This window comes from Anarrhichthys ocellatus, unplaced genomic scaffold, assembly GCF_004355925.1.
Source record: "Anarrhichthys ocellatus isolate YVR2014 unplaced genomic scaffold, GSC_Weel_1.0 scaffold2, whole genome shotgun sequence".
In the NCBI taxonomy this organism is placed as follows: Eukaryota; Metazoa; Chordata; class Actinopteri; order Perciformes; family Anarhichadidae; genus Anarrhichthys; species Anarrhichthys ocellatus.
In genome coordinates this window covers 10610560-10754738 of record NW_022280032.1, presented here as the reverse complement: position 1 = coordinate 10754738, position 144179 = coordinate 10610560, and the positions used below count along the sequence as shown (strand labels likewise).

Below are 144179 nucleotides of genomic sequence, written 5' to 3'. Positions count from 1 at the left end.
AACATGTCAGAGGACTTTTTGTCAAATAAGAATTGGGGAGAGATGACTAAAAAAGTGTTGACATGAAAGGTGAAAAGAAAGGTCCAACTGAGAGCTGTGTATACAATAAAGCCAGATTACAGTTATCAATCCAGTCTTGAAGTCAAATCAGTTGGCATTACATTCACAAATAGGAAATAAGGAGAAAATGTGCCCAAAAATGGGAACACGATGCCCTTGAAACATACTTGTTTTATTCGTAGATTTTTGACTATGTTGTTGTTCTAATTCTTATTCATTGCATTCCTGCACCCTTTTTATTGAAATGCAAATGTAAGGCTCAGGTATTTCTGAAGACTCGGGGGCCATTTTTGAATGAGTGGTCTGAGACGTGTCTCACTTTCTTTGCAACGCTAAGTTAGAACAAACTGACACATCCACAGATTTACTTAAACCTTTTTTCTACAGCTTTGTGTTGGTGAATAACCATCTGTAACTCGGGGTCAGATTAGAATTTCATCAGAATCACGTTTGGCATCAGTATTACTGTGAAACAGTAACAAGTAATGTTGCAGATGTCATGACACTACAGCTAACCTACATGTGATGTTGCCTGATTTAGACTTTTTTTGACCTTCATCTGACACAGTCTGGATTTAGCTCCCGAGAATATAAAGATGAGTAGCCTGGGAGATGTGACAGGGAAGACAATTGGTACAAGTATCCCTTTTTTTATAGATTCAGGAAAGAATACACAGTCCAGTCTTTGTTGCATCTGAAGCCTTTTCTCAGTGAAGTAGCAGAGATGGTGGCTGCAAATATAAGGTTAAACAAGTGTCCTCTCTATCCACGAGTTGTTGCTTCACTGACTGTACGACTGATTTATTATGCAAAGTTTACACCACAGTCATTGTAAGCCTCGCGCTGTGATTGGCTGATTGGCTGAAGAGTATTCTAATAAGTGCCAATATTTCATGATATAACGCACTTCCTACACTTGCACTCTCTCACGACAGGGAGCTTCCAAGAACCAAGGAGCTCTGAGAAATCCCTCTCTGATTAAAAGCTTCTGCAAAGGTACTTCGGATGGCAAAGAGTTATCTCTAAAACCTTTTGGCTGTTTACTTTTGAGTCTTTGAAAATCAAAATGGGAATACAGCCCTCGAAACCTGCAGTGTGTGTCATCAGACTACAATCAGATCAAAATGAAACCCACAGCCTTTGATGGATGCACAGAGAAGACTTCTACTCACAACCTTTGCGTTATTGGCAAAAGGATGATGTGAACAATTGGACCTCAATAATTTATGATGCATCACTTTTATCAGCTGAGTTACAGCAACAATAGCCATCGTAGTTCCAGTAATTTAAGTTTAAAAACAAAAGGTGTACTGTACCGATTGAAATCTGGCTTCTCTGCTGCCTATTGTTTGCTTCAAGATTGTCTTTAGAATTTGCAGACAGCACAGGGATATTTAAAAAAAAAAACATTTTATGTTCAATGACATTTTTAGAATAATTGTTTCCCACATGTTTACTTGGCAACCAGTCTGATTGATGTGAAGGAAATATTGTGGTTATGGAAAAATAACTATACTTAAGATATGTTTAAAGCGGCCATTATTAGTATTTTCCATATCAAATTAATATTTAGGTAAAAGGTGTCGCTCATAGCGAGACACTCACAGAGAATTATCACCAACTCTGCAGTAAATTTTATAAACTAGACGTGCATGTCGCAATCCATTTTCCACATATTGCTATGTATTTCAATTTTTTTTTTTACAGAGCTCTGCACATGATTTGTGTATTTTTCAGCATTTTCAGAGGTTGCTATTCTTGCTGCTTTTAATGTATCCATCTTGAAAGCACTTGAATGCTTTGTTGCTTTAGGTGAGGATCATGGTTACAGCGAACTAAAGCAAATATTACATGGACATCGTGACTCTGGCCTGAAAAACACAGCACAAGAAAACAAATACTGATAATATAGAGACATATCTCAGCAAAAACAAAAAAAAAGTTGATTCAGGCTCAGTTTTGCAGCAGAGTGCATCATTATCCAGTTAAGCAGCTGATGAAGTGGTTACTCCATCCCTGGTGTAGCAGATAACCAGTATCAACCAGCCCTCAACACAAGGCCTTACAGTTATTATTTCTGGACAGGACTGTGATGAAGAACGGGAAGATGAGAGAGATGACACTTCCTAGCACATGTAAAATACCAAGCCCAGCTGATATTTAATCATCTGTAGTACCACCAGATGTAATACTGAGGCTGCTGGAGCACCAGGCTGAATATTGGATATAATGAATATCTCATTATCTCGCCACAAACCTGCCATTGTCGCTACCGCGAAAGGTCACTGGATCAAATCTCCATTTACAAATGTTATATGGCTGTAATCCTAAAAATTAAAAAAAAAAAAATATATATATATACAGTGTATATATATATATATATATATAGTTGTACAGGATAAAAAAGCCAGGGTTGTTATACAAGTGGCTTTCTCCTTTATCAGACAGTTAAGTTTTATGAATAAAACATAAAATGAATGGGAAGTTTTATCTATAAGCCACCTCTACTACGAGCTATGCACCTGTGTCTGTATGAACATTGATAAAACAGTGCTTCTTCAGTGGACCGCCCTGTGACGTGACACCTGGAGACCCTCAAGCATTGAACATTATCTCCAAGACATCATTCTGCCATAGAGAGGCCGCTTGAAACAAACGAGAAAACTGAACGCGATCGGGTTCTGTAGCTCCACACACTTCGGTTGTAAATAAAGTGAAATATTTTTTGATCAGAAGGGAAAGTGCTCACTTGTAGGATCTTTTTGATTGTGGAGAAGCTCACACAGAGATGTAGTGGGTGAAGATGAAATGCATCTCCAGCAGATGTAAGCCTGGAATGAGATTGTGTGTGAGTCTGTGTGTCCATAAGTGAGTGTGCACCTCTATGTTTGTTGTCCACTAATCTAGCATTCGGCTGCAGCAAACTGCATCTTGTCTTTGGTGGACAGTAATGGCTGCATGCTCAAGGACCTCTCGTGGTTGCGGTGACTTACACTTTCTTACCTTTTATTGCCTGTCTTATACGGCCATTGACTACCTGCTTGCTCCTCACTCACCGCCCTCAACAGGCCCTTATATCCAACCCCCAGGTCGCTACTCTGTTGTACACGTTTATTGTTTTGGATAGTGTGTTTGGCTAAAAGCTAACAGCTAACGGAACTACACACGCTGCTGAGTACCTCTAAGCCGCTGCTCTGCGGCTCACGTTTATTATTTTTTCGGACAGTGTGTTTGACTCACAGGTAACTTAACTACCAGTGCATATATTATCATTGTCTTCAATCTGAAAGGATTCTTTTGGGTTCGAATGCTTGTTAACCCAAAAGACAAGGCAGTGCCTCCACTCTGGCGTTCCGAGAGCATTTTTTCTTACTTACACCCTCGTCACTTTTGACGTATGCGTCACATTGTAGAAAGTGATGTGTTGTAAATATTTCTGTCGCCATCAGCTGCCTGTTTTATCCTCTGTCATCTGATCACAGGAGGCATGAAACCTCCGGAAGATTTAAGGTGCCAGGAGTGAGAGATCGATTGATGTAGGAGCAATGCTTTATAAAGGATGAATTAAGTGTTTACTCATCCTTAACTAATGCTTCATAGTGTGTAGTTATTATAAAGTGTTACCTCAATTTCTTTTACATTAATAATTTTAGTACATATTATGATATAGTCTGCAAATTATTAATTTGTTCTGAATCGATGATGAGCAAACTGGTTTCTATCTCGGACTATTGTTACAGTATTCACATATCTGTGCCTGTTACTCATGGTCACTAAAACACTGTAGGGTAAAACATTATATCTGTGGGCAGAGGGAGAACTAGTTCTTAAATGTTGTAATTGGGATAGATATTGGGATTGTTACACTGGACACTGTTTATTCACTCGCCACATACGAAACTGCTGTAACATGTGAGATCTACTGCAGCTCTAAAGCACCAGATACAAACTCCAGCAATATGAACATAATTTATGTTGGGGTCAACCCCAACTCTTGGTACGACTCGTGGTATATGTCGGTCATTTAAAGTGAACATACTTGGAAAAAACACATATTCTTTAACCTCTTACAGTAACACACACTTTGCCTGTTTTATTTCCCCTTTATGTAGCGTTAAGAATGTAGAAACCTACTTATTCTACAGTATGAGCTTGTTCCAAAAGTTCATCAAAGTTGCAGTGTAAGATATTTTCAGATTAAGCATGACATATTTTGTATTTGTCTTCTTCTCTAGAATGAAAAATAGAGTTCTGTGAGTTGTCGCATACTTGGGCCAAACACCATAATTTTCTCCTGAATAAGAGTGAGAGACAGTTGGGTCAAAGACGTTACAGTCATTTAGCAGATGCTTTTGTCTAAAGCGACTTACAATTCAGATTCTATCACATTTCTGCACAGTACCACAGCTACGGGAGCAATTTGGGGTTAAGTGGCTTGCTGGGTTTATTTCTCTGGGGTTGCTTTAACTATCCGCAAGAATTGCAATTACTGGCCTGTACTTTAATAAAGGATTGGAGGTGTACATACGCCACCGTAAATACAGTGTTTCAGGAGCCCGGATGTCTCAAGGGATCATCTTTCCAACAAGATAAATGTATCAATTTTTGTCTCAGACGCACACAGTTTAAGGCTTTTTTTGTCCAATGAAATATGTTATTAAGCATAGATCTTTTTTCTCTGACGTCAGCACCTTCATCAGTCCGTTATACATAGACTGTCTATACGTTTCAAAATGTCAAGGACATATTCATCATCCAATTCACTATTAGACTCTGTTTTCCTTATGATTTTTATGAAAGGACTTTCATAAAAAAAACAATTAACTGCGCCCGAGGACTTATAAGTCCTCACTAAGACCAAGAAAGTGGATCACATCACTCCAGTTCTGAGGTCTTTGCACTGGCTCCCTGTCCAACAAAGAATTGACTTTAAAATCCTGCTGCTGGTTTATAAAGCACTGAATGGTTTAGGGCCAAAATACATCTCTGATCTGCTGCTACCTTATGAACCATCCCGACCCCTTAGGTCGTCTGGGACCGGTCTACTTTCTGTTCCCAGAGTCAGAACTAAACATGGAGAAGCAGCGTTCAGTTTTTCTGCTCCACATATCTGGAACAAAGTCCCAGAAAGCTGCAGGTCTGCTGAGACCCTCAGCTCCTTTAAATCAAGATTGAAGACTTTTCTGTTTGCTGCTGCCTTTAATTGAACCACATTCAAGGATATTAATCAATTTCCTGCATTTCTGCATTTTACCACTGTATTTTATTTCTTACACTGCCTTTTAGTGTCTTAATGACTGTTTTTAATGTTTCAATGAATGTTTTGCCTTATGTTTTGATGCTGTTAATGGTTTTATGTGAAGCACTCTGAATTGCCTTGTTGTTGAAATGTGCTGTACAAATAAACTTGCCTTGCCTTGCCCATAATGGACATGACTGATTGGAAGTGGGGCAGCACACAATCAGCTATAAATGCTCAAAATCTCTAAATTGTGTCTGAAGGTATGTCTGTCCTATACACACACAGGCTGGATACACAACCTTGACTGTGCAGCTGTATACAAGAAATGTTAGGATATTTATTACTGAATCAGCCAAGATGCAATTGGAACAGAACAAAATACAAGATGAAAAAAAGTGTGATCTAGAATTTATTAATACATTTTTATTTTATTTTTATGAAGCGTATGGAGGTTATATTCCTGTTCCACATGTAGTTTGCCAAATCTACAGTATGATAATCATGCAATATAATGATATTACAGAACTGCTGCTTCCTGTGTTCCATCAGATCATCTGACCAATCAATAATCAGCTTCTGATTTAATACTTCCAGATAGTTGTTGTTCCAAGCCCCTTCTCTCCTCGTATCCTCCATTCTGTCTGTCTGACTTATTTAGACTTGTGACTAAGCAAAACTCTTCTTGTCTTTAATGCAGATGTTTATATTTCACAACGTGACCATCACAGTCCCGGAGAACTTCACCCAGTGCACCACCCACGGCAGTTTTGTCCAGCACTGGCAGGAGACCCTCTACAACATGTTCACCTTTGTGTGCCTCTTCCTCCTGCCTTTGGTTATCATGATCTTCTGCTACACACGAATTCTCATTGAGATATCCAGCCGCATGGCCCAGGGTAACTGTAAGTTTCACACTTTCTTCAAAACCTGCAGTTGAAATATATTCGCTGAGGCTCGAGGAGTTGTGCGTGACAAAGATGGTGTTCTCTTCTCTTCCAGTGCGGTCTAGAGATATTCATCTCCGCCGCTCCCACAACAACATCCCAAAAGCTCGGATGAGGACTCTTAAGATGAGTATCGTCATCGTGACGTCATTCATCGTCTGCTGGACCCCGTACTACCTGCTAGGCTTGTGGTATTGGTTATATCCTGAAGAAATGGAGGAAACAGTCTCTCATTCAATGACACATATGCTGTTTATCTTTGGCCTCTTCAACGCCTGTCTGGACCCCATCACTTATGGTCTGTTCACCGTTCGTCTTCACCAGGGTCTTAAGAGATGCTGTAAGACATCGAACACACGGCCTGAATTAGAAAACAATACTTGCCTTGTACACATGACTCACCTTTCAACTCGTAAGCAGATTGCGTCAAGTGTCAACAATACAGACGTAGAGGAGGGAAATGAAAACAATAGCACAAAGAGTGGTTCTAGACCAATCCTGCCAGTGAGCAAGATGTAATGGTTTAAAGAATTTCAATGGAAAGAATCTCTGCTCTTAATAAGTGTTGAGCTTAGTCGTTCTCCAGAGATGACAGCTATAGTTCGATGATCAAAAAAATCAATGTTTTGTCAGACGAATCTTTTCATTTTTGTTTCACTGATGTAATCGATGGTGTATTGTAGCTCTGCCCTGGTTTGTTCATCCCGCATCTTGGACGTCACTGATCAGATTCTGACAAAACGCTGCAGAGCGATGCATGCAGCATTCACAATAATCACCATGATAGGCTGAGGGTGATCCTGTACATCACACAGAATGTCTCGCACGCTGCTGATCCGATTTCCATGAAGCTTAAAGACTTGTGTGGGAAAGTTCAATTCAGGTCGAACTGATGACAAATCTGCTTGGTGTTACCATAAATTGACTGAAAATGCCTTGCACCCATTTGGTCGAGCATCACTCTTGATAACAGTGGGTTTTAAACTAAAACTTGTATTCACAGGTTGAAAGCCAGTCACACTACGGGACACACACACACACACACACACACACACACACACACACACACACTGTTGCATGCTCAACAAACAAACACATCTGGGTTTTACAGGGTGGATTTCAAGATGTCTTGTATTATTTCCTGTGTCAAAGAAACCACAGAAAACAAAATGTGTTTATTTGATTTAAGATTATCAGTTGATTATAAACTTGTATTAATGTTTACATTTGTATGACATGTTGGAGTTTTTTGCAACGAGGTCCTCTGCTAATCATTGCTTATTGACTGTTCTAAATTGTCATTTGTAAATCTGTGTGTGCAATATAGAAGGCTGTAAACATGATCATTATTGACCATGACGGCCTTTTAAATAAATGTTATGGCATACAGTTCTATGTATTTAATGTATCTTAGCAGCATGTTGCTGTCGTGTTATTGACTGCGTGATTTGTCCAAGATCAATTATGTATTTACTGTGTTGCACAAAATCACACTGGAGACAAAACTCTATGAAATATTCTTGATCTATCATGCCATTTGTTACATTAGTGTTAATGCTATTAGGGTGTTATATTATAAATTGTGTTGCTTTTTGTGACCAAGAAATGGATAAAAAAATGCTTAATATTTTAATGAGTAAATTTAAAATTCAGTGATATTGTAAAATGAACAGTAAACTATTCAGTTTGTTTCTCATATGCAAAAAAAGAGAGATCAATAGCATTTGTCTGTTTGTATGCAAGTTATTGAAGATGTGTTATGTATATTTGCTAAGTGTTTATTTGTTGAATAAAAATGATGCCCTTTCCCAGGCATTGGGTGATGAACAAACAATGACGGCTTCCCACTGAGCTCATGTTCATTTCTCATCAGCTGGAAATGGCTCAAACAGAGAAAATGAGAAAATTGCATGCAAACTCCATCTGCTGATGAAGATAATGTCAAATGATCAAAAGTTACACAACAGCTAAATGGACCTTGTAGTGTGACTTCACAACTGCTGTTTCCAAAGTCATGAATTCACTTTGAACCTCAGCACCTCAAGGAGTTTTTAAAGCTGAATTTCCAATATTTTTCCTGACAGTGATCTTATCACTAACCCTGCTAACATTTATTTTGCCATCGACAAAAACTTGCAGACTCAGTTTGCAATAAAAACCCAACATGTGGCATTTACACAGAAGGTGCTACAGCTGACTGCAGAGATTTGCAGTTTTGTCATTTTCCATTCAGCACTCCACCGCTGTGTGTGATACCAGTGAAAACAGCTATTATCTTTGATTTTCTAAACTCAGCTTTTTTAGATTTGAGAATCACTGGTTAAACGTCAACAATCCATCCTGCAACACCAGCAGTCAGAGTTGAGATCAGGCCAACAGCTGCACGCCTTGTGGAGGATAATTGGTTTGTTCTCTTACTATCAAAGAGTTTTAGAAAAGCTATTACATGGAAGTGAAATGTCATAGAGTAACAGGATTCCGTATCAAACCACTGTCTCTATTTGTTTAATTGGGGATTTAGTTGAATTCAACATTCCTTGTAACTATCAGGCTTATCTCTTCATTGGTGTTCACTGCCAAAGAAGTCACTATTCATTTGTAAGATCAAAGTGTTCAGAGGCTTGTTTCAATCAAGTGTCATTGTTCAGAATTTGTATAAAGACATAACCAAATCAAGATATTTCATGTTTTTAGCATTCATCAGTTAATCTCCTGTGTGACTCTGTTGTGGCACATAATAACTTAAATGCTTCTTAAACTAGAAAAGTTTCCTGCAGATGGTGGTAACCTGGATAATGCAGATTGGTGTGAAAATCAGCATTTCAATACAACAGATGTGAACCATTTGTGTTTGCTCCGCATTCTACACGCATGCCTAAGCCCGTAGCTTAATTCTCGTACATCTGTCATTCCCTTCTCACGCATGCTCGCTCATAATGTCATTGTTGTCATTGCTCGGGGCTGTCAATCATAACATCATTAGCCTATCATCTTCCTGCTGTCTCTTTTAAGTATGATTGTCTCTTCAGTACGTTCATGTTGCATGTTACGCACCCCTTCACCTCTCCGTCCCCGGCAGACACACCTCGAATACAAATCTCCCTGTAGAGTCCAAGCGCCAAAGACTCTGTCAAGACTTTATCATCACATATCATCAACAATAAACAATTATCTTTTCTTCATCTGACTTGTCTCTCCTGATTGAAAGAAAAATGGATGATGGCGCACGTTTCCTGGCAGACTGGCTCTGCAGACAATTATGGAATAGAACTTTAATTCGTCTTATTTACACAGAGTGTATCATGCGTAGTGAATTTCATGAATAATTAATACAATGAATCACCCCTCAAATTAAATGTCTCAGTCTAGTGCCGCTTTTATTCTCAGCAGTGAGCAGGGCACAGTTGCTGAACCTGTGGAAACTGACAGGATGTGGATGACAGGTACCTCTTCAATGAAATACTTGTTGGTGACCTGAAGTACATATTCCATGCCACAGCGAATGATGAGGTGTTTCATCTCGGCAGATACGTACATCAAGGGCGTCTTATTGCGTATTGACACTATTAAACCAAAACCCAGCAGCAGATCTCTCGCCAGTCATGGGGATATTGCTCAGGAAAGTCACTCTAGCTTGGCTGGTCTTGCAATGAGACATAACATAACTGAATGGTTCAGTTACAACTCAAAATGTTGCTGTTGACTGTCCTCAAGAGAGGCAGCCACACTGGCAGTCACAATACAATTGATAATATCAAAACGTCATACTTTTAAAGAGACTTTTATCGTTGTGTGGCGTATGAAGAGATTCAAAAATTAATATTGAGCAGAATGAAATTGCTCTGCGCAGCATGAGTAGAGGCACTAGTCATTTTTTTCCCCTTCACCATGTGGAGCATGCAGCATCCAAAGCGCGTGATTATAGCAATTTCAGAGCTTCACTGCAAACGTCAAAAAAGACCTGCTGTGTTGAACTCGTCGAGGTCCTCCCGTGGACACGAGTCCCTGCACATGGAGAGCACCTAACGAGAATCACAAGACATTTATTCAGTCCTACAGTTCATAAAATGGGGATTTCGGCAATAAAATAGTAAGCTCAAAGCAAACTCCACATTTAATATCTTGAACTTCCTTTGACTCAGTGAAATAATTTGACTGACTGCTGTGCCGTTATTTCACATGAACTTTATTTCTATCATTACTCATAGTGTTATGTCATCTAATTTTCTTGCATTCTTAAGTCACCCAGCTCTGCATGCTCTGACAAAGCTTGATATTTTGTAGATATAGAAGAATGCAGTGCATGTTGCCAGGATCACCCAAGTTGACCCAATGAAGACAGAAATAGAAAAAGAACATGACAAAGTGATAAAAATATACTCTAAAGTTTAATGACCTGAGCTCAAAAACTCCACCTTATAGCTTACCACCCACATGCAGCAATACAAAAAAGTAAGTAAGTATAAGCAAGTAAAATGTATTTAAATAGCGCTTTTCTCAGACAAAAGTCACAAAGTGCTTAACAGGAGCTGTATTTCAAAGAAGAGAACATAAATAACACAATGTGACCATAGAAGGGCCATTACTTTACAAGAATAGATTGTAAAACATGAAACTTATTTAAGAAGGCACAACAAACAGAAAATACACGATAAAAACAAGCAGGCCAGAGCATGGATTTGACCCAAACGTCAGTCTAAACAGACCGTCTTGAGCTGATTTTTAAACAAAGTCACAGACTCAGCAAACCGACAGGGTGCAGGCAGAGCATTCCAAAGCGTTGGTGCTACTACATCAAAAGCTCGGTCACCACGGGTCGGCGAGCGCGTGGGACAGACAGAAAATTTAACCAGTTTGACCTGAGAGCGCGGGCGGGTAAATAAGTGCGAAGTAGTTCAGCCACATATGCAGGAGTCTGACCGCGTCGTGCTCTGTAAGTGAGAGTGAGGATTTTAAAGTGGATCCTATATGCTACAGGGAGCCAGTGAAGAGATCTGAGTATAATTAACAGCAAAAGATTCCTGTGCCATCTATATTCAAACCCAAACACAATTTCACTCCTCTCACATAACATAAGGACTGACACCTGATCCAAGCAGTTGAATTAAGTGTATTTTGTATTCAGGGAATTTCAATGAACTGAACATAAAGACATGAAACTAGATGGAGATAAAACAGAACAATAGAATCACTAAATACAAATACAAAATAAAACAGTAGAGTTTAACTAGATGCATAATTGATCATAAAATAAATGGGTATACAAGATCCTGAGCAGCATAATAAAATAGAATCCAGGCTGATATCATCTGCCTCACTCATATTATTGCGCTGTCTGTGCTCCTGAATCTGTTTTCTATAGCTTTTGACCGAGATCTCTTGTAAGCACAAGAACAGTGTGAGGGAAAGCATAAGCCACTACGTCGCACACACTCATCAACCCACAGAATGACTCTTATGATCCCAGATCCCTCCTTGGCGACTTTAGAAGATGTTCCATTACATGAGGATGATGATGCTTGAGCCGATGCCGCTGTGTTCCTGATATTTTTTTCCACTTATTTCAATCTTCCCTGTTGAGTAGGTTGGCTGTTCTACACATTATCAGCAAACATATCTGGATTTTTTCAAAGCTGGAACTGATTTTCATCCAACTTTTATGTCCCCCATCGTCCAAAAGTGGTTGTGTTTCCTGTTGCAGAAAGATCACCGCACTGAAGAAAACAAGGTCCTCTTATGACAAACACGGAAAGTCATAGATGATGAATGTTTGAACTTCAGAGTGTTTGCATTTTCTTCATACATCTGTCTTCTTACGACCTCACGTTCGCTTTTTCAAAATTACACTAATTGGTCCAAGCCTAGCAGTACCACTGAGTCTTTGTGTCAGACGTGATATCTCAGACCCCACTGGCATAATTTTCACTAGATATGTATGCATGTTGTCATTTCTTAATTTGACTGTTCAGCACTCAGGGAACTTTATTTATTCACTTGTCAATGTGTCACACACAATATCATACATAACATTGATAGGATTTTGATTTTGAACTTGGAGAAGTGTTGCATGTCAGATATGCATTTGATCATTTCCAGATTTAAACTTACTGGCTCAACACGGGCTATGACACCAGGTTTTAATGATTTGTGCAAGGGCGCCTACTTATTGTTGCCATAAATTGAGGAGAAAATAAAAATACTGAAATAAAGTAATCAAAGAAAACGTAAAAACTGTGAGAAAAAAGAAAAAGCAACAAACAAGCAAAGACACTACTGCCACAGCAGACAAAGTCTTCTCCTAAAACCCAATGAGACTCGCATAAGAAGTCATATAATATGTAATATATTCTTTTCACTTTATGTATAACCAGAGGAGATGAGTTATTCAGGAACAATCAACCTTTTTATTTTGTTGTTCGCTTACCTACTTGCACAATTTCTGAACAATGAACACTCATGATTGGGAATGGATGGAGAGGTATAATCAGGACTGAATACACTGTTGATGAGAATAGATTAAAATAAAGAAGAACATCTAAGAACAGTAACAGCTTCTAAATCTGATCTGAAACAGTATATTGTTTCTTTATCCATTTACCACTCACAAATCTCGTCCTTTTTCCACTTTAAAAACTAGGCAATCAAGAAGTGTAAAGTGAAAATCCAGGAGTGTGAAGGAAGGCTGTATGTGAAATGAAACTTTGCATCTACAGGGGAGCGAGTGTCATGAGACAAGTTGGTTTAGAGCTGTGATATCAGCTCCAGAAACAAAAAATATATTAAAAACTGAGACTTCCCTCTCAACTTACCATTGTAACATTGCATTACTTTGTCTTCAAAATCCCATCTGTGGTGTCTGAAACATTAAGTGAGACCTGTAATAATTGTTAGACTGACCCAATTGGAAAGTTATTCCACACTGGGCACAAGTTGTAATGACTAGAAGGATAGCTCATTGGACCAGTGACCAGGATTAAAAAACAATTACAGTCTCACAAAAATAATATCTTCAACTCATATTCTTTTGCAGGACTTTTTGTTGTGTGTTTACTGTGTTCTTGTTTTGTTGTATTTACTATTGACTTAAAACAAAACAGAGACAAATAGTTCTAAATGCACAATATACTCTTGTGTGACTCACAGGACCCATATACAGTAGATCTCCACGATGCACACACTTTTCATTGCAATGAACATCACAGCTAAAGGCTTTATAATAAATAGTTTATCAAACAGTTTATCCTTCTGCATGTACATACTGTATATTGAATTTATCATGTCCTTGACTTTGTCCTTTGCTTCTGTTTACTCTTCATATATGAATACGCTTGTTTGAGAGGAAGTGTGCCTCACCTGGAAAGTGGTGGAGAGGAAGTGTGCCTCACCTGGAAAGTGGTGGAGAGGAAGTGTGCCTCACCTGGAAAGTGGACGAGATTAGTCAGCAAGGGGCAATGACAAAAAGTCGAACACTTTCCAGCAGCCTTAAAAAAATACACAGATATAGTTACATCCTGTTAGATCCGATTGGATTAGAATAGAGTATTTAGTATTTGCTTGTAAAGCACTTTGTAACTCCTTGTTAGGTTTTATATAAATAATCTTTATTATTACAGACCACACATGATATGTTTGTAGATTAAAAACCTCCATTGCACAACATGGAACTAGTAGCCAACAATCTAGCAAAGTTTGGATTTCTGCTAGTAACACCATTAGGACTAGTTGGTGAACATTTCTTGTACACATTTTGAGATTAATGTAATTGATTTCCTGACCAAACTAAAGAGAGGTTGATGAAGACAGAAAGAGAGTGTGACCAAGACAGATAACGACCAAGAGAAACTGATTCAACGCAGTTGCGGACCGAAGCAATTGATCAAGACATGACTTAGAAATTGATAACTATAAAACCATGAAACACTCAGCTGATTGTCGGAGACAGTGACTCTAATGTTTAGTCTCCTTTTCCATCTTAACACATCTGTAGACCAGAGCCACATACAACAGTAAACCACAGTGAATAACACAACAGCTGTTGTTGCGTCTGAAGAGCTACTGAAGAGTTACTCCTGTCTGACTGAGCACAAATGGATATTTAAATTAATTTGTTGATTTATTGAGATGTTCTTTTTCGTTCTTTGTTTTTCATCTGTTTATTTGGCAGAAGTCACACTTCCCTCATTGATCAAATGAAATGCAAGAACTAAGGAAAGTAATATTTGACCAAGAGTGGTGACTCAAGACATATTTGAGACTGTTCCTGCTGAAGTGTTGGAGGGCACACAATCTGAATATATTTAGTGAAGATAGTATGATGTTAGAGCACATCTTGAAACTCTACACTCTTTCTTGTGTGTAGAGTTTTGACAAAGAGGACCCAAGTTTCAGAAATAGTATTTTCGCAATTGCAGAAAAACTTTAATAAATAGGACATCTGTTAATTAACCTTGTTTCAGCCATCAGGGGTTCAGTGTCAGGGACACTTCAACACATCCCAGCCAAGGATTGAACCATGTATGCAATACCAAATCTCAATGTAGACATTTGCATACATACATATATGCACCATGATTCATGACAGCCCTGTCATTGTACGTCTGTTAAGCCAATGAGGACATCTGTTAATTAACCTTGTTTAAGCCGTCAGGGGTTCAGTGTCTTGCTCAGGGACACTTCAACACATCCCAGCCACCAACGATTGAACCGTTGACCTTGCGGTTAACAGACAACCCTCTTAACCCAGTGAGCCACGGTCACCCCAAGTACTGTTGGAAGGAAGCTTATCTACAGTGACATAAAATAATATGTAAGTATGCATTGAAAGCGTTAGAATTAAATGTGTTTCTTGACGCTAAATGTAGCTCTATAGTGGCTAATATGTTGACATTATTTTTTCCAGTCTGTTAATTGTTTTGCAATCTGTGCCTGCTGTATAACAACAGCATGACAAGGAAGTCTTTATTGTGCAGTTACTCTGATGGAAACTTGGAATGTAACTTTTGATTATAGTGTGTATCTCCATTTGAAGAAAAATAGCTACGACTATATATATAGAGGGATATAGAATATAGCTAATACACAATGTGCTCAGTTTATATTAGCACTGAAATATTTTCCACATTTTATCTCACTGAAAAAGAAAACAAATTTTTCAACCTGTTTCTGTCATTTTCATGAGATGATATTATTGATAACTCTATCAGAGTAATAAAAATGATAAAAACATCATTGAACATCATTCCATCATTGGTTCCATCATGTATCTAGAAGTTATCCGTTGACTCTTATGTTGCTTGCAGAAATGAAAGGCAACATTTATTGAGTTGCAATTGTCAAGACAAATCATTCTGGTCAATCTTTGTGTTGATTGCCTCTCTGCTTTAGGACACATGCTGAATTACACGTTTCTCCCATATTGATGAGTGTAATGGCATGAAGGTTGACAGCTCACACAATTGAGTGTCTCCATTAGAGACACTTCTTGTGTTACCACATGTGTTACGACAGACTTACGGTTTGGGAAAAGATAGCAGTGTGAAGATTAATTGAGGACCTAAAAGCCACTTATCTTTGTCAATAAAGTCTGTTTTTCAGTCTGACTAAATAAAAAAAACTCTGGTTTGGAAGCTTAAATGTTAGATATTTGAAAAGACATGCTGTACTGCAAAGACTACACCCCAGCTGTGAAAATGTGTGAACCTTACAGTATTCTTTGTTAATCATTAATCGTTCCTATTGTTTTATCATCAATGTTATTATTATTATTATCTGCTTTTATGCTAAGCACTTGTGTGTGTTGCATTCTTCATGCTGAAGTGTTAATTCCTCACTGCAGTTTAAAGCTTGCTTGTCTATGACTGTTTCTTGCTCTCAGGTTACTCTAAAAATCTAAAAAGCTGTAAAGTATTGCACCACTTTCAAATCATTCAGAAATATTGAAGTATAGAAAATAAAATAAGAATAGAAATAAAAATAGAAACTATTCGTACATTTTAATATGGATAGTATAGATATAGATTAATATAATATAATTTCTAAACAGTATAGTACGAGGGGACATTTCCATGGATAAAGAGAATTAGATACAACGTCTGAGGTGGCGTCCCATTCATTACTATGAAAGTTGCTCAGTGGTGCATGAATCAAAAAAAGTTTGACTTCCACGTATACAATTACTGGGATTTCGAGGCGATCTTCAGCTTCCATGGGGCCCATAGAGCAAGCCCACTACCGTTTCCTTCAAACCCGCCTCACAATCCTTGATTCAGCCTCGTTCTCTGGCTCATTCACATGAATGGAGGAAAGAAAATAATTCTGGATTTGACTATTAGTTCATTTTACAACTTGTAGGAGCTAATAATTTGTGTTTTTCTAGTGCTGGAGCTGGGAAGTTGATTTACCTTTAAAGACAATCTATCAGTACATTTACAGGTGTCTCTTTCTCAATATATAAAGTATTTTTGGGCCCGATGGCATCAGTTGTAATTCCATGGTTCAGGCTGGTCTCATCCAGCCTTTTTAGCAATACCTACAAAGAATAATGCGTCATAATTCGTATATATCCCAATACAAAAATTTGCTTCAAAGCCTGCCATTCCTCCTCAGGGCATTTCTCAGTTACCATGTTTGACTATAGCGCTCTGTCGTGTACCCCAATATCCCAGGTGCAGTGGCATCACTAACACATGGCCTCACAAAGCTTCCATAATAATGTCAATATTGTTATTCATAAAGAGTGCCTTTTGTCTGAGTCTGTGGCTTCAGCTTATAAAAAAAAAAAATGCATGTGAAATGTGTTGTCACACTTTGCATCACTTCAGCATACACAGCATGTATAAGGAGAAAGACAACACCACTGAAAACACTTACACAGTGGTATTGGTACGTGCACAGCATCAGCAATCAAAGTGGTTCCCATAAGAACCATTCAAAAAGAACTGGAGCCATTGACAAATCTCTCTCTCTCTGTCAGTCTCAAAAATTAAAAGAATAAAACATTGCACATTTTGGCAAAAACTTGCAGGAAGCTGCTGTTGGGCTTCTGGATGATTACAGAGTATATCAGCCCAGTTCATGCTCACCATCACAGAATTCTTTGCATGGTATCGACTTTTAGGTTTCTGTTACTTGTGTGGAAGGCTTCGAATGGGCTGCCTCCTTCTTACATTTCTGCACTCCTACACTCATACTCAGGTCCCTGAGATCCCTCAGGGACTTGATAAAGACCTCGTAGCCTATCTATGGTTGAGGCAGCAGCTTGAGGGAAATCGAGTGTTTGAGGTCATAACCCTCACATTATGGAACACCCTCCCACACGATATCAGATCTGATCCCATCACTGACACTTTTAAAAATGTTCCCACATCCTTTTCTTCCCTTTTGGCCCTAAAGTCTAAAGTCCTAAATGCATTGTGGTATGTGTGTGTGTGTGTGTGTTTTGATGTTGCACTAGTCTGGTCTATTGATTGTTTTACATCTGTCTACATCTACCAATCTTGCACATTGATTAACTTCTAACGTTTAAAAATGTACCTCTGAAACAAAAAATACAATTTGACTTACATGTGAACATATGCTAATATCTTTGAGTCAGTATGTCGCCAGCTGCTGCATATATATAAAACAGCATTTTAAAGATAGAGAGTGCAATTTACACAACTCTCTGAAAATGACCTAAGGTGAAGGCAAGTATATTTATATCGAACATTTCAGCAACAAGGCAATTCAAAGCGCTTTACATAAAACATTAAAAGACAAAGTGTAAAAGAAACCAGTTATAAAAGAACATGTAAATACAGTAAAAAACTGTAATTTAAGAGTCAAAAGAATATAAAATAAAAACACGCTAAGATAGAATTAGACCGATATTAAATACAAGAATAAAACAGTGCAGTGTAAGAAATAAAATAATAAAAGACATCAGCAAACAGAAAAATCTTGATTTAAAACGAAGTGAGAGTTGCAGCCGACCTTCAGTTTTCTGGGAGTTTGTTCCGGATAAATGGTGCATAGAAACTGAACGCTGCTTTTTCATGTTTAGAACCTGAGAGGTATGCATGGTTCATAATGTAGCAGAAGATCAGAAATGTATTTTGGCGCTAAACCATTCAGTGCTGTATAAACCAACAGTAGTATTTTGAAATCTATTATATGACAGACAGGAAGCTATAAAGATATGGTTATGCAAATATGTGTCATCTGCATAATTGTGGTAACTTATTTTGCTGTTTTCCATAATCTGAGCCAGTGGAAGCATGAAAATGTTAAACAGAAGAGGCCCCTGAATAGAGCCTTGGGGAAATCTGCATGTCGTCAGATGTGTTATTACCTATCGACGCAAAGTAGTCCCTGTCCTTTAAATAGGATTCAACCCAGTTTAGTACTGTGACAGACAGTTCACACAGTTATCCAGCCGGTCTAGAAATCTGTTGTGATGGACCATGTTGAATGTAGCACTGAGATCTAATAAAAGACTAATGTTCTGCCTCTATTTGTGTTTAAGTGTCTGTGTTGAAGACCTTACCAAGCGCAGTCTCAGTAATGTAATCGAAAACTTGATTGGAGGACATCAAAACAGTTGTTTAGTGCCAAGAAGCTGTTCAGCTGTTGAAAAACAGCCTTTTCAATTATTTTAATTTAAAAAAGAGGTTTGAAATGGGCCTATATTCGTATATAATTGTTCATTACTGATGTGCAGATTGTTCCTTTTTAAGACTGGCTTGATGAAGGCAGTTTTCAGGGCCTGTGTGAAGACACCTGAGGGAAGAGACCGTTCAGAATTTGTAAAAGATCTGAGGCCATGCAATTTGAAACATTTTTGAAAAAGCCTGTTGGTAGAATATCAAAGCAGCAGGAGGATTTCAAATGTTGTATAAAATCTCCCAGGTATTGATAGTTGCTTGCATAAAAATGTGTCATGTTATTTTAATTGACTTTAGTTGGACACAGGCACAACACATTTACATACCTGATATGGAGGCACTGACTGCTTGTCTAATTTTCTGAATTGTGTCAGTAAAGAATGAGGCAAATCCATTACAGGCCCTGGTGGATAGAAGTTCAGAGGCTCCTCACACAGGAGGATTTGTTAGCCTGGCGACGTTAGCAAACAAGGCACGTGCATTATTAATGTTTTTAGCGATGATGTCAGAGAAGGACTCTTGCATTTCTCAGTTCCAAATTATAAATATGTCTCATTATGGATCTGGATTTTTTTTTCCTACCTGCATTCAGCCCTTTGACACTCTTTTTTCTATTCATATCAGCGTGGCATTTCTCCATGGAGATCTTTTACTGACAGAGACATCCTTCACCTTATTGAGTAAAATAGCATCGATGACATTTGTAATTTTAGAATTTTAATTATATAGCCTACAAGCTCATTGACTGAGACCCAAGAGAGGACAGGTGTGTAAGAAAAGAATGAATACATGTTTAAATGGTGATTACCTCTGTTTGAACATTTGTGTGCACGGAGATGGGCTTGCAAAGACAACACAGGAATGATCCGAAAGAGCGACATCAGTTGCCACAAGCTTAGAAATGTTCAGACCCTTTGAGATAATGAAGTCCAGAGTGTGCCCCTTAATGTGTGTGGGCTTCTTCACATGCTGAGTCCGTCCATAGTTATCTTGAACACAACACGGTTCTTCGGTGCCTGTGTCCTTAACACGAATGTTAAAATGACCAACGATCACTACACAGTGAAAGTCAAAACAGATTACTGACAGCAGTTCAGAAAAGTGTTGCAGAGTAATTAGGTGGCCTGTAGATATATCTGCTTGAATTGAAGGGAATAGCTGTGATTATTATGCCCAAAACCAGTAAAGATGGACGTCAAGGGGAGTAGGGTGGGGGGTTAAGGTTGGTTCTTGCAGAGAGCTCCTTCGTCTGGTCAGTGAACGGAGAGGCGGGAGGAGGGAGAGAGAAGGGTGAACTCAAACTTATATTTTAAACCCTTTCATAACGTCCTTAACCATGAAAAACATAAGCAAGCAGGCATGAAAAACCTCTTTTGCTTTCTAAAATCGATAATCCCTCACAAGGTCTTCTCCCTCACAAGGCCATCTTGGAAAAGCTGTCTTATTCTGTAAAGACATGAATGCATGGAGGACAATACTGAATTGAATAGGGATTGTCTGTTATGGTATGACATTGTGGTTGTCAAATTATATAATTCACACACAAAACACATGAACTAAAATGTGACTGAAATGCATTGTGTTTGGATGAACTGGGTTAAAATATAATGGTAGTCATTAGTCAAGCTAGAAACAAGGCTTCTGACAACCATTCATAATTTAACTCAAATGTTTTTTGTGGAAATGTGTTGATCATTGCGATGCAAAGTTTGTTACAATCTAGACAAAGTAGATAACGATGATTAACGTAATTAACAGTTATTAGCCTGAAAAGTGATACATATTTAAAAGTCCCGGTCCTGCTTATGAGCACACTGTTGTATAATGAGTGTTAACCATCAAACCAAAATAAACCATGTTCAATATACATGGTTTATTGATTCGATTTCAATTACACAGTGAATGTCTGCAGTCTACGACATATTATATTAATTTATTCTGTTGTGTGTGGAGTAGTTGTATCACAGCTGTTATCAACCTTGAAAAAATGATTTGTTTTGTTACGTCTTTAGAAAACATGTACTATTCCTGCAGTTGATCATTATTAGTGAATGCTTCATTTCGTATTTCCGTATGATTAAATATTTCTTGTCTTATTTCCTTTTTCACCAAGTAACACTGTGCATCCAAGAAGATGCTTTTGGGGGAATGCCATATTTGTTGGTACACTTTTCAAACCTCTTGCTCATTTATTTTTCATCATATCTCTACTTTTAATATCTGCAAAGTCTCTTGAGAACCTGTTGCTAAATTAAATACTGAAACACTTGGAAAATCACCTCATCTTCTACTAAACTTTTCGACGTTGGAAAGCACTTTTACACTTAAATACTGTACGCATTACTTTAAATATTTTAAGGTAACTGTGAACGGCCCACTGCATCTGGTTTCAATCGTTTTGCTGGTGGAAACTAGGCAAATGTGTTGATTGGCAGGCAGCATTGAAATGCCATTCAAGTGTTCTTCAAATAGATTATATATTTGTCCGTGAAATAAAAAATTATAATTGAATATATACTCTAAATAAGAAAACATTCATTTCAAGGGGCCCGGCATAAAACATAATTTCAAGGTCACTTGTTCGAGCCCAGACCACTAATACATTGGCTTTATGTCTATGGAAATGAGTCGAGCTGATATTGCAATGGCCTTCTCTTCAAAGAGCCTCCTGGGATTTGGAAACGTTACATTTGAGCCTGACTTTTGAACACCTCCATAATAGAGGAATGGATATGTGGATTTTTAGACGGATTATTTAACAGTTGACACACTGGCTGTAGACAAACCGTTGACAGTAGAGACACGTGTTAGCAAAATTTAATATATTTCTCAAGTCATGAACACCTCACCAAGCTTTCACAAAGAAACTCACAGAAGCCTTCACATGTCTTGCAATCAGGCTACTTGTTAAAAATAGTAAAGGCTCAAATCACATGCAGTAGTGTGAAAACAAAAAGGATGGGAGTTAATTTTTAGGACAACATCTTCCTTATAGCAATCAGATAATATTGTATTTGTGACTAGAGCTGGATCTTTCAACCACTTCATTTGACTAATCTATTGGTACATTTAAGATACTAATTCATCATTCAACTTATGCAAAATTTGTAATGGCAAAATGTTATTTATTAAGGCTGGTTGCCATTTAAGTACACACCAAATGATTATTTCACCTTCCTATAAAGCTAACACTTGTAACTGTTGACAAAGCTTTATTCCACGTTAACATTACTGCAATTGTCAGCGTTGAATCATCTTATATTCTTCCAGTCTTTACTGCAGTTATTGAAGGAAAGGTCTCTCTCTTCCCAAATGCCCTCTTGAGCTTATACTGCCAAATATATTCAAAATCTACGGTTTATTTTCAGAATTTGGAGACTTGATTTTGATTGGAATTAGTTATATGCAAAGTGAGCTTGCACTAGAACAGCATGTTTGATATTGCCTACCACCCATGTGAACTAACAGAGTGACTGTAATAAGAGACTGTGTTTGATTGATGGGTAACTTTACCCTTATTATAATAAAAAAGGAGGGACACTGGAGACATTGCTGAAAACGACAAGATAAACATGTGAGTCTAAAGTTAACAGTAGCAGCCTAACTCATTCATTCAATTAATGAGAACTGTCACAAATATCTGTGCAGACATTAGATTAATACAAAATATTAACATTTTTATGCTTCTCCCCTGCTACATATTTCTGTCACATACAGCAGCCTGTCTTTGGTATAACAACTAAAACAGGAGCCATGTGGGGCTGAATTCAATCTCAACAAGCTGCAGCTATCTTTATCTGTAAAAGGAATATTTTAATGACATTTTGAAAATAATAGATAATAAATGATAGAAACGAAAATCGATCACTGTCTAAAACTTGTGTTGTCATTTTTTAAGTAACGTAAGTTACATTGTATCTTATAAGAATTATTAAAAACAACATCTTTATTTTTCAACTGTTAATAACATAGTCAATCTTCAGTCTATTATTTTAAGATATAACCTTTGAGTGCTAAGTCCAGTGCATCCAGATTCTCCTTTATTCTGTATTATAACATCTGAGCTGATAATGTTTAATTAAAAAGTTTATTGCATCTGACCAACTATCTAACAACTGCCACATTGCCCCCTGTTTTTAAAACACAGACGTGCATGTAGACTATCTCATACAAATCTACCTCCTATTATCTTTGGAGTCAATTAGACCCCATTCAATGTTCAGCGTCTCTAAATAAATGATTGACATCATTTGTTTTGCTTCATATTTAATGGCTTTTCCTAATTTAATGGGGACAACTGGGTAAACATAAAATCAACATGATATGTTTTCAATGTCCTGTACACAGCTGTACGCATCGGTGTTCTTTGGGGTCAATTTGACCCCAGGCTGTTTTAGCTGTATAAAACATATAAGAAATATCAACATTATACACACATTTGTTTTGGATGATATGAAGGTCAATATAACAAGCAATTTTATAATCTTCAAAAAGCTTTAGGGCCCTAACATAATATAACCATAATAGTGCGAGAACCACTGATAGTTCACACGACATGGGGGAGAGGAAAACATCATTCTCGCAAGAACTTTGATATTTCGTGAAGATATTGACAGTTCACACGACAGAGGGGTGGAGCAAACATATAAAAGCTTGCACAGCAGCCTTCTAAACCATTTCTCTTGGTGCTCTGTGTGCTCTCTCTTTCTGCTCTCTCTCTCAACTGAAAATGTCTTCTAAGGAAAGGTTTTCTGTCAATGAAGTGTCGTCACATCTCTTTGACCATGAAAGTGACAGAGAGGAGAACGTGTCTGAGACAGAGGATGATGTTGAGGAGGACACTGATTATGAGGCATCCTCCTCCGATGAGAATGAGACCCTCAGTGTTGACCCTGCTGTTGTCTCTCAACACACTACCTTCCAAAATTGGAAAGTTATTGTGGAAAGTTATTATGGTCCGTCTCCCCACAACAACAGGGTAGACTTAGTCCTGCTAATGTCATCTACATTTTTGAAATTGTGTTTGTTTTTCTTCATAATACATGTTACTATTCTTGATAACAGACATTGTTTTTCATTACAAATATTATAGATAACAAAAATATGTACTTAGAAATAATATAAAGCCATTAAAACACTAAAAAGATATATCTTATCTTAATTATAATCATTTTCTGGAGGTTTAACTTGCTGGGGTCAAATTGACCCCAGGATAAAATATGTTAGTCAATTTGAAGGTAAGGGTTAAAAATTTACATTTTTTATAATGATTTTAATATATTTCCTTTTACTGCCATGTGTTTGTGAAACTTTTATTTTTTAACTGGGATTATTATTCAGTGAAATATAGTTTCCGCGCTGGTCCGTGAACGAAACCCGTTCGGCTTTTGTTCCGTCTGCAAAGCTGTCCGTAGTGAAACAAGTACTTTGGGCTCAGCTGTGTTGATCGCCCAAACCGACTAGGGAAATTAGCTAAGTGTGAACGTGCAAGACGTTTCACAATTCAGATGAGCTGTTTGAGTTTTAACTGGCAACGTTTAAAGTGACATTCTACCAAACGGTAGCGAGACATTGACGTTAACGTGTCTCCGTCTCTCTGAACGAGGGTGCAACTCCGTCTTAGCGAACTAGAACAAGCTGTTCTTGTCCCATTTAACCATGGACGGGTTTGTAAAATTCACGAGCCAAAGCCAAGGAAGGGACCGGATATTCAGGTGAGTCGTTTAGAGTGTTTGTGACCTGCTCGTAAACTGTCCACCTTTTGTATTTTATTGACAGAAAAGTTGAGTAAACGTTACTGGACACGCGAGGAACAAAAGTATCGAGAGAGCTCTTAATTGAACGTCAACTTTCTACTTTTTCTTACGCTCTTCGTCTTCTTTCTTTATTTCAGGGCGACCCAATATGCATGTTCGCTGTCGATATATTTACTACGAAACAACGCGGAAAGAAAGGACCTTGTGGCGAAACTTAAAAGTCTGGAAACCAACATGAGCGCTGGACGGAAATGTGAGTATACCTGTAACTGTGAAGTGAGAGGCAGGGTTTACACAAGAGCTACAGTAGTTTAAGTTAAAATAAAGATTCAGTTATTGTGGTTCAACGTGTCCAATTCTAGCCATATAGGTTAAGTGCCTCGTGTCACATCCAGTCCCACGGCTGTCATTAATGATACTTGCAGCTGAGTAAAAGCTCTGTGTTGAAAGTAACATTGCTGCCCTTCATTTTCCATTAAAACATTGGAGTAAAGTGTGAAAAATGTCCCTTAAAGTTCCCCATTGCCCAACGGGATGTCTTCAAATAGCTTGTCCAAAGAAAGTCCACAAACACTATTACAAAACAAGTTCTCACATCTGAGAGAATGGCTTTAGCAAACCTTTTTAGCTGCACCGTGGGCTGCTGCTGCGTAATAACCTGAAATCAACATTCTTTTCACTCCAAGACCACTTGGGACACTTTTTTCTTTGTCCTCGTCTTGCTGCTGATTTCCTCTCGAAATACAGTGATGTCTCATCAACAAGGTCAAGATGAGCTGCCCACAAGACAGGAGCAGAGTCGCAGCAAATAACGGCTTAAGCTGTTTGACTTTTCTCCAGTGTCCGTCAAGCCTCTAATCAATAATTCAATAACCTCGTCTGTTTCACTAAACTTTTGGAACTGCTGCCTTTGTTCCAGGAAATTTCTTAAATTGAGTAGAAAAGAGAAGAATAAGAATGAGCTTGTTCTTGACAATTGTTCCTAAGTGCCGTAGCACACGTGGTGGTGAAGTGTTTTATCTGTTTGTGGCTGTGTTGAAGTCCACAGGTTTCCCCCTGTGAGCTGAGATAGACGGTGTATTGGTGACTGACACGCAGACCTGCAGCGACTGTGGCTGTAAAACCGATTACCCTAAAACTGGCCTTGACAGCTCATAGATTTACTTTACAACCCGGGCTTTTTGAACTTTGACACTCTGTGGTTACTTTTGTATTGCTTTTCAATTTGTTGTCGCAGGCCGAACACGGACTGTGTTGCAATGAGGAATACAACATCTTTGATACAACTTGTTCTTTATACAGAGGTTCTAGTAGTAGTGTCCATTTATCATTAAATGCTGATTGTTCATTCCTCAGAATATGTGGGAGTCTTTCCATGAATCATTTATCTCTTTGCCAACGCCGTGGTTTGAATATTAATAACAATGTTTCAGAGACTTGACTCCACATAGAAGTGAAGGATAGGGCGATGCCTTGGAGCAGGGTCGGGCAAGACGGACCTTGCGCCTCTCTGGGTCAAAGTGAACCAGGCCACACTGTGTTTGTGCACCGCTTAATTATCTCCACTGTGCGTCAGTGTCAGTCACGGAGCTCTCCTGCCTCCATGTCTGGTCTGTCTGGCTTCGGTGATGGTGGTTGAAGGAGGCATGCATGGGTCACCATTTAAAAACGGAGAGAGAATTGAATTAGATAACTAAAGCTTTCTTTTCAAGCACGTCGCATGTTGCTCCTGAACTTCCCTGTTTCTGTTAGTAAAGATGACTTTAAGCACTAAAGTGTTTGTGTCACTTACAAGTACAAGGATCTGTTGAATAGTAACTTTAAAACGGTGCTTAATAAAGCCAAACAATACGTTGAATTGTTCCATCTCTTACTGATCCATCTTTTAAAATGTGGCATAGGATAGGGATCAAGTGTGTGAAGGATCTTTTCAAGGAAGGGCGCTTTCTTTCTTGAACAGTTGGAGGACTTTAATCTTCCCCAGTCAGATCTCTGCAGATACATAGTTTTGTTAAAACACACTTCTCTCTAACACACAGAGTACCTGGCTAGATGAATGTTTGGACATGGAGCCAGTTGGCAGGGGTTTGGTGTCTAAATGATAATATTCAGAGGCTCGCTTCCCCATCACTGTATCCCTTAACGAGGCAGTGGGAAGAAGAGTTGGGAGTTACTGTATCAGATATAAATTGGCAGGCTGGAATTACATTGGTTCAGTCTTCATCAACAGGCATTAAACATGGGCTGTTGCAGTTTAAGGCATAAGTAACATCTACCTGCGAGTTAACTGGTCTAACTCTACCCTGGTTTAGACCATAGACTGTATATAAGAAGCGATGTCACCTATTGGTTTGTGGACTGTGCTTTTGAAGCTTCGAGTTCGGTATGTTGGATTTTGACCATCAAAAAGCATAAAGCATACCCTGCATTCCATTCCCTAGCAATAATCTGTTTTTATGTTTCTGTTAATATTTTGAGTATTGAGTACTATTTTGCTTTTACAATATATATGTGAAAATGTATTAAAAAGTAGTAAATTGCTTTATGGTCTCAGAAATCAATTAATGCAAGAGCATGAGCTAGAATATGTGCCATCGCAGCATGTAAAACACACCGAGTAAGTGACGACCATGCTCTTTCCTCCAGAGGGGAAGTGTAATAAGGTGAAAGACACAGTAGTTTGGTTTAGATGGAGCTTAACTGCTCTTGTTAGCGGACTGCTGCTGTGAAATGTTGACCTGACATTTCATAATAGATTGATTACTGCTCTAATATCCCTTTTTGCTTCCTCCTTTGTCAGTGCTCAGGCTGGGAAACACAATAAACTCCATTGAGGCTGCTCAGCGAACCATGCGACTCTCTGACCGAGTGCTGTGCCTGTGCCTCACCGTGGCCAACATCAACCGCGCCCTCTACTTCATCTGTGACAATGTACTTTGGGCCAGAAGTGTCGGTGTTATCCGCGATATCGACACGGAACGCTGGAGCCTGAATTCCTCTCGCTGCTACTTCCTCTCGCTAGTTATGAATCTGACCAGAGATGTTTATGTCGTCCTCCAGCTAATGACGGAGAGGGCAAGAGATAAAAACTTTAGACAGAAAATGGAGACGCATCTCGGTGAGAGTCCTGAAGTAGCCGAAGCCGTCGTTCCTCAGCTTGACGCGTTTTTCTTTCTGCTGTTGGAGAGCCTAAAATCGCATCCTGCTGTTGCTGTGGACACGCTGAAAAATATATGCGACCTCTTCATTCCCCTCCACAGGTTGGGTTTATATCAGTCCAATGCAGGAGTGGTGGGATTCTGTGGTTTGATGTCCTCAGTGATTGGGATTGTAACCCTCGTGCAGCCGAAGTTCACACTTAAACCATGAGAAGGGTGGAGTTAAACCTCACTGACGAACTGTAGTAATAACATATTATTGTGTCAGGTCTTTAAAAGGGTTTAGTGTCATTTCACTGGAGCTGTCGTTTGGGTCCGAAGTCAACCTGGTTCACAGTGAGATTAAGCAACGTCAGAGGCACATTTTGTAACATTTATGTTTGAATAGCATTTATGTTTTACACTGAAGGGATGGCTGGATTTGATCGTTTTGTAACAGATGTTTTGATTGATTGAACTGATTGCATCATACTTCTGAGGCACGATGAATAAGGGCCAGTTAAAGTTTAAAACACTGGTTTAAAAGGGAGCAAATCAAGGTTACAGAGAAGCCGTGTTCATTTTTCGTAATTTAAAAACAACCCAAGGCTAAACTTATGTGCATTCCTGTCTTCTCCAACACCACATCTAACACCAGCAGTTTTGTATCTACTTATACGGTAAGGGCTTATTACTGATGCAAGCTTTTTTTGCATTTGCTTTTATACATCTCTTAGAAAAAGTAAAATCTTAATCTGAGTGAAGACGCAACTTCAAGTTCACCGTCTTGCTTTGCTCTAATGTTTTGTGATAAGATGCTGCTCAAAGTTTTACCTCAATGATTCAAGTGATGAATCAGCTGCTTCTCACTCAAAGGTGCTTCCAGAGGGGAAACACAGCGGAGAGATTTCTGTGAATAGCTGCAGACATTTTGACTTGTCATAGTAGGAAAAATGCACATTTTACTATTAACACAATCAATGGCTCTGTTTCTATCAAAGTGTCCCAGTAAGAGTGACCGTGTGCCAGCATGCACAATACCATGACCCCGAAATCAAAACTGCTAGATGAAATCCAGCCGTTACTGATTTCTTTATTTACACATGTGCTTATCCTACTGTGACAAATTTAAAGTGTTGTGCGTGAAAAAGGCCCTTCATCTCGCCTGTTAGGTGTTTTTCATTCTGCCATTCAAGCATGTCCTGGACCTTGCATATGGTGTTACTAATATAAATGACTAAAACACCCTTGATAATGTGATTACAAATAAATTCTTAACATATTGTCTATGAATTGTGTGCTTGGGTTTGTATGTTATTTTTATCAATCTTTGTGGCACAAACAAAACAAGTGTGAGAGGATCAATTAGAAACCTTCAAATTTCTCTCCAAGCTGCGCGTGCGTGTGACATTTATTATCACATGTAGTCACTGTCACCGTTGGTTGAAATGTTAAAACACTGAAATAAATAGACATTGTAAATTGTGGTTCTTAAAAACAACATGTTTTGTTTTTCAATGAGGATAATCTTTTAACTGTGGTGACCAACGTAAAACTGCTGTGGTTCACTTTATCAACGGAGTAACGCTGCCCTCTGGAGGAATCGTGACACTTTGTTGAATTCAAAAGAGCTTTATTTTTCATTTAGACTGAGACAACAATACACCTTTTTTTTCTGAAAGCTTTTCTCAAGAGGATGGCATTGTGATAAAGCATCCGCCATCAAAAATTTCAAAAATATATTCCATTTCCCTTTCACCATACTTTAAGTTTTGCTGAAAAGAATGAACTATGCAAAGATGAATCCCATAAAAAGACAAACGCATACAAAGCAATAAATAAACTAATTTGTTCTCCTAGGTAGATCAATGGCAGTGATTCATAATAGGCAACATATCTGATTTCAGATTTCCATTGAGACATTGTGTTCCCAGTATCAACACACCAGTTAAATGCACCGGTATTAGTTTGCTGGACTGGAAATGAAAATGCAAACAAAATCCAGGTCCTTCTTCCAAATATACTTGTATGCACATAGCTTACATTACATTACATTAGTTAAATTGGTGTCCTGGAAAACCTTGCATTTCTAAAATGCTGGAAAATGTCAGTGCCAATACACTTTATACATTTTAAAGGCATCTGATATCAACTTAATCAAAAAACGACGACCAAAGCACTTTGAACATTGGCAACAGTGTGAAACTACAGATGTGTAAATACTGCTGGCCCGAGTTATTTTTTGTTTCCAGAATACCAATGATAGTTACATGCAGAGTGTCTGCTCTTTGAATGAAAAAGGCACCATCAGTAGTTGGCTCCTGCAATAGTAAAAAAAAAACCACAGTTAGCACTTGAGAGGCCCCTTACACCGAGGGTCTGGTTCCCCCAAAACATTATGTCAACATGAATGGTACCATCATCTTCATACATACTGACTACACTGATATTTTGCCCATGATGCATTTTGTTTGATGTGTTTTACAATTGACCAATGCTACTTAAGTGGTGCATGGGAAGCCCTTAAGAATCGGTTCAGTAAATCATTAGTACTTTAAGGTCTCACGGTCTTCATGGTGATATGTGGACGTTTCCATCTCGTCACCATCAAAACACTGTTTCTGTACCTTTCTGTTTTGAGTGAGAAATTTTGTATATCTGAGCAGGCATTGTGATCTTGTCTTTTTTTAACATAATTTCAACCATTCCACATGAATGTCCAGATCCAGTACCAGAACAAAACACTGTTCTTTTCAGTCATTATGACTGATCAGACCTTTCCTCCAGTTGGGTGGAGCTATGTGGCACATTTGCTGAGCTCATCAAAATGCATATTGAACAAACGATTTGTAAAATAGGGTGACCTCTTGTCCTGAGAAGAGATTCAAACAGCCCACAAAAAACAAAAAGATTTTTGTAGCTGTACTCGCGCTTTAAGAAGCCTAGCTTTGATATTTAAAGCTCAAAATCTGGGCTCACAATTCTAATATTTCCAATAGTCAGTGCTAATAAATATTTCTTTCCTTGAATTGTTCATATGTGCCAAGAAACAGCAACTGTTGCTAGTCTCAACTCCTTCAAACATACCAGAAGTAACCTATCAAATGTAAAAAGTAAAAAAAAAAGTACATTTACATTTTGCAAAAGAGCCGCTAAGTATTTGACAATAAGCCCACTAAGTATTTTCATTGCAGAGCACATTATTCTGTAGATATTTCTGCAATTATTCTTTCTTTTGATAGTGGTGTTTGCCAGGATTGGACATTGAATTGTATCCCTTAACAGTTCATGATTATTTGACAGAAATAGAAAATAATTAAGACATACACATGGAAAAGAAAACAAGAACGACACAGACAAAACAACAGCTATCCAGTAACAACTATCCAGGAACTGAAATTCCTTCAAACTTAAATACATTTACAGAAAAGGTCTGAGAATGCTGTGAATTGCAGGTTGAACCAAGAACATGTCTGAACAGGGATGGCGTAATCTTGGAAATGTCTGACGTACATGTTAAGGCAAATATTAGCTTCATTCTCTCATTTTAAGCCATCATTAAGACAGTTGTGAGTGCAGCTACATCGATGCAAACGACAGAGAGAGAACAGAGAACACTGACATTTGATCTATATTGTCTACTTCAGGCTACAGCTAATTATAAGGTGAAATAAAAGCACAGTTTGTGGTTATTCAGATGTACCTGCCTTGGGACAGAAAGCCTAAAATGAGTCTAACAGACCCGCTAGCAGCCTCTAGAGGTCCGCCTGCTCTTTACACCGAAGTGAACCAAAGTGGTATGAACTGAGTGACCGACGACAAATTGTACGGGCCAATTTGTTAAAGGCATCTCTATTGCAATCTATCTAAATACTTCAACCAAAGCAAAATCATAGTAAATCAATGTGGACAGCTCGATTAACACGATAAAATGCCCCGTAAGCTTTTTGAACTGCATGTAGAGTACAAAGTTATGTTTCACAGAGCTTGTAGTCATTCATCTACAGCGTAAATAACGCATGATTACTTACAAACCTGTAACCAGAACACTTGAGAGAGTTGATAATGAAAAGGCAGTTTGTGGTAGGCTACATGTGGGTGAATCTAACACTAGATGTGCTGAAGCACCATCTTGAAACCAGCATTCAGGTACTGGGAGGAGTGGTTTTGTGGCATTCCAACATTCCTTCGAAATGACACAGGACGTTGGCAGAAAGCTACATGGTGAAATTCCTTATGCCCAAAGAACTTTGCATATAATGCTTTAAACTTGTGATAGATTGAGACACATGTTGTACGGTCCCGGTCCTGCAAGAATATATATATATATATATATATTTCTTTTTTTTTATGGCCGCTAACATTTTGTAAGCATGTGGTCTGAAGGGAGATACATTGTTAATGGAGTGACCTTATCTTTGTCAATATGTGATCTTATTACTGTTACAAATGAATAATTAATGCGATTCAGGGTGTTGACTTTCTGTCAGCAAACAGCATTTAAACAGATTCCTCTGTTTGTTAAATATAAAGACTTTAGTAGCATTTGCTTCAACCTAAGATTGATTGTACCATCAATTATATACTCTGTTTTTTAATATAAATCAACACATTTTTTCTTAGTTCTGACGAGATAAAGGATAGATTAAAAATCAAATCAAGCAGGAAGGATCACATCTGCTTTACATTTCAGAAAAATGGATTTGGCTTTCACTTTTACAGCAGAACAGAATCCAGCGATAATCATAGTTGAAACCCATAATGTTAAAGGACAACCTTTGATCACGAGTCGGTGGTCTCAGCCCACTTTTGAAAGAGAACATTGCTCCTCGATTCCATTTACACGCGGAGAAGTAAAGTGAATAGTGTCTCAGCGACTGCAGGACCCAGCTGGGTAGTCTTTGGGTCCATTAGGAGTCTTTTTGTCCGGTCATATTACACCCTGCTGAGGGTAGAAACCAGTTACTAGGAGAGTCCCTGTGCTTGGTCATAATCTGTGATCAGGCCTTTGATATGCGACAGTTTCTGATGGAGGTACTCGCATCGCTTCTTCTCTTCCCGATAACCAGGGAACTTCTGAAAAGAAAAAAAATGGGCACAAGTGAGCTTTTGGTAACGCATGTCGGCATCGTATTAACATCATAACATCATAAACCTCGCTTTTTTTTTTTGGGGGGGGGGGGGGTACTTCAGTGTTTCAGTAGCATAATCAAAGCCCCCAAGTTGCTGTATAAGGCAGATTTTCTCATCAACGGAGTGAAATTGTAATTGCGTCAGTAGGCTAGTTATATTAGGGGATTGAACTATTAAAGCCATGTCCAAAATAAAGAAGGAATGGGTTGACTTGAAGTTAGATGCCAAATGTCTTGCTAAATGACATGGGAGGTTGTCCAGGGGACATGACGTGAGGTGCTTTAATGGGACGTGTTGCCTGAGACAACTATCAGTATAAAAACCTTGACAGAGGCAGAATTACTGACCTGTATAAATTGTTATTCCAAAATACTCCTCACAATAAAATCTAAGTGATGTGGCAAGCCACAATGCACATTCGACTGATGTGGTGAACATATCGATAATTCATAATGTTTTATTCTATTTTTGATTTCTTTTAATTGGTAAATGTTTTGTTTTTTTATCACTTAAAAATGAATATGTTCATATGAGTCTTTCTGGCGTGATGCCCAGTGTATAGTGCTACAAGAGTTGCATGAAATTAGTTCAAATTCAAACAGCTCTTACTTTCTTATACTTTCGGTACTTTTGTAGTATTTGGACCTCCATAAGCTGAAAAGACAACAAAATAAAAGTAGTGTTAGGATGCCATGTATCTGATCAGTTCATTGTTAGAGCAGTTAAAGGCTCCTGGTCCGGACAGTACCTTGTACTCTTGTGTTCCCGGGGAGAGAGTGTTGATCTTTGAGCCCAACTGAACAAACATCTCTGTAATAGCCCCAATCCGATCATGAAGAGCTCTGTATTCATCGTACTCTGCGCAGAAGTCGTCTTTATACTCTTGCCGCTGCTCCAGTGCTGTTATGGCGCTGTATTTTCTGAAGAAAAAAAACAAAAAAACATAAGAAGTTGTTTCTAATTTGTTCCAGTAGATGGCAGTGCAGAACGGTAGAGCCAGAGGCCTGACACGTCACTGATTTAACAGCATGATGTGTTGACCAGATGTATAAATGTAAAACATAAGGTCGTGTGTTTGCTTCAGGGAAGCTTTGTGACAGCTCAGTTAGACATGGCTTTGCTTAACTCTATTTACGTGAATGTTTTGAAGCTGATCCTAACCCTTTTGGGGGTCGGTTTTCTTCTCTCACCAACAGTGGGTTAGACTCTGAAACCTAAACTGCTCAGTGACAAATGATTTAAACAACGATGTATGAGGACCCACTAATGATGAGACAATTATTGTAATTTCATTCCTGAATCATAAATCCCTTTTTGGATTTATAGCAGGGCAGAGAGTGTGTCTGAATCTTACATTAAATAGTCGGGCAGTTCTTCTGCGGAGGTTCGATTGACAGGTGTTTTCTCTCTTTCATGGTCTGTCGATAGGAAAAACACACACACACACATTGAAAAAGAAAACTGTTAGAGTAATCTGCCAATGCAAATGCGATGATGTGCCCATCATATCAAGGCTGACGGAATAATTTATCACTCTTTCCGATTAGAGATCTGATCCAAGGCGAGCAGTGACGTCTGCAGCCCCAGAGTAGGAGGCAATGCTGCCTGCTGACTCGCTCGACCGTAGGTCACCCAGCTGTTTCACAGTCAATCATCAACAGACTGGAGCAGAGCGTGAGGACTGCGGCGCTGAGAAAGTGCTACAATCCTAACAACACTCACTGCTCTTTCAAACTTAAACGTATCAATTGCTCCTTGTTGGCCTCCAGCAGCGACTATAACTCAAACCTGAGTTTTCATTTTGCTTAAGTAAAGAAGATAATGTTATGGCCCAACCAAATAATATAAAACAGACTCATGGCAGCAATAGGAAACATGAAGTGTGAGAAAAACCTTACAGAGACAGTTTTATGGTTTTAAGGCCATTTACCTTTAAGATTTTCTCGGTTCTGCTTCAGGTCTGGACTCGTCTCAATCCAGTCTGGTTTTAAGCGCTCTCGTTCTTTGTCTTTGTGCTTTTTGGACCTCTTCTTTTTATGTTGGCCGTTGGTAAATTGTTGGTCAGTGCAAATGGACGTGTTAGTGTGTGGGGGCTTAGGGCTTAGTGCAGTAGGAGTTGGCTCTGTCCTTTCCCGTTTGGGAATCGTAGATGACCCGCTGAGTTTGTGTGGCGAGTACAGACCATTTGGACTCCCTTGGAGGTGATTGCTAGTTTTGTCGAACTCCAGTTTGATCTGTACTCTCGAGTTTCCATGACTAGAGGAGCTACGAGCCCCATTGGTGCCGTACTCTCCATGAGACGGCGAATGCAGAGGCAAACACTGGTCTAATAGTCTTTGTTTTTTGGGGGTCTGACAGTTAGATGGGTCCGAGGGCAATGGGCGTTTCTACAGGGGGAAAAAAGGAGAACATAGTGACTGATTAGCTTTTACTTTTGAGTGCAAGTTACATGAGATGTGCCAAATGTGCCTGTATCATGTGCATGAATAGATATTTACTTTAAAAGAATAGTTTGACAAATATTTTTAACCCCTTTGTATTAGCAGAGTTAGTTGAGAAGATTGACGCCACACCAGCCAACAGCTGGTTAGTTTACCTTTGCATAAGAACTTGAAACTGCTAGCCTTGTTCTGTCCACAGGTAACAACAGCTCACATGTTAACACGGAATATCTTATTTGTATTATCCATATATATCTTATTTGTATTATCCATATAGAGATAGAGGTGTGAAAACAACAATTCACTGTTTTACGGAGGAGGGGGCGTTGATTGCCGAAAACTAATCTCCGCCAAGAAACAGTGCGTCACACTACATGCGCCAGCTATTGATTTATTGTACGAGACACATGAGAGGGGTATCAATCTTCTCATCTCACACTCGGGGAAGAATGCGAGTATTTCCCAAATTGTCTCACTATTTATTTGATTCCAGTGAGGGCTGAAGCTGTTCAATATAACTTCACGAAGATATAGCAGTTTATCATATTTACTGTAATGTATCTGCAAAAGAGGAAGTGCCCTATCTATTCTCAGTTGTATAAGGAAGAAGAAGTAGCAGAATGCAGTTCATTCAAGGTGAATAATTACCGCAGAGAGATTCTTGGCAGGACTGAGATGTGATGGAGAGTCCCCGGGAGTTTTGAGGAATGAAGGGTTGGACTGGGGACTCTTCAACTGGCTACCGTGGAGAGGCTGAAGTTTCCTGTAGAAAGATTTAGAACACAGCATCTTTAGTTGGACAGTAACTGCGAGGAAAACTGCCTGTAAAGCTAAACAGAAAAAGGCAGTATGTAGGTTATGAAGCTTGCTTTGGCAGATTTATGAGCCTCTGGATGAGCAATTATCATTTATTATGACACGGCTTCCAGAGATAAGACAGCGGTGGCAGCTTTTCCACAGTAGAAACAATTATTGACATAAAAAAAAAAAAAAACTTTTACATTTTATCAAACCTTTTTGTAAGGTTAGCCTGTGTAGTTTGTTTTGTTTTGTTGTCTCTGCTGATGCAGTCTACAGGAGGCAAGCACAAAGACTAAACGCGTCCAGTGAGCAGAACAATAGCAGCAGATTTAACCTCAGTAGGACCAAACCCTCTTCTCTGTTAATCTGCTTCCTACAGCTCCTTCCTCAAACAGACGCTACAACAAGTCACACCCCACAATGGATTCATGCAACCTTAATCATGGCCAGTGTGAGTGGAGTTTGGAACAATTAAACATTACTGTCAATGAAATGAAAGACGTGAGAAAGTCTGAATAAGAAGAATCCACTGCTACAAATGAAGAAACTAGAGCAAATAAATCTGGAGTTGACACTATTTACAGGGCATCACAGTTTTATCACACTTGGCAAACAATTTGATGACTACAATTGTAAGCTTATTGCACTGAGCAGGGGTGGTGAACAGAGTGGATTGTGCAATCAGCCAACAGGACTTGAGCTTTATCCAAAACGTTCATGAAGCACATGGCCTGCATGTTTACTGGCAAGCAGAGGAAATGTATGAGAGAATGAAGCTCACCCTGAAAAGCTCAGCCTTGCTGCTCTGAACCTTCCATTCTAATGCCATTTGGCAACAAGGTGCAGGGAATACTTTCCTGTGCTTTGATGTGTCCATTAAGAGGTTCATCAGTGCAAAGAAGGAGTGATTTAGAAGCTCCCCTTTCAACATGATCTCAGCAGACCTCAACATTAATTAAGTGGCCTTTCTGTATTAACGCCAGCACTGTCAAAATGCATCCATCCCTTAGTCCTTTGCCCAAACAGGTCTCGAAAAAAACTTTAGAGTAGTAGTTTGACATAGTTAGATGAAAAGATGCATACCACTCTCGTGTGTGTGTCGGGTAAATCTAGAGCAACAGTCTGCAGGTGATTAGCTTAGCACAAAGACGGGAAACAGCTAGCTTGGCTCTGTCCAAAGGTAACAAAATCCCTTACCAGGACCTCTAGGACCTCAAGGTGCTGGGTGGTTTATTTTGTTAACCCCATGCTGGGCCAGGTTAGCTGTTACCCCCTGTTTCCAGGCTTTATGCTGTAGCTTTATATTTAGTGTAGACATGAAACCGTCTCATCTAACTGGATCGATTTCCCAAAATATCGAACTATTGCTTTAAAAAAAAGTCATTCCAACTCTCTCAATAAAGCAAAATGAGAACAATGTTTGTGTATTATGGCTAACTCAATACCAACCTGAGCAGGAGCCTATGGATGAGTTGCTTCTCCTCCTCTAGATATCCAGGCCATTCTCTCTGGACGTGTCTGTAGAGCTCATCCTTTAGAGAGTAGCTGTGGTCTTTAGGGTTCAGTTTACCAACCTACAAAACAGACAGTTCCCAATCTAAATAAATCAACAGAAAGGGGACAACAGGAAAAGAGGCCAGCGGAGGTTGTAAATGTACCTCACTGTGTTAACCTGCCGTAACTCCACCTTATATTTAAATAAAAGACCTGTTTGCGACTAAGTGGGTCTGTGTTATTCCGCGGTAAACAGTTTAACCCCACCCTTATACAACTTAATCCTACTGATATAAATCGAGACAAACCAGCCACTTTTAATTCTAATAGTAGTCAGAGCCCAGCTGGAGACACCCCACCCATCACTATCAAAACACAATCTTTTCCTCAAAAAATAATTAAAGCACAGCCCTAATTACTGCTACCAACAGCGGTGGCACAGTATGCCCTTGATGACTGCAGTGGGACCCTCAAACATTGTGAACACAGGAAATATGCCTGAAATAAACTTACTGACATCAACTTTTTATAGCTGATATCAACTCAAGCTAAAAGCACTCAATATTTTGGTATTTTCTGTTACACCTGAGTATATTTCATCATTAGTCGACTGTGTTGACAGAGCTATGTGCCAGATGTCTCACCTCATCCAGTACTGAGGTCAGGTCAGCTTTGTCCTTTGGACTGGCTCGCTCCCTCTCCAACCACAGTAGCAGCTCAGGTTTCTTGTAGGGCTTTAGGGCCAGGAGATGAATGATGCGATCCCTCAAGGGCCGGTGTGCCACAGGGCTGGGAACCAGGCTCCTCTTGTTGCTGGGGGAGTGTTTGTTGCTGCTATCTGAGCCTGATACCAGACCCTGCTTCCTCTGGACCTTCACGCACTTACCTAAAATCAAAACAAAGGGACGCATAGCAGAGTTTCAACAGGAGATTTGTGGAAAACAAGGGCAAGTTGTTGAATCAAAAAGTTATCACGGCAGTAATCCAAAGCTGTTTTGAATGGCCGTACTATTGCCACAACAGACAAAACTAGAGAAGACCGAAGAGATTGTAACTGATCTGATAACAGGACTCAAATACGTTGACGGTATCCTGTAATAGCACGTATCATTGCCAATGCAGTTTTCAGGCCAGTTATACAAATCACACCCAGCTTTTAACATCTTATCTCTGTTATATCTCTCTATTGTCATCTTTACGTACAAGCAACAGATAGCGTACGTGCAACACTTTTATCCCAATTTGAAAAAGCTATTTAAATACCTTGAGCACTTTTCTGTGTCGGTGTCTGAAGGTAGTGTAGTTGCGAGTGGAAAACAGTGAAAAGGGGTTGACAGTAGGGTTAGCCTACTGCTGAATAAACAGAAGAGTATGGAAACTAAAGCAACTAACACAGAGAGGCCCTTTCTTCCTGTTGCAGTACTAATGCAGTTGGACCTGTGCAGGCAGTGCCTATAGATATCTGCAGACCGTAATCTCATTACAACCGTAAGCCATACTTTGGAGGTTGTGGTTGTTATAGGGTTGGTAGGTCTCATACGAGGGGTTTTACAGTACAGTTATACTGTTAAAACGTTGCACTTTCGAAAAGTAATTTTAGATTTCAGTTGTAGCAATATACAATGTTCCTTGTAAGGTTCAAACAAAGTCACTTTAAATAAACTTTGCCAAATGTAACAGTCTTGCAGGAGCTTGTTTCAACATCTAAACCAAGTCATAAAGATTTCATGCACATATCCTTACTGCTCTGTTTGCAATAATGTATCTATAAAATGGAGGAAAATAATTGGAAATGAACGACTTCAAAACATATTATTTTGAAAAACTTTTACCAACTTGTCTGACACCCAGTGTGCACTCATTTCGGCTGCCTATTTGTCAGTGCCTTCTTTCCCCCTGACGCAACTGAACTTTAAATCATACATTATTATCTAATTTGTGGACATTTTTCTACTCTGCAACCTGTAATTGTGATTTAGTACATGGAATTTTTGTCTGATGAGTCTAGCATTACTGTACCATAAAAAGACAGCCAGTCACCACAAAACAACTGTGTGCTCTCTACTGCATAAGAAACGTGCTGTGATCCGTAACCCATTTATTTCTCTCTCTGGTGTCCACGAGAAGGGAACGACAGTCGTGTGCTTAAAATGACATGTTCAAGTAAAACGGGATGTCCTGTCACTGCGTGTTTATAACGTTTGCATTAAGTGCATGCAAGTGCCAGATTAAGTTTATTTTGTAAAAGCCTCTGAGAGACAGCAAAGCGTGGCATGCAATTTGTTGGAGCCCATTTCAACAGCTGGCTTCTACAGCAATTACCCCAAACATCATGTTGTAGCGTTTGTCTACATGTTATCATGCATAAAAGATGACCCACACAAGCACTTAAATCCACAGAGGACCTCTAAATGGTCAGATCATTTATAAAGTTTCAGCATGGTCAATTTAACCGACAATAACTCTAAAAACGCGACTCAGACAAGGTGACGGCAATGAATAGAAAACATGAATTGCAAGTCGAAGATCCTGCATGTTAGGCCCCGATCATTCCAGGTTAAGCGTGGCCTCTTCTTTAGATGATATTTAGAAGTATTTCATCAAATGAAAATTAATTAAATTCCAGTCAGTGTAATTACATTTTAGGCAAAACTTCATCAGCATGAGACTTGTTAGCGCATACTTCTGGCAAACTCAATCACATTAATGGTGCTGGCAGGCGAGCTGGCACAGCGCCTGAGCAATCTGGTCAAAATGAAAGGAAAATTACAAGACAGAGAGACATCCCTCTCGCATGAATGATTGCAACGCAGCGCTTTGATCAATTATGTGATAACTTCCACACCATATGGCAATTATCAGTAGGATAAAATGTTGAGAAGCAATGGTTTAGAAGCTTTCTGGGAACATGGAAACTCTGGTTATCTGTCCTTGATCCCTACGTGCTTGAAGGATGTAGATATTAAGCAAAAGCTTACTTGGCCCCGGCTTTATCTCAATTGCTGAGCGGCTCCAGATGTCCTTCTCCACCTGAGACATGCGCTCCCGGGTCGTCTGGTAGGAGTCATCTGTGGCACAAACTGTGATCTTGTCCTGAATGCTGCCCTGGCCCTCCAGGTGTTCCCTGCCCTCCCTGTGGGGAGACGAAAGGAGGAGAGAGAGTTTATGTTTAAGAATTCTCTGGCTCGGCTTTATTAACAGGCCATTTGTCAAACGCAAGCACTGGAGATTCTTGCTGTCATACAATCCTTTCTGATGTTGTGTGACACTCACATAACAGGTTCTGTGAACTGTGCCTTGCTTGTAAATTCTTGTCCTGTGTTATAAATCATCTATAAAAGGTTAAAATCGAACCCTTTGACACTGCAGCCACAAACACTACCTCTCTGTTCTCAATTATTGCCGGTCACACCTTTGTGGTCAGTTGCGACATGACAGCCTTTTGGTGTTTTTGTAGTCTTGTTTGAATATAGCCTGACAGTGGTACTGTCTGTTGTTGCACCGAAGAGAGACGCCACTGTTTGGTGAGGCCCTGCGGCCAAAGTCTGACACCAAATTTACTGCAAATTACATCTGCGGTCGGACTGTGGAAAGAGTTATGTGTGCTGCTTACCCCGAGACATACTGGTGAATGCAGTCGAAGCTGGACTGAGGCTTGTCTTTGCTGTCACTGGAAAGGTAGAACGAGAAGACTCTCAATCCATCAGGAGATTCAGGTGTTGGCGCTGGGATCTTAACATACTGTCAGGACAAATAAAGAAACAAGCAAAAAAGAATTTAGAGGAGTAAAATATCTTTATAATGAAAATTGAAAATAATTATTCATTTTACAGTGTTCTCTAGCACAGTGTTTCCCAAACGTTGTATTCCTTGAGAACCCACTTATTAAAAATGACAAACCATCGAGACCCAATTCAGAATAATTCTAATCTATAAATTGTGAGAGAGGAGAATTTGTGCAATATACGTTTGATAAATCACAACTTTGTTTTATGCATGTGTTATTAAAAACGTATACACTTAATAAATGAGACCAAATAAATACATTTTGGCAGAGTTAACAGGCTATCTCATTCTTTTCATTTCCTTTCATCAGTTAAACAAATAAAACAAATGGTAGCCTTTCGTATTAGATACAATTGTATAAGTACGCTACACTTATCTGAACAAAACAAACATTCAGGCTGGCTAGAATGTGTACTGCAGATATACATTTTAAATAAAAGACAATGGAAGAAATTCTGCAAATTGATTTGGCGAGCCGAATAACATCTCCTGCGAACCACCTGTCTTTGGGTCTGACTGAGCTCGCACACGCTCACATGCTTCAGTGTACTGTATCTGCTCCCATTGCTAATTTGAGTCATGTGTTATGTATATAAGCATGTTTTATTTTTCCCCAGATCTGATCTGATTCAATGTAATCTCAAATTGGGAAAAACGCTGGATAAAGTAAATCAACAAAGCAGCTTCTTTTATTTAAACCGATTAGAGCTAACTTGACTCACTGTTTTTCTTTTTCTTTTTGATTTTTCACTCGATAAATGTGACCTAAATAATCTTCCACTTGGGCCAATCACAGAGGCTACATTGTACCTCCCAGGTCAGGGATGATGACCTGTAGCCTGTCATGGGGGGAGCCTGTCTGAAAGGCAAAACATAACAATAGTATAGCAGACAGCTTTTTCACTTAGACGTTAACCTCCTCTGTCACAGACTGTCCGCCGCTCCCTAGCAACAAACAAGCCAGCAGGGTGAAGTCTATCTCTGTCAGCAACCTCTTACATAAAATGACCCAAAAACCTACTTCCCCTAAAAGGACAATTCAACATAGAAAGTCATTAACCTACAGGTAACATGCCCTTTAAAACACATTTGGCAGGGGCTCTCTTCTACACCGCCTGCAGCTGTGTTTCAGCCTGAAAATGGACAGTTTAGTACTTTTGTTGATAGTGACCTAGATCCAACAGAAGCCCTGTGATTATCACCCATTCTTTACAAGCATGAACACGTGCTTACTGATGAATTGTTCTTAATGTCAGATGTCTGCAACAGCTCACACCACACAGGACCTTTTTCAACTGCAGGTCTCAAAAACAACGACAGTCAGGTGTACTTGAAGCTGCCTCTTTAGTTATCAGTCATAAGTGATTGATTATAAAGTGACTGGCCGAGAGCACAGTGTCCCCGGCAGATGTGGCAGGCAGGACTATAGCTGTCACAAATGCCCAGTCATGCAGCAAAGCCATAAGCATTTTTTTGCAGCACGGAGCCAATGAACAGCTCCTCGCCTCGACACCCCTCCTCCTCTTCTAAAAACCCAAATGCATGCTATTCACCCCACCCCCATCAGCCTCCAGCTTCCCTTCATGTGCACAAGCCCACCCATGTCAACACAAAACGCAAAGCGGCCCACAAGGCCATGAACACTTAAGACACACAGCTGACCATTAATTCTGACCTATTTATGTCTGACCGTTCTCATGAAGTGGTAAAGCCGAGTCCCGCGTACGTCTGCTTTGGGTTTTACGCTAATTAAGGACGATCAACCAAAAAAGCATCAAAGTGAGCAGAGACAAGAGGCCAGCCGTGTCCTCAGGACCTATTACTTTGTTAAAGTAGTAGGAGCTGCGACCACAATTAGAAGCAACAAGTCACTAAAATGGGGTTATTGACGTGGAGGAGGACACGCAGAAGAACTGCAATTGAATTTCTTTAAAAACGGCAGTCCTGTTAAACAAAAGATAGCCTGTGATGAGATGAGAGCGAACATTTACACATTTAGCATCGCAATAATGCCACCACGTCCCCTCTTTCAGTCGATGGCAGCAGTATGAGCCCCCTCCAGTCATGCATTAGTTTTGCCCGTCACCCCGTCCATGCCACCGTGCACACTTCACATTCTAATTCTAATCAATGTCACTCAGGTCAGACTGTTCAGAGGTCGCCCCCGTTTTATTCACAGCTTCCTTCTCAAGCTACATAACCATATGTCCTTTAACCCATTAGTTCCCAGTTTCTGACTCCTAAAGGAGAGCCTGTCGGTCTAACATCAGGTTCACAGACAATAACAAAACATGAGACTCTAAATTTGAAACTTCAAGCACTAGTTTTTTGGAAAACCGCTGATTCGCTTTCTTGCCGAGAGTTTGTTGAGAGAATTGATACTCTCATCACATGTCTGTACGATAACTATAATGCTTCAACCAGCCCTCAATTAGCTTACTTTAGCACAAAGACTGGAAATGGGGAAATGGATAGCCTGGCGCTTTACACTATGCAGGTAACAAAATCTGCAAACGAGCACCTAAAACTCACTAATTGGCATGTTATATCTGGTTTATTTAATCTGTACCGAAACAAAAGTGTCTCAAACTACTACCTGTCTTTTGGCAGAAGATTTAATGCAAACATTCCTGTAAAAAGTTGCTTTTAAACCAATCTTGGGAAAGTTTGACTGAACATCGGTCCCTAAAACAAATAGTGTTACAGTAGAACAGAATGATCCTTAAGTCAACAAACTGAGTCAGAACTGTCAGTTACAGCGCAATATCTACATAAAGTTGCCACAAGAGCTCAACCAATATATTGGCTGATTTAAACTAATTCCAGATATTTTGGTATGGGTGTATACAGTATGTTGGCCAATAACAAAGAAGACATGTCAGTGCAGAAATGCCAAAAATTATGTTTTAGGTGACTAAGACATTATTGGCCATTATCAGATATCTCTCAAATATTGATATCAGCATCAACAATTCAGTATCAGTCAGGCTATTGTCGCCACCCTTCGGCTGCTGGCCATACCAGACCAAGTACTGCTGTGGCTGCAGAACACCAGAGTGTGTTGCATTTAACAATGGTGCTTTTATTGCTCTGAGTTGAAGTTTTCTTTTGTAAGCGGAAGAATGTATTCTTTCTTCTTTTTAACGTTATATTGTTTTGCTTTAATGGTCTGAACCCACTGGTAAAAACAAGTAAAGTTCAAATCAAATGTGTTTTATTAACTAATGGGTCATTATTAGACTTTCTCCATCCGTTTGGTGGTGCATTTGAAACCTTTATGTGTTTTAGGAGACACCCTCCTTACTTGATAATCATTATCACTTCAGGAAATAACATATTCATGACCTCGTTTCCTGGTCAGTCAACAAGAACAACAAGAACAACAAGAGGAACCTACTCAACAACATTGTTGTAGTCTGAACAACAAGGGATTTACAGATTTCAGCATTAAACAGTGACCATAGAATACACTTAACATCACAACCAAATCATGCAAAGTGGCCAGTGTTACCATCATCCCACTCAGCCTGATTGAATTAACTTTGACTTTTCATGTGTTTAGTCAGTGACACCATTGTGCCCACAGGTTTGTGATCCTGACGCTGCTGTCAGTCAAGTAGTAGGTGCAGATTTGCATGGAGACGCTGAGTCATAGACATCTCCATGTGGAGCTTTGCTCTGATCCCCTGAGGCCATGTGTTTTTTTCGTGTGTTGTCGTTTTGCCTTCTTTTAGGCTGAGGAGGCCTCACACTCCCACAGTGCTGATGCAGGGAGAGAGGTCAAATATCTAGCTGATGGGTTAGGCTCCATGTTAACAGAGAGAGAGACTTTGTGGAATCACCATGTACACACATCAATGAACAAGCAACAATATAAGCAAAGACACTGAACTTATGATGCTCAATTTAAATATGAGTCACAATAAGTACACACAGAAGCTGTCATAGTGGCTAACAGAGTTCAGAGTTCAGACTCTGCTAATAACAGCTCATAGAAATATATACTTCCAGTACTCTCAGTTCAAGGACTGGTGAGTCATGGACACATATCCAGACAGAAAATTGGTTCAAGTGCATTTTTGTGTTACATGCTTATTAATGGCCACATCAATACTTGTATTGTATGGCACACATACTGTATACCGTAAGAGGGTGATCATGTTCTGGGACTCTGAGGCACAAAATGAGTCTAATCTTATTATGTATAAACAGAATCCTGCAAGTGACTCCTTCACGAAGAGGCAAGTATTTTTTTTAAACTCAGTTTTACTCAAGTTCTTTTAATTAAAAAAAAAATGGCATTGTAGTTATTAAAAATATATTTACATTTTCAATTATATTAAAATCTTTTCTGATGTATAATTTGAACGTGCTATTCCTACTGTTGGAGTTCTTAATTTTATGGAAATAACTATTAAATCAGTGTTATTTGTCCAGCTCTGAACCAGGGAAAGAATAATTAAATTGCTTATGCTCCATAATATTTTAATTATGATTGTGAGAATCCTTTAATCTGATGATGAATTAATCTGAGCAAAGCTTAACGGGGTATTATTGTCATCAGAGTGTACTAATACCACGTGTCAGTTACATACAATTAAAAAGGAACAGAGTAGTGAGAGCTGTGTGCATGATGTAAGTAAAGTTTAGCCGTTGGACAGTTACAGTAAAAGACCCCAAATGGCATCAGAACAGCAATCCTTAACACCTCGTCAGTGTAGCCCCCCATGGGGCGTACGGGCTGGTACAATAACTGCCTCTGTGGCCTCAGCCCAGCCACATCTGTTACTCCAGGCCCTGTGTGTTTGGAGATGTCAAATACTTTCGGGCTGTTGTAAGGTGTGAACTGGACTGGAACAGAAAATCTTGGCAGGGGGCTCAGCGGCTGAACAAGAACAAAGGACACCGCCAGTGATGTCCTTGTAAAACTTCATCTTTAACTCCCCACGGATGTTTAACCTGCTCATCTTTGATGAGGTTAAACAGAGTTCTTAACCCTGCTATCTGGAGAGGAAGTAAAATGCTTCACTAAAGAGATCTACTGTCTGGTCCAGTCCAAACATCTGCAGGGAAAGACGAGAGGATCGTTTCTCTCTGTTTTTCTTTTCTTTGCTCTCCAGATGAAAGCAAAAAGGCAAGGTTCCCAGCTTTGCTATTTGGCATGGCAACATTGAGATGAGAGCAGGCGCCTGGATATGTGATTCACTCTGAAGCCTGTGCCTCCTGCCCCTGTCTGTACTGACACTAGTTACCATTGTCTTCTCATCTGAGCCTACTCAGCCATAGCTGCTCTGTGAGCTGCCCGTCTTTTGTTCTAGCTTCTTCCCCCACAAAGCTGAGTGCAATGGCCTGTCGGGCCGCCTGGATTATTCATGAACAGCGGGGACGTGTGGCTGTGTGTTGTTGGAGGGTAAAGGGAGGGATTGGGGGTTTGGGTGTTAATGGAGGGAGGGAGGGGAGGGTGGGAGGGTGGGTGGCGGTGGCTCCCAGTAGAACCAGTGCATGAGGGATGGCCCTAAAAAGTCTTCCTTTTGGAATGTGACGAGCAACTCAGCAGAGAAGAGGGGGATGGATCCTGGTGTGAGCAAGTGTATTTGTTCCTATTTAATTATATAAAGGTTTATATGTTGGTGCAAAGTTCAGATTATACATCATATAATGGACTCCACAAGTTGAGGCATTGACAGTAGAAAACAGTCAACTGTCAGCCATGTTACATTGTCACATGCAGACAAGCAAGTGCAGTGTTTCAGAAAAACGCAGGGGTCACATTATTTATGCTAATTTACTGTCCCCGAGCTTTCTACAGTATGATCAACAATTCCACTGTGACTCATTTGTTAAAAGCAAACCGTATGACATCCCCTCTTCCAGTCTACATCATGCTTTCAGTGAGCCTTGGATGGATGTGGTGGTTCCTGTGCTTGAGGATCTATTCATCGAGGGGGGTTGGTAGAGACAGGAAAGCAAAGAAAAAGGGGGGTGGGGACTGACGGGAGTTCGTGCGGGGATATGGGGATGGGCAACTGACGAGCATCCCCCAAGGTACTGCCTGTTATGCCAAGCAGAATCAGTCTTTTTCCAAGAGGCTGGGGCTAATCTGTCAACCTCAACAAACACTCTCCGTCTCCCCTCCCCCGATTCCCCACCCCTCCTAACTGTAGGTGCCTTCCTCTTTAGGGATGGAGGTTTTTAAAGCCTATGTTAAATGTTAGGCCACTTTTTCCTCTATTCGCAATATGTGAGGAAAAACTACAAACAACAATCACTCAGACTGTGTTTTTCTGTGAATGGATTCCCCCATCTAAACCGTGCCTAATTTGCATTAGATGATGCCAGTTAGGAAATTCCTGTTACACGCTAGTTATTAGACCCCAGACGCACTGACACCAGTAATGTGTTTCCCTTGTTGACAACTACCCTGTTTTACTGCAGCAATCCCACAAACCACTTGGAGCATTGCACTATACTCCCATTACTTGGAATTTATGTCCAAACCTGATAAAAGAGGGGGAAATCCAACGCATGCATAGAGATGTGGTGTGTAAAATCAGGTTGCAAAAGGTGAGCAGAATAGTGCACTCATTGTGCTCAAATGCAAGTAACATACAGGTGTAAGAAAAGACAGGTATGTGTTTATGTTTCACGTGGTTAGCTTTGAGTTTAATAGTATAGTAAAAGTAGAATACATTACAAATGGTCCCTGTTGACATCAAGGCACACTATGCTTTATGTGGTGGACTTGTAACTTTAGAGATCATAATGAGACCGTCCTTTTTGTGCAGTGTGTATCTTCCAACACAAGAGAAAACAAAAAAAAAAGATTATTTAAGCCTGTTAAAGCCGTCTGTCTTTAGGGTAACAATACCTCATGGTGTTAGTTTCTTGGGGTTAAGCTTCCTCTCGACTGTACACAAAAACACTGCCCATGCTTACTTGCAATGTTGGTATTTATCATATCCGGTCGTGCCGCATTTAAATCTGAGGATAAAATGTTTGTCATAAGACTCCTCAGAGGCCAGTGTATGAACTGTTTCCTTATTGTCAACATTGTTTTCTTTTTACAATACCAAACGACTTATTGAATGTTAAAAAATAACAGGTTTGCTATGATAATCTACATATTTAAAGATCTTGACGACTCCTGGTTTGAATTCATTTAGATGGCAAAATGAGGTTAGTTCTCTTGAACGATGTAAAAGATTTTGCTGAAATTAATTGAGTATCTTGCGATGTGAATATTATAGAGCTACCGACTTTTCTGTGAACACAACAAACAAGAAAACTGACTGTGAAATGCACACTGTCACACAATCCGCCAGGGTCTCCACAAAAACAAGACATTTTAAGTAAATGAGAGCACCACACTGCCATCAATTACACACAGCATAATTAGCATTATATTTAGTCATTCCTCCGATTTTGATTCTGATGCCAATACCCAAATAGCCTGTGGGGTGAATGAGCACACAGAACATTGTCTGTTGCATTTCCTTGTCAAACAGCATCTCCATTTATTCCCCCCCCCATTCATTGTCTCTCATTTCATGTCAGTGGTAATATGTTATGGTTGTTCAAATCTTTCAAGGCTTTGCTCGCTGAGTTGTGGGATAACAAGCCTGTTACTTAATAATCAATCAAACAGGCATTTTTTTTTTTTCAAGCAGTTATTTAGATTTTTTCTCGCTGCTATTTCCAGTTTCCCAGGGTGACAGTTCCTTTTTTCGTCTTTAGGGTTCCAGATTATCTTGGAATGTAAACAAACAACACAAAGTCACAACAAGAACACACAACAGTGTGTGCGTGTTTCCACTGTTTCTAGTTTTTTTCAGTTTTTTGTGTCCAGTTTGTGCCATTTATTTCTAATCTTTTACAGCACTCTTGCAACCGTTGTTGGAAGCAAAAGAACACAATAATGACAAAAGAGCTAAGTAAAGAAAATTCCTCTTTTACTGAAGGATCTCATGAGGCTTGTTCCTAAAATATACGGTATGATCCAAAGATCCAGATGCCAAATAGCTCTGCATAAACACACTCGGCCTCAGACGAGCGGAGAACACAGAGACTCTTCCCTCGCTTAACACATCTGGATGAATAGAGCGGCGTGTGCCCTTTCAGGAACACGTGGGACAACTCTCCCTCTCACTGCTATGCCACTGGGAGAGGAAGGCTCTCAAACCACATTCCTGTTATTGTTATTCTAATTAGCTTCCAGGAAAAAAAAAAAAAAGATGTGTGCATGCACACATACACACTTGCACACTGCAAAAGCTTATTTGCAGTGCGAGCGGGAGGTGAAGCAAAGCGGCGAGGTGGCGGGGGGTAGAGTCAGAGCAGCCGTGTGTGAGATAGAGGCCCTGATGTCTCCCAAGGATTCAGCCAAGACATGGGGTGAAATGGCAAAATAATCAAGAGGGCCGGCGGGAGGGAGCCCAGGGGAAGCTCAGCCTTCACACACAGTCGTCATGAGAATATCTTTAAGAGCACCTCTACATTCCCCTCATCCCAACACCGCTGCCTTCATGTGACAGCTGTGCACATAAATACAGACAGGGCCATAAACAAGAACAATTACTCTGGCAACTGCAATTCAACATTCATGAACTGAGGAGGAAACGAAACTGATTTCACACCCGACACAGCGTAGAGTATTCAAACGCAATGCCCATGTTTACTACAGCAGCATTATGTTCAGTGGTACAAAACAATGCTGAACCACTCAATGCCACAACTTTGCAGTGTAACAGGTTAGATACTGTGCTCGCTAACCCATACAGAAGTTTGAGTGGAAATATCAAGACAAAGCAGTATGAAAAGCACAATAGCAATGGACAGAACACATAATCAATATGCACCCTGCAGCTTGTATCTGATAAATAACAACTAGCACAAGCTTGATTTCTTACGACACAGATATAGATCATGCCAACAAGCAGGCAGCGTCACAAGTACTGAGAGAAAATAAGCACTACGATGTGAAATTCATGGGAACCCAGGCCATGCTCTGAATATATTCCTTAATCCCTGGTGATTATTTCAAAGTTATCCAGAAACCTATTTTCTTTTCAATTTGCAGCTTTTACTTCTCTAATTTCGTCATAGTTGCATCACAGACTACACTTTTTTTTCCTTTTCTTTCACTGCTCTAAACGCTAGTTATTGATAACCCATTCGGTTCACTTTCCTCCAATATATTCACGTTTTAAGTCTGTTTATGCCTCATTTAGGCGAGTAAAAATAGAGTTTAGCTAGATTCAAAAGCAGAATTTATTATATTGTAATTTGTAAGTTTCACAGTTGCCTTGAACAAGTTTTCGAGGCATCGGGAGAGCCTGTGTCTTTCATCGCATGACTACAAGCTTGGCAGACAATTTACAATAGTCGGGATAAATGCTGCAGGGTCAGAGAGAGAGGCAGCCGAAAAAACCTCAGCGTGCTATTTCTCGATATGGAGCCCTGGCCCCTGATGCCGCTGAGCCCTGGAGTGATGCCAAGACAGTGATTTGAAAAATTCCTCTGGTTTTTTGTGGCCCTGCAAGTGCCCCTTTACAGGAAATGTGACATGAGCGAGGACAAAGATCAGAGAGAGGCAGTCGTGGCTTCTGTGATGGAGCTCTGCAGCTGGCACCTGACACAAACCTCTTCCCTCGCCACACATGACATCCTGAAGCTCACGCTGCTTTTGGGGAAGAGATGAGCTTCAGCAAATAAAAACTAGCTGCATCTGTGATGCTTTAAACCACCAACCTGGAGACACAGATACTGGTTATCTCCTCAGCCTGTTTTATGCCAGACTGCCATGTTCACCAACAACCTCCCCCCACTAACGGCTTAATCTGGCCTCCCCCACTACCAATGGTTGCAGCTACCTCATTAATGCCCAATCGTCCAGCTCGGGGACTATTGTCAGAGGGGGAGGGAGCTCGTGCTCGAATTCCGCAAAGCAATTTGAATATGTAATGTGCCAAACGTGATATAATCACCAAATCCTATTCAGTGATTAAAGAACACTTAAATTGCACTCACTTAACATTTCTTCACAGAAAGACTCTCATAAGCAGGTTAATCTGCTGCTCGTTTTACAGACGTTTCATTACATGTTTACATTATTTATGTTTCGGACACATTTTGCTTCCTGCCAGGCGAAAAATTCCACCGCTCATGTATCATTCCCGTATTTCAAATCTTTCATGTCTGCATGGAGACACGGGGGCTCCCTGGGGTTCGCCAACCCCCCCTATACCTCCTCCCCCTCCTTGAACAAAGCCTCCCCAGTTGCAAGCCTGACCCAGTAACCTGGCTAGCAGCCTGGGGGTATAGCGTACCCTGTCTCCGGGCTTCCAGGGTCCGTGTGAGCACACAGGGCCGGCATTTCTGTACAGCGCAAAGTCACTTTCGTCAATGCAATCGGCTCTTGCAGGGATTAGAACAGCTCCTTTTAGACGTGGCCGATTTTGTGGTAAATGTGTAGCAGCCTAGCAGGCAGATCCAGGGAGGGTGTAACAGTGGCCCGGATAATCTGGCCGGACACATGCATCTTTCTTCTTTACAGACCATTTACAGGAATGCCCTCTTGTTTTTAGTGCCAAGTATTTTTGTAGATGACGTACTTTGTCTCTGTATGTACTCATGCACTCCAGGCTATTTAACACAACAACGTATAACTGAGCAAAGTAGCGACACCTTTCCATCAGACTTTGGGCTTCTGGTGCATTCAAAGCAGCCCTATACCCGCCGCGTTGATCGCTGGATGTCTCTGTTTCTTTTAAGAAAGAAAACAGTCCAAGGCAACAAAATAACCACCAACAGAAATGACAGTCGGTGGATTTTCAACCTCTTCGTGGATGCATGCAAGCGCTTATCGAATGCTTAAGAAACAAATAAAATGTGCAGAAGAACTGTCACAAGTGAGCTCCACAGCAGATTGCAGTTAATTAGAGCATTCAAATTCTCAGGTATTAAGGAGAGAATGCTAAACATCTTACCCCCTGGCTTCCCTTGAAGCAAATCGCTGGCTGATTCGATAGTGATGCCTGAGGAGAGAGAGAGAGAGAGAAAAAGAAGAAACTGGTCACTGATTCAGGAATCATGTTTAATCGAATGGACAGCTCATACATTATGAGTGAAAATATGTCGCCAGTGTTCCAGCTCTGCTCAGTGGGTTTCTGTAGATAACAGCAGTCGGGTTTGATTAGACAAGGATTGGTAAACTTTCCTCGTTAAATGCCAAAACGTTGCCATAATTGCCATTGCCCATCCGTCTTTGCCCTGATGAATTGCTGCCCTATTTCTATATCATTAAATCTACAGTTCAGAGGTTTCTGGCCCTAATATTCTGAGGAATGTGTGTGTGATCTATCAATCCATCACCTACAGACAACTTTGCTTGTGTCAGTCAAAGTGACTTGTGTGTTTCAGCTGATTTTCCCTCTAAATGAATAAAAGCTACAACAGATCCCAGAGGAAAGACAAAGCTACTTCTGAAACAAGTTGTATGTTTTTTTAATGCACTTTTTATAAGCCCTGTGTGCTGTGGTTTATAACTGCAGTGCCTTCCAAGACCACCGTGTTATGCTCCACAACATCATATTGTTCTTTTACCCCCAACTGATAAATAAATATTAAAATCATAAAATATACCTGCCTTTGAGGCAACATGATACATAGTTAATAGATGGAGACATTTATCTGTGAAGTACAGCTGTGCCTGGGATTGACAGCGCTCTTGATTTATTATTAATGGTTTGGGGAAATGTCTTCCCTATTGAAGAGAATTGTTCAGACTTTCTTCATCATCCGATTGCTTTAATATTGAATGGAATAATAAATAATAGCAACACAGCCATAGGGAAAATATGAATAAAGAAGCTTATTTTTATATGATAATTTGAAATATTACAACAATTTATTCATATTTTGGAGTATTCACTGCAGCTGAAACAATATGCCAGTTAATTGGTACCACTGTCTAATAAGTTACCTTTTACAAAGGCCGTGTAATAGCTTTATAGATGTCAGTTATAGGTTATGTATTAGTAATTAGTATTAATAAGAATTTCAATGTTGAGGTTGCCACGTTGTGACAAATACCCTTTGCCACAGTAAATTTGTCAAAATCTTTTTTATAACTGCAGACAAGATGACGTATTAAAGAGTGAGAAAGCCATGAGTACTATTACAGGATTACCAGCATTTATAAATGCCTTATTACAAAACAGAAACAATAAACACTAGCCAAAGGGATATTTTACAACCTGGCCAGTCAAAAGTTGTAAGTGATAGATGCCATCACTCACAATAATAAACCTTAATATAAGGAGTGTCTTTTTAGATAGTGGTACAATTTACGGAATCACAGGATCAATAGAAAATGAATAAGCAACTGTTTTGATATATTTGGACTGTTCGTTAGACGAAACAAGACGTTAAAAGGAAATAATGTAAGCTTTGTGAAATGTGTGAAATGATTAGTCGATCAGGAGAAAGTTACTCTGCAACTATTGTGATAATCGATTGATTGTTAAAGTCATTTTTTTAGCAAAAGCAGCAAAGTTCCACTGGTTCTGACTTGTCAATAAGTAGTATTTGCTAGTTTTCTAAGTCTTACATAAAAGTCAATTGAATATATTTCACATTTGTGTAATTAAGATTATGGCATTTTTCTGTATTTTTTGTAATTTCATAGAGCGAAGAATTACTCAATTACTTGAGGAAATAATGGACAGATACATTGTTGCAGCTCTAATTTGATACAAAGTATAAGAACAGTTTATGAACAAATCCCATCTAATAACATAAACTCTTTCAGCTTCAGAGGCTCCTGAGGACAACATCTCAGTGGGAGTCCAGCGGTCTGTAACAATATTTTCTATGGGGTGGTCTTTCACTTGGAGACGTTTTGCAGTAGCCTCTCCTGCCTGCCTGCTCCGGCCTGGAAGAAGCTGTCAGGCTGTGTGAGCTCTGGAGTTTACTCTGCTTCACAGACCAATGAGCTGCGGAGCTGGGCGGGCTTCCAGGCGTGTAAAGGGCAAAAAACAATAATACACAAGAGCACAGCGACAACTTGTCGAGCCCTGCCACCGAGCCCGATGCAGACTATACAGCTCAGTCTTATATCCACGCTTTTTTTTTCTCCCACTGTGGCAACACTTACAGTTTTTGTTTAAAAAAACCAAACTAAACAACTAAAAACAAATGAACCTCTAACTGCAGTAATAACTGTGGGACTTAACTGACTTATCAATCACTGCTCTAGGAAAGACCATTTGGAGAGACTAAATTATCTTGATCTAATGGACCATAACAGCAATAAAACAGTCTCCGGATTCAGAGCAGTCGAATAATTCGCTTGGTAGCTTGTTCATTAATTTATTCACGTGAGCAAAACGAGCTAAAAAAAACTGCCTTTTTTTAAACCTAAAATGACTGAAAATCATCTGTAGTCGCCTGTACTCTAAATAATGAATTTTAAATTCAATGTATGTTTAGAAAAGCAGAGAAAACAGCAAGCTTTCAAAGCTCAGGGCACAATCGCAAATCATATGGGAACTTTAATACCGGTTGTTTTTTTCGGGAGATTAGGCTTTGGTAAACAAGTAGACATGCACAATTGAAAAATAGCCCGAGCCTCTTCTTTTCCGCACAAAACAATTTTTACTCAGGGCTTACAGGGGAATTTAATGAAATCCTTTCATTCATCAAAGCCTATTGAATTGCCTGTTATGATCATAATTAATAAAGCTTAGTCCTCTACTGTATAACAGCCAACATCATGTATCAGCCACCAACACGTCTGTCGATGTGATCTGAGCTGCTGAACTATTGAAACTATACTTTTTATTCTACCAAAAGGGAAGAACAAACTGCGTTTCCAAATTGGGATTTTTTTTTTACAGTTCACGGAGTTGGGAGGCGATTCAAGAAAATGAACATATAGCTGAAACAACACACACAAGCTCCAAAGTTCAACACGGTGATTTGTCCTACCTTCAGGTTCTGGTAGCCTTCGAGGGTCCGGATGGCAGTGTCAGTGAGTTTGACGTGATAAAGAGTTTGATTCGGGGTGTTTTTGTGGATTTGGCCACAGGAGAGCCCATACCGATGCTCCTGTCTCAGCGCTGCCATTTCTACAACTGAAGACTATTGGCGACATACTGCCTGCTACGTCACGGAGGAGAGAGGCTGTGGGCGGGGCCGACACACACACGCACACACACACACGTACACATAGAGTCAGTACGACGTAAACAAAACTATTTTACTTTCGCTTCACAACACACACTCGTTGACCATTTGTGCCCTCAGAGTTTTGGTCCAAGTTGCAATCCAACCGGATTTTTAGTAAATACACTCGATGTGTTCCTGCAGCACACACAGGAGGTAGTATTAATACACCTGCATGAACATGTACGAGTGAGAAATCGATGCCACGTTGGAAACATTAGTATTTGTTTGTTTGTGCAAATAAGCATCGTATAGTAATTGTAATCAAATCAAAACCATTTAAAACTTTATGTATTACTGAACTATGTCAGTGGTGGAAGAAGTGGATCATTTGAAGTACCAATAAATAAACACAACAAAATAAAAGTACTGCATTACATGTAAAGAAATACTGAAGTTAAAGAGGTATTTACAAGAAAACCTTATGTAGCAAAAGTGCTTATTACATTATCTAAATTTATTTTGCAATTATTTTCATCACTGATTTATCTCCCAATTATTTTCTCGATTGATGAGATCACAAAGGATTATTTGATTCTTGTCTTTAATTAAGATGTTAAAAATAATGCCCCTCGCAACTTCCCAGAGTCAAAAGAGACATAATAATATGTCCTGCTTTCGCTGACCAGCAGTCCACAACCTAAATATATTCAGTTTACACACAAAAAAGAAGTAAATCTTCACATTTCAGAAATTGAGAAGGTTTGGCATTTTTGCTTAAAATATTACAAAAGTAAGCAGAAGTCAAACAGTTTAATGAAAGTACCCAAGTATGGTAAAAGTATCTCAACATTGTATTAAAGCACAGTACTTGTGTAAGAACTTCACTTGCGGTTTGTGTATTATTTCTCTGTGTCAGAGAAATTTAAAAAACAATATGGAATTTGAATTAATTTAATCCCTGATGGACAACATGCTTTGGCTGTGGGTTCAGTAAGTCAGTAAAACAGTATTTATTGACAACATGGCTGGGGCATGTTTTCTGTCTAAATTAGTCTACTGCTCCTGCAGTGACATGACAAATACTTGATATAATGTGTGGTATTTTGTTGTTTTTGTCATTTCCTTCAGTAAAATGTGCAGTGAGGAATAACTTTGCAGTGGTGCTCCAATGTAACAACTGGGTAACATTATCTGTTATTCATTTGCTGAAAATGACGCATTCATAATGTCTACTAATGCCTTAATAACAGTCTAGTGACATTTAAATCAATGTCTCAATCCTGTTATCCCCCTGTGAACAAGTGGATGTTTAACAATAGATGTTTGTGCATCTGAGTCGTTTCAAGAAGAAGAATTGTGAATACACCCAAATTAACTTTACACAACATAAGGTGTTTATCCTTACGCAGTTTTACACCTTTAAAAAACGTGTATTTAATCTGTAATCTAGTGTCAGATTTACAGCCTGCAGTTTATTAGTGTGGTGGCACTTCCTGAAAAGAGAAAATAAAAACTCCCAACATAACTCAAAGCAAATTATGTTATAGTTTATATCTCCTGAGATCTTATTGGTAGACTGCATTCATGGAAACTGCGTTGTGGGGCATGACGGTGAAGTCATTAAGAAGCTTACAGACGTTCTGGCAGATTAGGTTTTTCTCTTCTAATCCTGCAGATTACCAATGCACAAGCCTGCCGGCTGGGAGTGCTTTGTTGCGTTGCACAGTTTCTTTATATTGATCATTTTTGGTTGCTGCCACATCACTGGACTATGTAGACTAAGACGGACACAAGCAGGAGTGAGAGTAGGTCAAGGACTGCAGAAACTACGAAGCTGCAGGCGAGACAAAGCTTTTTTATTAAAACTGTAGATGAAGGCAGGATTTAGGGATGCTTTCTGAGTTGGATTTAATGAAACACAACATGGATTTTTACCTCCTGGAGATATTCTATTTGTTTTGACAGAGTGAAGGTGGCAGAAGTTGGCTTACAACAGAACTACTAACCTCCGCCTAAGTGGAACGTTGGCTCGAACAAGGAGGATCATCTCTTTTGGAGGCTAATGCAGGTGGCATCCATCGCTCTCTGCAGTGAAATGGAGACAGAGCCATGTTGTGGAGAGCATGAAGACCCTGCAGTGGAGTGTACAGTGCCTGAGGTAAGAGAGGCTGTATCCGAGCATGCTGATGGGGACAGTCACACCGAGCTGCCCTGTGGGCCTGCAGAGGAAGGCAAGGAGCTGAGAGGGAAAGAGCAGGCTGAAACAGAGAGCTGTGCAGATGAGAGTAAAAGCGTCGAGGTAAAAAACCCCTCTGATCCTGAGCAAAGGGGAGACACAGGATGCAAGGAGCGGAGGAAACTGAAAAAAACAAACAGCTGGAAGATGGTGAGATTTCAAGACCCATCAACAGAGGATGATGTGTCGGAGAGAGACAGCTCAGCAGAGAGTCTCTTTCCAGAATATATGATGGCCGAGTGGACTTCCTCCACCTTTGAGGAGCTGTTTGTGGCAGACGATTGGCAAGAAATCACAGGTGAGGATGCATCATTGAATCACTTTAGACTTGGTTTTAGTAATGTTGCATAGTATAGTGCTTCTTATTTAGTTAAATCGTACCTTTATATTTGATTTTGGGTTAAAACCACAAAAGAAGTAAAGTGACGAAAATGTGATTGAACTCAAGCTTGGCGTGTTGGTGGCTGTTTCTGAGCACGTGTTACCACCAACATGCAGATTAACCCTGCTTCCTCCTGCATGACCTTCTATTCTTTCCTCACGCAGAGGACCAGCTGTTGAGAAAGAAGGTGGTGGAGTTCGGGGCCCCGCACACCCTCAGCCCCACCTGGGGCCAAGCGGTTACTGTGAAGATGCAATGTGTCCTGGAGGACCGCACTGTGGTGGAGAAGGATGGCAAGCTTGTCTTTGTTATTGGAGAGGGAGATGTAAACCAGGTAAACTCCTCAGTTTTCATATACATGCAACAGGACAAGATTTTGGTATCTAAAGCGTTGTGGTTTCCGTTTGTAGACAAAGTAGTATGAACTAATCAGGTCGAGCAGGCTTTGGTTGAATGCAGGTTAACAGTGCGTGTGGAAAGCAAAAGAGGCAGAATGCAATCTTGGAACTCATTGGCTATCGTCTAATGGTTATTTTGATTTTTATTGGTCTATAATTAGCTTGTAAACTGGCTACATGTGAAACAATCCAGTCGTACAGGTGGTCTCTCAACTCCAACTCTTGTCGCTCATCTCAAGTTGCTAATCGGAATGTAAACAACGTGCAGTGCACGGCAAAGGAAGTCTTGGCCCGGGTATCGGCTGGCTGCCACAGAACCCCAGAAATATAGCCCCTTGCCCCAATAGGCTTATCGTCCTCAAACCGATAGCCGATGGGTTTCTGCAGACATGCTGGCAGCTCTGTGACGTTGTACTTTGGTACAACTATAGACTGTATATAAGAAGTGGACGTAAAATATGTCCCCCATTGGTTTGTGGACTGTTGTTCTGAAGCATATCCTGTTTTATCATCTGTTTCATTCTTTATAGGACCATAATTTACTAAATGGACATCATGTTGTATTGGAGAAGATTTGAAACTAGCGATAAAGACAATCAAGTTGGAAGTAGGGTCATTTTCTCATAGACTTCTATACAATCTGACTTCTTTTTTGCAACCAGGGGAGTCGCCCCCTGACGGTGCCTTAAGCCAAATGCTAACGTCAGCATGCTAGCATTGCCAATACTAGCATGTTGACGTTAGCAGGTGCATTGTTTAACTTGTTCGCCATCTTAACAACAGAAAGTGCAGCTGAGGCTGTTAGGAATGTCGTTAGTTTTGTCAAGCTCATGGTGGAGCTAGCTGAGGAGTCAGAATCATTATGATTAATCCTCTGGGAACTAGAAATATATGCACCAAATTTTATGACGGTCCAATAGTTGTTGAGGCATTTCAGACTTAAACAACTGACCTACACGGTGATCCTAAGAGCTAGCAGGGCTAAAGAGCTGGTCAACATGCTTGAAAAATCAGATGTTTAGTCAATAAAGGACATTGAAATGCACAAAACAACATTATGCTTAAATGTATTTAGTGTAATTAAGTAAAAAGCTCTGTCAGTCCTCTAAGTAACATGTTGTGTTTTGACACCTGTAGGCCCTGGAGGAGTGTGTCATGTCCATGCAAAAGGGTGAGATCACATTACTCCTGGCAGATTCACTGTATGCCTATGGACTTCTGGGAAGGTAAGGATTTTCCAGTTATTGTTGTTTAACGGTGAACTATTGAATTAAGGAGCATGTTGAAGCAGAAACAAGACTTGGTCAGATATATTTTGTATTCAAGTTGGCTTCTTGTACCTGTTGCTGTGGGAGCAGGCTGGTTATCCAGGGGTAGCGGAGTTAATGAACCATAAACAGGAGCAGATGGCTTCCTCCAAACACCATTCACAGGCAGCCTATCAATGGCGTGCTTGTAACCTCACAACCTATGGGAGGACACCACTTATATTACGGCCAATGGCTCAGGTTTATGACCTTTACACCATTAAAGAGCCAGTATAAACACAGTGGAGATTGGTCTGTCACTGAAGAAAACCCATTGTTTATAGTTTCATGTTTACTTTAGATAACCTGAACACGTGAGAAGAAGACATTAATGTACAACATTGATTTGATGAGATTGTGTCACATATCCATAAAAATATTAGTTTTTTGAGGTGTGATTGGAGGAAAAACGAAAAAGCAAATGCGTTAAATCTGATTTAATTGGTTCACTGGTTTATTATGTTACTTTCTGTAGTTATCGCTGTTAAAATACTTTTTAAGCAGAAAGTAATATTCTGTATGTTGAGCTCTTTCATAAACAGCAGAATTGTGGCCATTAATTTAAGTGATTATATCAACTCCATGCCAGTGTTTATGTAAGCCCACACCCATCAGAGGAAATTAAACATTAATATACAGTTCCAATTTACAACCATGTGTGCTCTGTTAGCACAAAATGTTGCAGATATAGAACGCCAGGGGGAAAAAATAATAATAAAGAATCTGCTTGCAGGTTGGAGGACATTTGCTGAACAGTTATATAAAAATGTCCATTCAGCTGTATGCAGGACATGCTGTACCATTAACAGAGTAGCTGTACAGAGGAGTAATGCATAAAAACAAACATGCACCCAGATTTATCATGGGGCCATAAAAGCCTTAAAAGGGTGCAGGATTCAGAGCTAAATTCATCCATTTTTACAGACTGAAAATAAAACACAGACCATTTGAACATTGTTGACAACATAATGTCTGAACATTGTGTTGTGAAAGTATTGTTTTCCAGTGTGTGTGCTGTACTGTTTCAGTCTCCTCTGTGTGCTGTGTGTGAGGTACTGTCTGTATTCAGGAGCTCTGTGAAGAGGATGATGGGACATGGGGTGTGCGAGGTGAGAGCGAGGAGTCTAGGTGTTGTCTAGACTCTCGCCCTCTGTTGTGTGTTAAAGAAGGAGGCAGAGAAAAAGAAGGAGGCAACAGGAGGTTAGTTAATGATTGTTTTGATGCAGCTGATTAGGGTTGTGTGCTGTCGAGTCAGAAGGTAGACAATCAGAGCTTCATGCTAACTCCTTAAACATGCTTTGCTTATAGAGGTTACTGGTTGCTCAGAATGTAATTTTCTCCGGTCACTGAAGCTAAATGCATTTGTTAATACTTTGGTATGGCGAGTGGGAATATCAAGAACACACGTAATAATATAGCATGTTACAAACTCAACTAAACTCTAAGATAAAAACAGGTCATCCGATAATGGAGAACTTTTGGGAAATACATTTTCTTTCTTGATGAAAAAATCGATATCACGTTCATGTCTGTATGCTAGCTTAGCTTAGCATAATGAGTGGGAACAGGAGGAAATGCCTACAAGAACATCTACTAATTAACATGTTGTATCTTGTTTGTTTAGTCCGTACAAAAGTATATAAAATGTGTATGTTTTGTTACAATTATATGCAAACCTATTTCTTTGTGAGCAGTTGCCAGATAATCAGCAGAGACTCCAAGAAGTCTCTGGTCACGGCAAAAAAGTTAGTCCGGCACATAACTCCACGTAAAACAGTGTTTACACTCTGATTTTTGTAAAGATTTAACAGAGGTGACTATAGCAGCATTTGTTACCTTTGGACAGAGTTAGTCTTGCTCTTTGTCCCTGTCTAGAGTCCTTTGTGTTAAGCTAAGTTTACAGGCTGCTCGTTGTAGCTTAATTTACCATTCAGACATGAGACGGATATCGGTGTTTTCATCTAACTAATAGACAGAATGAGAACAAGTGTTTTTAATATGTCACAGAGCTTCTAACTTCTCAATCATGGCATGTTGCCAGACCTGCTTGTTGAAGTTAATACAAAACGTATTTAATAAACTATTATTTGAGCAAATAAGCTGACAGAGTATCTCAAGCATAAACAGACATCATGTTTCAGGGTAGATTTGACAGTCACAGCGTGTCTGTGCTGTAAAATTAGAGACAATGAGGGAAAATCTCATTAGCCTCTCTATGTTTTCTGGCAGAGGCATTGATTGAACTCTGTCAGTCGCCTTTTGCAAACAGTGCTGCTAAGAGCACTTCACAGTTATGTATCAGAACAGTGTGCAAAGCGTGTCAGACAGTATGATTAAACACAGCACAGTGGAGTGGTCTGTAGCTTGGTGTGTGGGTGATGGGCTGAGCTGCAACTCCTTAAAATGTGAAAACAAAGACAATAAAACCCCCAGAAAAGTCTGGAGCTTTTACCTGATTGATTACAACGGACAAGCTGGTCGGGACTCAATCGACAGAAATAATCTCTGACGTGTTTCCTGTGACATTAAAGCATTCGAAAGGGGAGAGGTGACAAAAGACATCACACTCGCCTTTTCGAGGAACCGCAGCATACGTCAAAGGTATTCCCTAACTGAGGCATACACAAACTGCAAGGCAAGTCATTATCAGAGAGCAGTGGTGGCTAACATCTGTTGATCTCTGGACAGGCCCAACTTTAAAACTCATAAACCCTCCAGGTAGTCTGCCTCATCAGCTCTGCACCACCCCAAAGTCAACATTTAGTGTCAATGGCAGATGCTTTATTTTCTGAATAATTTGTTTCTAGCCGTATGTAAAACGCCACACAACACATTTAAAGACTTGAGCTGTAGCCTAAGGGTAGTTAGGCTGGCTGTCAACAAACATAAACAGAGGCTTAAATCCCGCTGCTGGCAGCCAAGGTGTTGGTGTACTTTAAATCTTGGCACGAATGAGAACTACTTCAGTGGCACATGTTGAACTGGACTTAATTAGACCACTGGGATGTGTCGTAGTTAAATTAATAGTTTAATCCAAGTCCAGATGTACAGTGTCAGCCAGTTAATCGTTCTACTGTTGCAGTAACATGTCACAATGGGATTGTGTGATATGTATGATTAAACCTGAAGTTTAGCCAAGGCTACATTTAGTCTAAATCAACCACAAATTAAGTAGTGGTAAATCGAAACTAACACAAACGCAGTAAAAGGTAAAGCAGAGTAAAAAAAAAAATGAATCTGTCACAATACAATAAGACATACAAATATAGGAATTGGGCAATTTGCCCCACAGTCTATTGGTGGCATCTTCAGAAAGAACTTTACGGGACCCAGAGTTGAATCCTGGTGTATCCCACATGGAATAAAACAGATAATAAAATACTTGTAGTGACCAGGCCCACAGGATCAGCTCCAAGCTTTCGAAGCAAATTCTACATACTGACTAAACGGTGGAATTACAATTTCCGTGTCCGTCACGTGATGCCAAAAAGACTTTCCCCGATAGACTTACATTCGGAAAGAGACATTCTCGTTGTACATCCATGGTGTGAACCAACAGATTAAGTTCCACATCTGTGTTCGCCTGCGACCCTATCTGCCACCCCGTTTGGAAGTGTTGTGAACGTCGTGTGGATAGATGAAAGCAGATTAGGTTATATATGTTTGATGTATTTTCTATTTTATTTTGCCAGCAAAAGTTATTTACACAGACAAGGGCCATATTTAGTATTACAAATCTTAGTTAGCTACGGCGTTCAGAAATGTAAGTTGCAATATCTTGTGAGTGTGTCACTGAGACAGAGAAAGGTGGGTTGTGATAAATGGTCCAATATTTACTTTAGTGACTATGGGGTATAAGAATTGTTCGTAATCTGTGCTAATTTTTATTTCACCCTTTGGAGTTAATAGCCTCAGGATCTGGCAGTCCTAAAGGGGCATGGTAGTGGCGAAACCAACGCGACATAGATACAGGAAACTGACTCTTGGGACACTGTCTCCTTTCTGAATTGTCTGAGTGAACCACAACATGCAAGTATAGATAATCACATACTAAACAAACAGAATTTATTAGAAAGGTAGAGACACTTTGGAGACACACCAGATGGCTATCATTGTCAGTTTCTGAACAAACAAGCCCTGCTAGGGGAGGAGATCTCCCTCTCTTTGACCCCAGGCAAGGTGAGCCTTGATTACACCAGGCTTACTGATCTGGCAGAACAGTGGCAGGTTGGAGCAAGTTAAGTGAAGCTGTAGTTCATGGGAAAGTATACTAATTAAATTGATGATTGATGGTTATTGCATAATATTCATTATCTGTTCGTAGGCAGTACAGTTTAAATAGTGTGTGATGTTTAAAATAGTGTTGGTGTAAATACATCGAGGTGTGTGCTTGGTTTTTTCATTTGGTTTATTGACAATAAGAATAGATTGATAAAATCCTGTACGTTTTTCCATTTATCCAGACGGAGACAGGTTGTCTGACATTAATAGTAAAAAGTAGCATCCAAAAAACTAGAACATTGAATCATAAGTAAAACATTTTAACTATTTCTTCAGGAATCAGGCAATTTGAAAAGTATCATAGACACCCAAACAAGATGTCAGCATGCTAACGATGACAGATGTTCAGCATGCATGATGTTCACCATGTTCACCATCTTAGTCTAACATTTGCTACTTACCACTAAACACAAAGAAAGGCGATGCTGATGGGAATGCCCATCCAGGTGTTTTGATGACACGAGAGGAAACATTAGAGGATCACCAAAAGTTATTATGATTCATGCTGAGGGGACCATGAATGTGTGCACCAAATGTCACGGTGATGAATCCGATACTTAAAAAACACAAATCTAATTTTTAGTGATAGAGGAAAAGCCAAGGGATCAATACAATACTCAATAGGATTAATCCTCTGGGGAACATGAATGGCTTTACATGCCTATTGGCAATCTATCCAACAGTTCTTGAGACATATTACTTTGGACCAAAGAGATGGAAAAACTCAAAAATTGACTCATGATCAAACAATCGATAATTTTGTTTTCGGGAAGCAGACAGTGCACAAAATATTTGTACAATTGTATGACTGTTAAAAATTAGCAAGGAATGTCATCAGGGAAAAATGTGGATCACGTCACAATTAATTTGACCTGCGGAACATCCAGCCTGTATCAAAACCAATTGTTGAACAAAACATATTACATTGGAATTTGTGTGCTAGAGAAACATATTCTCGTGAATTTGCCCAAGGGGAATCTTTGTTGACACTCTTGAAGAAGTTGGCAAGTGTGGAAGTCTCTCTCCTCGGAGGCACACCCATATCCAGCGGGGAATGCAGTTGAAAAAGGCAACAGTGATATTTGTCAGGGCAGAAAGGCATGCAGGCCGAGAGACTCACAAAGCAAAGAGGCAACGTGAGAAAGAGGCCAGGAATGGCATCAATGGGATCAAGTCTGATGATGAGTAAGGATACTTATTTAGGCGTAGCCGCCATTGTCAAATGTGATTGATGTGACAGTGATTCACGTGACAGAGGTTTGGGCATTTTGTGATTATCGTGTATTCTTCCTCTTCTTATAAACCATTCTCTCCTCTTATCGCCCAACGTAACACGATACAGCAAAGAACTGGCAGTTCTGCTTTTCATTACACGGAGCACTCGCCAGCAGACAGGTACAGTGACTCACTCGCCACAGAGTTGTGCTGGTGTCTGTCACTTTGTGCACACGAGCCCTCCTCCCCTGTCTCCAGATACGTAAGCATGTTGTCTGCACATAAAATCTGTGAGGTGGAGTTCCTCTCTGTGCTGGTGGTAGTGTGACTCACTCTGCATCGCCACCTGGGTCAAATAAATAATGTGACCTTTGAGAACTGTGGAAAACATAATGATAAACCATTCTTCTCCACACTGCTGTTTCCTCTTAGGATTCAAGCAACAACTTGTTGCATGGTCCTGGGACCTAAACAAGTTTGACTGTAGCTTTTGGCCTCTGTGTGTCTCTTTCCTGACGCAGCAGGCTGACGAGAAACCACACCCAGACCTCACGCTCCAGGAGCAGGCCAGCAAGCAGCGACAGCTGTAGCACACTCCAGATAAAATCAGGCTCAGGCTCTCCTGGCTCTCCTGTTTGCCAAAAACACTCCCACATTAGTTTGAAGCTTCATGTGTTGACCTAAAGCTTAAATATGAATTAAATAATAATTAAATTATGTATGAATTAAATCTGATCTGAGTTATCTGTTTTAAATTCTGAAAACTAGATGGTGGGTTGTTTTAGCACCGCAGCATTACTTTGCCACTCAGACCAGTGTTTGAACTGTACATGCCCCTCATCTAATCTCCCTGGATGTTTACCTTTTTCCCCTACTGCCAGCAGGCTTATCTCTCTCATCAACACAGCCTTGGTCATATTATAGCACTGCCCGCAGTTATATCCACTTCTGCTTTCCGTGGTATTTAGTGGGACAGTAAATCTCCTCAACTGAAATGTGCTTTTATTGAATTTAAGGTAGATCGCGTATTTTTAGAGTAGATACCACTTTACTGGTGGTGTAAAGTTGATTTTGCATTACATAACCGCCACACTGGTTGGAGCTCTGTATGTGTGGTTGTTTAAATGTACATTTACATTGCTTTGTTAAAATGTATCATTCATTTATTTTTGTCCCCATTTTGTCCCTCTTTGGATACCCAAATTACCTTTTGCATTGCAGTCATTGTCCTTTAGACATGATGTGTGATTTTAATCAAATTAAAACCTTCAATGTTGTCAATATACCGCAGTTAAATGTAAACACACCGCTACATAAGGCAACGGATGAGAGCAAACAGGTCACTTAGCGTAATGAAAGTTGCTTCCCGTTGGGATTGACATGGCAACAAAAACAACAAAGAATTTGACCAAACCACCACAGGACCTTTTTATTTCAGCAATTACAAGTTCATAGTGGTAGATGAAAAGTCTATTAGTCTTATCTTGTGTCATACTGCTGTATCGTTTACAATTTGTTTTTTTAAATCCTTAGAGGTTCGGCCCCCTCAGTCCCTCCCGCACACTGACACTGTTAGTGGCCATGTTCTCCATTTTTTCACCTGCCAGAGATGAGCTTCATCATAAGACTCTCGCCAGCTTCCCACCTGCGAACCCAACAACTTATGCAGATCCTTCATTTTAGTTGTAAACAAATAAAGTTACATTTACATTCAGTAAGTGTGTTGAATGCATTTCCTTCCTCATAAAACAGTTGCAGAAGCGATTTTTGAAGTAATGTAATTTATTTTGCATCTATTACCAGCTAGCCCTCTTCCGCTTCGCTATACCTCTTTGTTTCTTTACGTGTTATTTAGCAAAAGTTAGCATCTGAACACGTTAACGCTAAGATGGTGATCTGGGTAAACATTTCCCTTGCTTAGCAGCAGAATGTTAGCACTGCATTGTGATTGTGTCATGTTAGCATGCTGATTTTAGCATGTAGCTCAAAGTAGTGGTGTGTCTAAGTACAGCCGCTACATGGCTATAGACCCTTATTTAGTCTTTTTACGTTGCAAAAATATTTTCATCAATTTTCACGTATAGGTCTGAAGTTTGACCAAAAATGTGCCTTGAGTCCAATTTGTACAATTATTGCGTCACACCCCTCTGTACGTCAACAACAGCTATAGACACTTTTGCCTACAACATGTTGTACGAGTTAGTTTGTTTCAAGCATAGACCGGCTCTGACTCTCCTGTTTTATTTATGTACCTATGGCTTTGTATTCATAGCTGCTTTCAATCCCCCTCGTCATTGCTGAAAAACAGAAGCTGTGTCTGGCAATCTTTGACTTCTAGGACCACCCAGTCCCACTCATCATTTGTGGCTCTAAGAAGTCACTTCTTATTATGATTTTTGTAATTTTAGATACACATTTCAAACTACAAAATAATGCAATGTCTGTAAGAAGCTCAGGCAGACTGTCTGGGCAACTCCTGAACCCACTTTATATGTTTTTTCCAGTGGAATTTGAGCAGATGGGATAGTAGTGGGGGAAGACAGTGACACACTGTGAACACATATGCAGTTTATAAAAAGTCTGTATCGATGCTAAATGTATCATGTGATGTGGCAGAAGTAGTGACAACTGTGTACCTGAGGAAATAAGCGTATGTGTCTGTACAGCAGTGTGCTGCTGCTGCTGGGGTGGGATGTGAGGCGGTGGATGCTGTCTGCGAGCTAGAGGAAGGAGATCTGTAGCAGAGTAACAAGTGGCACTGGTGTGTGTGTGTGTGTGTGCGTGTGTGCGTGTGCGTGTGTGTGTGTGTTTGTGTGCGGGTGATAAAGAGGTACCGTCAGTGGGGACGTGGCGTGTGACTCATCTCGCAGAGACGTCACTACGCCGTCATCAGTCGTCTGCAGCAGTCTAGCAGACACACACACACACACACACACACACACACACACACACGCACACACACGCAGCTTTCACAAAATATTCTTCTCAAAGTTAATGAGTGGCAGACTCCCACTGACGTCCTCGCTGCAAAATTAAAATCAGATGTGCAGTGATTAAGCTGAAGTGATTTACTAAGTAAATTCCATTCTAAATGAAACAATCTCAGTTGTTTGATAGCACTGATGGGATTAGTTGCTCTGTGGTTATGTTTCATATTCCATATGATGAAGGACAATACAATCTCATGTAAGACTGCATTATCTGTGCAAGAAAACAAAATCAGTTTGCATATAAAATACGAGCAAAAACAAGTAAAATCAGGCCTGTTCTTAAGAAATGTGGCTCTTGGAGAGGATTGATGCTCCAGGTCTCACTGTGCTCAGCCATCAGAGAGAAAGACTAAAGGATTGCGCTAATGGCCCTGCTACATTTGCTTTACTCGGCCAGCAGACTCCGGCTGCTCCTCCGTGACAACCTGACTAATAAGTCATGAGTTCAATGGGCTGCTATTGATTCACAGGCTGCACAAGGAGGTAGAGCCGGCTGCTGCTGAAAGGAAGCTGGATCTTTATTGGTTAGATAACAAGCGCACACAGAGGCAGCCCTATTTCTCATTGACAGCGATATGACAGGAGGGTGACTGAATGATAATCATGATGTTTTTGTTTGATGTACACAACGTCAGAAAGTCAACATGTGCACATAATGTATGTGCTTGTAAATTACTCATCAGATGTCCAACATTAAAGACGTGAAGGCCAGGTGTATCTGTACAGGTGCAAATGCTGCTTTAAAGTTACATCTCATTAAATCATCAATCAGGGAACGTAATAGCTGCTGTCCGTTTGTTGTGTGCTCAATTTGCAAAACAATATCCGAGACACGGTGACATTTTCTCGGTGGGAGTTATCTGGTTTCGGCACATGCATGTGTGACAGCTCGGACTTAGAAGGGAAATTAATTTCTGATCAATATCTCTTTATGACATTTATTCCCCTACCTGAATGTCATAAACAAAGCAATGAGCAGCTTGTGATGACAAACGTTAATGTTCACAACTCTGTAACCTCTGAGGGAGGCAAACAGCAACCCTGCAGAATGATAATGAATGCATATTTTATGCTAAAATCTTTTATTTTGATGGAAAGAAATACATTTTTGATCTGAGTGCAAATTAAATTGCTCATCTAAACACAAGGCACAAAATACCCCTGCAACATTCAGGGATTCATGCGTCCGCTGAAGTAGACAGACATTTTATGTGGAGTATAACCGTAATGGAAGAGGAGGACTTTCATCTTTCAAAAGAGCAGGATTTTTGGCTCCTCGCTCATAATTTGTAGGAACTTAGAAAGCTTTGAAGTTCACAAGTGAAACCTAAAACTGGCAGTGATTCGGTTTACGTAATCAGTAGACATAACGTCTGTGCAAAGAAAGATCCGAGCTGTCATTGCTGTTCACTACAGCTTCACATTCACCTCGCTGAGAATCGACTGAAACTAAACCTCACTCCCCGCGGCTGCATGAGAAATGGCCACTTGACCGCACCGTGCACACCTCAGACACCTCTGCTTGTTCGTATTGATTGATTTGGGATTTAGAGTAAATCCCGGGATAAGATCTCTTCCACAGATAACGGCGAGGCTGATATTCTAGAAAATGACCTCAGGTGATGTATTTCTGTGTAAGACAGATTGCTCTCATCCACCATAATGCACACCAAAAGCTTTGCACTTTAGTTTTTTTGAGGAATTATTCATCTTGATTCTGCCACAGATCAGAGCCCAAACCTGTGAGAGGTTTCAGATCATTGCATAAGGTAGAAACTGAAACTTAGCCTGCTCCCCTGTGAGTCAGAAAAAAGCTTTTGTTTAAACACTTTTAACTTCCCTCATTCCTTGACTCACTCACTTATTCACCGCAGAGAGGTGGAGCTCACAGTTGACGTCAGTCTGATTAAATTGGTAAATTTGCTCTTAGATTTTAATTTGATTCAAGACATGAAACATTTATAGAAACAGGCTTGATATGATGGATAAACATTTTTATCGTTCATCACGCGATAAAAGAGATGAAGTAAACAATAGATTGGTAAAGAAAGTCGAACATTTCATAAAAACTGGAGACTCAGATATTTGGTGGAGACCAAACTTGAGCTAAAATCTGAGCAGTACAATCAAATACATGCAAGCACGCATTTGTTGTGGATGAACAGAGTGCCTCTACTGTTTGCCTCGCAAACATCTTGAACAAACATAAATTGCTGCTGTGGTAACTTTCCAGAGTTATTGTCTCATAGTATTATAAACTGCTGTGTAATGTGTTGGTGCCTGATGATGTTATTGGTCCTTCAACTGGACTTCCTGAATCATATTGATTCATCCACCAACGCAGCACCGTGTGTTGTTTTAACACGGGACTGCTGTTGTTCTGAATGCCCGCTAATAGGGCACCATGTACAGTATGCAATCGTAAGCGTAACAACTTGATAAGTCACTGAACAGAAAGTGAAACTTATCTATGCTCTCTTCAGAGCCATAAAACAGTATACGTTTCACTTTACTGTTGGAGATAAAACACTGACTATGGCTAAGTACCACATACAACTCCACTTCAAAACACATGAACTGTCCCTTTAAAGGTGTTCTCAGATGTTTTCTGTACTCACACCTTCATGTTTCAAATAGACTCATTTACACTGGCTTTTACCCTGCGTACTGCAGATAACTATTGTACGTTTATTACTTAAAGCAGGTCAAATAAAGCCGTGTGACCAACGAGTCTCTCTGAAATGGACTGGAGACTGCACATCCCATGCTATTTAAACAGCCACTATATACCCTGCAGGTAGTCCAGGGCTGAGATTGGATTCATTTTAACAGGCTAAGGAAACCTGCTGTAGATTATATGGGGACTTTTGAGGAGCTCAGCAGCCAGGATGTAGGCAGTAGCTGCCCTTGATCCCTGCGAGCACAGTTTCATTGGCTCATTGCCGGAGGAGGAAATAAAAACAAAAAGGAGAGGAAAGCACAAGCTGCAAGGCAGCAGCTGAAAGGTCTCACACTGTTAGTTTCAAGATCTTCCACTGTACGAGGCTGTTTTGCTGCAAATTAACTAGAATTGCAGCAAGCGAGGAAAAACAGCTGTGACGTCACACCAGCGCCCGGATTAAAGCTAAGCTCCTTTGCACGACTGTATTGGTCCTGTGTGTCCATCCAAGAGTCAGAACAGACACTGAACATCAGCAGCAGCAGCAGACCTGTTTTCACTGCTGTAAAAAAAATAAATAAACAACCTCATAAATCCTCTTGGATTTAGTATTATCATACAAGCTGCACAGCACATTTTTGCAGTGTATTAGTGCACTATCTGAGGTTGTAACCATAGAAACCAGTTTGAGGTACATCACTGGCCTTTCCATCATTTGAAACGGAGAGAGCGTGACGTCAAAGTGACCACAGTTTTCCCTCTGTGGGAGTTTTTCCTTTTATTCAGAGCGGCGAGGGGCAAGCTTGACAGATAACAGGGTGAGTCATCGGCAGCATCATGCACCTCGATGAGGAAGTTTGCTCAGCCACAATGCATGTATCACATTCATCTGTAATGAATTCATAATCTATCCATGACACAGGTCGGAAGAGCTTCTCGTCCTTATCACCACAATCCATACGAACACAAGAAGAGGGAAACATTTGTTCAGTCAGTCATAATACGAGAAATAAAACCACGTCACGCAAACGTCAGATAGTAAAAGCACGGTGGGCCTCGTCAATGTAGATTAGACATTTGTTTAACTTCTGTAGTTTGTTATTGAAAGTTGTGGAAGTAGGTCACAGTGAAATTTGAAAGAAAATAACTGACGAAATTAGTTTTGAGGGTGTGTATAAAATATTGTTGTATTTTATATTACTTTGTATTATATTATTATGTTGTTTATGTCTGGTTTCAGACCAGTATAAATAGGTCTGGGGTTGTGCTCATTGACGACGGCTTCTCACAATTGAAGAAAGCCAATCGCAGGTTTGTAGGCAGGATTAAAAAATGGTGACATTATCTTCCTGTGCCATAGCCAGATAAAGAGACTAACACTTTCCACAAAAATGGACACAAATGTGGATGAGATCCACACGTTGACTTTCAGAAATGACAGAGACTCAGATGCAGACCGCAAATGTCTCGTATCTTCAAACAGCCCTCCTGCAGAAGGTCTCATTGACCTTTTCTCTGGTTTGGAACATGAGGCAACTATCAGGGTAATTTCTCTGCAAGATGGTTGGGAACAGAGGAAAAATTACAAAAATGACTCACAACTCACTGTGATATACTAAATGCAATATTATTGCAGAGGTATGTGGGGTTTGTAAACACTTTCTAATTAATTAAACACATTTTTAGGTCTCGGGAAGGCAGTGTATGTCGGTCTGTGCAGCATTTTGGTCAACATCGCAACATCTCGACAAGTGTTTGATTAATCTTTGTGAAATTCTGTGGACATTAATGGTCCTCAGAGGATGAATCCTAATGACTTTGGGGATCCCCGGACTTTTCATGTAGTAGCATCAGCAGGTTGACAGTTTTGGTTCAAAGGAAATATCTCAACAACATATGGTTCACATATTCATGTCACCCTCGGGATGAGTTGAAATAATTACTGAGAGAAATAGAGATACATACTTTTTCTGTAAATTGTAAACAATAATACAGAAATTGTGAGAAATTGTGCAAATATGCCGAAATAAATATTGAAATTATATCTTATTTGTTATTTCTGTATATACACAGTATATATATATATATATATATATATATATTAAATCATATTAAATCATACACATGTGATAAATTCTTCTAAAATAAATGACACTCATGAGATGAATGACACACTCATCAGCTTTAGTGTTCTTTGTGCTGCCAATTAGCAAATGTTAGCATGCTAACAAGCTTGCCTTTTGATGAAAAGAACTACAGAAGTGGCAACCTTGCTGGTAGCTACATCTCAATAAAATATATATAAAATATTAACACTGATATGATGATTCAAATTTGAAATGTAAAATGTGTTTTTTTTTTAACTGAACTAATAACCAACTACTCCAAATATGTAACAACGCAGCAAACCCGCTAATTGACTACCAAACTAGCAGCATCTGCGTGAATCCAGCAGATATTTTGGCGCGTCATGGCAGGAAGGTCCCATCAGAAATGGCTTCATTCCATTTAGGTCGCACAGGGTCCTGATATTGTGCATCCTGGCTCACTAGCTTTGCTTAAGGGACACTTGTTTCACCTGAATCTAATTAGACAGTGGTGGAGCTTGTATCCTGATATAAAATCAATAAATTCATGTTTAAGAACGATCTTGTTTGTGTGTTAAGTGAATGAGTCTCTTTAAGACCAGCAGAGAGAGGCTGGTAGGAGGCCGGTTCTGCAGCTCAGTGTTAGGAAAACCTGGACCCGGGCTTAAGTTGCAGGTTCAGGTTTCATTGGGATCTTGTGGAGGTATCTCACCCTGCTGACCAGCCTCCGCTTCCTGTTTGCACTAATAAGGCCCTGGGGGCTCATTGGCTGAGCTCAGCGCCGCAGCACACTGGTGTGGTGCTAATCGCCAATGACCCACATGACACCGTAAACCTCATAGATCTGTCAGTGCACTACATTCTCAGATTAGTTTCGACAGCTTGCCAGTCATGCCCATTTTGTTTAATGCTGGTGAAGGACGCTCAACTCCCAGTGACTCGCATTATTTCAGACATGAATCCTAACTCTGCGTTCCGTATACTGTGGTGGTATTCTGCTTACTGCGTGTGCTGCTGAGCTTAATGGCATAATCCTTCAAAGGTCACCTGTTGAATCCTGCATGTGAAAAATTGTCAGGCAGTGAGCAGGCAGTGTGTGTGTGTGTGTGTGTGTGTGTGTGTGTGTGTGTGTGTGTGTGTGTGTGTGTGTGTGTGTGACTTGTGTTTCCTTTGTAGGATAACGCATCATTTGGGATTCATGAAGTTTTGATGTGGCACATTTGGTTTGAGCAGTTAGCACTGAAGCAGCTGCGCCTGCATCGATTAATAACAAATGACTCATCACTTCTCATTTAATGTATCCGGATCTGTGCGAGTAATGAGAGGTGAAGTGGGTGTTTCCTCTGTACGAAAAAAAATAAATCAACATTTAATGATGATAATGAGTAATGGTTTTGCTGCTGAGTTACTATTTACCAACCAAGCACTGTCACGGTTTCAGATTATGGGACTTTTTCCGTGAACTGACATACTGAGCCAGGTTTCTCATTCCATCGCTTCTGCTCTGGGTAAGACATCGAGCTCAGTATAAACTCGTTTCAAAGCACAAACATTTAGTGTGCATTATTCAGTAACTTAAAATAAAAAGTGGCTTTGGAGATCAATTCTTAGAAGTCCATTTTTATCTGCAGCCAGGCACTATCAGAAGGCAGGACGCTGTGTGTGTGTGATTGTTATAATGTATGCCACACACCGTTGCGTAACACGCAGCCCTCGGAATATTGTGTAATATTTTCAGATAAGGGTAGAGAAAAGCGTGCAAGGACAACGACAGTATGTCCATGTGCTGTACAAGCTGTGCAGTGGATCATTTGGTGATGGTGTCACATTCTTAGTACGCCAGCAAAACGCACGACATTAGCACGTAACGAGGATCTGTTTCTAATCACCAGATGTGCAGCATGAGGCCCGTTTTAGAAAGACTAACATTACCTGGTGCGACCCAAGCCATGTGCTGTATGTTCTTTATAAATGAGTCAACTGTCTTCTTCTCTGCTGCTCTTGAAAGCCTGTTACACAAGTCTTCTCTGATCCTTAGTAAACATGCTGTGGTATGCAAAAACAAGTCGACCAGGACTAAACGCTACTGTCAAAAATAGTTCTGACCGGCTTCTAAAAGACCTGAATCTACTTATTGATGGCCCTAAATGCTAGCATCTCTGAACGCTATACTTCCTCCGGTCCTGAGCGCAGGGATCCGGCTCAGGTTTCTGAGGCCTCGGCTCAGCTGCTGGTTTCACACTCCTGTGACAGTGGACAAGGTCTCCACAGAGGAGAGGTGAAAGGGGAATCTGATCCCACAGTCTCCCAGTAACAGGGGATACAACTAATTCTGTTCGACAGACATAAATTGTTTCATTGACACAACCAGTATGAATAATTCATGACCTTTCACAACTCCCTGTACTAGCCCACTCAAACAGTCACTGGTGGGGTCTGCAGGAAGCTGAACTGCCTTTTGCATGATTTCTATAGAGTTCACTAAACTGACAGGATCTACTTTAAAGTTAGATTTTGCTTTTTATCGTTACGATTATAGGTTTTATTACAGTTAAAAAGCAACTAATCATGTTTGTGTCTTTAAACATGAAATATGCAGTATTCTTTTAATTGTTTTTGTCTTTGTTACAATCAATAATAGCCCTCTTCAAAATCAGCTTTTAAAAAATATGCTCAAGCTGTCGTATTCATTCTCTCTCTCTCTCTCTCTCTCTCTCTGTCTCTCTAACACACACACACACACACACACACACACCTTTGGAACCAGAGCCTCCACAGCGTAACTGATAATGGACCATTGTGTGCCATATGGTCACAGGAGCCAGATGATTGAAAACCAAATTAACTTTCCTTCTGAGTGACTCTCGAGTAAGATGAAGCCGTCGCTGCCTCACAGGTTCATACCGATTTCAAATTCTTGTCTGCTTTAAATGAGCCGGAGTCACTCAGACGTCTTTTAAATGTGTTGATTTTAAGGTGTGAGTGAGCTGTTGGATACGGTGAAATGTAATAGAGCAACTAAAAGAACACAAATGTTGTTACAGTTTGTACATTAGTTTCTGATATCACAAATATTTTGTATTTATGCTCATGTGTTTGTCGAAATACATTCGAAACATTCAAGAAGAGGCCGTGACAAAAGACAAGAGTCATCCCTGGATCTCTTAGTTTTTAATATAACCACCGCAGATGCGTCTATATGGCCACCATTAAACACTGTATTATGGACACAATCATCAAATGTCATGCGCAAGTTACAAAGCTTTGAGTTTCTTCTGCAGGATGTTGACCAGCTTGCTTCTGCTTTTCTTGAAGCTGTCAGCAATCAGATTGATTTCTTGATTGATTTAAATAATCTTTGATGCTCTTGGCTCTTTTACTCTCAGCCCTGAGTGATATTGATTATGTGTTTGTTTGTTGTCTGTTTACGTGCAGGGAGCCTGATATTCCAGCCTGGGCTCCTTTACTCTACCAGCTCCAGCTGCTGGATGTCAGAGAGAAACCGGACCCGTTAACTCTGCCCATCGCAGACTGCATCCGCATTGGCAACCAGAAACGAGAGCGAGGAAACTTTCATTTCCAGAGGGAGGAATACAGCATGGCTGTCAGAGCCTATTCTATGGCTCTGGATGTGTTAACCACACGCAGCAGAGGTAACCTATCGTCAAAACCTGAATTCATTCATAGGAAATATATTCTGTTTCTATTACTGTCGTCTGTACCAGGACTGTGTTGTAGTAATTGACATGAGCATTATCTTCACAGAAAAAAAGTGAAAATAGAAATAGAACACAGATAAAAATGAACACACGAGAGAAACATAAAAACGCAGGATTTGAGAGAGACCTTAAAAACAACATTTCTACATGAGCCCATAGTGACATAAGACTTTAGTGCTCTCCTGCAGTCTGCCAACACACTAATCACACTGTCACCATGCAGAGTCACATCTATCTGAGCCCGGCGCCACGATAAATGCTTTTGCTTAATTCTTTTGCATAATCAAAGCTAATCAACGTTCATATTATTTCCACCTCCTTAATCTTTCTAATCATTGACGAGGCAGGGAGGGCCCGAGAGGGAAATGTGAATGAACAATGAGGAGAAAAACATGGATTGCTTCATAATGCATCAATGATAGAGGACCAGAGAGTGAACCCACGGTGACACTGGAGAGAGAAGTTTATCAGGGCATCGAGATCATGTGATTAGTGGATGAGAAGATCACCAGAAAAATAATAATAAAAACGAGAAGGAAGCAGAAATATCAACATCTTAACCTCTTTTTGGGTCATTTTGGGTCATTTTGGGCCCATCAGACCTATTTTACAAATATGATTCATGACAGGTGGAAATTACAAATAATCTTAATTGATTAACCTGGAATCATATGCAACTAAACATGCACTCGCATAAACATTAGACTTGATCACACTCAATTTTCTGCAGATCTTCAACAAGAATTGTACAGGTCACTGTCTTAATGGAAGTAAATCAAATGTTAGTCGGGATTAAGTTTAAAATCATTTTAACCGCATCTCAATTTTAAATCTATAGGGCATTACAACAAAAAATAAAAATAGGAAAGACATTTTGATAACACTTTCTATGGCTCCAATGTCTAATTCACATTTATATGTTGTATTATAATACAATGACTTAGTTATAATGTATTTACAATCTGCTTAGCACTGTATACTAATAGTTATAAGCAATCATACCACAATGCTTTAAAATAAATCACAACACATAAAACATAATGACTATATAGTAACTGCCAAGTATCATGATATTTGATAATTGAATGTCACTCACTGACACTTTTCAAGGATCAGATTGAATTATAATTTCCATAGCTGTTATAGATTATAATCATTTTATAATGCAGTATAAATAATATCATTAAATCTATGCAAGAACAACACTAATTTATTTGTTTAACAGTTTATAACTGCCCTGCCCCCAAGAAAAACACTCTAAAGACTCAAAATATTGTCTCAAAATATAGATACCTAAAACTGTCTTTACCTGAAGCTGTAGATAACAGGTATTTATTTGACTCAATGTAGTGTTTAGAGTGAATTCTTTGGGGAAGCATTAGATTATCGACATGTAAATGTCCATCCGTCAGGTGAGTCAAATTAGAGTACCTTACCAGTACTCAGTTTATTGTGTTATGATCCCTCAATTTACTTAAAGCAAATAACTTATAATCACATTATAATGCAACGTAAAATGTATTATTACTATGGGAATTATAGTACACGATAACAAATTGTCAGAGTTACCAGCAATTATGAAGAATTATAATACCTGACCTGATTAAATGATTTATAATGTGTCAGCCCGAATAAACACCATGGAGCAGCCACCCTGTGGACCCACCACCCGCAGGGATAAGCATCGGGGTCGGGTGCAATGCAGACCGGGCGGCGGGTCAGGCGGGAGGCCTGGGCGAGCCGATCGCCGGCAGCATAGACTAACTCTAGGGACGTGGAACGTCACCTCGCTAGCGGGGAAAGAGCCAGAGCTGGTGCGGGAGGTGGAGCGGTACCAGCTAGATATAGTTGGACTCACCTCCACACACAGCGTTGGCTCTGGAACCAAGCTCCTGGAGAGAGGTTGGACTTTGTCCTTTTCCGGAGTTGCCCAGGGTGAGAGGCGCCGGGCGGGAGTGGGGATACTCACGAGCCCCCGGCTGAGCGCCGCTGTGTTGGAGTTGCGCCTACGGGTTGCGGGGAGCAAGGCTCTGACTGTGGTTTGTGCTTATGCACCAAACAGCAGTTCAGAGTATCCGGCCTTCTTGGAGTCGGTGGGAGGGGTCCTGGAAAGGGCGCCGCCTACCGACTCCATAGTTCTCCTGGGGGACTTCAACGCTCACGTGGGCAATGACGGAGAAACCTGGCGGGGGGTGATTGGGAGGAACGGCTTGCCCGATCTGAACCCGAATGGTGTTTTGTTATTGGACTTCTGTGCGTGCCATGGTTTGGCCATAACGAACACCATGTTCGAACATAAGGTGGCTCATAAGTGTACCTGGTACCAGAACACCTTAGGCCGGAGATCAATGATCGATTTTGTAATCGTATCATTTGATTTGCGGCCGTATGTCTTGGACACTCGGGTGAAAAGAGGAGCAGAGCTGTCAACTGATCACCACCTGGTGGTGAGTTGGATCAGATGGCAGGGGAACCGGTTGGAAAGGCCCGGCAAGCCCAAACGTGTAGTGAGGGTGAACTGGGAACGTCTGGCGGAGGACCCTGTCCGGGAGGTCTTTAACTCCCACCTCCGGAAGAACTTCTCACACATCCCGAGGGAGTTTGGGGACATGGAATCCGAATGGACCATGTTCAAAGCCTCTATTGTGGACGCGGCCGCTAGTAGCTGTGGCCGGAAGGTCATCGGTGCCTGTCGTGGCGGCAACCCGAGAACCCGGTGGTGGACACCGGAGGTGAGGGAAGCCGTCAAGCTGAAGAAGGAGACCTTCAAGGCCTGGTTGGCCCAGGGGTCTCCCGAAGCAGCTAACAGGTACCGGCAGGCCAGAAGGGCTGCAGCTGCGGTGGTCGTGAATGCTAAAACTCGGGCATGGGAGGAGTTTGGGGAGGCCATGGAGAAGGACTTTCGGTTGGCCTCAAGGAGGTTCTGGCAAACCATACAACGGCTCAGGAAGGGAAAGCAGGGCTTACCCCAGGCTGTTCTCAGCAGGGGGGGGGGGGGACTGCTGACCCGGACAGGGGACATCGTCGGGCGGTGAAAAGAGCACTTTGAGGAACTCCTAAACCCGACCAACATGTTCTCTGCAGAGGAGGCAGCGCCTGAAGATCTAGGGGGAGGCTCACCCATATCCCTGGCAGAGGCCGCTGAGGTAGTCAAAAAGCTCCTCGGTGGCAAGGCGCCAGGGGTGGATGAGATCCGCCCTGAGATGCTGAAAGCGCTGGACATGGTTGGGCTGTCCTGGCTGACACGCCTCTTTAATGTCGCATGGGGGTCAGAATCAGTGCCCATGGACTGGCAGACCGGGGTGGTGGTTCCCATTTTCAAAAAGGGGGACCGGAGAGTGTGCTCGAATTACCGGGGTATCACACTACTCAGCCTCCCGGGGAAGGCTTATGCCAGGGTGCTGGAAAGGAGGCTCCGACCGTTTGTCGAACCTCAGATTCAAGAGGAGCAATGCGGATTCCGTCCCGGCCGTGGAACAGTGGACCAGCTCTTTACCCTCGCAAGACTACTGGAGGGGTTCTGGGAGTTTGCCCAACCAGTCTACATGTGCTTTGTGGACTTGGAGAAGGCTTTCGACCGGGTCCCTTGGGGGTTCTTGTGGGGGGTGCTGCGGGAGTATGGGGTGCCGGACCCATTACAACGGGCGATCCGGTCTCTGTACGACTGCAGTAGGAGCTGTGTCCGCATTCTTGACAATAAGTCAGACACGTTCCCGGTGGGTGTTGGCCTCCGCCAGGGCTGCCCTTTGTCTCCGGTCCTGTTCGTGACTTTCATAGACAGGATATCTAGGCACAGCCGGGGGGTGGAGAACGTCAGGTTCGGGGGTCTCGGGATCGCCTCTCTGCTGTTTGCAGATGATGTGGTCCTGTTAGCCTCCTCGGATCGTGACCTCCAGCATTCACTGGGGCGGTTTGCAGCCGAGTGTGAAGCGGCGGGGATGAGAGTTAGCACCTCCAAATCTGAGGCCATGGTGCTCTGCCGGAAACCGGTGGATTGCTCCCTCCAGGTGGGGACGGAGTGCCTACCTCAAGCGAAGGAGTTCAAGTATCTCGGGGTCTTGTTCACGAGTGAGGGTAAGATGGAGCGGGAGATCGACAGACGGATCGGTGCGGCGAAAGGAGTCAGCTGAGGTGGTTCGGGCATCTAATTAGGATGCCTCCTGGACGCCTCCCACAGGAGGTTTTCCAGGCACGTCCAACTGGGAAGAGACCCCGGGGAAGACCCAGAACACGCTGGAGGGATTACATCTCCCAGCTGGCCTGGGAACGCCTCGGGAACCCCCAGAATGAGCTGGAACATGTTGCCGGTGAGAGGGAAGTCTGGGTCAGCCTGCTTGGCCTGTTGCCACCGCGACCCGACCCCGGATAAGCGGAGGGAAATGGATGGATGGATAATGTGTTATAAAGCATGATTAATATAAATGAGTTTATGAAACACAACATAGAAATGATATTTATGTTGCTCTGTGTTTTCTGGATATGTAAATACCCAAATGGCTAACAATTTCACCTAATTAACTGAAAAGGGGATAATTTGCAAGTGTCGTTGCCTCCAAGTGGCCAAAAATCAGTGAATGCTGCTTTGAAGAATCCAACTTGGAACCGCATCCTAAATGTAATTGACGTAATTCAACTGTGAATTTGAGATTAAAAGTGTAATAAAAAGCATGTGCAGCCACACAGATGTGGTCCCAGAGCTGCTGACATTTATCACCCACCATACTCAGCGCCAAGTGTAAAAAATCCTTTGGACTAACAAGGGCTCATTACCGGGGTCACTACTGTATTCAGCTGGACATGCTTGGGTCTAATGATGAAACCATACCGTTTTTACTGCAGGGACAGCGATTCAATATCCATTTGAATAAAAAAACTGATCGTTAACTATCCTTATAATGACACCCGATGGGAGTTTCTCTTTAAAAGTTCAACTATTTTCCATATTCGGCAAGACTTCAGAATAAGTCCCTTCCAAGATTAGATGACTAATCTCTGTCAAAGTGTTTCTCTGTCACCTATTAAGAGATTCACGTGAGACGTCCACAGCAGAGCAGAAGTCAGAGGTTGTGTGTCTCTGTCTTTGCACAGATGGTGGCGAGCGTGGCGTGAAGGTTGAGGAGGAGGAGGTGCGGGACTACCGGGTGAAGTGTTTGAACAACCTGGCCACCGCTCATCTCAAACTGGAGCAGTACAGCGAGGCGCTGCACACCAGCCGGGACGTGCTGACCCTCGAGCCAAACAATGTCAAGTCCCTTTTCAGGGTGGGAAAGGTGAGGGCCCATGCTGTCGTGTTATTACTGAGAGACAACATCACTGCATCTCATTTGATCTTTATCAAGGCATAAATGGCAGGGAGAGTTCCTTGAAGAAAGAGGAATTTGTTTATGGGATTAGATTTAATTATTTTTTTAATATAGCTGCTGTATTATTGCTATCTGTTCCCCGCCTGTTTTGATTTATGGGTCCACCAGCTCTGCTCCCACTGTACAGTTTTCTATTGTCTTCCAGCTCCAGTCAGATATGGGGGAATACAAAGAGGCGATGGAGGTGCTAAAAAGGGCCTTGAAACTGGAGCCGACCACCAAGGTGAGATTATGTGGGTGCGCTCGTCACTCCCCCTCGTCACCTTTCTTCCAACTCTGCCTGTGAATCCCGTCCATCCCTAACAGAGGAAAGGTCACTCAAAAAACAGGCTGCCAAGATTTGTAATTTCAATGCTAAAGAATCACCGTCAAGCCTGGAGTTATATTTTGAACTAATATATATAAAAATTAAAGTTACCGCCTCATTGAGTTCACAATATTTCACAAAAGTTCTCAGAATTTAAAAAGACAGTTATTTACAGGTTAACTGGTTTGTCTAATTTGCCAAATCCGCCACAGAGGATCTGGCAGTATACAGATGTGACCACACTGCTCAGAGTCATCCAAAAAAGTTGATTAAAAAGCACAAGCTAAATATTGTCATTCCAAAGCCCTGCGCTCCAAAAGTAGTAAATCAAAGTTAAAAACGAGCCAGAGTCCCGCTTGCAGCTACAACATAGACTCCACACTTTACTTTAAAAAACACTTTAAAAATAACAGAAATGAACATTATTTTGATTCCCAATGCATGTATTGCTTCTTTCACTTTAATAACTTTTATGACAGTTTTCCTCTAATTAAGAATTAAATTAAAGTATTAACAAAATACTTGAATTAAGAAACAGTTTAAAGTGCATTTTAAAAGCAAAACTGAAAATGATTTGGAGGTCTTCTCTGGAAGGCGTTGTGTTTCAGACCTCTGCTCTCACCTGGTGGACATTTTCAAAACTGCAACTTTACCTTTTGCTCAAGATAAAATGGTTAATTTTACTTTAACTTTACACGATCTACAGAAAGCAGCTTTTTCACAGCTTGTTAATGTGTTTTTTTTTTTTGTTTTAGGCGATCCACGCCGAGTTATCTAAACTCGTCAGAAGGCAATCAGGAGGCAAAGATACTCAGGAATGGAAAGTGAAGCCAGCGGAGATGCTTGGAGAGAATATCGCACCTTTTCTGATTCCTTCAAAGAAGAAATTGTCTGTAAGAACAGAAATATCTCCGATGTTTTATTCTGAGAGCCAACAGACTGGATTTTGACTGACCGTTTTCTTGTGTTTTAGGGAATTTCCTGGAAGTTTATACTCGGAGCTCTGGTTGTGGCCTTGATCAGCTTAGTGATGTCAATGATCCTGACTGCAAGAAACTGAAGTCCTCTGCGGGAAGCACTTTGAAAAATCCTCCTCCTCCTGATCAACATCATGTGCAGAGTTTGATCTCAAGTCCTCTTTAATTCATTTGTGAAGAGTTTTTCTACTTTGCAGACTTGAGAAGGTTTGCAAAGCAGCCTGAAGTTGTATTTATGGTAGAAAAGAAAAAAGTTTCACTGAAAAGTGTAGAGTATTTATGAAAATGTAGATCGTACAGCATCAAGTAAATACCTGCAGAGATCTCATCTTTTCAGTTATGAGTTTTATTTGAAAAAGGAATTTAAAAAAAAAAAAAAAAAAGCTGGAACTTTTGTAAAGAATGTAACCAAACTGCAAAGAGTAATTTTCGTAAACAAATAACACTTTCTACATCACAATTATTAGAAATAGTTGATCAGTCCTCCAATAATTGAAGGCGTTGAAACTACGATGTAATATTGATCACGCTGATGCTGAATAAAAATGTACTTTTTCTTTCTCCTTTTGATTTCTTAAGAACCAAGTTTGGTCTCAAAGGGGAAAAAGGTACATTCATTTAAAAATATAGTTTTCCAGCGGACAAAATCAAAAACTATGTAACTTCAATTGAAACATCCTTTATTTAATTCATAAAATCACTACCAAATATATACATAATCTAAGAAAAGTAAGCATGATTACATTACGTACATTTATATTTGTGAATGTGCAGTTTTCCAACAGTAGAAATCTTCATTTTGATCAGAGAATTAACATGAAAATATATTAAAGGCTTGATAGTTAACTATTCCAAAGATTAAAACATACAAGACAATAGAAGTCATTTGGTGTCCTTCATTGCTCCATCGGATCGACCGTCATCAACCATCTACAGCCCACAGCAGGCGTTGAGCGTCTTCTTTGGGTTGGATTGACTCAGTCTGACCTGAGAATCAGACTGCCGCCTCAGTGTGACGTTTTTCTTTACTTCTCTGCGGGAATGGAAAACAAGTCTAAGTGTTGCCTGAAGAATAACTCAAACTCTCTCTCTCTCTCTCTCTGGCCTCCTACCTCGCTAGATGAAGCACAGTCTCCACAATGTTGGTTCCCTCCTTGGCACTCGTTTCGCAGAACAAGGCGCCGTATGCCTGCAAGCAAAGCGTCGACATACCTGACTGGAGTGAGTTTATTTAGACACCCGGGAGGCCGGGCGTCTGTATAAACACTTTTCTATCGGATGGAATGAAAGGTTACACACCTTGGCCAACTTCTCTCCGTGCAAACTGCTCACGCAGCTCCCTTCTGGAAGCTGCTCTCGCAGGTCCACCTTGTTTCCAATAACACACATGGGGATTTTCTCGTCTGTTGAATCCTGTATAAAAACAAAAAGGACATTGTAAAGTATATTACCGCTTTTAGGTGCCGTATTTATTCGTCAATCAGCATTTCCACAGTTACCTGAATCTGGTCCACCCATGCTCTGACGTTAAGGAAGCTGCTTTCTGAAGTGACATCATAGAGGAGCAGGACTCCGTGAGCTTTACGGAAGTAAGACCTGGCGATACTACGAAACCTACAGTCCAAAGAAACACAGATTTTTTCCATTCTCCAGTCATTATCAAAATAACATGTCGCGAGTTTTAATTGATAACACCATGTTTTTCATGTTGCTACTTCCTTGATAAACACTATGCGAGCCGGTGCAATACCTCTCCTGCCCAGCTGTATCCCATATCTGCAGGCTCGTCTTCTCTCCATCCACAAGCATCCTCTTTATTTGGAAATCCACTCCTGAGAACCAAAAAAAAGCTGATTTAAATGTCTGAACTCAAGACTGTGTCAGTGTTTGATGAAATGCGATGCGTTTTCTGTGGCACTTACCCAGTGTTGTCTGAATGTCTCCCTTGAACTCATTGAGCGTCAGTCTCAGCAGGAAGCTGGACTTTCCAGCTCCCGCATCTCCGGCTAAAACCAGACGGTACATTGGAGCAGGTTCCTCAGGTTCTTCTATGTTGGCTTCTAAAGGCTTCGGAAATGCCACAAAAGATAACAAGCTTACTACATTTTTTGTTGAAAATCTTTCAGTCTGTAGTGTTCTTCATAAAGAAAACAGTGAGCATTCATTTAGTTGACAGTGAATGATTACTCTTAAACTAAGTCGTTTGCCTAAACTCATAGGTCCAGGTTCTTGTTCTACCGGAGCTTTCCATCACATCCGTCTTTGCCATTATACGGCCATCACAAGATCTGGGTTCCATACTTCACTTCATGACAACTGAACAAACTATCTGCTGATGAAAACTGTGAGATGTGCTGGAAACCTCCAGAAAAACCTCGTAAGTGGACCTTGAGTTGAGTTGTTTTTTTTAAATGATTTGAGTTACCTGCATGTCAATAGACTATTAAAATAGAAAAAATCTGATTGAAAATAATGCGTTATGTTGTATATACTTCTTTGTACAGCATTTCAATAAAATCACAAATCTGCCTCAGAGGGCTTTACAATCTGTACAATCTGTACATCGGAACAGGAAAAACTTCCACATGTAGTTTAAATGCACACTGGAATATAGTAATTTAAATGGCAGTTCAAACAACAGTTATATGTAGCATGCCAACATGCTCACATTGACAAGTTAAATGTTTACCGTGTTGACCGTCCTAGTTTAGCATGTCAGCACTAAACACAAAGGGCAGATGGACAAATGAAAAACATTAAACTGATGATGCTGCTACATCAGTGGTTCCCAACTTGCAGAAAAAACATATTTTTTATAAAAAAAAAAAACAATAAAAAAAACATCTCTGCTACACAAACTTTCCGCTTATCTGTTTATTTTTTTTTTAAACTGCCAAATGTTTACTTCTTTGGGGCTACAAATCACTAAGCATGAAACAGCTATTGTACCTTTGTGGAAAATGCAGACAAACGGCGTCGTAGAGATGATGCAATAGAGCTCGCCTTGCTAGGAGCCATCGACACTGCGGCTTCAGATTTCATTTCTGACATCTGTAACAGACAGAGTAAATACTCATTGAAAGTTGTCACAGCATATTGGCATTACATAGCCCAGTATTTAGACCCGATGGGTGTTCTGACCTCCACATCAGACGGGACATATGAGTAACTGTGGTGCACCGTTTCTACTGAGCCCCTGCTGTCGTCACTGTCGTAATCACTGCCTGAGCTCTGGGCTGTGTCCATCGGCAGCGAGACTCCACTGTCCAGGTACTTATCAGCCCAGCTGGCCACATGAGAGAAGGCTGTTTTGCTGGGATCCTGCTCCGGGCTGCAAGCACCGACACACTTGCTTTAGCTGTGACAATTTAACTCACAGAGAGATCAATCCGCAGAGTCACAGAAGTGTGTTAAAAACTGTATATACCTGCCATGGTTGAGTGTGCTCTGTCGGAGGGGCTTCATCCTTCGGGCTGGGATTTCATTTCGGGCAGGCAGCTGTTGAGCAGATTAGGAAAGTCAGGGAGGAAACGTTTTTCACACTTTTTTCACAACTAGTGAAAGCAATTCACTATAAGTTTCTATTTGATGTCGAGCCAGTAGGTATGAGGAAATATGTCATCAGCAAACAAAGGACTCACCCTCCTTTTAGCTGCAACCGCTTCACTGGCCAACGCAGAGCGGAGCCCGTCGTTACTGTCATACAGCTTTTTGTTTGTTTCCCTAATGACGTGTTGAAGGAAATACAAGACTGAGTCGCATGCATGTGCAAACATTTACTTCTTTACAAATGTCTGGTAAACATGTTGTAAAGACAATGCGGGGAGTGTAGTTTGTATGTCGTTTAACTTAACCTGGATGGTATTTTACAGACTGGACAACGCAGAGTAAGAAAACATTTAAACCAAAAAAAAAAAAAAAAAAAAAAAGACCACAAAAGTATTCACAAGACAAACTATTACACCTTCCTTGTGTTACTATGCACCCCATGCACTCTGCATTGTCCAGTAAACACACTGAACCCTGTTCTTCTGGTAATCCAAGTATGTTAACGGTGTGGTTCACACATTACGCCATTTAACTTTAGGAAGCATATTATTTAAACATAACAGGTTTACAACACACACATATAATGTAGCTGTATAGAGAAGAGAACATTTTTAAATGTACAGTTTTTATTAATAATTATAATTTCTCCAATGAAGACACATTTGATATTACTAAATTGTATTTAGTATTATTATTAATTGTCATTCATATTTGTTTATACAAAAGCATCCGTACATGGGTGCCCACAAGAGTTATATCCTTATATACATTATATCGGTTTACAACTCCATATAGTGTTATAAACCATTTATTCTGCGTTTATCCCGCTTTTATTCCGCTCATAAATGCTTAATAAGGGGCAGTTAAAGAATTGTTGCAGATGTATCTTTTTAAGAATATTTTTAGTGTCTATTTTTATCTTTTAATGAGCTCCACAAAAAACTATTTTGGTGTCAACAGAAATCTCAGAGGCCATTATTTCAAAGCCTGAGCAATTAAAATCAAAACTATCCTTCTTGGCTAGATACCGTCAGAGGTATATGGGATGAGGATGTTTTTAATTTTGGTGAACCAAACCTTTAAATCAAAGGATGGTAATTATTAACATTTTATGGTAACACAGAAACAATTGACACTAAAATGACCAAATCTCCACATTCTTGATTTATACACCAAAAAAAGAAATCACTTACTAAATGCCCACATTAGACCGCTTTATCAAGTGAAAGACTTACTGAAGAATCTGAATCTGATTGGAATATGACTGGTATTCCATAACCATGCTCTTCAATTCATCCGTTTCTCTGTCAAGAAATACAAGCCACACGTACTGTTGATGTTGTACTGGAAGCTGGATTAGATTTTGTGTCAACAGACATGAGCAGAGCTTAAATACACTGCCTCACCTTTTATGTTGAGCTTTCTGGTCTGCGTACATGTTCTTCAGCTTGTCCAGCTCCGAGAGCAGCACGGCGATGTCCGTCTGGGCTTGTAGCAGAGAAGTTCGCAGGTCCTCATTTTCCTGTGAGGAGATTAAGTCAATAACTGGAACAACTCCATACGTGTGACTTGGTGTGAGAACTAATGCATGAAGTACCTGTGAGAGATTACTGATCCGTATGTTCAGTCCGTCCAACTCCTCCTTTGAATGGTTGAAGTCCTTTTGGCTCTTGAGAAAAGACATTTACACAAGCATTTTGTTGTGTTGATAATGTAGAGACAATGGGAAGGTTTGCTTCATCTCAGTGATGAATAGAAGACTACTGCCATGCAATCAATAGCTTAAGTAATTGTGTTTACACTCTCCGTGGAAACAGCTTTCCAAGATGTGTGTGAAAAGGAGAAGACTGCTGAGCATTTCTTTAAACTGCTCGATATTTGTCTTCGCAATCTGCAACTATGAGACAATGGTGTTCCATTTTTACCAATTGTATCATTCCTCTAGCACTTGGTTCAAGAGTTGAACCTGAAACCTCAAACACACGCCCCCCTCCCCCCTCAGATTTTGCTTAGTGACGCGTGTGCTGTGGCGGAAAAGCAGGCATGACAAGAAATTACATGTAGCTGGATTGTAAGCATAAACTATAGGTGCTAGCATGGCTAGCAAGCCAACAACAGCATTCCACAAGTTGTTTACATACAGCATCTAATCAAACATGACCCTCTATGCTTGTCCATGCATTGATTGCATCCAAGCAGCATCCCTAATTCCTCAATCTGACTCCCGCTCTCATAATGGCTGGACATAACATACCAAGTATTTATAGGTCTTTTAAGGCTCTCTTTAAAAGGTCACCTTTTCCAAATGAGTCATGTTTTTAACCACTTTCTCTGTCTTTCAGGTGCAGCAGAAATTGGGCCACAGCTGCATATCCTCGAGCTTTTGTGTTGCCTTTCAGTTACAGTGGCTTTCCTCTCTCTTTTTCATGATGTAAGAAAACATAATCATCCTTATACAATCAGTTTACTGTGCATAAACAAAGTAAATGCATGCTGTGTGGAAAAACCTACCTTTAACAGTCTGTCCACAGTCGCATGCAGATCTGTGACCTCGTTCTTGTGCTTCCTCTGCATGGCCGCCATAACTCCTTCCACTTTTTTACGCTCCTACAAACATGAAACCAAAGTAGTTAGACGTGCAGACCGGCTCAGGCCTTGAAGAGGGGCTTTCATCTGCCTATACAGAGGCTCTTTGTGAGGAGACGTGTAACCTGCTGCTATTTGCTGCACCACAAATATGCAAATATGCAAGAACCAGTGAAGTGAAAGTTTCACTTTGAACAATTTTTTGTCCATTTCTCAGTGTACTGTTGAATAAATGCAGCTGTTTTTACAACAGCCACTTCATTTGGTTGGATACGTTTCACTTTCTATAAATAGAGTAAAGCATAGGAGCAATCATCCACTACAATGTAGGCGTCAGACTTACCTCGTCCCTCACCCTCTTCTCGCTTTTGACAAGCTGCTTCTGTATATCGTCCTCCAGTTCTGACAGCTGACTGTTGTTCATCTCCTCGGTTCTGTTTGAACAGAAAAGAATGTTAAAGTTTGTGCCGACAGTCTCACTGCTGCTGAAGCAAAGCCGATTCTCCAACAGCAGTACCAGAGATTAATACGGCAGGAATAAGAAGAGGAGTCGATTCACCTACTATCCATTTGTCAATTCTACCTGACTAATTGGACTTCAAACGTGCTGCAGTTGCCACTGCTCTGCTCTCGTCAGACAACGCACGACCCAACCAGAGCCGAGGGAGGTGACAGGCTCCACAGGTGTGCTAAATGCTAAATGTCTGTCAGATTTCTCAGTAAGACCTCATATATGATTAATTTAGTTTGGTGTAAGTTTTATGCCAACATTTCAAAGGTCTGTTAATTTCAACATAGTGGAAATATAGGTACAATAGCTGGCTATATATCCAGTTTTAAAGGACAAAGCAGAGCAGCACATTATTGTCTTCCTACTTCCTTGAATAAGGAATGTCACCTTTCTCATGCCGTGTAGTTACTGAACCGCAGAAAGCTTAACAAAAACAGCTTAGACAGGGTTTATTCCTGTGTAGGAGTGAAATTCAAGAGGCGGTTAAAGGTTGTGTGTGAGGGGTCACTTCACAGTTTTACTGTAAAGGAAATTATTAAAAGACTTAACTCACATATTATATAACCTTTAATATATACAATCACTGTTCAGCTTGAATATCATTAAGTACTGTGATTACAGTCATTAGAGTAATCTTTTCTCTGCTGCCAACTACAACTACTACTATTACTAGGCATGACATCAGGACAATTTTCTTGAATGCTGTTCATACATTATTGTGTTCATACAATTTACCAGCTGACAGGTGGCACACTAATTTACAGCAACAGCAGAAGGGCCCAACAACAGACTTGAACTGATATTTACATTGACTCAAATAACTCATAGGATTGCTTATAGTGCTAAATCAGTTTTAATTTTGAGCTTATCTCCATAACAAAAAAACAACAACTGATAAACCCACTCGTTGCTTTTTATCCAGCACCAAATGACAGACAGGCAAAGTCAACGATTAGCTGGTAAAAAGGTTGACGCTCTTGTAGCTGAAGACACATTGTTGTTGTTTCAGACCAAAACGGAGATAAAAAGAGAGTGAACATTGGATTTACATTTGTCTGGTGGCCCGAAACATGTCGTGAAAATTGCTAACACGTCAACTATAAAGGCAATACTGTCAGTTGTTTACCAGTCTGCTTGTTTTGATGTTTTTCTGTCCTCTAGTCTAATGGGCTGAAATCAAATAAAGCAGCTTTAAATCAAACAGTTAATCCCGGTAGATGCAGTGGACTCCAGGGAATCGATTTACAGGGTTTGTCCACAGTTTCTATGGTTTACAGCCAGTAGAGGGCAGCAGATCACCACTGCTCTGGAGTCAAAAGAAATCTACAAGCAGTTAGGTTGCAGTAAGGACAGTTATGTTTATTTAATAAATTCAACAAAACTAAACACCCTGACCAACAAGTTTAATTTTAAACATTCACTTTCAAATGATAATACTGAATGTCACTGCTCACAATATAGCCACATGAGCTGAGTGTTTATCATCATTAACAGTTGTGTGATGTGGTTTATTGTTTAAATAATGGGCCTTTATGTCATAATCATGCTGTTTCTTTCTATTTCACAGGTCATATGTTCTGAACTGTACTGACCTCACACAGTCAATAGGCTGAAAGTTACCCTCACCGCTTTATACTGGTCTCCAGCTGTTCACACTCGAGTCTGTTGTCCTGGCTTTGACTGATCAGAGAGTGGATGATGTCCTCATACTGCTGCAGTAGATTTGTGTTTGCAGAAATGTGAATGGCCTGGTATAGACCAGCCAGCTGCTCCCTGAGACTGTGGGAGGAGAACAAATAGTTACTTCCAGCAACAACAGGTAAGAGGCATTTTCTCAGCATCATACCCAAAATCGATCTTTCCAGAATCAAATACTCAACCCCCGTGGGCCTGAAAGGTGGATGTTAAAGGTGTACATTTCATAGTGGGAAAAAATGATCAAACATCAATATAAACTTCTCACACCAACATGATCCACTTTCAATCTTCACTCAACAATAGGGCTTAGGGCACAACACCTCTGTTGACAGTTGGACATGCGAGTGCCGAGATAGATAGATAGATAGATAGATATATATATGGCCTATTTTAGCAAAATGTAGAAGAGAGACATTGTATAAAAATCTCCAAACATACTTAAACAGGAACACCATTTTATAAAAAACATAAAAGGCAGTGTTTAAATCCCACATAGGATCCTGATTAGCATCACACCATTTGGCTCAGCAACAGCCGAATGCGCATTAAACTCAATCATTTTACACACATAACTATGAAAATATAGTATATGACCTGAACAGCCAGGTAGCAACAAAACAGAAATAATGAGCGAAGTCTGCACTCCTAATGTAGTGAGGTCTGCCAAAACAATTGGAGAAAAACATTTACAAATCCGTCTCTTCCAAATTCTATCATCAGCTACCTTTGATATGAATAAACTTCCATACAAAATGAATACATGTACGTAACATCCATCTGAACTCTGGTTGATGACAGGATGCCTTCATTTTCTAAATCTTAACTGTTTGTCATCAACTGTTAATTATGATGGCATAATAAAGGCAAGTCTTTTTTTCTGTCGTGTTTTCTCCTCTTAGTTGTTTGTCTTGACGACAGCACATAACTCGACCACCTGTTAATTGGGACACATGATGACAACTGGAGCTCAGTAACAGGCTCGTCAGTAGACCTGGAGTTTGTCACTGCAATCCATTTTGTTTCTCATATTTGAACTTGTAGGAAATAGTTAATGATCATAATAGACTGTTCATTTACTAACAAAAGGTAGCTTTAGTGTTAAACCAGCGTTGGCTACTGTTTCCATTACCGATAGGTCTTCATTTAAAGTCACACAACATCATGACTAACGTTATGTGCGCTGCTGCAGGGCAGAGCCCTTATATCCATATTAGATTAAACATTGACGTGTATTGTGTGTGTGGGTTTATGAGTCACCACAAACGGACAATCCGACACGCTTGAAACCTAATGAAACAAATCCGTGTTTTAGCTGCTAAATAAAATAAGGAAATAGGACCAGGAACAGGTGTTTACGCAGCAGCCGACGTCTTAACTGACAGTAAAGGTCCCAGAAGCAGCAATAGCCGCTGGCTCACTTTTCTGGTTAATTACGCTTCAGCCGGATGCGCGTTTACCTTTCAGAGAGGACAGACTCAGCATCTATCCGGCCTTCAAACTCTTCCCACGGGCAGCCTCGGTTCCGGGACGACCCGGCACCGAAAGACGCAAAATCCAGAGTCTCCGAAACCTCTTGAAACCTGGACGAGAACATGCTGTAGTCGATGCATCCGTCCTCGTCTGCGTCGAACTTGTTGAACAGAGTTTTGATCTCAGTTTCGGACACGTTGAGCTCCCGACAGACCACCGTGAAGTCTTCGTACTCTATTTTACCGGACTTGTTCACATCACAAGCAGAAAACAATCTCCGAAGGCTGGGTCGCTCCATGTTAGAATGAATAAAAACACATACAACGCGTCAAAATGTCAAAGTTAAAATTCAGCCACGGCTTCCCTCACGAGCTGACTTCGGCTGCGTGCCAACCCAAAATAAAAGCCTCTGTTAAAGTCTCACAGCCACTCATTGGTCCAAATCTCCGTGGAGGCGGGTATCATCCGAATCAATGGACCCAATGTGCCACTTCCTACCTGGATTCTATCAAGTTACTGCAGCAGCAACCTACGTTGTAATTATTTGGCGTCATCAAGAGTTAAGATGTCATCCTTGTGTGCAGCTGTAACACAATATACACACAGAACAGATACGCAAGTGCGAGCCTCTATTTACCTTTAAGGTGTGTGGTGCATGAGAGTTTTATCAGAGACACTCCTCTTTGTTCCCCTGGGTTTGCAGTGTTTCTGACGCCACCCTAACTGATTAAATCAGCAAGATCATAACCTTCAAAATCGTAATATTGTAGCCATTTATGCAGATGAATGTAAATGAGTCATCTGTATAAATAATAGGTAAATATGTTTTACTTAATGTAATAATTCAAAAAAAAAAAAGATCCATTAGATCTTTATTTGAAAAATTAAAATAAAGTGCTTTTTATATACAATACAAAAAAGAAAAAACAAACAGTAGTGATGTATGATACAAAAAAATACAATTCACGATATTTTTACATTGGCAGCTGAATTTACAAAACAATTTTACATAAAAAAACGTTTTTTACTTACATGTTGACAAGAGTCTGAGCAACTTGTACTGTCACAAATAAAAGGCCAGACTACAGTGGTTCATTAAGAGATAGCAGACGACGATACTTTCACTGTGGCATTAATAGTTTAGGCTTGTATTCAATGAAAGCATGTTCAGTACCTGCACATATTTCACTAAGTCACTGCCACTTTGTATTTGTTCTGCAATTGTATATTGTTCTGACGGCAGCCACTTCACCAAAAGCGGCCAATTGTTTGTTTTTATTAACAGTCTAAGCATGAATCTTTAGAGTTGACCAGCCTTTGAGTCATTTTTTTCAGTGCCATTTACAGGAAATGTAACATAATACTTGTCAATAATTCAGTCTTTTAAAATCAGCCAGTGGTAATTCATGTGCTACAGTTTTAGAATAAAATTGAGTCCCTGACTAAAGTTGAAGCCACTGTGATGAAAATTAAATAAAAAAACAACACCTCATGAGCACGTACTGTACAAACTTGACAATATTAAATCACACGTATTCAATGTTTTCACTCTTGTGTCTGAGCATGGCCAGTCCTGTCACAGCTACAGTGTAGCATTTGACTCTACAGCACTACTACCTGGTTAGTTTATCTCTCCAAGAGGCACGTCTCTTGATTATTGTTTCAGAAGGCATTATCCGTTTTAGATTTGTTATCAAACCCATAACCTGCATTATACTAAGGCTTTTCAACACCATGTGCAAATCCTATGCATTCTGAGTCAAGCAGAATGCCTTCCTGCATTTTTGTGAAATTGTAATTTTGCTGGCCACATTGAAATACTAGAGCTCAACTCAAGTAAGACTTCAATTATATTGTATAAAAATGCTTTCAAGTTACTCCAACCTCTGACCCACAAATTTGTTGGATCATATGGTTTATAATTCATTATTTCTGAATAAGGTAAATGACTAATCAAGATCATTAAAATCCACAATTATAACTATATTACTGGATGAGAATAACAATTATTGCTTTTATGGTTGCCTTTCAAACCATTTAAGCAAGCAGAGGCCATTTTCTTCCACTCATTAACACTCAATTAATATGTATATCAAAGTTGAGGCTACACGGATGTGTTATTTAAATCAGATTATGAATAGGTGTATTATTTAAATATGTATTATTATTTCCCTTTGAGAATAGTGATAGTTATTTGTAAAATTAAAGAATATGAAAAATGCCTCTCTGTAAGAGAAATATTTCGGCAATATTCTGCACTAAAATACACCAAAATAGCTAAAATCTCTTGCATACCTACAGTTAGTGTAATGAGAGCTTGTGTGTGTGTGTGTGTGTGTGTGTGTGTGTGTGTTTGCAGTGCTGCTGATCCTAAAGTAATTACTAGCGCCAACACCTTTGTGCTAACTCAGTCTCGAGGTGAGGTTGTCTTGGTATTTACCCCACTTCACATTATTTGCTTTGCATAGACTGTCTATCTCATGAAGAACAGCATGATAATACCTGGAATGACATTTTTCCCTTTATCACATTTGGTGAAAGAAAACCCTGTTGAAAGTCAGGCTTCCACGGAGGAATATTTGTATCCACTAATAATACCAATACTTAAAAACATAGCATGTCATCATTTATGACTATATAATATTCATGTTTTTGGTGTGCGGTGATTGAGGTGGGTAGAGTTTCCACTGAGGTGAATCCTTGTTTGTGTTCTCTTTATAAATATCTGTGTTTTTTTAATCAACCTTTTCAGTCTGTTAGCACAACTCTTCTACTCTTAATTCTTTCTCTGTTGCTGTGTTGTATTCAAGCCTAAACAATGAGTATACTTGTGTAAATGCATACTGGCTATCTAAAAAAATCTATGACAGGACTTTTTTTTTTTTCTTTCTCGCCTGCCGGCTGCTGTTCGTGTATATTCTGGTGTGAGTGTTTACCTTGCTACAGACCAGTACATAGTGCATAGCCTCAGGGAAAGGTTAGGCTCTTAACAGATGACAGAATGCAATTAAAACAGTAAACACTATAAGTCGTTAGTGGGAACATGTTTGAATATTACTCTGCCTTTCAAAGCATTGCCAGTAGATTATATAGACGGACTGAGCGGCAATGCTATGAAACTAAATCAGTGAATCTTAGTCGTGACATCGCCTCTTCGCTTGTTACATTCCTGTGAGCCGTAGTGAAAGCATCAAAAGTCTGAAGGCAAACTGGAACTTCTTCAGTGTGCTTCAAATGCACTTGAATACGAGGGAGTGAGAGGAAAACAAAATGAAATAAACATGGACCACAGGGACAGAACAAAAAGTGCAAAATCTGTGAAATGAAATGTCTCTCCATGAAGAGTCGAATGATCCTCAGTCTTCCCTCTTATAGGGCTTTGTCTCTCTCAGCAAGTGCACTCTTTTCTTTCAGTTTAAAATGAGTCCCTCCACACAACATAAAGCCAGCCTCACACTATAGAGTCTTTAATCTCGGAGCCCAGTCTGACTCTTGGCCGTGGGCATGTGGGAGAAATCTCTACATGACTCTCTCTCAAGTTCAGAGGCCTCTTCTCCGACTCTAAGAAGCTCCTGCTGTTGTCGGGCGATGAGCACTCGTGCGGGGGAGTGCTGCAGATGTAGTTGTCGTTAAGGGTCTGGTAGCCCTTGTGATCTGACGCCGACGCTGTGACTGTGTTGCCGTTTAGCGGCAAGTTCTCAGCCGGTTTCACCACTATCCTGGGCTTCTTCTGCTGAATGTTGGGGCACTCTCCCTCCTTGAGCATGGACTTCATGTCGTCGCGGTTCCTGTAGACCACAAATAGAGAGAAGACCACCAGGGAAAACGCCAGGAGGGAACACACCACGATCAGCTCGTTCCAGTACGTCTTAGTGTTGATCTGCGGTGAGCGGGCCTCTCCTGGCAGGATGATGAACTCCTCCTGGGAGACCTGTGGCGTACGTGAGCGGCCTCTCAGGGTGGTGCTCTCGTGCTTGGCCTCGCCCCTCACACAGTAGTTTGCCAGCAGCTGTCTGAAGCCTTCCTCCACTGACCAGCACTCATAGGTTTCCTGCCTGTCAGCTTGAGCTACCACTACCAATCCCCCCTCTGGGCTGGGGTAATGGAAGTGACCTGCACTCTCACTGAACTCCCACCTCCTCTCTGCCAAATTAGAGCGCAGCTTGCAAGGGAGTACTTTGAACGTGTTGGCTGGGATAATGATCACCTGGCATGAAGACATTCCTGTGGAAAGGCAAAGCAGAGACGTAGCTCGAGTCAGATACGGCACGAAATAAGCTCTACACTTTATCTCGTGTAGAATTCAAAATACCAAATGAACACATTTGTAATCAAGACTCAAAGTGAAAGGCAAAGAGTGGAAAAAAACAGAGTGCTGCTCTGTAAATCTGACTATAAGAGGAGTTCACTTACGTGTAGGTGGAGGTTTAGCAAACCGTGGGCTTGGCACTGTCTTGTTGCAAATAGCTGATGTGTCAGCTTCATCTACATCCTGCTGCAAGGCACTGAAAGACATTATATTTAATCAGAAACCATCTTATATTTACATTTCGATAGACATGTTTGTCTCAAAAGCTGTAGCTGTAAAAATCTGTTTGCAGATTATTGTGCAGAGGGATGCATACCTGCTTGGTGGAGCCAGTCTGACATCCACACACTGCCTACCATTCCAAGCACAGTAAGGATCCCTGGAGAGGATGCACTCCCCGCAACTCTGATAATTAGTGCAGTTAGCTACTGGGACCTCCGCCAGTTCAGAGAAAGAGGAAACATAAAGCTGACCCTGTGGACGAGAGATGACAAAGCAGGGGACCGGAAAGAAGTGCCCCAAATAATAGGTTACTTATTTCATCCATAATCTTCTCCTGATCTAAATACAGCACATTTAGCTTTTCTTAATACCGGCTTAATAGGAATTTCTTTGCCCAAATTTACAAATCTGAGTGTCAAAGACAAGCCAGGATTCAAGAAGTGTCACTATTCCAGCTGTTAAAACACCAGCTGTCTGCAGATCCCCTGAGAGACAGTTGCATGTAATTAGCTCATTGAACACGAGGTCTGCTTTAGGCTGCCGCTCTTCATGGTTCATGGAATTTGCAAACTGCCAATAAATGCATTTACTGAGCATGCTATTAGTTCACACCATGAGAAAGCTCTGCAAAACAAGCCGGGGTTGTTTTCTCTCTCGGCACTCCACTATACCTTTTCAGTGTCCAGCTCAATGTGTTGCACTGGTTTGGAATCACGAAAGAGCACCATCTCCTCAATGATGTGCATCTTGTTATTGACATTAATGGCTTTATGAAGTCTCCCATCATCTAGAAGACAAAGTACAACTTGAGATTAGATTAAACTCTTTGTGAATATTGAGAAATGACAGTGATCAATAACATAGTGTATGTGTGATTGTGGGTGAGGAGTCTTTTACCTGTGCCAATGAAGATGACATTATACGCTTTTTTTGCCGCCTGGACGCGATGGACAGCGATCTGCGTGTAGCGAACATTACGTTTTAGCAGGAGAGGCTGGCTGCGGATCACGCTGTCCATCAGGAAGTGGTCTTTGACAAAATTCAGCACCTTGTCTGGCATGTGCAGCGAGGAGGAGATGTCCTGTTCCCTGGCAGCATTTGTGATACACTGTGAAGACAAAAATATTGAGTAATTTACAAACATTCAATCACGTATAACGACACATACTGCAGCCGTACAGCACCTCAATGTTTCTTTTGCTTAGATTTTTCAACTGTGATAAGCCTGCCAGGAAATTAAAACGACAGTGATTTGATGTTTAGGAAGAAAGGTGGGGCATTAGGAAAGCTCAACAGATATCGCTTTGAGCCTTGAGGATGTGACCGGTGAGCAGACAGGAACGTGTGAAACTCGTTAAGATGACATGAAATACTGCCGAGTACTGACATGTATTTATCTACAGGTTCTCCAGTAGAGGGCAGCAGGTATTTACTCACCACACCAGGCCGAGGCTCTGGGACCGGATGATTGTATGTGTACCACTGTTGAGTCTCTCTGTTGACCTCACGGTATCGCCCATTGAACGCCTTTTCCACCTGGTCCATAGTGAAGGAGCACACTGCAGAGCTTCCTGAAGCACCATTATACCTTCAACGACATAAACAATACGGATTGATCATTTAATACATTCTGATCTCGTTTAATCTTTCAGACATTATAGAGGAGATGTTTTACACTGAAAACCTAAACAACTCTATAGAGACTAACTGATTTTAGAAACACTGCGGCCATGTTTAACTGCCCAGGGAGTGAAGATGGACAGTATAGCAGCTGAATCGGACACAAAGCATCTCCTCTCTTCTCCTGCATTTGCACTTTGGTTTCGATCAGAACGTTTTTAAAGCATACCTCAGACAAAGAGACACTACATTAGTTTGGTGATGTATTAATCTAAGTAGCGAAAGTCGGTCCTCACCACTGAGACGTGAATACTCCATAAAACACAGTGTTCTTCCAGTCCTCGGGGCTGGGTGTCAGCACAAACATGTCTTGGATTATGTTGAAGGGGAAGCCATCATCAGGCAGAGAGCACAAGAGTTGAGCCTTCAGGAAGGTCGTCCATTTCTTCTGCAGAACCCTCTCACCTCCCATGTCACCCTGCAACAGAGATATTGACGGTTTGGAGCTGTTTAACATGTGGCCAGTAGAGGGTGCAAGTATATAAGATTGACACCTGTCTGAGATGGACAATGCCTCTGAAAAAAAACAAAAACATGGTTTGATACTCAAGTGGGATATGATGGGATGTGACAGGCTTGTAAAAGGCATGAAATAATAATGTGCACCATATGGTATGTGGCATAACTCACATAATATAAGATGCAAATGTCCAAATGTGGACAAAAGTGAAGCTATTTGAATTGACGTAATTGAAAAACATTAACCTCGTATTGTAAAATCCTAATGAGCTTATGCAATTGTGCCTGTAACACAGATATACCCAGAGGCAACAGATTTGTAGGTCACGAAAACAATATACATCATCACAACTGGCTTGGATAAAAAAGAAAAAGATCACTCAGGGCTTTGAGGGGGGCAAATGCCTTTAAATGAAAAAGAAAAAGAGGCTTTGCTCCCGAGCAATCCTTCTTCACTGACACTACCGCTGTGATTCAGCGCCTTTGGCACTAGCCTTCACAGTGATGTGTGGCACGGGACCTCCTTAACATGCTGTTTGACTACACAGAGTGTACAACAGGATATCTGCGCAAATTGGAGAGCAACTACATCTTTGAACTTCAATGTGAAAATGTTTTACAGTATGTGATGTATGACTGTAAAACAGAATGTAATCCACAGAGAGTTGCGGGCCTCACAAAGATGGCTGCTGATGCTTCACCTAAGGAGACCAAGAGCCTATACTTCTACTACAAGACCTGGCATTTAAAGGGAGGGTGATGTCCTGCACCAACCATACTGTCTGCAGTTCATGGCAACAATTATTCCAGTTTTCTCGCAGTCTTAGATCTTACAAGATGAAAGTTGGCTGCTGGAAGAAATAAGTAGTATTACAAATGTGCAGAGGACCAAAGAGAAATACTAAATGATCTAAACTACCTAAAACCCTTTAAACATGAAACTTCAATCATGTCCACTTTAGTATTACATTAATCAGAGGAAATGGCAGCGCTGGATCGGAGAGGAAATGACACATGACCAATACTGAGCTTCTGAAGCAATTACTTATTGCAGTAACCCAGGCAGATAATGAGCAACATACAGTATATTCTCTAGTCCTCCTGGCTGAACCTAGTTTTATAATTTAATGCCACTCTGTGCTTAAACTGATTGCTGAATAATTGAAGCAAATGCATCCCATTTATTAATCCCTTGTAAAAGCATCCCTTGTTCAAAGGGCCGTTCACAAAGCATGCACATGGCAGGCAGTGATGGCTTCTTTCTGGGAAAACCAGCAGATGACAACATGCTTTACTTTGTTTGTTTCAAGCAAAACACGTTTAATAATTCCATAGTTAGCCTCTATGAAGTGGAACATTTGCACTAAACACCTGAATAAACAACAAAGAGGGGAAGTGCTGCCGACATTATAAGTCAAATAAGGGCCTAGGGAGATAGGGCTCGGATCTAAAGTTACAATTTATTTGAACAGGAATCACTTTATGGTGCTTAAAGGAACAAATGCCAGCCATCTTCAGAGCTTTACCTAATTTTAACGCTTTGTTTTCTACATTTTTTGGGGGAGCACACTCCCAAAAAGTGACACATTATTACTAATTTCCTGTTGGGTAATAACCATATGTGAGAAAATGTATCATCAACATGAACCATGAGTCAATATTTATATAACTCTGTTAACAGTTTTTTTTATTGGATGTATGGAAAAACGATAATTGCAAATATAACCCTGTAGGCAGAGTAACAGCTTTCTATAAAACATTAAGATAAAAAAATCCTCGCTCTCCATGTAAATTTCTAAAGTTGTGTTTAAAAATATTAAAAAAAACACATTAGATAGTGTCACAGGACAAGTTTAAAATAAAAACAAATGTCCTTGTAAGCCAACATTTCTCTGATGTTAACGTAAAACTGTCAGCTACTCTATTTCATTCTCCTTGGACTGTGGTAAACATGATTATTTTCACAGAGACAAGCAGCAGTCTGATCTGGAGAACTGGTTTGTGGTATTAATGATGTTTACAGAACTGAAAAGACCCGAAAAGATATCAAATGCTGTGTGAGGTCTGCATTTTAGTTCAAAAGCCCTGGGTTTAAGTATTTCAGCAGGTGATAATCCAATTCTGCGCATGTATGTGGTGCTACAGTGTGCTACACTTTTACTTACAGACTCCTGTTTGAACAGAAATATTTGGTGAAACACGATAAGAATTGAGGGAGGAGAGCATCTGGAGAAAAATAATCAAAGAGAGGGAAACATGCACGAGGAATGTTTTTCTGTAACAAGAGATCCTGCTCAGAAATACTATAGATCCATCCTATTTAGGCTGTAAGAAGCTTTCAGAAGACTACATATTTGCCTGTGTAGGAACACAAAAACATGAAATACACAAACAAACCCCCTCCCTGGTCTGATAGATCCCTGTAGTGATGTGAGGGGGTGTCAGGATATTTAGCTAAAGGGGAAAAAGACCCGTTTACGTGGACCGTCTGCCTCCAAGCATCACTCACCTTACACACGCGAGCAATGCGTGACACAATGGTGTTGTCAAAGAAATCAAACTCCTTTCCCGCTTCACTGAAGAAGAAGTAAATCTTATCGTCATCGCCCACAAGGTTGCCCTTGGGCAGGCTCTCCTGTATGTAGGCAGAGCCAACAAAGGCTGGGTCTGAAAGAAGGACAACGTGAAAAATGCTTTCAACCTGCAGTATATGAAATTCAGGCATCCAGGGACAGACGTCCCTATTCCCTCTGACATCAACACACTAAATAGAAAATTCAATTGAAACAGGGACTCTTGACAGATTGTCGTTAAATATTTGTTATCTATATAATTTCTAATGGTGTCAAACTCTATTCTCATACAGCATATCTGGCACAAACAGCTATGCTGGTCATATATCTTGTATAATATGAGATATCAAATCATTTTTTAATACATGAAGATTTAATGAAAAGCATTGCATTCCGGCCAAAGCACTGTACCTTGAAGCCAGTTGAGTGAGTTTTCTGTTTTTAGAGCCGTTCCTTGGCTTAGACTCTTGTAAATGATGGGTTCGTTTCCTTGGAAATTACTGACTGTACCGGCATACAGCTCTCCATCTGCAACACAATGAAGAAGACCAGCATAATCACAGTGTTTACCACAGGGGGTATAGGCTTCTGCGTCATACACAGTAATGAAATCCAGAGATTACGCCCCAAGTCGTCTCCATATCAACCACCTGTAACTAATTACATTACAGATTCCAACAGTGGCTTCTTCTTCTAAAGTCAAGATGAAATGAAAAAGTTTCATTTTTAACCCTTTTAGATCACATATATCATATTGTGCACTGACTTAACAACTATTGCAAAAACTATTGACAAAAAATCTATTTCTTCGTATTTTATATCAGAATCCAAATTATTTTCTTCGTCTAAAACAAAAGAGGGAGTGTGCTCACATAAGCTAGTACCGACCAATTTCACCCACAAATATCATGATGTCATCCATCCATCAAACAATCTGCAACTTTTTGCGACAACGGAGGTTTGTGTGGAGCCGACAGTCATCTGTAGCTCCATATCAGGCTCCATTCTAAGCCCGTCCACTTTTAAGCGGTCCAATCAGATGTGAGGGATTTGATTTATATCGCTCTTTTAACTGCACATCACTCAAACGTTTTGTTTCACTGGGGAATACGTCACAGTACGGACACTAAGGACGCTCTGACTTCTGCTTCACTGGGACTTTAAACAAAGCTTGATTTTATCAACAGCCATTCTGGTACCTACCAGCCATGATAGCAGTGGACTTGTATTCAGGGTTAAAGGGGCAGCGGCTTCGTCCATCTTCTGTTACAATCTCACCAGCATCACTCTTGACAAGGGAGAAGTCTGTAGTGTTCTGGAGAGCACAAACACACACATTGCATGTCACACTTAGTTGAAAACGGGAGCTGTAACCTGCTCTGACAGTGACCGCTGTGCGTCTGTCCCACAGTGGAAAGGTGGTCAGTCAGTCTTTGGATAAAGTTGAAGCACAGGTCATCCCTGTATGTTTGTAGATCATTTTAAAAGGCTTCAAAATATTTGTAGAAAAAAAGTTCACAAACTGGGTCGATCCTTATATAATCTGCTTACATGCATTAAATATTTGGATCCGTCGACACAGGAGATAATAAAATAATGTACGTAGAGTATATTGTGTCTAGCTGGGCCTCAGCCAGACTGCTAAGTGAGCTGAGAGGCAGGAAGCAGCATGCACTAGATATTAGATGCTCTTCCTCTAGAATTTAATAAACAAACATCACGTATAAAGTCATGCACCAGGCTAACGTCTTCAAAAAACAAAACAAGGAATGACGCAGGTTTTTAGATCCTCAACACATGCACAGGTTGCACAATGCAGGTCAGTGCAACAGATGTGTCTGGTTCATGTAAACACTTACTATGTAAGCACAGGTGGGGCTGAAGGCGTATGTTCCACACACATACAGATGAGTGCTGTTCAGAGGGAGTAAAATCTTGATGTAGTTGAAGCAATCCGTCTGCATTCGAAACACAGAAAATAATTTAATGAAAATGGCTGAGATGTTCTTTACAGCTGCTAACATACTAGGATATACATAATTAAATATTAAAATCCATTTTCCACTCCGACTTTTGTGCTATTTTTTTCATCTGGCAATTCTTAGATCGTTTTCAATATTAAAAACATTCCTCTTACTAATGTGCTCCCCCCTCACAAATATGTAATCAGACATCCACAAGGTTCTGGGTCTGTATGTTTGCATATGGAAGTCGTAGTGGAGTAAGGTGACAAAATACATTTTGTTTGTTTGAAAGGAAAGGAAAAATCCTTCACTGTAGAATGGAAAGTTACAACTTGACAGGGAATTTCCAGGTTTTTTTACCCTGGGTCTGTCTCCAAAGTGCACTGCAACAATGGCCAACGTGACCAGTGAGGTAAACATGCAGTCATGTAAATACAGTTTGGGTTATTGGAGTTAAGCTAATGGAGCTTTTACATAAACAGTTCACTTGCCTGCAGGTCTTTGCCTTTGAAACTGCACTCGTCTCTCTTCTTCTCTGGAGTTTTCCACGTGAGCTGCAGAAGAGAAACACTGTCAGACTCATACTGGAGGTATAATACAGTGAGGTGGGTTGTATTCACATTGGACATCTGGGACCTAATCATATCCATATTGTACCTCTGGGATCCTGTAACTACATTCATATTGATACAATGCAGTGTATATATTACAGAGGTTCACAGGTGCTTGGCTCTTACATTTCTTTGTAGCTTGCCGGCACTGATGTCAGCGAGGTTGAGAGCAAAGAGGATCTCCCGAGCGCCAACGTACAGCGTGTTGTCTTCTTTACTGAGTAGGAGAGAGGTGAAGTTGAAGACTCCGCCGACTGAGAAACTTCTGGTTGTCCTCTCCTTCACATCTGGACAGAAACAGACAGAGGAGAAAACATATGGTGTAATTCATGGATGAGCCATTAGAAGCAACTGAGGACAGAAAATGCAAAAACAAGGCACTTGAATATGCAAATTAAGGCATTTCAATGGTTTTAGTGTGGCCATAAAATGTGATGAACACCACCGACTTTAGATATTCTATTTTAATTAGACACACCCGTCTTCGTATATATTTAGAAAACATTTTAAGCATTTCTTCTGGCATCTCTTCCTTTATCAGACAGTACGCAGTAGAGAGCTGAAAGGAGACGAGGTGGATGTCATGCAACGAAGGTCCCACTCAGACTCAAATTGGGGATTTCCAACTACATAGTTGACCTCTAGGCAACCAGGTTGCTCCAGATAAACATTTTTTGTTGGATATCAAAGTCATTTCACTCTGTTTCACGTCTAACATTGTTACTATAGACTTTGACTTTGTGGGGCTACAGACCTACTACTATTTATCTACTATCTACAGCACAGCAAAGGGTCATGCATTATTCAATACGAGAAAGGAAAACTGACGTATGATAAATGAATACTGATGAAGATAAATCAACGTGCCTGTGTTTCTGTGTGCAACTGCAACTTCTAAATCCTGTCAGCTCCTCATCAGGGAGAGAATATGTCTCATATTTCGCCTACAGTAAGTAAATGATTTGCTCCAACCACATTAACACCCCCGACTAAAGCCAAGGGTTAAAACATCAACTCTCATAATCACTGCTTTAAAGGCCCATTTGTATCTCAGATTTGCAGCAGCCTGGAGGCTTTCACTGCTGGCCCAGCTTGAACAACTTGCCTTAATTGTATGCCAGCATAAACAGAAGCAGGGAGCTGTTGGAAACTTGACGTGTACTGAAGCTCTGATACAGGACTTTTAAAAATAACAGACCAAAGCACTTTCTATTGAAGAAGGTCTCCTAATATTTCATGTTTGCAGAGGAATGTTGTTTTCTGTGAGCTATATATATATAAATGACTGCTCTAAGGGACTGTACAAAGATGACTGGGGTGGGGAGTGAGGCTGAGCATTATGTTTCACTTTAAAAAAATAACTAATAAAAGCAAAGCCCTGTCCAGAGTTAATAATATTTTCTTTAGACTCCAGCAAAGTATATCTTCCAAAAGCTCAGACTAATGTGATAAATTGGTTCAAATTATTTCGTGATTAATCACCAAAAGAGGCAAATCACATAATTTAGGATGGTGTACCCGAATTTAACCCTAATATCTTAATGGAACAATGGAGCTGAACTTAAAAAAAACAAAAAGTCATAGTCACACTTCCAATCTGCAATGCAAAAAAAAAAGAGATAAAGCATCATTATAAGAAGCGAAAGTCAGTTTACTATTGTCAGAAGTATTTTCACTTTCCAGAATCACAGGCCTGACGGATTCAAACTGGATTACAACCAGAGGTGCTGGTTGTAATAATTACAATTATAGCACTTCCTGGCATAAACTAATCCAGTCCAAAGAGGGTAAGGTGTCATTAAGTTGTATAATAAGCACACCATGTGGTCTATTCCCTGCAGTACGTGTGACCTGATGTAACCTCACCTCAGAGGTACAGGAGGTTGAGACTTCCTCTCCCTCAGGAAAACATTGTGTTAATAGCAGTCAATCGCCTTGGCAACAGCCATACTGTAGTTAAATCCGTCAGTAAAACCACGAGAGGCTCCGGTGTACTTTACTGTACTGTACATGGACGCATTGGGACAATTCTCTCTCCTTTTCACTATCATCGCAGGATAAATGGAGTGCTGTTTCGTCCCCCTACCCACCGAGTCTTCAGACATTTACAAAGAGAGAGACAAAGGCCAAAGCCTGAACCAAAACAAGAGCTTTGAGGGATTTCAACAGAGGTGGATATCAACACACTCTGGAGCCAGATTACCACTGTCATACTTAACGACCACAGCTGACTAAGAAAAACAATAGCGCCCCTAATTGAGTATCATTAAAGAGATCCAGGAGGGTTTGCAACCGCACAAAGCTTTCCATTCACAACTTCAGAAAAACATAAATCATCTACAGTGTGGACCTATTGGACCTAAGAATCGACAGGTCCGTCTTCAAGTGACAGCATCAAATTGCAGCAATATCTTTAAAGCTGCTCTCATCAACACTTTACTCATTTTATCGTCATGAAGGGAGAGGCCTTTATTGGTCTCACCTTTCACATGTTTGAGACGCCACGTACGTTTCAAACACGCTAACTGGCTTCTTCAACTTTAACAATATTCACTTTTAACAGTAACTTAAAAGTGATTTGAGGTCTTGACGGCATTGATGCAGCATAATATGTTGACATTGAACATACCATTAAGAGAGATGATCTATTCATCAATGAAGTCACTTATCAAGCAAATATGTCCAACATTCACTGGTCACAGCTTCTGAAATGTGAGGATTTGCTGCTTTTCTCTATTTATATTATAATGAATCAAAAAGTTTGGGCTTTAGGACAACTGTTTTCACTATAATATTCATATATGTAGAGTCACAAACTTCCTCAGGGAATATGACAAGGAGGATTTCTGTTGCAACCTTATGAATTGTCCATTGGCTGACTTTTATATGTTCTGAACCGTATGAGCCGTAGTCAAAAGCAGCAACACAGTCCTGAGACCACAAACCCCAGACAGAATAACTGCACGAGGTCGAACACTGTTCAGACTGTTAAGACTAAAACAATATCACTATCACAAGCTAATGATTGTTCCCTTCTTGAACTTGTCCTACTCTCCCCTCCACATATGCCACAGTCTCTTAAAGAATCCCCTCCATTGTTGTTTGACTGTCTGAGGTTTATTCCTGAGGGGCCATTTCATGACAATGCAGCCCCAGAAATGTTGTGGTGTATCAGAAAGAGGGGAAACAGACAGGACGGTTCAGAGGAAGCACTTAAGAGTGGAAGAGCAGTTTTTATCCACTGCAGCCACAGAGACAGGGTGCCAGAGAGGGCAGCCAAGTCACCTTCATGTCAACTACTGAAGAGGTACAACGTACAGTAACGCTACACCGTAGTTCATCTTCACTCTGTTAGAGCTCTTGTCCGTCTTGCTTTTTGTCTTGTCAGGGAACTTATTTAGAAAGCTTTGTTACTATAGATGGTCACCGCTTCAGGATGCCACATGAGCCTTTTCACAGTGACCATACAGGATATATGTAAGTTCTGTGAATGTCAAAACGGCTCCTAGGTTCAAACTTCTGCTTGAGTTATTTACAATTAAAGGGACGTTTCCAGACATGTTTAAAGGGTCAGTTCACACAAATTACAAAAAGACAGATGGACTGGTGACAAAATAAATTCCTAATAATTTCCGTTGCTCCATGTTACATCTGACACAAGTGCCAGAACGCTGCAGGTGCATGAAGTGACATAAGTGCATAACGTTTTTCTTTTAGAGAGAGATAGAGAAGGATCAAGAGATAGAGAGAGAGAGCATATTAGTTGAGTGAGTACTCTTGGAAGTGGAAAGTCTTCAAGTGATTATTGAAGTGATTATATTCTGCTGACTGACGCAAGTTCAGTAAGATGGTTCGATGCAGGACTAGAGGGGTCACTGAATGCTTTGATGAGTATGAAAATGATTTCAAACTTTTGCTATGAGATCCACAGTCCCATAATCTACCACACTGGACAGTGTGGTAGATTTTGGACTGAAGTTTAAAGATGGTGCTCTCCACCACCATCATCAAATTACAGAATTAGGGAGCATCTTTGGAAGAAAGTTATTCATCTTTCTAGTAGAGCAACAGATAGTTGGTGAGTCAATGCAGAGGCACAATGAAGCTGTCGATGGCCCAACATCTCACTCAGATACTTTTTCCTTTAACTGATCACCGATCCGTTCACTTACCCTGACTAGTGAGTGATTTTTATTCTTTGGTGCATTTAAAAATTATAGTGAGGAACAAACGCTCTTTATTGGACAATCAGACTTCGCTGTCAACATTTTTCACCAGAACTCTTTTCCACAAAAGAAGAAGTCCCAGTGGTGTTTGATGTGTCCTTAGTATCTGGGACATTGTTTCAAGAAAGACATATTATTGTAACTTTTCAATTCTTTGAACACCCCCTCAATTGTTGCTTGGGAGGTGATACAACTTTCCAGTTATCTACAGGGCTATGTTTTGTTTTAAAATCTATTGCCTATAGCCTACATATATTTGTCTATCTATGTGTCTATAGTCTTGTAGTTTGGATGACACATCTTTAAAGTAACTAATGCAACATTTCTACATTTCTCACAGAATGTAACTTAAGAACAGACAAGAACCAACTCAACTCCTCTCCGCTGTCTCTGCTTGACTGATGGAAACACGGGTCAAAGGTTAAGCAGGTATATGACCCTCTGTTCACACTTCACAAGCTGGGGGACTTTACACCTCACTGTTTGACCGTTACTAGACCTCTGATCCACAGAGAGCAGCTTTGTTTGGTTCAGAGCGCTTCTTTGACCCTCTATTGAAGTGCATACACTGCACACTCAGTAGTTCAACCTCTGGCAGCTGGAAGCAATGTGAGATCATTGCCATTATTATGTAATTAAAAGTAATTTCTGCAAATGACACTGCTAAATGGATTGAAACACTCGCCTAGACTGGCTTGCTAATCTATTTAGGGGGGGAAATTAATTATATTGGGCTTAAAGGAATCCTTCTACATTTTCACAGCTGATTTCCTGATGGGTCTGTGTCCCAAAAAAAGTATAAGGATTATTAAAAGCTTGGAACATCCCCTCTAGAGGGGAACTGTGGAGTAATTTGTCCTTTGGTGACAGAGATCTAAGTGCCTTCTATTGTAGGGCAACTATAACAGGCTGATTCAATCAGTGCCCTGCCTTATGAGGGAGCTGCCTTTATCGGCTCTTACAGCTGTATGCTCAGAAGATCAGACGACTGCATACCTCATTTAAAGCACCCGTTCTTGTTTACTTGCTGGAAGACTACAATAGAATGCAGTGACAATATACTGTGTATGAGTGGCAACAAACTTTCCGTACAACTGGATACAAATCTGTTCATTGGTAAACTTCTCCTCGCAAACGAGACAGACTGAGCCACAACAATTATTGTCAACATTTAAAATCTGAAACAGCTCCTGACTAAAAAGTAGTTTGTAATTTCATATAGATTAGTGTTGGTCGTAGTTCACAAGTAGATCACCTGTAAACAATGACCGCCTCTCTATATTGAGATCAAGCGCATGTAATAGACTCATAATGGATCATCTTTACGTTAGATGCCCCATTTACAGTCTTCTGACAACATGACCTACATTCTCATCTCTATAGGAATATATGAGGAATGCTGGCAAGCGAGAAAATAAACTGATGCATAAACTGCTCCGTAACAACATGTAGCATTTCTTGATTTTTTCATTAAACCAATAAACCTAAGAGATGACGCCTTGCAATTTATCTAACTTTAATCGGAAGCAGTTTAATAGAAAGGAATCATCTGTACACACATTGAAATATCAATTTGTCATGTAGAAAAAATATTGTCTATACCTTGATCATTAATGTTCTGAAATCATTAACAGAAAGACTCAAAAAATAAATCCTTTTATAAGAAGAATTTCAAGACACTCCTGAGATATCATGTTGAGGAGAATTGACAACCTGAACTTATAATGCCTCTGCGGCTGTTGCCGGCGAGGAGGCATGAAAAGTAAAACATTGTCACACAACAGCATGAATTTTAAGATATCCACATCTATTGTGGAATACTATCTAACAGTCAATATTTAGCCTTTGGACTTGAAGGAAGTTGGATTTGATGGTGGTGGAACTTTGCTTATTTCATTCAGACAGGTTTCCTTATTCGTCTTATAGATACAAAGTACCAAGTGACAACAGAGAAGGTCAGGCAAAATATAAACCTGATGTCAAAGGTTACGATTTATTTAAATTGTTAAAGGGAGCGAGGATGGACAGTTGAGCTGGGACATCTCAATATTATAATAAGCTTGTGAAAATAAAGACACCAGGGCCAAATGTCTTTTTCTTTGTCTTCATGTGTCCACTATATACTTGTTCAATGACTTTGCTTGAGACAGAACACATGAACCCCTCATCGTAAATCCAATTGCTTTGAGAAAAAGTGATTATGACCCTTTGCTGAGAAGGAAGCAATGACCGCTGCGACAGGAAGCCTCAGTGCCAACAGGAGTCCCACTTGGTCAGTGCCAGAACTCCCACTACATTGTCTGGTGACATCAAGACAGAAAACAGGCCACAGTGGAGTGCTAACTAAATTATCCCCAAGTAATTTTAAACTAGCTATTAAGAGCTGCTGCTGAATGGGTGATTGTGTGGGAGAGGAGCCCTGGGAAGCTGAAGGACAGAGACTGAAGCATCTGGAAGGCATTAAGACAACAGGCCAAGAGGGTCAATTCACCAGGAGATTCATTAGGCAAGCTGTGAGCCTGCTGTTTGTATTGGTAACTTGTAGGACTGCAGCTTGTTAGCAGGATGTTGTCTCCGCTGCACCATGCTGATGCTGAGATTGGTGGCAATTTTGAACACAGCTTCAGGAGACAGAGACTGGAAAGTCATATTGTAAATGCTGCACATACTGTAAATGCCTATAAAATCCTCCAGTATAGAGATGAAGCATGTGCATTATATACCCACACAGCAGTGTCATCAGCAATAATGAGGAGATTGAAACGTCATAATGTGTTAACATTTAAATGAAACACCTTCCTCCAAATCTATTAAACCTGTACTTTGTAAAAGAGCCTGCACCTCAGCTATAAAGAATTATTTTCCCATGAAAATCTGTTGGTCAGGGATCAACATAAGCTGACCCCGGATTAGCCACAATAATGTAAACCAGCTGCTGGTCTATCAGGAACTCACTATGACCCCCTACTCTGAACAAGACTGGAGCATCAAGAACAAAGAGACTGTGCATGAGGTCATGACATGTTTCTAACTGTACAGCAGCCCTCTGACCTGACTCCACGCTGTGTATTTACATTAGGAGCAGACACACAGTGTCTTCACAACACCTTGAAAATGAATATACAATGAGAGTGCTTTCACAGGGTCTGCTGAGTTTGATTTATATCCTGCTCCCTGGTGGATTTTACAAGGTGGGTGTCATAAACGTCTGCAATATCAGGATCAATGATCTGTCATCTTATGATGGATTGAAAACAATCACTAAGATGGAGGCTGGTCCGTCACACAAACAGTGCATTACTGAGTATTACATATTAAAACATCATAAAAACACCAACTGTTGTACTTACTGCTGTGTGTTTAAATACTAATAAATCACCTAACAGTACTCTGATGCAGGTTGAATCTATAAAACAGGATGATAATAACCAAGAAAAGTGGATGTAGTTTCTTGTTCATTTCAACGTAAACTACATAACAGTCTAGTACCAAAATGATTGGTTGATTAATAGATTAGTAAATCGACAGAAAATATATGTTTGCTCTTGTTTTCTGTTTAACATTACAAATTGAAAACGTTGGTTTCATTAGCTGTTTTCCAGTCAGTGCTGCACCGACCAATATTTTCAATCAACCAATTATTTTCTTTATTAATTAATTGTTTGGTCTACCAAATGTCCGAAAATAGAAAAAAACAGGCCCCTCACAACTTTCAAGAGCACAAGGCATTAACAACTGCTGTTCAGCTCTGTGGCACTGACACAGTATTGAAAAGCTGTTATCTCACTTGACACTGTTGTCATTTTGAATTACTTGAAAGTGGTTGATTCGACTGGTCTATTGACAGGACAACTTTTGAATAATTCAAAATGCTTTAGTTCCAGTGTGGTTGTGGGTATGGCCCCTAAGTCAAATTAAATTACAACTGCCCATACGCATTATGTCTAACAGAAGGCTGAACAGATCAACAGGAAAAGACAGGCAACTTAAACAGCTTCTAGGTGTGCCTTTAAATAGTGTTCCAACCCACTAAGCCATTCATGGTCTGCATTAAAGCCTGGAACAAAAGCAGAGAGAAAAGCAGATGTAGGCTCTACTCCTTGAACCCATGATCCGTTCTGATAGGCGCATAATGAGAACCAGAAAAGCATTCACACCATAACACATACAAATCCCCATTCATTATTCATGGTAGATTACCCTCTTCATTAAGGCAGAGGCGGGGACCAAGGGACAGAGGGAGCAAGAGAGGATTGGAGGGGATACGAAAGTGTTACAGGATGAGAAGCAGCCAAGCAGCTCCAGCCCGCTTACACTACTGAGGTTAAGGCATGCAAACCGTCAAGCTAACTGGCATCCCGATAGGACAGAGGGGACCAGAAACCATGACGAGACCAGCCGGTTTCTGCTGTATAAAGTTCAGGTCTCGCAGGCCCGCAGCTCTGCATTCTGCTTTGATACTGTAAACACAATGTGACAAAGCCTTTCTGCGCGAGGCTGGAAAATGTCAGTGTAGCAGAACCGACATTAAAACATCAAGACAACTTCAACCACCGGGCCCAGCTAACCTTCATCAGCAGGATGAAGCTCGTTCTTTGTTTTACATCACAATTGAAAAGCCTAAAAATGGGTATTTTCAACATCAAGCTAAAAATCTAAGAGATCAGCCTTTTTAGATATCCTTTGTCGGACTTACTGCACAAGTTAACTGGTAGATCTAAAGTACCTGAGCCCTTTACCATGTCAAGATAGGACAGAAGGACCTGATACAACCACTCCGTGGAAATATGTAGGGTTGTTCTGGTTAATAAGTCTGGTTAGCTCCTTCCGTGCTTAGCCTCATACTGAATCCATAGCACATCTATACAGTCTGGTCTTCTAGGCTTCTGACATGTAGGTTTTGCATGTTTTATGGTGGAGTTTAGCAACAGCTGCACGCCCCCTAAAAGCAAATCTTTCCATCAGAACGGGGAGAAGTGTGAACATGAAGCTTCTTTTCAGTGAGTGACTGATGGTGTGTTGTTGTGAAACGCTCCGCTGGGGCCAGAGCTGTGGGCTTTGTTGAGGTTGGCAGGTGAGAGAGATTACCTGTTGGTATAGAGGTCCTACATGAGGGAAGGCGCAGGCTCAGGCAGGCAAGATGGTTAACCTATTTGAATGCTTGCCTGGCTCAAAATCAGCCCCACACTGGAAATGTTAACCACGTCTATAATAGATTAGTAAGAAATATCCTGACACAATCACACAATCCTGACAATAAGACTCTTATGAGGCATGAATGTGAGTCACTAACCGCAGTTCAATCATTGAAAGCCTGCATTGATCTCATAATACATCATTTTGTAAACCTTTCTATAGAGATACTAAAGCACAGTACACGTATAAAATCCAACTTGTCATCTCAAGTGCACTGGTACATCATTTGAATAATGACATCAGTGATGATAAAATCACTACTTGGCACTAGTGGCCATGGCACCATCTACCAAGAGAGCACATCCAATCATACTGCGCAGAAACCCAGCACAAAGGACTAATTCAACAATATCCCCAACATATTTTAAGGGTGAAATATGACAATCATATTTGTTATGTTTGTAAGATTGCTGGATGAAATGATATCCTGTCATCTTATATAAGAGCAATAACTCTCAGTGCTTGTGAGACTCTGTCAGACTGCCCTAAGTAAGTCGCAGCACAATAGGCCTGTTCATTTTGTAATTATGTCTGACCTGTAGGTACACAACAGAGCCACCCGGCTGGAGCTGCCATTCACAGTGCGGATTTACATGGATTTTAAATCATTATGGAGTCGACAAACACCATTTCACCCCTCTAAATCCTTTTAGCTCTTACAATGGACACATATGAAGTGTATTGATTCATTTCACTGAACAGAGTTAATGAACAGGGACACCACTGGGAACTACATAATCAGTGCTGTAGGCAGGATGTGAGAGTAAAAAATGGTCGGTTTACTTTCTTATATACTAGAACTACTAAATAGTAAATAGTTTAGAAAACAGCTGCTGTTTCTGTTGGAGTTATATACAAGTTCCCAGATGTGATTCGTAGAAGCTTCACTACGCGGACCAAGACTAAGCAAGTTTGCAACGTGCTGCTGTTCGTGCAAAATGTTCTCACGAAGCCACAACTGAAGTCCCAGGCCCCCCCACCCCCCACCCCACCCAAGGTAAGTCATCCTTTATTCACTGATAAATAACAGGCCAATGAGATTGAGAGAATTATAGGCCTGGCCTACATATGGTGCCAGAAAAGCTTGGGACTAAATAGTGAGAGAAACATCCCATACATTAGCAGTACGTTAAAGCAATGTCTTGGTAATTCTATAGTCAAGAAGTTAACAAAACTTACTGTAGGAGAAGGTGAGGCGTGGAGTGACATCGCTTTCCGTGACAGCTGTATGAAAGCAACCAACAAGGAAGACGGTGTAGGCTGGGAGACAGAGCCAAGCCATACTCATTGTCCACATGCCTCCTCAGGACCGCCAGCCAACTCGCAGTATTTGCCTTTTAGGTTTTTCGGGAATTCATGAAGAGCGCCTTTTTTAAAGCCGTGTTTATATTCTCTCCCTCTCTCTCTTTCTGCAGCTCAAGGCTCCTTGAATGGAAGGCCTATGCACTGTGGTGACTCCTTTGGGCCTGCAGAAGATGATGCTGGTTTGGAATAAAGAGCTGAGACCTCAGAACAAGACAGAAAGCCTCCACCGATCAGCCTCCATGCGTAGGTGGCACCGCCGGGTCTCAGCTGAGATCTGTGAAGAATTAAGGAACAAATAAATTAGTGCTTTGTAGAAGCAAAGGTGTGGGGTTCTTTGCTGATCTGGATGAATAAGTGGATTCATTGATGTGTCGAAAATGCATCTGCAACCACTTTGATAATTGATGAATCGTTTTAATTTTGCTGCTTTGAACCAGCAAAAACAAACATTTGAGGATGTCCCCTCAGACATATTAGCAATCTATAATGTACAATTTGTACAGTGAACAATTCATTAATCAATCAAAGAATATTGACAGATTGATAATGACAATTATCGTTGGTAACTATAGTTCCTTATAATGGGTGCAACTGTAGCACCCTCCTGTACAATAGCTAATAGGTGTTAAAAACATGTCTTTTAAAGTGACAGTGTGCTGTGAGTCTTTCTCTTAACAAAACAAAAAACAATCATGCCACATTACATTTGACAGTTTGAGTGTAAAAGGACTAATTCAAACTCTTTACATCCGTGGGGCTCAAGATGACCTTTGACCTCTCCAAACTACAGATCTGAGGTCATGTAGAGCTGCTTTTAGTTTCTCTTCAGAACAGATATATCACTTGAGTGATCATTAACAGAATATAGTACATGAATGAGCTTTGCTGCAGGACGTGTTTGAGCACAATGCTCAGGTCAGGTCATTTGATAGTGTCGGCTTGTGACAAACCAACCTTACACTCCCAAATCTTATCTGAACTGCACGTACCTGCTGTATTGTGCAATGCGCAGGCAAGGGAAGAGATTTCTCGGAAATATTTGTTAGAGCTCAAAGACAATGAAGAGGTGTGACACCCCAATACAGCTCATATCATAGGAAACAGAGGAGTTTTTGTCTCACAGTTTACTTTGGTTGAACCTTAGTATAATTACTGAGTGGTGAGATGGCGTTTGTACAAAATAACCACTGATACCACTGGTTGTTTTGACACCCACAGGTCATACGGGGCTTTAGTTCTGAATGCTTGCAGTTGGAAATAGGAATTTCCTTTGTCCAAAGACAAAGGAAATTTGTTAAATATTTGTATAGGTCTGCTATTCAGTTTTCCTCAAATAAATACAGATCACTGCAGATTAACGTTTCGGTTTTTTTATCTAAGTTGACACTTGCAAACTCCTTTGTAGCTTCGACAACAATTCTTAAGACATCAGAACAAAGCCACAAGACAACTATTATACCAATAATGCTGATTAAATGAACGTAGTGAGACGTGAAGGGGAAGTCAATATAGACATCCCTGTTACAGCTGCAATCACTCCAGTACAGCTGCCAGAGGGAGCTCCTCATTAAATGCAACTAACAGGAGATTCAGTTTCATGTGAGGTATGGCAATCAATAGCGAAAAGGTAGTGAGTCAAGCTATTCCCGGTTTCTATCACGGGGCTCCTGACTCTTAGTCAATAAGCAGTCTGACGCTTGTTGCAAACACAGAGCTCTCCAAATCTGAGCTGGAAAGATGACATTTGAAGGAGCAGGAAATGCCATGATAAAGGCCAGAGAACAAGACAGAAAGAGGGTTATTTCTACAGCAGGAGAGACACACATTGAACTTGAATTTGACAAACACAGGCAGACATACTCTCTTCTGTCAATTTAGTCTCCAAAAGGACAAATAACACTTAGTGAAGCTAAGGACAAATTATGTCTTATTCCTCTGAGTTAAGTTAGGACGTTTCATTTAATGTCTCTGAAATTTCTTTTTTTTAAATACGTCGATCGGAGATCTAATAGATCAAAATCCATCATTCCTTTTATCACTTGTAGACAGTCCAGATTTGTAAAAGCTATAAAACTAAATATAATCAAGTATGTCTGGGCATTGAAGAATTTCAACCTACAGCAGCGGGAATGTGAATCTTAATGGTCATGACGACAAAAGCAGACGAGGTTACGAGCTTCTGCTTCTAAAACATTCGGTCACTGTCTGAAGATTTTTGGAACAATGCCCCCTGCCAGCAGCCGACGTGATGTCAGTGGTCTGGAACATGCAATAGACAAGGAGGGTGGCCATAAGCATCATTAGCGTCCTTTGTGTGGAACAATTCAAAGTGAGACACCACTTGTGAAGCTAACATTAATTCTGGGGTTCGTGTGACAGTCAGAAAAAGAGGCCCGCATGCATCAAGCTGAATCCAACCGAGATACGTGGAGAGAGCTCGACTCAGCGTGAGTGAGAGAACAAGGGCTCCTCTGACAGCACAGAAATCTATATGCAACTCTGCACTTCACTGCTCTCTCCTGCATGATGCATAAACTGAATCATCCCTTTCACTCCCGACACAGATGTGATAGTGTGCTCTGGCTATGGATGATACTCTCCCATCTCTCCGTCTATGATCTCCTCTTAAATCTTTCCAGGGTTACTTTCTATATCCCCTCCAGCAACATATCTGCCTTATCAGATCAGTTTGACATAATCATTGCATATGATTAACTTAACTTTTACTACAGACAATAAAACATCGAGGCTCTAATCAAAGGCACAGCTTTGATTTTAGTCATTTAAAATCAGTTCTTGTGACAGGAACCTTAGCTTTGACAGATGCTCAAATAGATAATAAAATTACACTTTGTCAACTTCAAATAAAAACAGATACGTCATATATCTTTTCCCGAACATGCAATGGAGGGTGAGTTTTTCTTTAATTCTGAGGAAGGTTCACAGAGTTTCCTGTCAAGCTGTGACCAACCCCAACAACCTCCATCAACCAGAGGGTTAGGGCAGCCTGCACGGGGCTGGAGAGGCAAAACCTGGGCCAAAGAAAGTTCAACAGGCACTCACCACTGCTCACAAAGCGTATGTTGCTCTAAGTGCAGGGTAATGATTGAAAAAGGTTTTAACATTAGCATCAAATCAGGGCTTCCCTCACCTAAATTATCATATCTGGACAGTAAGTGTGTGTGGGGGTGACAAATTAGGACTGGAAACCGGATGTTGTGCTTTTGGATGGAGAAATAAGTGACACAAAAGTTGTCCCTTTCTGACTGACTGACTGATTTGCTCACTAGCCCATCATCCATATAACGAATAGTATTGAAAAGTCCATGAAGTAAAAATAAATATCTGAAGAGGGGAAGAAAACATTAAATGACGCAATGAGAGGCTCTGCTGGGAATAGTGAGTGAGTTACATGTGGTTGTAATAGGAGTAAAACTCCCACACATGGTCAACTTCATCAAAATGAAACTGAAAGCTTGCACAATAAGTTCAATGCAAAGTACAATTAACTGTATAAAACTATCACAATAAGTTAAAAGAGCATATCATATACCAGAATATACCACTGGACGTTTCCTTTTTCACAGTAGAGTACGCCAACAAAGAGGAAATGCGTTTTATATTTCACTGAACAGGAAAATTCCCAGCACCCTTTACGAGTCATTTCCTGTAATACAGCTCCTGGTATACAGTAACAGTATCACTATGTCACTGAATGGCAGAGATTGTCCAATGACAGCACTACTTATAAGACTCTGAGTCTTATATATAGCAGCACTGCGTATATACTGCTGAAACAGGTGGCACCAACATTAGCGTTTGCCACCCGAGTAGAGTAGGAGGGTCAAGGCTCCCTGGATTCCACACACAGCCTGTTGACTGGAAAAGTGTTGACTGATAAATATGACCTCTTGGCATGCCTGCCATCCCAGGAAGCCACCTGTACAGACACACACACACAGACGCACACATGCTGGCCACCTACGTCACACCCCTCAGACAACCCAAGACACGTGCTGTGGCCTTCAACCTGTGATCAGCAGATCCTCTTGTTCCCCTTGACACCTCCAGGCTGCTGAAGGGCTCTCGGATGTGTGAAGGAGCAGATGTGAGATGTGGAGGACATTATCTGTCAAGGAGAGGCTTTAATGGAGGAGCATGCCCACACATATGGACTGGCTGGCTAATTCACCAGGTGAACGATGTGGGAGTTCAGTGTTGACACAGTTCTGCACCGGTCCGACTGCCTCTCAGGTTATTTTGAAACTACTCATCTAGATCTAAAGATACCAATCTATGAGGAAGACGTTACAGCGCTTCTGCCACATCATCGGGTCAAAGTGACAATGTGACAAATCACACGTCGTACATTTCAAGGTATTCTCACATTACAATAATTTAGTCATTCCTAAACAAAACAAAAAAACAAGCAATTTTCTAGAGATGCTACTATGTTTGCCAGTAACTTCCAGGTGTAATTTCTACATCTAAATAAACGTACTGTTAAAACAGACTTTAGTTTGCTGATATGACTTGTAAAAAGTAGAATAAGTTATCTAAAATATAGTCGACACATATTAACTGACACCTGATAAAATTATGTTTTGTAATGATGTAAACTGGGAAGTTTTAATTAAATTTCAACAAAAACACGTAATTCTTCGAGATGCCATGCCAATAACATTAGACACAATGACCAAATGAACCACTTCACACTGCATGAATATTACTAATCGTAGATTTCTTTGCGCCTGTAAAACCGTGTCCTGTTTATGTTTGTTGTAGGAAAGACTTTACGCACAAACTTAGTAATGGATTCACGAATAACTGGTGCAACCCAACCCGGTTCCAACGTTAATGTAAATTCAGAAGTCTGTATTTCTGATTAGATGACTGTGAAGTCTGAAAAATTACCTTCTTTTTCCTGCTCGACCCATTAAGTCCAATCCCCAGACCCAGCTAAGAGTAATTAAAGGCTCATTCATCCCTGAGTGAACCATACAGCTGTAATTATGACCATATGCTATTCCAAAGACTTTTAATTGCCTAATTAAAATCTTATTAAACTATTGAACAGAGATATGGGACATTTTGAACTCAACAGTTCAGGGCAGTTAAATTCATCAAGCTTGCTTCTCCTTTGGGGCTTGTGACACACGGTCAGAGGTCGTGAATTTCATCACAAGCGCTGACTTCTTAAAACGTCCCAAATTTGAAGCTATCAGGCACTAAGAATGTATTGATAGATTAGAGTAATATATGGCTGTGAAAGTGGATGAGCATATTTCATCACCTCTGTCTTTGAAACCTTTACAAGTGCCTAAATCAACCCGGTTTCAGAAGTGAAAAATAATTGAAATGATATTCTATTTCATTCCATTTCCCCTCTGTGCAAATTTCCATAACAGATGTGGAGCCAGCACAGGCAGCTTGCTGATGAAATGTAAAGTAGCGGCAGAGCAGGGTCTGTCGTCGGGCCTGCTATCGCTATCAAGGCCGGAGTGGGTGAAAGAGGAGCAGCAGGGGCTCTGCGACAGACAGAAAAGCGCATTAACAATCCGAAGGGCAGAGAAGGACAGAGAAGCAAATGAAAAGGCAAAGAAACCCTTTTTCATTTCTAATGGTAATAATAAGTATTTCCAGGCACCTCATCCAACTCTACATGTATTTATTGGTACTTGTATGCATCTATGAAGATGGAAATCACCTGAGAGTGACTAATCTCACATAGCAAATACTAGATTCAACGAGATCTTGTGTGTGAGTCATTTGCCTCTCTTGGCTTTGTGCCCTTTAATTCCTGCGCACTCGAGCCAAATCTCCCTGTCAAAACACATCAGACAGGGCATAAACCTGGATTAAAACTATTCATGTGTTGTCATTAATGAACCCCTTAACGTGGTAAACACTGAGGGATTTAGGATAAACTGGCAGAAAATCGCACTTTTCTCTCTCTCTGCAGTCTTTTCAGTTTTCAACAATCCAGTGTAAGCTGATCCACTTTTAGGAAGCAGCCTGGCCTGTTGATCTTGCTGAAATGCCCTATTTCTTTTCTATGGTCTGTTTCACTGTTGTCACACCCTTTGCTGAGAAAAGGGAACACCTACATCTTTGAGAGTATCCTGGGTTTCATCATATGATACTCCTTTCAGACACTAATACTGATTTGGCAACACATTTTAAAAGCCATTAGTAAATTACTGGAATGATAATTTTCTTCATCTATATCTGCAGCGTTTTAACACTCAGTCTATTGACTCATTACATGATTCCCGAGCATATGAAGTTTACAAAATCTGTCCACATTGTCTACAAATTTAGTGGTCAAAAGCTGAAAGGTGAACGATTTTGATGTTGACATTCAACAACTGCAACTGATCTGTATGCCCCATAGAAATACTTTCTTCTAGGCAACATAATATATCCTGACATTTGCTGGATCGGCAAAACAAGAGCCATACTGCGGGTCACATTTGCATACACCCCAATTGTTTATACTAGAATAAATATTTATACTGCAGTAAATATTACATATAAAATGGTGAACACAAGGGCTCTGCGAGCAATGCCTGAGCTTGAAACTTTTAATTCTTCTGGATTTGTTGTTGAAGTTAAATAAAAAAAAAAATGTAATAAAAATAATTTCACTGGTAACAAAGTTGAAGAACTAAGGTTGTGGCTCCATCTTTAAGTTATTCCTGAATGACTCGTTACATAGTTTTAGGCATTAATATATGTTAGGGAGGCAATAATCCAACTTTTTCAGTCTCGACACCAGTACCTGGGCTTTGGGTCTACCGGTGTGTAATTAATAACCTGTGTGCCTCACTCTGTCATTCTTTTACTTAAACTTTGCTTTCCTAACTTTGTAAAACAAAATATAAAACATAAATATAATGTAAATGAATGGTTATTTATTAAAATAATTGCATCCGATACCAGATCGACCTATTGTCCCGATCCAGCTATTTGAGCCAGTATCAGACCGCTACCCAATATCAGTATTGTATTGGTGCGTCTGTAGTATAGGTATGTATTCTGCTAATCCCCATTCAAGCACATAAAATCTCAATGTTGCACCACAAGCGGATGAATCTGACATCACCTGCAAATTGATGCAGGTTAAATCTCTCAATCTCAGCTGCTGCTGGAAAATTCAAATCATCTCCAGGAGCTGAGCAGAGTCTCTCCGCTCTCAACACTGCAATGCTCATGAGCAAACTTCACACCGTCTCACGTGTGTCTATTCTGCAGTATTACGATCGCGGTGACATTTTTATGGGCTTTCCTACGTCAAAATCTTCTGCTGAAAACCAAAACTATATTTATGACCGGCAGTGATGAGATATACATATGAACCTCTTGCAATGAAATTACAGTATGTAACCATTTTTCCATTTCTCTTTTCTATTACACACATGGAACGAATGCTTTCAGAGGGGCTAGACTGGTTGTCCTCTTTCTGTGAGCATTAGCTGAAACTAAACAGAGGTGTCACACACAGTAGTCACTTGATAGCAAGTTGTGTAGCAGTTTGGACCGGCCAAAGAAAAGTGTGATCGTATACGCAGTCAAGTGCAGTAAACCGAAATATTTTATGAGAGAAATATGAATACGTAATAAAAGTGTACAATGTCACGTATAAAAATACAGTAGAATACTGTTCAGTGCACTGTTTAAGATAGAGGGCCTGTGTTTTTACGAGGTGTCCTGGCGTCTGCCAGACACAGGTGAGGAGCTGTTTCAGCTCTGGCTGCTGTAAGTAGGTCAGGCCTGTTGAAACACTCACTCCCATTCTAAATGTCTCCACTTGTTTGCCATAAAACTCTGTCTGCATTTACTGGAGTGAAATATTGACCCTGACAGAGCAAGTGCTGATAACACGGCATCAGCCTGAGGTACTTTATCTCGCTTGTTCTTGTTTACCTTCACTATCTTCATTTGTTAGAGTAGATACGTTTATGATACACAACTATGGTATGCAGAGGTTATATTTAAATACAATTGTATGTGAAGAAGTGTAATAATTACTCCATATATAACTCTATAGTTTTTAATTGATCAGGACAGTATTTAACACATGAACTAGAAATTAATCACTAGCTAGATAAATACATGAAAAATAATTAATAAAAAAAAGAACAGGAATACAAATGATAACTTCTTAAAAATGCTAAGCGATCCTCGGGTTCAGAATATTTCATATCACAAATAGTGTGGAACTCTAGCTATTTTTTTCAGGTGAATTGTCGAATAGATAATGTGCTACAATAATATTTGGGCCCGTTTAAATGTATGGACCATTCAATCACCAACAACAATGCATTTAAATGTTTATCCTCTTTGAAATTGATTATGCTGATGTGGCATCCATGAAAGGCTGTAAACAAAGTGGCGTGGCTGTTCTCCCTTGAAGTCCAGAGCAAGAAGCTGTACGCATTCCAGTAGCTTAGAGGCTTAGGCAGCTCAGGCTATAGGCCATTGGGCAAAGAGCTGCACACATCCATCACTGCATGAGACCGATAAAAGGCTCAGAAGTTCTGCTACTCTATATGCCAATCAACGGCGCAAACCACAGACCCGACTTAAATACAACTGAAGAGTTTTTTGAGTCTAAGAAGCAGATCGTAACCCTCAAGATCGAACCAGTGGGTGACTCGCAGCTCAAGGTTTCCCAAGTCTCACTGCGGAGGTGTACAGTGGAGTTATGTAAACAGTTGTTTACATTCAGTGTTGCTCACCCGATCTCATTATGTGTATCCTCGAGATCTAACAAATGGGATGGATGCGTTTCCTTCCTAATGAAACACTTGCAAAGCTCATTTTAGGCATTAAAAGGGAGGTAAATCAGTGGAATAGTGCAACATCATTGGCAGGATTATGTATTGCGTCAACACCATGCTGGTGTGCACGAATGTGAATGAACAAAACAGGGACCCACTCATGAACGATGTCTCCATTGCCCTTCTAGATACAGATACCGGATATTGGTCTGCTACCGACTCAAGTTGCTAATCATTAATCGTGACATTAGGCCGATCTGGTAACTAATTTGATTAAGAACAATTTTTCTCACTATACTTTATGAGTTATGTTTAGTTTTACAAAGTTAGGGAAGTAATGTTTAAGTCAAGCCTGATGTTACCTTACACATAAAAGAATGATCCCACACTGGGATCCACACACTGAGCCATAGGCTTACTAATCAAACACTTGTATCAGATCGGGACTCGGTATCGGCCCAGGTATCAGTTGTGGGTCCGTAAAAGTAGGATCGGCTATTAAGCTGGACAGCTGAAAACTATAAGGAGCTGTTTGGATTATGTTGATGATGCGCCTTACTGCCTCTTGAAACGACCTTGACCATGTGAATAGCTTTTCAAACAAGGTGTAACATGTACAACTGAAACACAATAGTGTTTATTCAAAGACCGATGCGGATGTGATTTCCAGACAGCTATCGTGTTTTTTTTTTTTTTACCCTTTTGAAAATGAAAAGCAAGGAACAATGATATCCCAGGGAGTGGTGTGTTCATCCCAGCAGATGTAATCAGGTTCAGTCATCTTTTGTACGGCCCATTTAAAATGACACCTGTGAGAACTGTTTCAAGGCTAATCCGGTTGTGTTCAAAGTCATTTTCATTAACGATGCCCCTAACTCAAGCAAATGCCGAGCACGCCTTGGCATTCTACAACGAGCAAAGTGAAATCTACTCATTTGTGTTGTTTTTTTAATATTACCAAATAGTATTGGATATGTCTCTAGCTTGGTTTGATTATTTGCATATTTCAGAAACGCCATTCAAGCATTCACAACTCTCACCATGCCATTGAACGTAGTCTTCCTTCATAGTCACAATACACTCAGAAACACAAGACATCTTTTAATCGATTCAGATGTAATGCTCTTTAAAAACATTGAGGGAAATAAAAAAAGCTGATAATGTAAAGACTGGCTGTCTGATACTCGCTAAATCTAGTCCATGAGATAAACTAAACAAATGATGAAAAACAAATATAATGCAGACAATTAGCTTTCCTATGCCTGTTGTCTGCTACTCATCTCTGGCTACAATCCTCAGTATTTCCTAAAAGTTGATATCAAGCACAAGTCAAGTCCTCTCTGGCAGATAAACCACATTAAAATATCTTTGTGTGGGTAGTCCGTCCCCTTTATGTGGGGTCTGAGAGTGGGGCAGCTGCCTCCCACATGCAGTGACCTCACTTAGTAAAGATCAATAGTGAGCTGCACATTCCTCCCTCCAACTCCTCAGGAGTCACTTAGGCCCTGGTATCCCAGTCATCCAAGCCATTTTGTGAATCTTTAGCACACTGATATTGGGGGTAAATTCCAATCATTGATATCCAACATCCAAGACGACCAGCTTTGACCCATAAGGGCAGCGTATCTGGTACACCATACGGGGGAGGCGAGCCCTTGTCACTCAAGAGCATCACTCTATAGACGATGCTAATGCAGCCACTCAAGGGCAAATTTGTCAAGGTAGCATTGTTCAGTTTAGATAAAATTTTACATGTTTGTACTTCACATTTTTGACTGTGCCCTTTTCTATTTTCCCTTTCAATCACGCTGTACACGGCCTAGCACACAGCAAAATGATGGGGCCCACATTGATCCCTAGGCTAGATGATTTAATGGCTGACTGACTGTTCCATTTAACCAGACAAGCATAATAAGGGGATTAGCAACCTATCAGATTACAGAGTTCAGTGTGCTTGGCTGCAGGTATACAGGCAGATATACTATATCACATGATTTGTTAATCGCTGTGCACATGGTATAATTAGTTCATCCTAGGGAAGTAAAATTGTAAGTAAAAATAACAACAAAGACTAAATTACAACACAGTTTGTGACATTAGTAGTGCCAAATTGTTAGTTTAGAGTTGGGAAGATATGAAGGTACTCGTGACTTAAAAAGGAACCTTGAAGTTTATACGTAATGTGCGTTTGAGATACGATCTCCTGACAGGTCCATACAGCGCCCAGGCCCCCATCGCTGGATGCGTGTAGATGGAGCTGATGTCATGGAAAGATGGAGGTGAAATGATCTGTTATTCGAAAGCTGAGCGTGTCCACTGTGATATCAGAGCATGTGACCTCTCCTCAGACACCAAAAGGGTTAGACATAGTCTGTCTTAACACAAGAAGGCCAAAGTCCCATTTCGTGTATCAGTATGACATTGTTTAAGATTAAGTGTTTAAAGAAAATATTAAAGTCATGTCAGTAAACCTCTAACTTTCTTATGTTTCTCAAAGAAACTCGATTCCCACAAACCCAAAAGGCTGCGCTGAAGTTCATACTGCGCTCTGACATCACTATGGGGCAAGTGATTCATGACATTATTTATAAACTATAAGATGTAAGGTCAGTGACTTGACCCATGAGCAGGGACAGAATAAATAAAACTTATTTTGCTTGCATCACAACTAAACACAAGGTAAAGAGGACACAGACTGAATGCTTTTCTCTGAACTGACAGCAAATATTTATACATTTCTATTTCACAAAGTAAACTTCATGTAGCCTAGTATTGTCAAGCTAAGAAAATGAAACACAGTAAGATCATCATTTTATACACAGCACAAACTCCCTGTCAAAGTAGAGACAGACAAGATAACATATCACCTAAACCAGTAAGACCCATTGACCACAGAATAAATCATATTGGGGAGCGTTAAGTTCCTGTGAGCTTAAACTGCACCTGCAAGCTGAACAGCTTCACCCCCTCCAGATGTCTGGAGGCCTCGCTAGACCAAGAGCCAGCACATCTATAACTGTCTCCTCCACTGGCCAGACTCTGGTGGATAACTGCCAGAGAGTAAGCAGAGATGCACGGGGATCTGAGCCCTGCAGCCACTCACGCTGCACAAAAAGTGCTGAAAGAGGCCATAAGATGGCTTGTGTGCTGTGTCTTAATATATCACATCTTCAATCCCAGCTGATGAATTATTCAAACGGTGCTATCTACTGTGCCTCTCACCTAAAACATCTGCCCTGCCAGGCTGTCTGCCACGGCTGGCTTACACTCTGTACTGCCACAGGAAGCTTTTAGTCTGCTGCTGCTGTCCTGTGGTCTCTGTTACATTTAACCCCCTTACTCTATCTCTATTTCCGTCTCTTGGACTAGAGGTATAACGCACTGAGGGACAGAGATCATGTTTCAGTGTCAAGGATCCATCTGTACAAGATATTAAAAAGAAATAATATCTTAAAAATGGGGATAAAGGTGCACTCTTTCGAACAGTCGCTCCACATTCGTGATGTTACACTTATTTGTACACATGAAAAGTGAAGGAAACCGACGACCTGACGGGCACTTCAGGAAAAGTATGCTGACCTGAAACTGAGGGCTGATCTGCAAAGTGCCGACAAGGACGCGATTGCTGTTCACCAGGAGACAACCTCCTGTTCTGAAAAGTGAAGCCAATGCGGAAGTGCTTTAAACATGCATTCTTTCAAATAGCCAGCAGGGGGCCACTTCTCTTGTTGCAAAAATAAATCAGAATATATAGAAGTATATGGGAAAATGACTTGATTTATCACTTGAGACTGTGAGTATATGGTCTCCATCTCTAGTTTCAAGTCTTCTTCAATACAGCATGATGTTCATTTTGTAAATTATGGTCCCATTTTGAGTAAAATAGACGATATAGCAGAGTATGCTTTAGGGCGTAGCTACCTAGTGATGACAGGTCGTTACCCCGACGTTGTCCTGTCTTGGAGCCTGTGTTTTCATTACAACTTTAATCGTTTCACAGTGTGTTTTAGTTAGTTGTAACCTTTTTGGTTCGCCTAAAAATGTGTTATTCAGGGTTTCGTTCCCACCCCCATTTCTGGTTGCAAACAGCCAAGATGGCGACGGCCAAAATGCAGAACTCAAGACTTCAAAACGGCAGTCCACAAAACAAATGGTTGACGTCACAGCTACTACGTCCACATCTTATACACAGTCCATGCTACAGACTCATGGAGATCTCTTACCATGGAGTCATATGTAACCGTCATTTGCCATTTTATTCAGAGATAGGAGTTGAAGACCCATTGTTCAACAGAGTCTTCTGATGACCTGCAAATGGTAGCTTTTTTTTGTATTTGATAATCATTTTATGAGTAGTCGAATAGAAATCACTTAAAATGCTCAACCCTACCCTTAAGTGTCACATAGACACTAAACATCTGGCTAACTAAAGTCTGATTTTCTCTGCTTTGCCATAAAAAAGTCATATCTGACAAAGCCTTTGAGGCGATGAATGTGTTTAGCATTCCAACTCTGAGATACAGAGTTGGAATGGGGGGGACACCAAGCAGAACACAGCGCAGAGCAGGTTACATTACATACGTCCAGACCATTAAAGGGAGGGGTGTTCTTAAGGGATAAAAGCTACACACTCACCCCCCCCCATGGATCTTAACAGAGCATGAAATAACTAAATACCAGCATCACTCCTCCTCCCTGTCATCTTTCTTTGCACATTTCTCTTTCATAACTTTCAGCAAGGATGTCTGACTGAGAAGCACGTGCCTCACCCATCACTATTTGTGTCCAAGGTTACAGAAGAACAACTTTGTCCGTCAGTCAGAAGAGTGACAACCAGTGTTTCAACCAGTAATGTGCATCAAATATCTCACTGCAACCTACTTCTTAGTACAGAATGACACACTAATAGACAAATAAAGCACAGGTTGTTTTCAGGGAGGCAATTAGACATCTGATCAGAGAGTTACGGCAGGAATTTCTGAAGGGGTCAGTAGCAGCATTAGCAGAGTAAAGGGCACATCCCGGAATGCTCAGAGATATCAAATCACAGCGGTGGGGGAGGGACAGGCTGCTAAACAAGGCTCGGTTGGTGGCTGATCCCATTAATCAGTCCTACTCTCGTACTTTTGTCAGGAAGCACACAAACATATCCGACCGCTAACAACAACCTGATGCACGTTTGCTGTGTGTGTCACTCCATAGTCATCCTTTAAGTCCACCGTCAGGGGCGCAGATAGCTACGAGGATTGAAATAGACCTTTATTGTTGAACATATAACATGCAAGATGAACAGGTGTGAGGAGGAGGGTGATGTAAACACACCCAGAAAAGACAATTTTGCGACGCTCACACCATCACACAAGAATCGCTGACGTACGTAGATGCAAACACATGGTTTCCCAAAGATGCTTGTGTACAGTTACAATAAGGCACTGCGAGGACAAGGCGAGATCCGGGAGCAATTCATACGTATGTGACGTGTTTTGGTGCACGTTTCATATGGGGTCTGACGGTTTGTGAAACACTGGAGAAAATACAGAGATCTGGCCTCATTCCATGTCCACAGTCATTTCCCACATCGTGGCACAGTGGTGGTTTGGGTATAAACAGAGGAGCCCGCTGTGCTCCTAGAATGCATGTTTGCAGAGTTCCCATCAGTGAGTACACAGTAATAGGACTCCCTGAAGGCCTGTATTTAACCTTTAGGTTACAAGTGGCTGGCCACTCCACAGCCCACTCCTCCTCTGCCTCAGCTATTAACCCTTTGTCACTCATTTTAGTCAGAGTCAGATAAGATCACAAGACATGAAGATCATGCAATATCATCAAAAGGTTCAGAACAGCTACTAAATGGACTTTTGGGATCATTGTGTCAACCGCTCTTTCCGAGATATAAAATTAACTTTGAATCTCAACTTTTAAACCAACACGGAAAAAAAAAACCTTATAGTGCTGCTGACCAAGGACACTACTTGGTCAGTGTCATTCTGACCATTCCCAACTTTCACATAACAAACAGGATGTAAAAACATTATCAATAAAAATAGCAGAAATGGTAACATGTTGTCCTTTTTTTAAGCAACATTTTTAAAAATAACTTTCTTTTCTACTTATGGTATTCAGGTTTCTACAAGCCTGTATACAGTATCTGTTCTGCAGAGTAATTAGGGACAACACTACACTATATGATTAAGGAGTAGCTGTTTTTATGTGGCCCATGTTGTGTTACTGCAGTAAGCATAGCTCTAGTCTTGGAAGGAAGCATGCGATATTTTGGCTGGAGTTTAAAAACATGCCTTGAATTTCATGAGAGAAATAACAGTATCAGATCCAATTCAGAGCTCCTGTCACATACATTCTGGTCTGTAATTACACACATACCGTTATGTACAAAAAACGATATTGTTTAAACCTGTGTTATTGTCATGAAATCTAACATTAGTGACACTAAACCACATGGAGGGCAAAACAGCATTTGAAAGAAAATCAAGACAATGTCTCTCTCACACACACAATGACAGGGAGAGTGTCAACCTGAACAGATGAAGGAGAAGGATCAGAGTAGCCTAATGATGAGAAAATGCCCTTGGGATATTTGCTGACAAAATGGAAACATGTGCATATGGGGCCAGCATCAGCTGTGATAAAACATTGAGATTTATTTCTTCTTTGTCTTTGTCAGATTTAGTAATCTGCAACAGGTTGCTCACTGCTTTGAGCAGCTTTACAACACAGACGCATCATTTCATCCTTTTGCTTGTATTCCTTTCAGCAGACTTGATGTAGAACAGCACCGCATCAGATTAATGTTCACTCTGCAAAGGAATGTTTCAGCGTTCCAGTTAAACTCTGCAACACTGATATACTCATCCTTTCTCTGCAAGTGACTATCACCATGGTATGAGATACATTTTTTTGAAGAAGTCTGGATTGGAGGTATTGATATTACAGGCACCGTGCTTTACCAACGAGCCAAAGCTTTTCTGACAGCATCATACAGGCGGTTCATTGTCAAGGCCGCTGGTATCCAGAATGCAACTGCCAGCTGTTTTCTTTGTGGATCAAACCAAAAGAAAACAGCAGGCCAAGGTCAGCACAGACCGGCTTTTCTCCAGCAGACAGATAAATCTCCATATACAAAGCCATAAAACAAAAACTCCCTCTGTCACAAATGAGATAGCACGGCTGATTATATTCCACCTACTTGTGGAATAATATCAGCCACATAAAACAATGCATGAAAGCTCCTATTTATTCCAGTTCTGATTGTTTGTTGATCATTTAAGGATATGTGTCTGAAGGTGGGTTTACATCCTCCTGTTGTATGCTCATTTTCAATATGTGCATTAAAACAACCTGATTAAAATAGAAGAAAATCCTAAAAAATCCTAAAAAAAAGTTTACAAATGTGTATATTGATAACAGCAAAAGGTAACAAAGTGCAATAATAAAAACACATTTTCTTTTCTTTCTTTACTTTTCTGGACTCAAAAGGAAATTAAAATAATAAATTTGTGAATTATGGAGAAGAAGAAAATATATCCAGTCAATTTAGATATAAAACTAATTATTCTTCCATGCAAACTTTTTTATACTCTAAGTTTTAAAACATGACTTGGATTGATCTTCAAATAGAACATGTAGTGTTTAATGAAACACTAAAAACCTAAGCCCACGCCAAAGAAATGGAAAATAACACTATTCTTCTTCTGCTTCACAAAAGAGCAGCTTTGTCAAACTCTATTGACACAGGGAAAGGAGCTTGAGAGCTTTTCAAGTAAAAGGCACTTGGCAGTGCGCAGTCAAAACGTATCAAGACGAGAAAAAAAAAATCTTAAATGGACCTCATTGACTTTTGACAAACTTTTCCATTAATGCTTTTTTGTCCATTAACACCACCCACACATCTGACAATTTGGCCCCGATTGTGCTGACAGCAGCGCGTGGGTGAGAGATTTGAATTTCACACAATAACACCTGATGCTTCTGTCTTGTGGCTGCCAGCATCACACCATGAACCCCTAAAAACCTCCCCAACAATTTGACTGTGCTGGCTCTCAGCTTTCACAACCACACGCACCAAAGACAATTTAGACTTTGTGTGGATAATTATGTTCTTGTTCTCGCCCATCAGCTTTTCCACACTGCTGTGGATCCACACAAAGTTTCCAGGCTGGGAAAGCGTGTGTGTGTGTGCACTGGCTGCCACATTCACTAACTTCTATGTGTGGAAAGAGGCCGCCCTCCCGGTCACAGGCTCACTCCTGATGAGTGGTGCCTCAGTTTAAAGAGTCAGAACCATCCTCTGTTTCTTTTTTCTGCATTACTAGAGACACTCAGGCACAAGCCAGCAAGCCCTAAAATACGAACACACCCAGGTAAATAGCTGTGTTTCCAAAGAGAACAAGTCCAAGACCAACATCTCTAAATGCAAGGGTTGCTCCTACACATACATTATCACCCACAAATACAAGCACAACATACACACACACACACACACATATACAGAAGCTTGGACTCAGACTGGGTTTTTAATGATCCCCTTGCCCTGCTATCACCTTGCGATAAAGACCTACTGGAGAGGGCGGAGGACTGTTTTGTGTCTGCTCACACCCACTTTTCTCTTTAAAGAGAGAAACTAACAACAAACCCCATGCAGGCTTAGTCATAAAAGGTTTTTCAATAATTCTCTAACAGGGATATGACAGGCACGTTTTCAATAGGTAACCAACACTGCAGCGTTCTCACATCAATGATTCATGAAGCCCCGGCACCACACAGTTAATGAACACAGGGGTAGTCTCTGTAACAGCAGTACTTACACTCAATCCCACTCAGCCGAGAAAACAAAAACTCCCCTTTAGATCTAAAAAAGGTTTCCTTTAGGTGACACAGACAGACTGATTCCTCCTCCAGGAAGTGTCAGAAGAAAAATTCCACAGAAACAGCAGAGTCTGGTAGATGACAGCTCTGAGTCCGCAGGTCCACACTCTCCCTCTGACACAGTCTCGTACTACAGCCTGCCTCTGGACACTCAACACACTGGAGCTCCTCCCATCACACACTGTCAGAGGGAGGGAGGGAGACATGAGGGAGTCGAAGTGAGGTGCTCTTCTACAGGATGAGCGTGACTCCTTTTTAACTTTGACCACCATTGTGCAAGTTTAAATATTCCTCATATTTTTAGGAAGCAGTGGAAATATTATTACGTTTTAGAGAATCATGTTACACGGCGCAAGTAGGAGACTATTGCAGCGCTGCTCATGGCAGAGGAGCAATAAAGAGCAAGTGTCCTTATATGAAAAGAATGCAAATGTCAATCTTGGTTAAATGAATAAAACTTAACAAAACTTTCAGATGTATCTTGGGAATTTCTGGTCACAAGACTACTGACTTTCTGCTATTGGGAAAGCATTGCCACCTAATGCAAAAGCAACATTTTGAGGTTACACAAGAAAAATATTTATGCAACGTACCATGACGTGGCTGGATTTACAATGTGAGCAGAAACTAAATGAGACAAAGTCCTAATCACCCCTTTGTTTTCTTTGTTCTCATGGGAGTTGGTTGCCTTGTGATGGACTGCAGATGTTTGACTCTCAGCCAGCTGCTTGCATCCAAATAAAGACTGACTTTAATGATTGTAATTACCAGTAACTTCAATCAACCAGAAAAAAAAAAATCTGACTTTCCCAAATCACAGTCATCAATTAATCACTTTCTGTGCATTTAATATCAGTGAGAAGTTAACAAAATCTAAAGTAATCACGTCGTAAAATGTCCAATCTGCTATCAGAGGCCATCCATAAACCATTCACTTCTTTAATGATCAAGATCACCATGCTCAGAAATGAGTAGACCTGAACTGTAACTATCGGGTTTAAAAAAAAACTTTAGGAGAATATGCCACTAACCAAGTACAACATGGTACCCTTTCTTCTCATACTCCTACCATTTGTACCCTAAAATTGAAATTATTTACTGTTGTGTCATACAATGTTTATTCATTAATTCATTCATTTTTCAATAAACAATGAACAATAAGCCTACTGCAATACCTACTGCATGCTGTACGTTTGCTAGATCACTTCATATTTAAGGCTTTAACCATCACTAAAGTGGCCTTTTTTGATGAATCAAATGATACATCTGTGAAAAATGTTCTTTTTGGTACATATACGCACTCCTCCTTTCCCTTTAGTTTCAAGAATGAAGATGTACTCGTCCATCAGGAATATTCCATTCATTTTCAAGTTAATCATATATCCCCAGTGTTGCAACACTGCCACCCTGCTGGCATGAAATACAACAGATGCTTTAGTATTTTATCAATGACAAATCCAACAATGAGGCAATGTACTACAGGCTACATCAAAGGCATACGAAGTTGAAAATAAGAGCCGGTGTGTAAAGATAGGCCATAAAGTACTTCTAAAATAATACTTGTAACATTGGTAAGGAAATGTCTTTTCAGGCCGTGACATTGAAAGTAAACAGAAGTGATGAAACGGTCTCACAGGGGGCCGTTTCATGAATTGTAAAGTGGAAATTCAGCTCACATACTGCTCTTTATGTTTTCTTTACAAAAAAGCTGAGATTTATTTGGTACTTGTGCATTGATATTATCAACACTATCGTTATTAAATGTTGAACATGTATTCTAATGGCATCACAGAGAAAAAAGTTCCAATGAATGTACACCAAAGTGTTAAATAAAAGTCCTGTTAAAAGTGTCACCAAGTAACTTCACATGCCTTCTCCAAAAATATTTCCAGTGCAAGTAGAGAGAGGTGTAAGACAGCGGGGTGTTGAGACGGGGACGCCGGTTTTCTAAAATAGCAGATTCTAATTATACACTTTAGGCAACTGCTAAAGAGGGAGACGCGATGCCAAGTTTGAGGCGTTGGGATTCTGAACGTCGGCTCCGTGTATCTGAGCAGAGTCAAGATTCCTTGCGGTCACCTGAGACGTACTTTGCCACAAGAAAGATACTCAGTGGACGTCTTATTTACAGCCCATGTCAGTCAGATATCCCGTGCCACATCGGACTGGTGACACACCTCTTGTTGACTTGGACCACCTGCCACCGCCATGCAGACGACCTTTTGCAAACAATCCATAGAACGTTAAAGGGACACGTGGCTCAGTCCGGTCAAACAGACCGGCCATCTCATTGTTTGTGACCTTGTTGATGTCGCTGTTCTCAAAATGTCGCTTTTCACTGCCTCCATTCTCCCCGACTTCTACACTAAGTGTACCCCACTGTCATATATGGCAATTAGGAAAACAGCAGAAATGTCCATTGGTTGCAACTGGTTATAAATGATGTTTTGGGAAGATGAGAAATTTAAGAAATGGAAGACATTTGAGTATACTGCCATTTCTGAAAGTGTAGAGAATGTGTTGTTTTTTGGGAAATGAAATTAAACCTTTTTTTACCAAATGACGAATTCATATTTAAGGAGAATATTCTGAAAAGCAAGGTGGTTCTATTATTATATGCTTTGTATTGATGATCATTTGTATTTCAGTTGTAAATATTGGTATCTTCTAAAAGTACAAACAGTATTTTGTATTTTTTTAATTGATAGAAATGTTTTTTTTGTATGCTTGGATATTCTTAGTATTGATGGTGATCTATAAAACACATGATGATCAATGAAATGTATAAAAGAACCCCAGACACCAGCCTGATGAACGCAGAAACATTTCAACATGAAAATGCAAGTTTGATTGTTTCTCATTAAGATGTTTCACACACAGCTGGCAGAAGTGCCGACAGGTCATTCTATATAAATGAATAATAGTTTAGGAATCACAGCTCTGTGATAAGCCCTCGTGTTCCACATATTAGCTTAATGGAAACACACCAGATAGCAGCACTTGGCTACTTAAGAGTCACTAAGGCTGACAGGAGCAGTGAAGACAACCCTGACACCTAACTCTCAGCTCCATGTCTTCTGTGTTCAGCCATTACACTGTTTGACTGTGTCATCTAGACAGTTTTACAGCAGTAATGTGTTCCTTAACACAGCACTGTTCAACATGTTGAAACACTCTAATTTGTGTGATTCATGAGACAGAAAAATGTGGCCAATGGCAAAAGCATAGTTCACATCCTCCCTCTTCTTTTCCTTTATCTTCACAGTTATACATTATCAAGGGGAACATGCAAGGAAATGCACATTTGCCTTTCCACGGCTAGGCTACCTAAAGCGTTTTCTTATATATTTTATTTTAGTAGGAAAGAAGGGCAACAACACTGAGATTTTAGAATGTTTTCAGCTCTAAAACCACTGTGAACAAGAAGTGAAGCTAATCAAATTTACGCAAAAACACTGCTGTGCATCTTACAGGTTGTCAGTATACATTGTAACAATGGTCGACACTTGGTTCAAGCATCTGTTCAGCACTACCGTCTAAAAGAAACATCCCGGAAACAAACTTTCCTGGGATTATAAACTTTTGTGTAATAAAGCAAAACTGATACTAAAGTCACAACTTGTCCTCACACCACTTACATTTGTCCTTTGGCCTGATTTTTCAGTCTCAGTCTTAATGTAAAACGAGGCCACTGAAAAACACGACACTCGTGATTCTGATGACAGGGAGAACTACTTCAAAACAAGCTTTTTTGGTGCCCTTTTCCACTTTTGCACACTTTGTCCATGTCAAACATACACGTCCTTTTTGGACTCAAACTCAAAACTTCTTTTATAAATGTGCCATGAAATGTCTCAAATGTGCATCACTTTATACCAATTTTAACCAACATTCAGCATGACATGTTTGTCATCTTTTAAAACTACTGGATCTACACTTAAATAAAAATCTATTTGTGTGGGATTTGAAAAAGGCTTGGATGCAGAGCATAAGTTTGTAATGGTTGACCCAGAACTGTCACAAATAAACAGGCTACATTTCTAAGCTTTCCTGTTTGTAATTGAGGTGAATAAGCTGTCCGGAAACGTACGAGCTGAGGTGGCAGCGTGACCCACAATTGAGGTGAGTGACTCATTTAGACATTGAGTGTGACTGGTTCAGCATGTCTGATGTGGTGTAATACACCAAGCATATGATCAATCACCCTCTTCTCAGATGGTCTGGTGTTGATATTTGGGATGTTGAGGTTTTTCCTCCAAAGCTTTGTTTGTTTGTGGAAAAAAAAGCAGCTGTGATGGCACGGCATGACACAAGCAAAGGCATTACTCCACCACTCCTGACACGGTAGCTCTCCAGCAGAGAGGGTTTGTGGGATGAGTGCCCTCTGGCAGGGAGGTGATGCCAATGAACAATCCCTGGGGAGTGTGTGTGAGAGCTTTTCAGCCATCTACATGACTCACCCCTGGTCCTTTCATTACACTGTTGCATACATGCTCATATGTCACCATACTATCCATTACTCACTAGTCTGAAAACCGTTGCTGCAGTTCCCGGTAATTCCAGTCACATGTCTACTACATCATCATACATTGTCATGCTGGAAGTGTGACTTATCAATGCATGCGCTCTTTCAGGTGCTTGCTCTGGACGTGGCAGTTTTTTCCCCTCAATACTTTCATAATCTGTGTTTATCTTTTTGACGAGAAATATGTTTGAAGTGGCTTTGACTGCCAAGCTATTTATTGGATTAACAATTTGACAAACCAGAGCCAATGGCACAGCTCCAAAGCAAGTAGGTCGGCGAGAAATTCAACAGACAGAGCAAGAAGAACAGCTCGGATGCTCCTCAGGAGGCCCTCCATGTCTATGGCAGCAGCTCAACTTTCCGGCGTTTTCTACCTCAGGTCCCCCTCCCCCCCACACACACACATACAGTAACGACCATGTCATCATCTGTGCAACAGAGTGGGGAATTAATCAAGCAATTGTTTGTGGTCCAGTGGCAAGAAATTGGATTCACCAATGAAACAAAGTCGATATGACATTCTCAAAGCTCATGTCATAGGCTAATGTCTGTCTGTCTGTCTATACATCTATATATCTATCTATCTATCCATCCTTCTAATCTATTTTATCTGTGTCATCCGTCTTATCTATCTTCTATCGCAAAGGGCCTATAAACCATGTATCTCCACAATGGAAACTTTCCATGAGGCATGAAAGCGGTCTTCAGCTTTGACTTTTTTAGATAATCCAATGGGTTTGTTAATGTTTATCTTTTTTACCACAAGAAGTTGTTTCTAAAACTAAAAGCAGTATAAAGAAAGATGCAGGAACGTGGTTTTCATTGGACAGTATACAATTTCTGAATTAAATGTTTTCAAGCTGCAAGGATCAGACTTTAATCGCTTAATCTGTGGGCAGTAAATAAATCAGCATCTATTTTTGATATTCAATTATTATGCAAGTAAAAAACACTCGCTGGTTCGAGCTACTCAAACTTGAGAATTTTCTTCTGTTTTTTAGTCTCTTACAATAGAGTAAATTAGGCTTTTGATCAGTCAAAATGAGGCATTAATGACGTCGTCTTGGCCTCGAGGAATTGTAAAGGGCAGTGGGCATTTTTCAGTTTTCTGATGTGCTAAAAACTAAATTATTAAACACGTAAGAAAATAATCGTTAGTTGCAGGCAAAAACAATATATATTGATTGAATATACAAAATGAATTTGATTTCTCTACAATATAGTGGACGTTTTAGAGCCACTAGGACTTAAAGAGAACGAAGTTGATCAGAACAGATTCACCACTTTACCGAGAAAAGAAGCAGTTTGCAATTATTTTAGATTCAATATTTAACATCATTGATTACTTAGATGGTAAGAGTTTAAAGACAAACTCAATCATGGCCAATTGGCAGTTTCATCACTTAATCACAGTGTGGTGACGATACCTCGTCTTTCAGTGAAAATTACATATTTGTGCTTTACATTTCAGCTGTCAATTAGTTACATTCAGGCTGTGGGTAGATAACCCATTTTCAGCAGAAGAGTAATGACCTCAGGGATAATATGCTGTGTCTGCTGAGTCTCAAATACCAATTACCTTTACTGTAAACATGACCCCTTCCCTACAGGGAAATCATGAAATAACCCCAAAAGTACCACATGGTTTCCCTTGACTTAATCCAAACTGGGAGCCTTCTCCAGAATATATCCTAATCCCAAAGGGCTAATGAGATAGTGATTTAAAGATTTACTAGTTCATCTACATGATTACAACAAAAGAGAGGTTATATTTATAATGTACTGTGGGACATGGCCTAATGAGATGAATGGAGAGCATTAGACAAAAGGAAGTGGAAGTGAGTGATGACTCAAACACGGGGAAAATCCTGAGGATAAATTAGTTATAAGGCCATCTACATGTGGGGCAGACGAGACATGAAATATTAAGTTAGCATCTCATACTGTGCAAGAGTTAAGGCTAAACAACTCCTGAAAAATCACCTACTGTATATTTACAACCAACCCTCTGTGGTCCTTTGCTAGAACTGCACATCCCGTTGAAAGACAATGACGAAGAAGGTAAAGTGTTTGGCTGAGCGTCTACGTAAAGCATCGCAAATCACTGTTCAATTTCTGGAGCACTCAGAAATCTGCATGCAGATAACACGCACCGCATCATTCATCTCGCTACATGAATGTCATTGCACACGCCCAGTTTTTGTCGAGCAGACGAATCAAAGTGAGACATATGTTCTCAGGAAGTATGAAATCTATTGTTTGTTTCTTTATAACCAAAAAAGTACAACAGTGACGGGATATTTTCAAAAGAGTATTAACAAAAAAAGCTTTCGGTTTTCACTCAAATAAAATTAATGCACAAGAGATGAGAAACTTGTAATTGTAGCTTTCCACGACACATGCTGAATTACCTCTGAGCCAGCATGGGATCCGTGTCATCTTTACCATGGAAACCAACATCATACTACAGTACATGCACACGCACAGAGGGAGCAATTGCCATGGCATCCAGCACCAGCACCAGCACCGTGGCGACAAGAAGCTTTCAGCGACCAGACCAATTTACTCAACTGGACACTCAGTCAACCTCCCGCCTATCACTCCCTAATTCACTCTCTCTCCTCTTCTCTTCTCTACTCCCTTTTTCCTTTCTTTTTTTACAATGAATTTCTTTTGTCATGACCCAGAAAGATTACCTTTTATCAGCAGAGGACAAGGTCTTGCAGTGCTCTGTAGGAGCGGCTCTCTGTCGAGTGGTGACAGAGGAAAAGGAGCTCTGCAGGGATCCCGAGAGATGCCCAGGGATGCAGCTGAACCGGCACCGCACGCACGCATCCACAACCACTATCACCACCAGCGAGAGCAGCAGCGGCAGCAGCAAATCGGAAGGGGAGGGGAATGAAATATAAAAAAAAAAAAGCAGGAGAGGGGGTTGCTCTATCAGCAGCAGGAACATTACATCATGGGCTGCTTCTGTGGAAGGGTGGGAGAGGAGTGGACGGAGAAAAGGGAGGTGCTCCTTGTAGCCGCACTCTCTCTGTCACAGCTGAGCTCTTTTCAGTGCACGCACAAATCCAAATTTAATATTTATGATCTGGTAACTGTAAAATGCCCTCAGTGGTTAGAGGCAGACGTTTTGAAATAATTAGATCAACTGCTCTTAATTGTGTATGATCACTGGGGTGTGTTGTCAGAATGGATATAATGTGATGTACACTTCAATGTGGCTTATCCCTTTGGGGCACAGGCTGTGTGTGTGTGTCTATAGAGCATGAGAGCCCACACAATGTCTATTCTTTGTGGTAATTCAATTGCGTGACAAGTGCTTGCATACCACTGCTCAAAAAGCATGCTGCTATTCAACCTCTGCAAAAGGTCATCTGAGATCTCTTGCAGTATAGTTGTCAGTAGATATGTAAAGTTGTTGGGACAATGATTATATTTAAACAGCCGTCACAACAAATCTGTCAAAAACTGCTGAGTGGCTATGCCGATGCTTTGAGCACATCTGGGAGGCAGAGTCCGACCATCATGGGACCGATGTAACGGTCGCCTTTTCCCAGTGGGCAGCTGTTAAGCACCTACACGCTGACGCACCACTGACCACCGCCGTGGACTACAATACTCACAACAATGGTTCGTCAGAACCACATGATCTAAATGCTTCCTAACAAATACAAACATATACCCACGTACAGTACATGCTGTCAAAAGGACACACATTTCTGAACCAAGCTGAAATACATACAAACAGAAGAAAATAACAATGTTTTCTCTGCCAGTTACAACCAGTTGTTGTGTGCAGTGCATTTGGACTTCCCCCACTACAATATTATTGTATGACCATTTGCATCTTTTTCAAATTCTTCTACATGATCTTGATATTAACAGCAGGGCTGCTACTGATGATTATTTTCATTATTGATTATTTAGCAGATTATTTAGTCAATACATCAGTTAACAATTACAATTTCAATTTCATTTAAGAAACAAGAAAAGCAGCAAAACCTTTCACGTGAGTGGCTAAAAAATACGTGAACAAATCATCAACTATCAAAATTGTTGTCCATTTCTAATTTCCGGTCAATCAACTAATCGCTTTATCGTTTCTGCTCTAATCAACATTGAATTTTTGTATTTTGAAAGGAGCCACTTAGAGGGCCAAATAATGGAATATTGATATCCATCTCTGCAGCTTTGAAATGTCTACATTTTGCATTTACTATATGTTTGATTCGGAGCCAATCTCAGCGATCCCCATCGTCACCGTTTGCAGCAAACCCAATGTATGCGACCTGTGAAGCACCTAACATAAGAAAGACAAATTTACCAAGTGGCCCCGGATTAAACACGCTAAGGAATACATATTTTTGTAAGGTTCAAACCCAACTACTTGTTGTTTTCCCTATTACTACTACTAATGATAATTATTCCATCTGCAATGGATTATGTATTCAGTGGCACAGCAGTTGATAGATGAAGTAAACAGACCATAATGCATTGTGTAAATGGACTGCAGCTGTGTTCTCTGAAACTGTGTGTCAACACAAATAATTTACACACGCCATTAGATAAACGACCAACACAAAGATAAAGATCTGTTGTTCATAGCCAGCAACTGATGTGTCCAAGCAAACATCACAATAAATAATGAAGATAATCTAACTCATCTGTATTCTACTGTAAATCTGCCAAAGTATCAGTTTTCTACTGTTGGTCCGGTTTAAGACCGACAACAGGTAAGCAGACTCTGATGAAGACCAGATCTGGTACACTAGTCATGTTTTAACGATGAATTCACTCATATAAGGGCTTTTAAATTCATCTACTCAGTTGGGTATGCTTTTAAAACTTTGAATAAAAATAACAAGTAATTTTATAAAAAGGATGACTTTAAAAAAGCAGACTATTGACAAGCGATCACCAACAAACTCAAAATCAGGAACACCTTGCTGTATTGCATATCCTTCAACCGTGATGAACTTGCAGCTCGGCAGGGATCTGATGGCCGTCCAGTCCAGACTCTGACTAAAGCTGACCGGTCAGGAGGAAACACTGCAATTCTGGAAGCTAGTTAGCTAGTTGCATCTTTAAAATCGTCTCCTGTATTTATTCATCATTGACGTGCTCTATACGTGTAAATATGTGTAAAACAAGACAACAAAGTGAAGGGTTAGCATGAGTTTGAACAGCGACGGTTGTCACAGCATGTTTTGCCCTGAAAGGCAGCAATGACAGACCACAGAGACCTTTAATTTAAGGCCTGAAGGCCAGCTAACCTGACCCTTATGTCCATGGACGACTCACATCTGCAATCTGTACTCCGTGTGCATCGTGTTACCCACGCAAAAGAAAGCTACAAAAAAAAAGTTGAGTGGCAACGTTAAATGTGTTTGAGAAAATAATGAATGTAAATAGTAAAACAAGTGTTGTTTTACTCGATCAAAGACCAGGAAACTCTACACAGAGATCCGCCATTACAACTTGCAGATGTGACCTTCACGAAAAACAGTAACAATATCATCTCAGTCACACTACACCCAAACAGCAGGAGAAAATAAAGGAGCACTGTATGTGCAGCAAAGACCCTAATGAGGGTGACAGTTAACCAGAAAAATCAATGCAACTGCTCTTTTGTCCGTCTCCCTCTCATTTTAAAATGGAGCGTACAAAATTCCCCACATACCGAGTATTGTAGGTTGGCTGGAATGCGGACTGTACTCGGACAAAGCTGTGTGACTTCCAGTGTGTGTGACACTATTCATCGGATGGACGCCTGAGGAAGGAGGATACCCCAGAATGTAAACATCACTCCAGATGGATCTGACCTTTGCTAACACAAATTAGCTGAACCCCTTAAGACCGCAGGGGACAACAGCCTTGAAATATTATTGCTGCAGCACACAGACTATCATTCTACTTTCCCAACAAGCTGCTCTGTCTCACTGCTGCAAATAGATTCAAGCACTGCATGGCATAAAGGAAAACAATACAATGAAAGTAGCCTATTGAGAGACATGGGAGTGACCTTGACATGAGACCGTGGTGCTCTGAAAGAACACAAAAAGACATTTCTGCGGTTTCAATTACAAATTGTTGAAGATATG

The 144179-nt window shown here is 40.4% G+C and overlaps 6 protein-coding genes across 9 annotated transcripts in view; 3 read left to right on the top strand and 3 right to left on the bottom strand.

The window, feature by feature from the left end:
• Nucleotides 1–7732, top strand: part of gnrhr4 (gonadotropin releasing hormone receptor 4) — a 10010-nt gene extending 2278 nt beyond the window's left edge. The window contains exons 3-4 of the mRNA XM_031862892.1: nt 6000–6204; nt 6302–7732. Of these exons, the coding sequence (XP_031718752.1) occupies nt 6000–6204; nt 6302–6765 (669 nt within the window). The 3' untranslated portion in view covers nt 6766–7732. The remainder of the gene's footprint in view (nt 1–5999; nt 6205–6301) is intronic.
• A 16545-nt stretch (nt 7733–24277) lies between these two features.
• pex11a (peroxisomal biogenesis factor 11 alpha) lies at nt 24278–29067 on the top strand. Its single transcript, XM_031861999.1, has 3 exons — nt 24278–24601; nt 24781–24896; nt 27444–29067. Exons 1-3 carry the CDS (start codon nt 24546–24548, stop codon nt 28010–28012), a joined length of 741 nt encoding a protein of 246 aa, XP_031717859.1. The 5' UTR covers nt 24278–24545; the 3' UTR covers nt 28013–29067.
• A 329-nt stretch (nt 29068–29396) lies between these two features.
• LOC116391418 (RNA polymerase II elongation factor ELL) lies at nt 29397–55559 on the bottom strand. The gene is made up of 12 exons (XM_031861987.1): nt 55422–55559; nt 52421–52468; nt 41263–41390; nt 40628–40782; nt 38294–38535; nt 37605–37729; nt 36003–36117; nt 34844–35300; nt 34268–34331; nt 33662–33833; nt 33523–33567; nt 29397–32856 (listed from the first exon to the last, which is right to left on the bottom strand). The coding sequence occupies exons 1-12, from the start codon at nt 55557–55559 to the stop codon at nt 32746–32748; spliced, it is 1800 nt and encodes a 599-aa protein (XP_031717847.1). The 3' UTR covers nt 29397–32745.
• A 1877-nt stretch (nt 55560–57436) lies between these two features.
• fkbp16 (FKBP prolyl isomerase 16) lies at nt 57437–84522 on the top strand. Its single transcript, XM_031870063.1, has 8 exons — nt 57437–58135; nt 58384–58553; nt 59755–59843; nt 76592–76809; nt 81964–82145; nt 82384–82461; nt 83301–83438; nt 83519–84522. The coding sequence occupies exons 1-8, from the start codon at nt 57664–57666 to the stop codon at nt 83603–83605; spliced, it is 1434 nt and encodes a 477-aa protein (XP_031725923.1). The 5' UTR covers nt 57437–57663; the 3' UTR covers nt 83606–84522.
• On the bottom strand, nt 83756–94137 carry rasef2 (RAS and EF-hand domain containing 2). 3 transcript variants are annotated; one of them, XM_031870040.1, is made up of 17 exons: nt 93324–94137; nt 91795–91947; nt 90001–90091; nt 89583–89678; nt 88669–88740; nt 88478–88593; nt 88307–88375; nt 87164–87245; nt 86950–87020; nt 86703–86853; nt 86472–86573; nt 85445–85589; nt 85273–85354; nt 85022–85136; nt 84822–84935; nt 84635–84711; nt 83756–84555 (listed from the first exon to the last, which is right to left on the bottom strand). In XM_031870040.1, the coding sequence occupies exons 1-17, from the start codon at nt 93632–93634 to the stop codon at nt 84453–84455; spliced, it is 1950 nt and encodes a 649-aa protein (XP_031725900.1). In that variant the 5' UTR covers nt 93635–94137; the 3' UTR covers nt 83756–84452. The 3 variants fall into 3 exon arrangements, with proteins under 3 accessions (XP_031725900.1, XP_031725909.1, XP_031725895.1); XM_031870035.1 differs by having other exon boundaries at nt 83758–84555; nt 86664–86853; XM_031870049.1 differs by lacking the exons at nt 91795–91947; nt 93324–94137 and adding an exon at nt 90217–91787 and having other exon boundaries at nt 86664–86853.
• Nucleotides 94138–94226: 89 nt separating this feature from the next.
• On the bottom strand, nt 94227–141042 carry sema4ba (sema domain, immunoglobulin domain (Ig), transmembrane domain (TM) and short cytoplasmic domain, (semaphorin) 4Ba). Of its 2 annotated transcripts, none has more exons than XM_031859330.1 (15): nt 140769–141042; nt 115756–116155; nt 105281–105441; nt 105035–105097; nt 104439–104537; nt 103783–103894; nt 102991–103107; nt 102516–102673; nt 99784–99965; nt 99305–99455; nt 98765–98975; nt 98539–98654; nt 97962–98119; nt 97750–97841; nt 94227–97560 (listed from the first exon to the last, which is right to left on the bottom strand). In XM_031859330.1, the coding sequence occupies exons 2-15, from the start codon at nt 115871–115873 to the stop codon at nt 96788–96790; spliced, it is 2511 nt and encodes an 836-aa protein (XP_031715190.1). In that variant the 5' UTR covers nt 115874–116155; nt 140769–141042; the 3' UTR covers nt 94227–96787. The 2 variants fall into 2 exon arrangements, with proteins under 2 accessions (XP_031715190.1, XP_031715182.1); XM_031859322.1 differs by lacking the exon at nt 140769–141042 and adding an exon at nt 133487–140761.
• Nucleotides 141043–144179: the final 3137 nt, after the last annotated feature.

Bases quoted from the DNA above. Each gene is read 5' to 3' on its own strand.
- pex11a (XM_031861999.1), top strand. From the start codon at position 24,546: ATGGACGGGTTTGTAAAATTCACGAGCCAAAGCCAAGGAAGGGACCGG. The intron at 24,602-24,780 runs GTGAGTCGTTTA...TCTTTATTTCAG, and splicing joins GGAAGGGACCGGATATTCAG to GGCGACCCAATATGCATGTT. The intron at 24,897-27,443 runs GTGAGTATACCT...CTCCTTTGTCAG, and splicing joins CATGAGCGCTGGACGGAAAT to TGCTCAGGCTGGGAAACACA.
- LOC116391418 (XM_031861987.1), bottom strand. From the start codon at position 55,559: ATGGCAGCGCTGAGACAGGAGCATCGGTATGGGCTCTCCTGTGGCCAA. The intron at 34,332-34,843 runs GTAAATGGCCTT...TCCTATCGACAG, and splicing joins GAACCGAGAAAATCTTAAAG to ACCATGAAAGAGAGAAAACA. The intron at 33,568-33,661 runs GTACTGTCCGGA...TTGTCTTTTCAG, and splicing joins CGGGAACACAAGAGTACAAG to CTTATGGAGGTCCAAATACT.
- fkbp16 (XM_031870063.1), top strand. From the start codon at position 57,664: ATGCAGGTGGCATCCATCGCTCTCTGCAGTGAAATGGAGACAGAGCCA. The intron at 59,844-76,591 runs GTAAGGATTTTC...GTTTACGTGCAG, and splicing joins GCCTATGGACTTCTGGGAAG to GGAGCCTGATATTCCAGCCT. The intron at 82,462-83,300 runs GTGAGATTATGT...TTTTTGTTTTAG, and splicing joins AACTGGAGCCGACCACCAAG to GCGATCCACGCCGAGTTATC.
- rasef2 (XM_031870035.1), bottom strand. From the start codon at position 93,634: ATGGAGCGACCCAGCCTTCGGAGATTGTTTTCTGCTTGTGATGTGAAC. The intron at 87,021-87,163 runs GTGAGTCCTTTG...TCTGCTCAACAG, and splicing joins CGGTTGCAGCTAAAAGGAGG to CTGCCTGCCCGAAATGAAAT. The intron at 85,137-85,272 runs GTATTGCACCGG...TTTGGACTGTAG, and splicing joins GATACAGCTGGGCAGGAGAG to GTTTCGTAGTATCGCCAGGT.
- sema4ba (XM_031859330.1), bottom strand. From the start codon at position 115,873: ATGTGGACAATGAGTATGGCTTGGCTCTGTCTCCCAGCCTACACCGTC. The intron at 99,456-99,783 runs GTGAGGACCGAC...ATGTCGTTGAAG, and splicing joins GGAGTATTCACGTCTCAGTG to GTATAATGGTGCTTCAGGAA. The intron at 98,120-98,538 runs GTATAGTGGAGT...TCTCGTCCACAG, and splicing joins TTGAGCTGGACACTGAAAAG to GGTCAGCTTTATGTTTCCTC.